Source organism: Micromys minutus (genome assembly GCF_963924665.1).
Source record: "Micromys minutus genome assembly, chromosome: X".
Classification (NCBI taxonomy): domain Eukaryota; kingdom Metazoa; phylum Chordata; class Mammalia; order Rodentia; family Muridae; genus Micromys; species Micromys minutus.
In genome coordinates, this window is record NC_137970.1 from 82,368,568 (window position 1) to 82,512,746 (window position 144,179).

A 144,179-nucleotide genomic window follows, 5' to 3' on the forward strand; every position below is an offset into this window, starting at 1 on the left:
CCACCCTCATCTACCAGCTATTCTTATAAGTAAAATTTTAAAACATACTTTGAAATAATGATAAAAATATAATGTAGTAGATACATAAGCTTTGAACATGGTCATCAACCATCACTGACAAGGATCGTGTATTGAGCATAGATTTTTTTTTTACTATTGACTGTGTACTATGTTTGTTTATAGCAATATTACCACAAACTTATGAGTAATGCATTCCATTACCATGTTATAATAGCTATAATACCATTAGATGACAGAAAAATTTCAACTGTGTTATGAATCTTCCATTGTGCATATGGTCAGTTCATCAGTGACACAAATACTATAATGTAAGCACATTGGTTTAGTGGCATATAAAAGGGAAATGCTCTCAATGTTCTCATCTCTAAATAGGGTCCATAATGGTATCTATCAGAACTGTGGGGAACGTTAAGTGAACAAACATGCATGTCAATGCATTACTATAGTGGATCTCTGGAGTATGCATTTTGATTGTTATTTCCTGTGTACACAGAGGAGGGAGCTACTAACTGTACCAGCAACAAAATCTCAAGATGAGCACTAGGAATCTTGAAAGATGAGTTCATTAATTGGAGGCACCAGGGATGGGCATTGTAGGTGAAAGAGTAGGAGTAGAAGCATTAAAAACATGCTAAGTTCTGCAGGAGCATAGAATAGTGTCTTGTGGTAGGAAACAGTACTTAGGTAGAAAGGGGGAAAAGTGAGAACCTAAGACAGAAGTAAGAAAGGCTCCAGAGAAGTGGAGATGAATGTACTAGACCTGGAAATGGAGAAGGAATAGATCTGGGGGATAGCAGAGGTGGGGGAAATTTTGCGGTGCAGTTGTAATGTATGAGAGATTTTTAAAAAAAGTATGAGTATAGGCTCATGTCAGGCAAAAGAGATGGAAAACATTCTAGTGATGGGAAGAGCATATACAGAGATAGAAATTATAAATGCATATGGAATGTTAGGGAGCATGTTGTGGCTCATGCCCTGAAGTCTATGAGCTTTCTCCCATTTGGAGGCTTCAAATACATCTGCCCATTTTGGGGATATTAGTAGGGTAGACTGTTTGTTTTTATTGTTGTTTATTCATTCATGAATTCATCCACTTTACATCCTGATCACAACCCACCCTCCTCCCAATTTCCCCACACAAGTCCCTTGTCCCCCTATCACTCCTCTCTCTCCTTTGTCTCCAAGAAGGTGGATGTCCCCCATGATTACCAACCTACCCTGGCACCTCAATTCACTGCAGAACTAGGCATACTCTTTACCACCGAGGCCAGACAAAGAAGACTAGTTAGGGAAATAAGATCTAGGGCAGGCAACAAATTCAGGGACAGCCCCTGCTCCAGTTGTTGGGAGGAATTGGAGAAAGACCATGCTGCACATATGTTACATATGTGTGTTTGGGCTATGTACATCCTATGCTCCCTCTTTGGTTAGTGGTTCAGTCTTTGGGACCCCTCAAGGGTTCAGGTTTGTTGGTTCTGTTGGTCTTCCTGTGGAGTCCCTGTCCGCTTTGAGTCCCTCAGTCTTTCCCCTAACTCCCATATCATGAGACTTTGATGCCTCATTGTAGGTCAAAGCTTCATCCCAATGATACAATATGTGAAGACATCATTGCCAGCTAGATTTGTCACTGTTAGCCTGGTAGCAACCCCTGCCCATTTGGGGAAAATGTGCCAAGCTGTCCTTAGGGGATCAATAGGGGCATATTTCAGGTCTGCCTTCCTCTTTCAACTACCTTGGAGCCTCAGGTTATGCTTGTGTCTGCCAGCCTGGATTTATAGATAGGAACCTAGCATAGCTGTTCTCTGAGAGGCAGCACCCAGCTGCTGACTCAGATACAAATGCCCACAACCAAACATTGGATGGAGCCCAGGAAGTCTTGTGGTAGGAAAGACTCTTGAAGTCAATTTAAATGAGGGTGATGGTAGGATATAGAACCAGGAAGTGTGAGCCAAAGGAGATGGATACATAGGAAAATGTATGTCCTACTTTTAGACCATTATATGTAGAGCAGAACTTTTTTTCCGCAGCTATTGAGTCTTAATTGCCTTTAGCTCAAAATAATCTTTATGCCAAAGGGGTACAGTTTTGAGAGGCATATTCTGAACTCCTTCAAGAGTCAAAGAAGGGGCAGGGGAGATGCCTCAGATCTTTTAGTGGACCTGGGACTGATTCACAGAATCCACATGAACAGTCACAATCATCTGTAACTGCAGTACCAGGGGCTCTGACAACTCGTCCCCACAGGCACCAGGTGTGCATGGTGTGCATACATATATGCAGACAAATTACCCATACACATAAAATAAATATAAATGCATCCTTTAAAAAGAATAAAAAGCAAGGAGGGTATAAAGTGTTAGGCAATGTGTGTGAACATGCAGGTCTTCCATGTCAGATAGTCCTTGTTGTTTCTTAGAACTCATGGTATGAGGAGAAAGATCCTGCAAGAGGAGTTGAGAGCAAAAGCCTAAAAGTCTCATTTCTATATAGGAGCACAAAGTTAAAGAAGTGTGAGTAATCTGGGAAAGGGAGTAAAACATGACGGGGTCCATAGAGGTGTAGTCCGACTTCATTGCACTTTCCTCAATGGATGTCAGACAATATTTTGACTCATAACATATGAATCCAGAAGAAAGTAAAGCGGAGTATAAGGGAAGTGAGATAATAGAGATATGCTGGAACTAGGTGGGAATTCTCAACTTCCAAAGCTGAATGGCCACCCAGATTGTGGGTCAAGGGTTGTGTCCTGAGAGCAGCATGGGGCATGACTTCTCACCACCTACACGAAACAGACTAGCTCCCTTACTACCCATAATCTTTAATCTTGCCTTTCTTTTTTTTTACAACTTTATTTGAAAAAACAAAGATAAATGTACAGATTTTAAGCATTTAATCTTGCCTTTCTATAGTCTGTCTCTTCTCTGTAAAATTTTGATAGGCACAGATAGCTCCCATAGGTAAGACAAAATGGCTTGGTTCCCATTTCCTTCTACAGATACTTCCTCTATTATGTTTTATTTTTCTCACTCTACTTGAGAGTTTCTCCAGTGAGTTTTCTTGAGCATCTAGCTCAAATTCCTCACCAGCCTTCCACCTATCTTTTGCAACCTACCCCAACCAAGCCTTTGCACCAGAAACTTCAACACTTTTCTTCACCTATGTTACTAACATCAGTACATAGTTTCTAGCCTAACACCTGATACCTCAGCTACTGACACATTGGCTTTATCTCCTAAAGGCTTTACACATTCTAACTTCTGAACAGCCTGTATTTATCTAGCACTGGGAATTTGAAGGAATTTAGTCTTGATCAACACATGTAACAACATCCTTATACTGGTCCCTAACAAAGCTTGCATAAAAATGCTCTGAACAGCAGGTCAAAATTGAAATCCTCTTGAAATCTAAGTCAGTGGTCCAAGGGTAAGTAAAACATCAACGATCATTCTAAAGGCCCTGATAACCTTGAATATCCATGGTCACTGATGAACACTTAATGGAAACTAAACACTATTCTAATTATGTTGTATGTAGTAGCTACATTAAGCCTTAGGGCAAGATTTCAGGTGATGGGCAATCATATCATTATCCCATTTTCTAATTGGTAAGACTGACAAATCCAGTAATTGCTGAGCTGGATTAAGAATCTAGGCAGCTTTACTGCTAAGTTGACAATGCTAACTACTCAGGAGGAGTATGACAAGAATGCCAAGGTGACTGTCACACCAATAGATCCACCCGTCATTGTTTACCCAACTGAATGATAGATAGTTTTGACCAGAGTGTCAATCATATACTTTCGGACACATGCTTTTGAAATAAAAAATTTTATTAACATCAAAATCCTGAAACACCGTAGCTACATAAATAAGTACCATATTTGGACACAAGTCCAGTGAGGAGAGCAAAAGGGTAATACTGTTATGTTATTCATGCTTGTTTACATGAGCTAACTGGAAAACAGATAACACTGCAAAATGGTGCTTTATGGTCTTTGCTTTCCCAGGTGTTTATGATACAAATAAATACACAAAAGAAGCATGCCCATTCTTCTCTACTAACTTCAGGCAGTTTGGCCTCTTTCCCCTATGTTCTATACTCTACCCAACACCCAATCACTGAAGAAATTCTACATTGACTTAGCACAGCTCCCCAGTTCCTGCTTCCCACAGCACTTTAGAAAGGCGTGTTCCTGCACCTGGAGGCAGGAGTATATGTAGGGGAGCTCATTAGGTGTTCCCTTGAGGCTAAGCTTTCAGAGAACTCCATGTGGTGAGATTTGTGGGTGAATCATCTAGCAGGGGAATCACCACTTTCCCTCGAGATCTGGTTACTGATCTTTACTCTGGAAATACTGTTTCCTCAAATTCAGACCCCAATGAGGTTGCTAAAGAAAGAACCTAAGGAGCTGAAAGGGGTTGCAACCTCATGGGAAGAACAACATTTTCAACTCACCAAACCTTCCAGAGTTCCCATGGACTAAAACACCAACCACTGAGTGCACATTGAGAGACCTATGACTTCAGTTGCGTATGTAGCTGAAGATAGCAGTGTCTGGCATTAGTGTGAGAAAAGGCTTTTGTTCCAGGGAGGGCATGTTTTCACAATGTAGGAGAATGCCAAGGCAGTGGGGGTAGAGAGGGTAATATGGAGGGAGTCCACCTTTGTGAAGGCAAATGGAGAGGAGGGGGTCTGGGAGTGGGGCAGGGTAAGGGGATAACATCTCAAATGTAAATACAGTGTATCTAATAAAAAAATTAAAAAAAAAGAAATACTGTTTTCTCCAAGAGGGAAGCAACAGCAGAGGGTTGGCATTGCCCCATCACATTTTCAATAGTGTCTGTGGCTTTAGAGTCCAGGATGCTCTATGCCTCTCTTCTGAGGAGAATGTGTAATTGGCTGGCAAGAAGTTTGTCTCATGAATCTCCCGGGTTCGTTGTCTCTTTTATAGAAACCTTTCCTTCTCTGTCAGGTTCTAGTAAAGACCAGACTCTTCATGCATTTTCTATCATGTTGTCTCACCTAGAGTGGGAAATACGGGATTTCTTCATCTTCAATTTTCTCACTACTCATGTGAGCTCTTTCATGCTCCTCAGAAGGACAGATCCAGAAAGCAGGCCTATGATCCTTGCTAGGAAATATTTATAGTTTTCCCAAAAGATGATTTCTAAAGCCAAGCCTCAGAAAAAGAATTGATGTTGAGGCACTGGGCTGCAAATAAACATTTCAGAAGCAGCCCTGTCTAAAATCCCTGATGCAACCCATGTTCAAGGATAAGTCAAGAATAGTAGGAAGGGTTGGGACAAAGATCTTTGCCAGAATTCTCAGCTCCCTGAATGAACACTAACTCTTAACAGAAGAACGAATGTTGAGAAGCTCATAGGATTTAGGACATAGGAAAAGTCTCCTGTAATCAGAGAAGGAATATTACCTTTAAAAATGCTTTTACAATAAAAGTGTCAACCTAAAGTGTCTGCATAGGTGACTATTGCCTCAAGAAAATTAGTGAGCATCATTAGCCAATTAACTACAGTTTTATAGCTGTAAAAACAAAACAAAAAAGGACTATTTTATTTTTGTTAGTTATATATTTCTATGGTTATTTTGTTTGGAATAAACTTAGTTTCTGATGATTTCTCCAAATTCTACCTTCCTAATGGAGCTGCCATAGGTTCAGATGAGAAAAGAGAAGTGGTATTATTAGGAAAAATGAATTTAGCACTTCCAGGGGAACAAGACCCACAGATGGCTGTTCTTCACCTTAGTACCATGGCTGATTACTTTAAAACCTGCCTTAAGGACTTGAGGGCAGAGATTTTTGCATAAATTTTGTTTGTTTCCCTGGATACCAACAACCTCAAAAGGTGTTCAGAAGCCTGAATGAAGGGCAGTTCCATGTGCAGTGTGTGTGTGTCTTCATATGTGTGCACACGAGATACGAGAATGGAATTTTTTGTCAGTTCTGAGAATAGAACCCAGAGTTCCACATGTTTTAAGTATGTGCTCCCTAACCACCTGACTGTATTACCAACAACTGAATAACATTTTTTAAAGAATAAAAGACACTTGAACATTCAAAAAGTATTTCACACAAATGATTGTTTGGCATGGCCCAACTCAAACTGAGCAATTTCTTTCTCTTTCTTTTGACTTTCTACATAGAATCTCTAAAAGTGTTTTTCTTTTTTTACTTTAACCTGCAAATAAAAGTTATTCTCCAAGAAACTAGAGCTGTACCACAAAGTCCTATCCCTTCTCCTTCCAAAAACCACTAAAGACTTCTCTATTCTCTTTACAGGAGATGTTTGAGGGCTGGCACACCACTGCACATAGAGGAACAAGGTATGCTGTGGCTGGCGTGGATGATTTGGCTGAGGTTGACTTTAGGGTTTTGGAGCACTGTTGACTTAAGCCAAGTAAGCCGGCAGTCCAGCTGCAGCTTGGGTTTCCTGGATTGATACTCTTCAATCCTGGCTGTTTTGTCTAACAGTGGTCCTTTTCAGGTCTCTCCAGGTACAAAACCTGGACCAAATCTTCCAGTTCTGTTCTGCACACCCGACTTGAGCACATCTGGCTGAGCTGAGCTTCTCCTTCAGTGAAAATCTTCCACTGGTCTAAAAGACAAACACAGAATGGTCAGGAGTACATAAGGTTAAAGCAGAACTACCTAAGAATACAAGTTCCCTTTATTTATTCCCACACCCTTGTAGCCCTCTCTGGACATTTTAAATACGAAAGGCAGGTGGTATCATAAAAAGGCACCTCCCCAATATGTTTCTCTGATAAAGACAGAAAATAAGACATGGAGTTTTCATTTTAATATATAGCATTTAAAAGATACCCCCAAATGAGATGCAACTGTTCTCCCACGAGCAAATCCTAAGTGCTATGTTTAGAAAGCTTTTATTAAAGGATATTTTAGTGTGTTTGTGGGATGGGGGTGATTCATGAATGTGAGTGCAGGGGCCCAAAGGGTTCATTAGTACCAGAGCCCTCCTGGAGCAGAAGTTGTGAACTACCCTGATGTGGGTACTGGGAACTGTACTTAAATCTTCTGGAAGATCAGTTTACACTCTTTAACCACCAAACCAAATCCATACCCAGTATTTAGAATTTTTATAGTGTATTCAGCATTTATAAAATACACTCTGCTGGCTTGCTCTATAGGTGGCTCACTTCACACCAACTTTAAAAAAATGTCTGTGGACAGCAGTATCTACTGAATTACTGGCTCAAAGCTTGCTTTCTTTGGGCCCTGTGTAATGGTTTGGGTTACTTGATTATTTATCATTATTTCCCCATTATCTCTTCTTTTGTAGGCAACGGCTCATATTCATTGTCTTCTATATCTACATGTCCTTATACATTCTTGGCACCCTGAAATGCCACCCTATGTGACTGCTTCTAGTGTTCCATTCTCATACTGGCCCATCCTTTTCCACTCTTGGCACTACCATTTCTATTTGCCTGCTGATTTGCAGTAGATCCTTACATTTTTTTTTTTTCTTATCTTCATGGTGATGAAATATGGGGAACTCTGAGTCCAAGGTCAGAGAAGTCCTTTTCATCCAAAAATCTGATTTGAACCTCTGCTTTCCCTACTCGCATGAGAATATACTGCCTGCCCATTGAGACTTGACCACCCTGCTTATTTCTCCCTTAATATCTCCCTATTCTTCCTGTCTCAGTTGGAAAGTAAAAGACCAAAAGAAGGCAACATTTACTAAAGCCTTATTATGTGTCGAGCTATGGAGGAGCATTATGTGAATGCATTGGGCTTGTTTCTGTGTCCCCAGGTGACTCTATTGGATCATTTCACTACCACATTCCTTTAGATTGTACAGAGTTTGGGACACACAGTATCTACTTCCATTACCCATCGGCAAACCTAATTGCTATAGGCACAGATTATATCTAAATCAGCTTCAAAGTCCTCTGGAGCCTAATCTAGTGGCTGGCCCACAACACAAACTGAAATGTGTTCTATAGTAAAATGTCATTTTGAAAGTCACACTGTTGCTCCCTGGCCTCTAGTCTCTGTCTCCTTCATTCCTTTCTCCCTCATCGGGATTTCCTAATTCCTGAACTCAAATTCTTATTCTGTTCATGTTAATTTCTATTGATCTTTCAAATGACATAAGAAGACCTTACTGATGCCATTTCTAGGTAGTTCTCAGGCATCCTGATCAAAACACTCTAAGTAGAGGTCCCTTTTCAGCAATAGCTACTTGTTCCTTAGCTTTTCATTGGTGAAAAGCATTACTATCTACCTAATCAATAAAGTTATTAATACTGGAGCCATTCCAAAATATTTCCCTCCGTCCTGTGACATATATCTGTTGACTTAGTTTTAGAAATATCTCTTATGGTGATCTATCCTCCTTTGTCTCACAGACAAGTGTGAGAACTTCCTAATTCTGACGCTCACCAGCTCTGTAATGAAATGGTGCGAGTTCCTCTTTCTAAAAGCCAGATGGAAGTACACCATTTACCTGCTTACTAACCTCCAGTGCTGTGCTTTATACTGGAGGTCACACCTAATGTCTTAGCATTGCAAACAAGGCTTTTCATAACATGGACTCACCAAAGTGAGTGCTTCTTAAATCTATTAAAAAGGCCAGAACATCACACTGGTTGATATCATTGTGTTGATTGTATTATGTAGCAACTCCCACTGTTACTTGCTTTGTATGTGCACATTTCACTGGCTTCTTCTAAGCCTTTGGACTAATTTATACCAAATCTTTTGGTCTTCCTTGCACCCTAAGTGACCTTGATGATCCTTCCTCACCCCCACCCACACTTCTTGTTTGCTCCTGCCTGAATGCTCGCTTAGACTGCACCTTCACTATTGCCCAGTCACACCCTTTTCTTTCAAAAAGCACCTCCTCCCCCCTCCCTGAAGCCTTCTTCAACTAAGCCCACCTGGCTCTAGACTCATTGTTCTTTGCTGATTCCCCTGAGCACTTAGGAATTTAGCTCCCCACAGCTATTCTAATTCACACCAAGGTCGGTTCCTGTTCTGTCTTGCCCATTAGAAATTCCCTGTGGATAGAAATCTGGTGCCTTTTATTCTATTAGAAGTGCTCCCCACCCATCCCCACCCCAGTGCCTCACAGAATCTAGTCCCTAAGCTCCATCTAGTGTAGAAAGTGGGAGAGCTACAAGTCTGCATGACTGCCTAGGTGCACATGCAGCAGAGGATAGCATTGTCTGGCATCAGTGAGAGGAGAGGCCTTTGGCCCAGTGAAGGCTCCTTTTCCCAGAGTAGGGGAATGCCAAGGTGTTGAGGTGGGAGATGGTGGTTGGGAGAGGGAGCAAAGGGAGTGGGAGGGGGATTGGATTGTGGGAAAGGGATAACATCTGAAATGTAAATGCAGAGAATATCCAATAAAAAAGTCAAAAAGAAAGAAAGAAAGGAAGGAAGGAAGAAAGAAATCAAGAAAGAAAGAAAGAAGGAAAGAAAGAAAGAAACATGAGCACCTGGTGGTAGCTCTAAAACAGTAGCTTTGCTACAACACAGGAATTCTTTATCTCTGTCTCTCTTCCTCAATCCCAGAGAGCATAGCATTCCAGATCCTAAGACTCTATAATTATACTATACTTGAAATATTGTGAAGCTTCCTTCTACCCTTTTGTGCCTTGGTTTATCAATTTTATTAAAGACATTTAAGAATCCTTCACCCAAAATAGTTATATGTGAACTATACCACAATTTATATTCTTCAAACTTATTCAGTTTGCACTCAGACATCCCATTGGTTACTTGGTCTTCCAAAAGAGAAATAGAACATACCCTAATGTTGACACTGAATGTTCTTTACGTTCACTGAGAATACGGAGGTACTCCATGTGTAGCTACATTTAAAAGTTAGAGGTGGTTTCCAGGAAAGAGCAAAAGGAGGTACCACTTACTTAAGGTGGTCCGAGTCACTAGCTTGAAATGAGGGAGCTCCCCAAACATCCTCTTGGAAATCTTCTCAATGTGGAAGTGCTGGAGGATGCCTAGGACCAAGTGCAAAGTAGAACAGGTGATGAAGTATTTTCTATCTCATTTTTTGGAAGCAAAGACTCTCCTTTCTGCCCAGGCTGAGCATATAATCTCATTACTGGGTCTTAGGAGTGTTGAGTTAGGCTGTGTAATGTATTTAACCGGGAACTTGGACAGTTCAGGGACTTTAATTGACTCCATTTGTTTCCTTGGCTCACTGGCCTTTCTTTAGCTTCTCCTGGGACTGAAGATAAGGAAGGTAGTACTTCTGACCATGGGACTCCTGCCTATGAAAAGCAAGAGCACTGGTTGGAGCTTCTGTAGCCAGAGGCAGTATCAGAAGTTCTGCCTTTGGCTATAATTCGGGTAGACTAGTTCCTGCCAAACCACTAGGCTGCCCTCCTGGCTGAACAATAAAAAACCAGTAGTAGTATCACAGGCATATTATTTGTGTAAATGGTGAAGCTACCCCCACTCCTGAATTCATGCAGAAGACCAACCTTTTCCTTTGGGAAATAGTCATAATTACTGTAGGCTTCTTATAACAAACAAGCAAGCAAGCAAACAAAACCTAAACAAATAGAGGAGGAAGAGTTCTTATGTACCACCCCACAGTTTCCACTTTGCCTAAGTAATTTCTATTAGAGAAAGGTAAATAGCTGAAATCTGACAAATAGTTAAGAAGCAACATGTCACCAGCTCACTTGAGCTCAGTGGTCAACAGCAAAGAAAGGAGACAAATCTTGGGTTTGGCTGTGTTCAGGAAGCATAAACCTCCCATCAGTATGAGTAGAGGCTACTGGCAAATTGTGAGCCATCTGCATTTTAGTGGGGTGAAGGACATGTGGTTTGGATCACTGCTTGAGAAACTATCAGGCCAGTTCTTAGTCCCAGGTGACAAGAAAACAGAAACGCTATGGAGTTCAAGATAGGAAATCAGCATGCCTAGATATAAAGCCAAAATAAACATGGCTGAAAATCATATGTGCATTCTATCATGCTTTCTAATGGATGGGGAGAAAAGGCAAGGTTGTTGAGGAAAAGGAAAGAGAAAAGATGCAGTAAAAATTATAGCAGTACTTCTCAAAGTAGGATCCAAGTACCACTTGCATTAGTATCACAAGTTTCTACCTTAATCATGAAATGTTTATAACATATCTAAGGCCTACTAAATTCTCACCTCTGGAGAAGGACTAACTAGCAGCCCCTTAGTATATAGTTCTGTGTATGATGCTGAAGCATACATCTATTTGAACACTGGTTATTATCATTGCTCTTTTGAGATAGGGACTTACTTTGTAGCCCTGGCTGGCTTAGAACTATGTAAATCAGGCTGGCCTTGAATTCACAGATATCCACCTACCTTTGCCTCCCAAGTAATAAGATTAAAGATTAAAGGCTAGCGAATACTCTTGAGCCTTAGATAGCCGGTAGGTTCAACAGATAAAGGATATATCTTATTGACCAAGTGAAATCTTATGCCTGCCCTTGAATTCCAGAAAACCTTGGCCAATCTAGATCAGCACTAGTCTTGTCTATCCAGCATGGTGGTGTGAATAGATAGATGTAGGAGCCCATTGAGTATTAAAAAGAATATTTTTTGAAAGTAGGATGTTTTAAATGTATCTTAATTCAGAGTGCATGGTGTAATTCCACAGACATAGCTTCACAATGGAAGGATGGCTTTTCCTGTTTCTTGAGCTTTCTATTGGAAAGGTAGACTTGAGTTTATTAGTTTACACCATTGGCTATAGATTAGAACATTAGAACGACTCTGAGGACTTAAGGAAATATACTAATTGATGCATGTGCCTTGCTCAGGCCAACAAACTAAACTCTGGTGGTAGGGCTTAGGTATTTGATAAAAATATTGAACCAAGGCAAAACAAAACAAGTTTTTTCAGTGATGATGATATGTAGCCAGAAAGAGAAAAACAGGGTGTTCTTTTCCTTATCAGGATCCTACCTTCTAATTTGTATATATGTGTGGTTTTTGTGAGAGTAAACATTTATGTTGATGTTGGGAAACTAAAAGAAAAGAAGGCTTTAAGGGAGATATATAAAGGGTACATTAGCAATTAATATGAAAGTGGAAGGAGTCTGTGGAGCTTGTCAGGGAAATGGGATGGGTCAAACAAATGACTATATATGAAAACCTGCTACTTTGTTACCTAATTAAAAATTAAAAATGAGAGATTTGAGGTCCAGGTGTACCACACTCTGAGAGGGTACTGTACATTTTTTTTTTCGCTAAGAAGGACTGAGACTTTCTTTCTTTCTTTCTTTCTTTTTTGGCCTTTGTTTTTCTTGAGCTTCATATAGTCTGTGAGTTGTTTCTGGGGTGTTCAGAGCTTTCTGGGGTTAGTATCCAATTATCAATGACTGCATATTATGTCTATTCTTTTGTGACTGGGTTACCTCACTCAGGATGATATTCTCTAGATGCATACATTTTCTTAAGAATTTCATAAAATCATTGTTTCTGATAGCTGAGTAATACTCCATTGTGTAAATATACCACAATTTTTGTATCCATTCATCTACTGAAGGACATCTGGGTTCTTTCCAGCTTCTGGCTATTTTAAATAAGACTGCTATGAACATTGTGGTGCATGTGTCTTTTTGTATGTTGGAGCATCTCTGGGGAAAATGCCCAGAAGTGGAATAACTGAATCTTCAGGTAGTACTAAGTCCAATTTTCTGAGGAACTGCCAGACTGATTTCCAGAGTGGTTGTACCAGTTTACAACCCCACCAACAGTGGAGAAGTCACAGATCATTATGCTTAATCTATACCCAACAAGAAATCTGTTTCCATGTTACGTTCTGTCCTACATGTACTTCATGCTTATGGTAACTAGTGGGATTTCTATGCATGCTATCAAACCTCTAAAAGAATTAAGTACTGACAAAATTATTCATATAATGTTATGCCATAAATGCTTTTAAAAATCTGTAAATGTAACCCTCTTTTTTTAAATAAAGTGGTAAGAAAAAAATTAAAAATGAAATTAGAAAAACTATATTTGGTCAAAATTTAACCACATGATTTTTTCTTTAGAAGTTATAAAAACGAAATAATAGAATGAGATGAAAATATGTGTAAGAGAGAATGTATCTATTATCAAAAAATTAAATGGAAAAAAATGACTTTTTTTTTAACCAGAAGAAAGAGTCCCTCCTTCAGATTTTGGTGCTGTGAAAACCTTGGGAATTTGAAGAGTTAATTGTTAATCTTTAGCATGGGCTGTGTTAAATCTGAAAGCATAACATCTACACTAGACACCTGCCAGGTTTTAAGCAACAGGATAACTTCTGACCCAAACATAGGAACATGTTGAAACAAAATTAAGGTGTTTAGTCCTTAGTTACAATTACAAACACAAATTCAATGCTGTTTTGCTCACCCTTTCGAATAGTCCAAACGTGGACCTCTACTTGAGGTGGTCTCTCAGTCTCCAACGCTACTTTTCTGGTTGTCTCTCCATCCTCCGTGAACACAGATTCATATACAGGCATGGTTTCTTCTCCACAAAAGGAACCTTTGCTGTCAAAGTTTTGGATTGGAGGTTCTTCTGGAACCAGGAAGCAAGTAGAAGTTTGGCATAGATTTTTTAAAACTAGAAGTGAACTTCTGTATTTGCCATCTTACTGTTTATAATTGCTGACACTGATCAGGAGTAAACAACAGGAACATTTTGACAGAAACAGGGCTTCCAGATTTACCTCACTAACACAGCTCCAGCTGATCCTTTAGCAGCCATCAAATCACCGAGACACATCTAACCTCTCCTGAGTCCATGTGATGACAGAATCCGTGGCTGTGTATGGTACGCCCACAAACTGAGCTGGATCTCCCTACAACAGTCACTGAGAAGTGGACTTCAGTGAAGAGGAGTATATAGCCAGGTAGATATTTCCTAGGTACTTTGAGGGAGAATTGAATTTTCCATACTAGAGTACAATTGTGTACTATTCAGCCCCGTGTAGCTAAGAGCGGCCCAGGAAATGAGCTGACAGAGGGCTTTGGTTAGCTTCTCTGACATCATTTCTCTATACTTAGAAAACATTCATGACACTCACTTATGTGCATATACTTGCCCAACATATCCAACCAAATTGGCTTGACATTTCTGAATGCTCTTTGATTTGTTTGTAAGAGGAATGATAATACCGGATCAGCACCAGTGCCAAAATCTAGATGTCAGATTAGTCATGTGTATGCTATGCCAAAGGAACGGTTGGGATATACACAAAAATTGGTCAGATCTACCATCTGTGTGTAGATCTTATCCTATGTATACCAAATTGTTGAACTTCAGCTCCCAGCAATAAAGTAAGGCACCAGCCCCATAATACTTAGCATTTCACATGATAATCCCCTTTGCCCAGGTCCCATACCAAAAAAATAGGTTCCCTTGATTGATTATTGGTGAGTTGCTCCTTTGCCCGGTGTATATTCAAAGTGTATAACTCAAATAAAGAACAATGGAGAAAAAGTCTTACACATCATAAAAACTTGGAGACTGTAGGGAAGACATCAGAATAGCTGAGCTGTCAGTGATGAAACCACTTAAAGATTGAATATTTGGGAGATCTGTGGCCCATAGTCACTGTTGTCTAATCAGACATATTGGACTGGACATTGTGATCAAATTGCTATTGTATGTCTCTTTTGGACCTGATTGAGTTTCTTCTCTACCTCCACCTCCAACCATTTGGCACTGGTTGGACAGAACCACTGTGATCTCTTGACTGTTCCAATTTTGGACGTTCATTTTGTGGATCATCCTTAGAAGCAAGCTTCCTTTCTCCCTGTGTCTTTCTTTTTAGTAATTTGACTACTTGGCAGGTAAGTTCTTTTTTGGTGATGTTCCATAATTATGGGCTATGTGCTCACAGTTTTCAAAGGGGAAGATGGGACTTCCAGGAATTTGCCACCTTTACAAGGAGAGCTGAGTTTATCTTAATGCTGGTTACAAATGTAACTGACACATGTAACCCAACCCATGATGTCACTAGAAGTCGTATGCTCAAAGTTTTCTCAGTATCCAAATGAGAAAGCACCAACCCTTCCTAATAGCTGGACTTACACAACTGAGGAAATTCACAAGCAGCAAACCCCATCAGCAACTCAGCCTTAGTCGAAATGGGAAGACCCTAAAAGAGGCAAACTTTGTTCTTTGACAGATGCATTCGATAACATCTTGCACTTTTCACACTTGCCATCATCTCAAGGCACCTCACCTCCATGCTTGTCTACTCTCATCTCCTTTTCAGCGAACCGTGCCACAACTGAAGTCATTGCTGGCCATCTCCGTGCCCCATGAGAACACTATCCTGTGCCATCTAGAACTAAGAAACTTAGATACCATTATTTGGGCGTGGTGATGACAGATAAAGATGTGTTATCTCACCATAAGAACGATTTATGTTGTGACAAGGGCATTTAATGATCAAATTCAAAAGAAGTGGGTAAGGAACTCCAGGTATCAGGGTAGCAGGACCAGGGGTATGAGAAGTGAGTTGGAAAACCTGTAGGAGGTCTATGTCTTAGTCAATCCAGGAAGTGAATACTGGTATAAAAGGGAAGGCTGTCCTCTAGGAGAGCAGTAAGAGAGGCGGAACTTACATCATTTACCTTGCTTGGCCACTGCTTGTTGCTGATGGATCCAGCTATCATTTGTTAGGATGAAACTTTAGGCTTGGTCACCAGTGAGCTTCATTTCTTTCTTCCCCACCAAAACAATATGCTTTTTCTTTCACTGTTTTGTCCTTTTTTCTCTAGATCATGTGCCATTATTTTAAGAGGCTACTGATGGTGTGATACTCCTGTTTGTGGACCCTTGCATATCGTCTAGGAGTCTATTTGAACATCACATTTTCAGAGAAGCTGTCCTTGACTACTGTCTTGAAAATGCATTTTGCACTCTTCACCATCTCCTGATCTTTCACTGTTTCCCTTCACAGTGCCCATCACCTGCTAAAATGATGTTCTTGGTTTGGTTTCACTGCGTTTCTTATCCATAACAATGCAAGAACCAGGCCGTAGCCTTTGCCTGTCTTGTTTACCTCTCATTCTTCAGTGTTTGTGTTTCCCTGCAGTAAGTACTTAGCATGTGTTTTTTAGGGTGATCACAAGACATACTCCTTAATGCTTTGCAGGTGCTGAATTTCTGTACAGGTGCCTGGCCATGCAGACAGTAATCCTTGGGTAATATGATCCCTAGGAGTGATTTAAAGTGCACAAACCCAGGTATGGTTCAGAGAGAGAAAAGTACATGGAATGAGATTGGAACTTTCTCTTTCCATGATGCCTGATGTATATGCTATCTCAGCATATCTGATTATAATGGAAAACAGTAAATATAGCTCATCATTGGAAACAAAATTCAGTCAGTCAGATTGTATAATATATTGACAATTGGGATTCTGGAAGGTGGTTTTTAAAACAACAACTTTTATTATGTTTTCAAGTGATGAAAGTAATACATGTTTACTATTGAAAAATTTAAAAATACAAGTGAAAGAAGAAAATAGGAATACTTAATAAGTCAGTTATCCAAATATGATCTCTGTAAACATTCTGTCATAGTCCCTTCTAGGCTTTAAGAAATCTAAACACAGACAAACTCTTTCTCAAACACCAAAATTAAGTATAATGCACTTATTTTTGTAGCTTGCTTTTAAACTTAGTATTTCATTATCAGCAGTTTTGGTCTACAATGATTTTAATGTCTGTATAATTTTCCATAGTGCAGTTACACCATAATTTAGGCATACCCTTATGAATGAATTTTCTGATCCTTGTCAAGCTTTCACTATTATAAATAACACTGCACCAACAAATCCTGGCTTTTAGACCTTTATGTGTCTCCATTTATTTTCTCAGAGGTGGAGTTGCTTATCTGGATGCTTTAAAAATAGAGCCAACCTGAGAGGGAAACTATTTTTTAAACTAATGCATGCTCAGTTCCAATTTTCTCCTTTTATTACAAATACTCATATGAATAAAATCCTAAGCACAGTGTAAAATGAGATTTTTATCTGAAAATAAAAGAATAAAATTGGAATATCTTATCTTCAGTATTTAGGTAATTATTGACTTTTTTTACCATGGATTATCTTTTAAGTGTAAATGTTATACTTTTGGCCCAAGAAACTGAAGATTTCAACCAACATAAAGATTTGTGAATTAAATGAGATTACAGACTTTGAAGTGACAATAAGTCACCATGTTTGGGAGGCCCTGATATCCATATCATTCATTGGGGATGCTCCCTGCTTACCCCTAATAAGCATGCCTCCACCTGATTTCTCTACTGCTGGTTAGCTGTTGTCTTTGACATATCCACATCCTGTCTCTGTGACTTTCACCATGAGAGATGAAAGCCATTAGAGTTACCTTAAAGCACCACTTCCCAAACTTTACTATACTTCAAATAGAATCACTTGATGATCTTAACTGCTGATTTGGAGGCAGAGCAGGTGGAGGCCTAAGCGTCAACTTTTGTAATTATCTCCTATGAGCTTTTGGGCCATAAACCACATTTTTAAGGACGAGACCATAAGCCATTGTGAGCAAGCAGCAATTGTTCTCAAACATTTCTGCACATCAAAGGAGCCCAAGGCACTAAAAAGAGGGTCCAAGTCAATGCCACAATTCAAATCAATTAGATTGCAATCTCTGGGCATAAGGCATAGGTATTATTAGAAACCCCCTGGGAATTTTAATGTACAGACAATTTCAGGAATCATTGGCTCAAATGAAGATACTCATGTACTTCTACTGAATGCATGTTTGCCTGCTAGGCAGGAGCGATCACTTAATCTAAGGAAGAAATGATCTATGTATCTTCATTTTAAAAAGTGATTGTTTTTTCACTTGTATTTACATAACTTCTTATAAGGCCTAAAAAATGGTAAATTCATGTGCCTCGGAATGGCTAATTCATTGATAGTGGAATTCTGGGGTTGAGGGATGGTGGTGGTGGCTGTAGAAAGTCACTTGCTTTAACCATCTCATTTTGAAGAAAAGGAAATGGAGGCTCATAAAGGTAAAGGTGCTTGTTCTAGATCACACATGAAAGCTGTAGCAAGCCAAAGTTACAATGCCAATATCATAGATGATCATTTCTTTATGTAGCTCATGTCTTAAAAACCACCATTTTAATCATTCGTGTTTAGAATAGATCAGTAACATTTTCAAGTAGAAAAGAAAATGGGCTGGAAGTGACCTGGGTTTGACATCTTGATTGCATTATCAGTTGGTTTCAGGACTCTGGGAAAGTCGGTTTATACACTTGACTGTTCTTGCCATTAATGAAGAAATAATATAGTTATAAGATTTAAGTTTTGGAAGGTGGTGAAGGGGAGATAGGAGTTAGATAATAGATCCCAAAATACAATTAGAATGAATTGTTTCTGTAGCACAGTGGAGTTACCATATCAGAAAATCCAATTGATGATAAATTTTAAAATGACTACAAGAGTCTAGGGATAAATATCAGAGAAGAGAGAATGATAATTACCCAGATTTAATAATTATATCTTGTAGGTATATCTTGAATTAACATACTGTACCCCATAAATATATACGGATACCATCTCAAAAATTTTAAAAAGAAATTGCAAATTAAAATATAAATATGGAGCACAGTAATAACATTTAAATTTTTCACATGGGGTTAGATGTATATGGAGTTGATGCATTTCAAGTTCATATATTGATCTTAGATTCGAATAAGCACCTAATTTCTCTCCACTGGAACTCCTGATAGCTCATCTGAAAAGAGTACTGGATTATGTCTTGAAGTGAGTTAGTCTGTGATTTCAAACGTGAAAGATGTAACTTCCCTAAAATAGTGATAATGTAAACTCTCTAATTTAGAAATGCAAGAACAAGTCAAGCAATTGGGCATGTGCTTGAGGTTGTAGACAAAACAAACTGAGTAGTTAATTCTTCAAAGCAACCATCAGAAGAGGAAAGGATGAAGTTCATTCTTGCTAGAACTATTATTGTTAGAACTATATGACAGGTCATTTATAGCTTTGATGCACAAAGAAGACTGAATAAGACTACATGTGAATCTCAATCAACCAAAGGCAGGGCCTCCAGCCAATGCACCTTTTGCCTTTTTACCTGGGCACACCTTGCAGCACTTTCCATCTAGTTTTTGAGGATACTTGCAGGGGTATCGATTGGGACAGTGGATTTTCTTACATTCTTGCTTGGTGACATTACAAGTGCATAGAACACATTCCACAATGCCAAAGGCTCGTAGATTTGGGTGCCAGGACTCTCCATGAGAATAGGTCTTTCCATTAGAAACACATACTGGAAGAGAACACAGGAGTAGAGAGTGAAGACAGATTGCTAGGTTTAGAGCATCATCCTTTGTTCTAGACAAGAAGATACATTTACAGAGGTACCATAGCACTGTCTGAGTGATAAACTACCTTCAGCAGTTATCCATGTGCATCTGCAGCAGCCTCAGAATGTAGGCTGAAAAACAGTGGGCAAACTGCAAATAGTTATTAATAGTGTAGTTAAGAAATGAATGCATTAAAATGGAGTTCTATTTGTCCTGAACATCTGATAAAGAATCTCAAGCAGAATGGAGGATTTTACTATCGTGAGTGCCACAGAAAATGTGTGTGGTTTAAGTAGTTGTGCTTCTGGGTATTTCCCAAAGAGGTCTGCTATCTGTAGGAGGACTAGATGCTTAAAACTATTTCTCTTTCCAAAGGGCCAATTTCATGTAAATCCTGAATCAAATCCATTCAGAATATCAAATGCTATGAAGACCTAACCTATTTATATAGATGGATGAGCATGGAATTTAATATTGCCAAACTAAGTTTTGGGTACAAGAAAGACAAGAGTGAGGGGAAAAGGACACACATGTGTCAGGTGATTTGTGAGGTTTTTAATCTTGAGACATTTTTCCAAGTTTCCCATTGTAGAAATGTGGCTACAAAAAAATAAGTATTTGCCTTACCAACAGGTATCTTTTGCCCCTGAGGCAATTGTTGAGGAGAAGTGTGTCATTAACTCAACATTTTCTGAAATACATTGAAAAAGCATGCATCTGGGCTACAGGCCGAGCGAACATATTCAGGAAAAGGGACAAATAACATCCTCCCATATATGTCAGCCTTATGGAGCTAAGTTCCAGGAAAATAAATGGACAGGCAGTGATGTGAATGGAGATATCTGAAAATGAATCTTCTCCATTTCTAAAGACTCAGACTGTGGATATGGCAAGCAGTAATTGGCTCTGGGTGTGTCTTTTATTATTTCCATCACCTCATCATACCCAAGGAGACCTGTCGGCATCTTGATCAACGTTATCTTTAGGGTAGGGTGGACTGCTTTGGGCAGGGCTGGGGGAAGACATATTCCCAGTTGGGGCGTTTCTAGGAACTGACTGATTTGGCTGCAACACAGACTCAGGATGAATCATTGGGCTATTTCTTTCTCATCAAGTCCACTGGGTCACATTAAAGAATATGAACGATGTTGACTGTCTTTTATTGTACTTCACAAGAACTGCCTGCGTGCTGGGCCCTGTAACAGGTCAATCTGTGTAAAGATTTCCAAGAACCTAAGCTGGAGAAGATTCCAGTGTACAGCCATTTTCAATAGATACTAAAGAGTGAGGCTCAGGGCTATGAACAGAATCACAGAAGTCAGACAGGATGTACTGCTCTTTCTCCCACCCTTATCTTTCCTCTCTCCTCCTGACACAGTAACGCAGTTTTCTAGAATATTTTGAACAAGTGGGGCCAGAGTTGGCTTCAAGAACATTTTGGCAGGATTCAAGTTTCAAATGGAGGCGTCTTATTGCTTTTTTGTGATTTTTAACAAAGATCTAAGAGTATGCACCTCAGTCATTATGGAGAGAGCTCAGGTAAAGTGTGACCCATACTCAGGAACGCAGGGCAGGAAGCACTATTAAGAAGAGTTCTACAGTTAATGGGAAAAGGAGTTCTATAGCTAAGTGTTGTCTTCCTTCTAAACCTTTGGTCTATGGGAACAGTCCAGACTGAGCAGAATCCCACACTCTGCAATGGAATAAAATGTAGCCTTAGAAGGGAAGGCAGCCTCCTCTCACCAACAAAATTCCAAAAGATGCTCTTGAATCATCCAGCTGGGGTTTGGGCGTGAAGGTGAAGACAAGAGATTCTTCAGTGAACTCTAACAGAAAGGTCAAAAGAAAAGGGCTGCATCCAAATAATGTGTCAGATAAAGAAATTCGAAGCAGCCAGGGCTTTTGTAGGACACCAAGGTTGTCAGGGGATGGGCTTCTACTGTGAAAAATGAAGAGTTCTTAGGGAAATTATATTATATGAGGCTTTCACAGTCTATTTTTGTCCTGGATCATTTTTTAAGGTTTGCAATGCTTTCCAGAGCAAAGGGACTCTACTGGGAGTAATTTAGGATTGAAAATTCCAACTGTATCTTTACCTAACTCTTCTTCCTTCCATAACATTGTGTCAGAAAGCCTTGCAACTTAAAGGCCATACATTTCAAAACAAACATGTCAATAATACGTATTTCTATTGTTATAAATTAATATACATATTAATAACTATTGTTTTGTTAAATTGCATTTGGAGTTTTCTCTTCAGCTATTAGAGTTAAAAAGTAATGTTTTTATGGATAATCTGAAATTTACATATAACTAATAACAGATGTGATAAACTAGGTTTGGCTTGACCATCTTTGTTGGGCTTTATCCTAGGACTTCTTTGTAATGGGTTGTTCCCCTCCCCCAAGTTATTCATTCATTTGGTTTAATAATTTACTTTTATCCTGTTCAAAGAATTGCCTTTTGATTTATTTTTCTCTCTGAAGAAATTAAAACATGCTTGTGGTTATGTAAAAAGGAACCAGTTGAGTTTTGGTTCCACTGATTGACAGTTTACTCAACAAACTCAGAATCAGTCGATATTATGCCTTTTTCTCCTTCCCACCTACATATTTGGATTTGGGGTATTTGAGGCCAGAAGGGAGAAAAACGAACCAATGAACATATACAGATGCTTATGCAACCAGACTCATGGCTGAGTGGACTACAGTGTTAACCTGCTCAGTGGTCCCAGTCCCAGCTAGGTGGTTTCTGGACATCTCACTGGCTCGCTCAGTTGGAAGCATGATCCACATTAGCAAAATCTCTAAGATTGGATCCAGGACTATTTAACAAGGGTCCCAGGAGAAAAGCTTAACACTTAACTATTAACATTTAACACTTAACTATTGAGAAGAGTTTCAGAAGTGTTTGGCACCGATTACCTTTGAATGTTGGGTGTCCTGCTTGTTAAAAAAAAGTGGATTTTTCCCAAATGACCTCCAACACCCACAGGCAATGGCCAAAGTGTTAGAGGCTTCCTCATAAGCACAAAGGGCACTTGTGTACACTACTCTGGGTGCATTTGGGGAAAGTCTTATAAGTTACACTCAGTCACTTTTTCATATTCACTTTGCAGACTTCATGTTAAGTGATTCACATGAAAGTGTGCAGTTCGTTTGTAAATGGGATAAAGCCCTCTGTCCCAGATTAGGCATGCTGAGGAGGTCACCCACCTTGTCCATGTTTGTGCCTATTATTGATGACAATCTGCACGATGGTCCCTGATGCTTGCTGAGAATCTATGACAGCTCCCCGGTGACTTCTGCTCCCAGGAAAGCGAGGAAGACCTCCAGCTTGTCTGCTTGGTGGAGGATCATAGGGGGAACGGAGGTAGGAATGTCTCTATAAATGACAAGAGAAAAAGTTCAAACCAAATATCAACAATGAGATGGCAGGCATTGAGTTACACATGACAGCAATAATTCAATGGCTTTGATTTTTAGTGACAAACTCAGCTCTTAATGGTATGCATTTCTAAACCAACAAAGGTCAGTATGCCACTGTGTGAAAGCAGCATGGACAAGTTGCTGAGGTTTTCCTTTCCTGGTAGGTGGTACTAGATTCCTGAAGAAACTCCTGGGGAAGAAAGCAGCCCAAAAGTCTAAAGTCACTTTTTTGCTAAGAGACTCATGTTTACCAGTTTAAGGGTTAGTCTGCAACACAAAGAAGAAGGTAACAGGTCACAGGAAAACATCCAAAGTGGTGTTTAAATTATGAGGCAAGATGCTTATTAGGGAGGGTTTGTGACCAGGGCCATGAACAGTGGGTAGACTTTTTTTTTTAAACAGGCCTTTTGTGAGGAATATTCCAGGCAGATGTTTCCAAATTGAGAAGGTGTAGCAAAGAACATAGAGTCCTTAAAAGGGAACAGTTGAAGGATAACATTCCAAAAAGGGGTTGGAGCCAGATCATGGAGGACTTTAAATGACAAGCTAAGGGGTAAGTGCTTTATTTGGTAAATGATAGAGGTGGGAGTGTAAAGGCCTTTGAGGGATTTTTTTTTTTAAGTAGAGAAATGACTTAACCAAAAGTTTGTTTCAAGGTACTAAACCCTGTACATGTAAGTGAACTGGAGAAGGAAAAGCTGGGGGTCAAATAGGGTCCCGACAATGTATTCTGAGAGTTGAAATGCAAGCAATGTGATAGATCACACAGCAGATCACTGATACAGGACAGTTGTAGGATCCAAGGTCTACAGAGTCCAGGACATGGTTTTGTTCACTGCTATATCTCTGGTGCAGAGAACAATGTGTAATATCTAGACTGTATGCATACATAGCTGTTAAGTGAATAAAAGTATTTTCCCAAGGAGAGTGCAAAGTCTTTTGGTACTGATATAGTAACCATTACTCTTTTACCAAGAGTCCAAGGTTCAACTAGTCTTTTCCTTCTCTTTCTCTGGAGCTGAGGTAGAGTTCCGGTAGAAAGGGATGGCTTAAGTAACAATCCAGTGTTAAGGATTAGAGCATTAATATGCACTGTTGTAGAAATGTGTTATGAGTGAGGAAAGAAAAGTCCATGAAAGGGTTTCACAAGGCAGTAAAAAAGGAAGATCCTTATATTCAGTGATAGAGATAATAGACAAGCTTAGTTAGGGAATCCTTCGACTCTAGCTTACCATGAAACAAATTTATTTTGTTATATATCATAAGTGCATCTTTAGAAAAAAATTCTTTGGGAGAAGAGAAAAGTAAATAGAAACGGGAATAAAATGAATTCTTTGAACTTATTACATAAAATATTATCCTCTATATCTAAGAGTGTACTCTGACACATTGCATAACAGTTCACACAAATGAGAATTTGCTCCAATTTGTTATCATGCACAAGGATGAGATTTTTAGGGCAAATATTTCTCATTCCCACAATGGTTTATATATCTCTTTCTGATGTAATCAGTTGCATTTCATAAAGACCATTACAGGCTGTTCTTTCCCTCCTGTTGTTTGACAACATTTTGCCAAAGAAACATGAAAAAGTAAGCTTGCATGGTGGGTGATCCACGGCTGCTGAAAGAAAGGTGTTCAACAGCAACACAATTAGAGAGGGTCAGTGAGTGACCTGGGTAAAGCTGCAAGTACATGATGTTCTCCGATTCACAGTGGTGAGCACAAAACACAAAACTGTTCTTTAGCACTGGGGAGTAGTATGGGCAATGGTTGCAAATTTACAAATAACAAAACCAGAAGCATCGATATTTCCAGCAGAGGGCCTATTGTAGACTGTTCAGCTGCACACATTCATCTTAAGTCTGAAATATCTTCATACTTGACCCTTCCTTGGTGCTACTTTTTGGAGAGAGTATCAGAACTTTGGAGATGTGAGATTTGTCTGATTGAGGTGAGTCACTAGACATGGACCAATTACTTCCTGCTCCAGTCTAGGTCTCTATATCTTGTTGTGTCTCTACCCTGTGAAGAGTTCCAATCATTGTTCCCAGTACTACAAATTGACCCACCCAAGTCTCTACCATGATAGACTGATATATCCTGAAACTTTGTGTCAATCTTTCCTCCTAAGTAGCTTCTGCTCACTATAATCCATCTTGCCAGTCTTTTATTTTACAGGCAATGGATTGGAGGACAGAATGGAGAGATTTTGTTCAGAATACCAGGTTGAAGTTTTGAGGATGAAGTGGGAGTATTTAGATGAGAGACAGGAATAAAGAAGAAAAGATGTAGAAAGAGGAAGGAGAGGAATGGCTAAAAGTTATTCCAAACAGAAAGAATTTCAGCTATAGTGTTTAGAACAGTATATACAAACAGAACTCTACTGTGACTGCATGTAAAGATAACCCAAGGAGCTGTAAAAAAAAAAGTGCCAGGAACTGGTTGTGACCCCTAGAGATTCTGATAACTGGTCTGAGGTTAGGTCTGGGCATCAGGAATTTTATACAGTCTACAGATGCATCTAATTTGAACACAAGTTAGGGACTCATAAACATAAAGAACTTTCTTGGGGCAAGAGGTAGGGAATGATTGTGTGTGAATGTTTTCACTTTTTTTTATATTTTTGAGAATATATTATAATTGTAACATTTTCCTTCCATTTCCCTCCCTCCAACCTTCCTTGCTTTCTTTCACATTTATGGGCTTTGTTCTCATTCATTTCTATGGCATGCAAACATGCATATATCTTCCTAAATATAACCTTCAAAGTCTGTAGAATGGCTGTTTTGCAGTCTGTTCTCTGACCCAATAAAAAAAGTTCAAGAGCCAGTCTGACCTATTAAATTGGAGCATAGAAGAAAAGGCATCGAGGTCTTGGAATTGTAAGTGAAATTGGAGCTTATCTTTAAAAATAGTTGTAAAAAAGCTGCTTGAGAGGAGGAGAAAGGCAAAAAATGTTTGCTAGAAAGATCATGGTTTTGCTCAGTATTTTGGTACTTCTGGATTATTAACTTGAAGGTCTGAAAACACTATTCAGCTTTTGAGGTCAGTCTAGAAGATTTTTTTTCCCATTTAGAAAGAGCTCCTCCATTGCAGATGCTCTCCCAGAAACTCCTCTTTTCTTTGCCCTTGTGTTTAAAGTATGAGGAGTTTACAGGTTCTCACTCATATAAAGAATCTAAAACATATATTGAGTGTAGAGTATGTTACCAGGGGAAAGTAGTAAGAAGGAAGGGATGGGGTAAAGATGAGCCCTAAGTCTTACTTAGATAGCAGCAAGAAGAACTGGCACGTTACTGATAGTATACAACAATAACAAAGTACATATTGCACTCATCTGGGAGAAAAAATTTTGAAAGCTTTGACTACAGATTATAAATGAGGAGACAGATATATTTAACAGGATTTAAACATTAAACAGTGCATACATTATTGAAATACTAAACGGTACTCCAGTAACTGATACAATTTTATGTATTAGTGAATTTTTAAAGAAAGGATAATGGTGTTGGGGTACTGAAGAGATGGCTCTGCAGTTAAGAAAATATATTGGTTTTTGCAGAGGATCTAATTTTGGTTTCCCAGAACCCATGTTTGATGGCTCACAAATATCTATAACTTCAGGTCTATATCTGATAATCTCTTCTGGCTTCTATGTGTGTAGTACTTAGATGTATGCACTTTCCTGTATGTATGTATGTATGTATGTATGTATGTATGTATGTATGTACATATGTATACCAAAAATTGAAACTACAAATGAAATCTTTAAAATGGGATAATTATTTTATTGGTAGAAATGTAAAATATTAGGGTCCCAAAAGGATCTTCAATGAGCATTTTTGGTTCTAACTATTTTCTTATGGATTTGTGAGACATTTCCATTGGATAAAAGTGGGCAAAGAACACATATGATCTCTCTGTATTATCTCTTAAAATTGAAAGTATAGTTATCTGAAGCTACAAAGAAATTTTGGTTTGAAAGGTGTCTTCAGAATGTATGCTAACTTACATAATCAAAATAATTTTATCTTAATCACTATCAACCTACAGTCTTTATCTAGAAGAACTTTTTGGTCAATGTCTTTCCCAAAACATTAAAAATTTAATTAGTTTTATTATTAAAATTAAAAAATAAGAGTACCTTACACTGGAATTAAAGAGGCCCAAGTCCTATATTTTTCAGTAAAATTCTATACAGTTAGAATAGACAAGTTGAAATTTTTTTGACAATGAGACTGACTGAAGGAAGAACAGTATGGCCACCTCTGTATAAATGCCAGGGTCCACTTAGCCACAAAAGCATCTCCTGCAGGAGGACCTAATTGAGGACTGCCTGAGAGACTAAGAATTGCTGATGCAGATGATGCCAGCCAATCAGGAACTGCTATTTAGAAGAGATACTTTCTTGGGAACAGTGGGGCACTGGTAGAGGGTATTAAAGAAGCTGAAACAGCTTCCAGACAAACTTGCTGCAGCATTTCTCACCTGCTCCCTGTCTGTACTGTTGATTCTGTGCTACCTCACCTCTAACACCCAAGGGCAAGTAGGGGGTCAGACAGCTGGCAGTCCAAGGCACAGGCATCAACTGACATGTGAATTTTTATCTGTTTCGTGTTGTTTCTATACAACAGTAGCTAGTTTTATGTCATCTACATACAAGTTAGAGTCACTGGAGATGAGGGAACCTCAACTGAAAAAAAATGTCTCCATAAGATGCCTACAATGTATTTTCTTAACTAGTAATTGATGGTGGAGGGCCAGCCCACTGTGGGTGTTATCATCCCTGCGATGGTGCTCTTAGGTTCTATAAGAAAACAGACCGGGCAAGCTATGGGGAGCACACCAGTAAGCAGCACCCCTCCGTAGTCTCTGCATTAGGTCTTGACTCCAGGTTCCTGGCCTGTTTGATTTGACTTACTTCATTGATGGACTGTTTCCTGGAAGTGTGTAAGTGAAAAAAAAAAAAAAAAAAAAAAAAAAAAAAAAACCTTTCATCAACAAAATTGTTTTGGTCATGGTGCTTCATTATACTAATGGAAATCCCAATTTACCAAACTTTTCACTAGCCTAATGGTAAATTTAATGAGGAGTAAAACTCAGAGTTGATCTTTACAAATATTTTATTTTACCTTATATACCTGGTCACTCAACACATATATATTTATTAGGTGCCTAATATGTGCCAGGTATATAGTTTTCCATTACTATAGATGCTATGTATTATTCAAATTATATTCTACAATAACAATCTCCCTCAGAACAAAGGGAAATCTTTACGAATAAAGGGAACCATCTGGCCATTATGGTCTACCAATGCCAAGTGTTTGCTCTCCTTACTCCAATCCTAGATTAAGTAATCCCTTACTGAAGTTAGGAGGAATAGTGAAGCTGATAGACAAGACATGGGGATTCTGAGTAGCATACATGGAATAAAAGAAGGAGAGAAAATAAATAACATCTTCCAGCAAGATTACTAAAGTGGTTTCAGTGCTTACTGTGGAAGCCAAGCAGAATAATGTGACTGGGACTAAAGTTTTGATTGACAATTAGTGATAGCCGCTAATACAAATGCTCTCAACTTCTTACAAAAACAAAAACCTGGGTTGAAGAAAAGAAGTAACCTACAACATAAAAAATTGAGACCGAAACCGTGCTTTGTTAGGATCTGGATAGTATCTTATTCTAAATCAGACAGAGTGGAATGGAAAAAATCTTTCCCTGCATGTGAGAAGTCAGTCTCTCTTGTGGGACAAATATTACTATTGTGAGATGCCCAGCGCACCGGTTACCATCTTGTCCAAAATTGTACACTAAGTCTCAAATAGCAATATTTAGAATACAATACCACCAAGTAATAAAGCAAAGCAAAACTACTACGGACTATCACTGCTGAAGCTTTTGGTATGGTGTTGGCAAGATGGGCTGTGCAAGTTAGAACTAGCCACAGTGATGACAGAGAATCATAGCCTGAGTGACATGGTGATGTTTGAAACTGTCACTCAATAGCAACTGCTGTGATTCCTTCATCATGCTCTCTCTATTTATGAAAATAGCCTGCTTTATAATTACCTAGGCTACTCTCTTGTTTCCAATTTCTAAGGTTTTAGAAAATTAGCTAATTTCATTTATTATATTATTATAAATTATATTCATACCATGTAAAACATGAAATAAAAGGGTAAAGAAATTAAATTCTGCTTTTATCATGCTTATTTCTGGTCCTTTATTACTATTATTATCATATTGATAAATGTTCTTTCAGATAGCTCTCTTTTGTATATTTTTATAAAAGCACATACAGATTTTACATTTATTTTATCATATTTAAGTTTTTGTTTCTGATTTCCTACATTTAGATACAACTTTACTTTTTAAAATTATAATTTATTTAGTGTGTGTGTGTGTGTGTGTGTGCGTGTGTGTTTATACATGTACAATGGTTTGTTTATGTGTGGAGGTCAGAAGAAAAATTAAGTTGATTCTCTCCTTTCATCATGTGGGTCCCAGAGATAGAACTCAGGTTTGGTGTCAACCTGTGTTATATTCTTACTAAAAATCTTATTATATAATAATGATTAGGTGTATGTATCCAACCATACATTGATAAATATTTATGTTCATTTGATTTAAGTTTATGAGAGCAATACTCTAATAGGTTTTGAAAATAGTTCTTATATAGGGGGTTCAGTGAACACCTGTTTGTGTGCAATGTCAAACATCATTGTACATTGGAAAGACTTTTATAAGTCCCTTAATGGGATTCATTCTTCGAGGCAGAACAATTTCTTTTCAAATTTTAAGATATTTGAGTAATTCTTCTAAGACAGTCATTCTTAGAGATGGTATATTTTGTTAATTTATTAAACATACACTATTACTATATATAGTAATATACATGAAAATATTATATATAATGGATAATATACTCATGAAATTATTATATATAGCATGTGATACTATACAAATATGTTATGTTATAATACAATATATAATATAAAATATTATATATTATATATATATATATATATATATATATATATAAATAGTCCTGCTTGTCAGGCTTACTTATTCTGAGATTTGTACTAACAACAGAAATAAGATGAAAAGAAAAGAGAATCTATGGACCAGATTCTCTTTTCTTTTATCCACAAGACCAAGAAGTCTCAGGTTTCTAAGGAATCTGACCAAAAGGATAAAGTGGATTATGTTAAAATGCCACAGAAAGTCTTCATGCTGAGAATAGTCATGGTGATTGTCTTCCTTAGAGAGAACATATAGACTTGTTAGGTCAGTCTAAGAGAGTCCCAACTTCAGCCCTATACAGAAGGTCATGGTGCAATGTGTTCCCGTTCTTGCCCTAATTGTCAGTGATAAATGTTTACAGGTTGGTGGTGACATCATTTAAAATTTGGAGGAAGGAGAAAACTGATGCTAGAAATGGGTCTTCTTTTGGATCTGACAGACTGATACCCATGGGGAAAGTTTGGCTAGCTACTGTCAAGTGTGGAAATGTTGAAGCTTGTCACACTTACCGCTTCTCTGTTGGCAGGTTGCCGGAAGATATCACCATCAGAATGTTCCCACGATAATTCTCCATCCCCTGTTTATTAAAAAAGAATAAAGAAAGAATCACACATACATAGAAGGGGCAACTGTCATCATTTTGATACAGCCACATTTTTGGAACCATGTCTCTAAAGTTCTCACAGCAGTTTAGCTCTTGTGGCTACCCTTCAAGAAACAGCACGCGACAATTATTCTGGGTGGGCCCCATGATTCAAAACAACTCAGAAGAAAGTTATCATTTTCTAAACAGATCAACTGGTAACATTATCCAGAACTTGGAATATAAAAGGGAAAATAATAGCTTTTCACCTTAATATAGCCATTATCGTTGCTTCTGCTTTACAGTACCCTTAAAAAAGTGAGTTTTGACATTTTCATTGGTCAAGATTTAAGTTTGCTGTTATGTCCCTGAGAAGCTATGAATTGATCTGAAAGTAAAAGTAAACTTGCTATGATTAGAGTATTTAATCATAGCAAGAAATATCTAAAATGGTGTCTTTTTTATTTTTGCATATTTCTTTAGAAATTTATACATGAATAGTGCTCTACTTACAACATTTTCACTCTTCCTTTCCCTCCCAATTTCTCCAATGTCCTTCCTCACTTGCTCTCAAATTCATGGACTCCTTTTCTTTAGTTATTGTTACACACACACACACACACACACACACAAACACACACACACACACACACACACACACACACACACATACACACCACCACCACCACCACCAACAGCAATATGTACACACATTTACACAGATATATAGATAGGGAAAATTCTAAAAATCACATGGAAGCTAAATCCTAAATAAAAAGAATAATGCAAAAGGGGGTTATCATGCCACATTTCAAGCTGTATTATAGCACTGTAGTAATCAAACAGCATAGTATTGTCTTTTAATTTGATCTGAGACACCTTTCTCTAGGTCTATAAAACACATTACTTGCACAGTAAACTCCCTATTACAAAAGTCTTCCAGAATAGCTGCTGTTTTCTTTTAAGTCAGGATCTTTCTATGTAGTTGTGGCTAAACTGGAACTCACTATGTAGCTCAGGTTGTTCCTCTGCTAAGATACTTCCTCTGCTTTAAGTGCTGGAATTACAGGAGTGCAACACCAGACCCAACTCAGAGTAACTATTTTTAAGGGAAAGATGTTACATTAAGGTTTTGTTAAACATAAGTATACAAAATATATGGGTATTTAATAGTTGACTAAAATAAAAGCAAATTGGATAATTTTCAAGAAGCTTTGGTTACTTATGACCATACAACCATATATGTAAGTATTTGTGTGTATGTATAATGTATATTTAATATATATTATGCTAAATACCAATCAGCTATTTAATGGGGTAACACAGAATGTGGGAAAAAAGAATTTTTGTTTGTTATAATTTATCTCTCAGGCTTTCAAAACCTTGGAACTAAATCATAACATGTTAACTCATCCAGTACATGATAGTACTAGTGAGGAAAATTATATAATTTTTAAGCGATGGAAAAGGCTTGAAAATTGTTTTAATAGTCTACTCTTTCAGCCTCACACATGCTAAGATTATAGGCGTAACCTCCAGTGCCTAGATCATTTACTTGATATCCCACACCTTTACAAATGTAGAGAACTTCAGACACAATTTTGTCCAAGTGTTTCATGGAACAGATGGATAAACCAAAGCTCAGAGAGTAAAAATAGCTATTCATAGTTAACTAATGTTCATGGAAATTAACACACCCAAAATAACAAAGCCAAATGCTCCTGAACAATCATGTTTCTTCTATAAGAGTATGGTTTACTCTTCAGCATTTGTGACTGCATCACCATAAAATGATGGAACTGGGAAATGTCTGAACATCCTGATATTTCTTATCCACTCCTTTTCTCCAGAAAACTTTAGAGTACCTTACATTTTTAATATTTTGTTCTCGTTATTTTCTTCCATTATAATTCTACCATGAAAATCAAGATTTTTGCATACTCTGATCACTGATATAAGTTACTACTGACAATAACAATTTGCACATAGAATTCACTTAGTATTTGCTACATAAATGAATGACAAATCATTATAAATATTTTTGTCTGCTAAATGATTCTTGGTCCTTTGGACAAACTATAACTTACTTAAAACAAGAGATTGCGTCTTAGATTATTTTTGTATGTTCTTGGTCACTACTTTCCAAAGTGTAGTCTTGTCATCATCCGGGAATTTGTTAGACAATCAAAAGTCTGGATCCCACCCCAGACCTACTAAATCAGAAAATATGGGATGAGGGCCAGTAATTTAGATTTTGACGAACTCATCAATAGAGTTGGATGCATACAGAAATTTAAAAATGACTGGGCTGGAACAGTTGGTATATTGTTGGGTATATATCAGTGAGTACCTTAATATGTAACCGAACTTAACTTCAAAAAAAAAAAAAAAATACCAAATTAAGTGTGTGGCTGAAAGTACAGCTTCCTTCCTGTGTGAACGCAAGACATAGGAGGATAGACAAAGACTATATAAAAACCTATGTGGAAACTCTGACTGACTACAATGAGAGCTGGCCAAGACTGGAAATAATACTGAAGAGTCAATAACAAGCCTTGAATGCTGAACAAGTGGAAAGACTGATACTATGGCAAGTGAAAGAAATAATGCCGGGCCCCTGCTCTCGAAATGTTCATGCTGCATTTGGAAGTGACTGGACATCAGTTTAAGACACAGTTTAAAACATACGAAGATCAGCCACTGGAAAAAATTAAAAGAGCTTAGGTCATATTGAGTGGGAGGATGAACAAGTCAGATGGAATCATAAGAAAAACACACCTTAAATAAACTATGCCCCAAGATTCAGAGGTGGATTATGAGTGTTTACAGGGACACAGGGACACTGACATGAACAGAATACCTCAGCTGAAATGAATGACATTTGCAAAGAAGCAGCGTGTTGGAAAGAGCAAGCTGCACAATGGAGGAAGAAAGCAAGTATGGTTTGAATACAAATTTCAGATCATGAAAATAAGAGGCTAGTAATTAGAGAGAATGGGGTTGGAAGGAGAAGGAAGAGAGTAGCATGTTTTTGAAGTTAAAGAGAGGTTGTAAATAGGGACATCAAAAGCACGTTGAAGAATTCACATTTCACCTGCTATTAATTTTTTGATATAGGGTCCTATAGTACAAATGATACCCAAAGAAGCTTCTTCAGGCACCAGAGCGTAGAGTAGTGGGGGTTCACTAAAACTTCAGAGTATCATCAGGATGCAGCTGAAAGTAAGAGATCACAAGCTATGCATTCTTTATGCATACTCTATGCATCCCTGCACACTACTCAGGGAGGAAAGCTAAGTCCTATGGCTGAAGACCAAAGAAAAGTGTTAAAACTGGTGGCTGATGTGACCAGAGAGGAAGAAAGTAGAGAATGAAATGATTGTCAGCCTGAAAATCTGGAGAGGTGTTCAATGTCCCTGACAGTGACTGCCTAGGGATAAGCTGAGATTTCTTTGCCCTGTTTTAGTTGGCAGTGGTGGGTCTGAGCCAAATGGAAGTAGACCAGAAAGAAGATTGGAAACTAGAAAGGGATTTACCAGCAAATGGTAAAATGACATATAATAAAGCTCCATGATATGGCTCCAAGCCAAATTTGAGGGGCTGAAGAGAGAAAATAAATTACAAAAGAAAAATCACAGCGCAGCTCTCTTCATCAAATTCATTTTTAATGATTTCCTGACTGATATTAGCAAACAAGTGGTTTCTTAAGCTCAGCTGTCTCTGAAGTTTAGTTTTGAAAGGCACTGGAGTTTTGAAAGGGTTCCTCATTAAAGAGCCCTTAAGTACTTACAGTCTAGTCAAAATGCAGAAACATTACAGAAGCATGTAGTCACAACTAGGCAGAAACTTAAGATGGCAAAGCAAATGAGCTAAGGCAGTGTCAAGAATGGCAGTGGAAGATGAATGCTCTTTGTAAATGGATACATGTGCATAAAATGAAGTATTTTACCCACTTACAAAAGTACGCAGGCCATTACTTCTGAGTACATGCACATGCGCTCATGCGTGTGCGCGCGCACACACACACACACACACACACACACACACACACACACACACACACACAGAGAGAGAGAGAGAGAGAGAGAGAGAGAGAGAGAGAGAGAGAGACAGACAGACAGACAGACAGACAGAGACCCAGAGACAGGGACAGAAAGACAGAGAAAAAACCAGAGAGAAACATTTTGCTGTATGCAATATTTATCTCTTTCCTTCCATAACAGACATCAAAGACTGCTAGTATTTCTGTAATCTTTGAGGTTTAAAAATCATCAGAATGACATTACCTAAATGTTATCACTTTAGTAAACATTTGATAAAAGTTTCAACTCTTCACTTAACCTAAATGAAATCATTGGCAGACTGCAATGGTCATTTTAGATGCCAATCCTTTATATGCCTAAAAGTAGTTCTCTAGACCTGGTTAGTGTCTGATTACTAAAAATAGATACTGCATATTCATCTATAATCTTAGCTCTCATATCATGGGGAAAATAGGTGAGGACATCCTAAAAAACCTGCTTCATTTTCCCAATTCACTGGACAATTTCTCTCGAGTGATATGAACTTTTTTCTTTCAACCAGGACTTTGAAAAAACAGAACAGTGATTCTAATGGAGATGGATGCATTCTAGTTAATCCTGAGAAGAAACAAGATGTAATTGTAACCAATTTTTAAGACCCAAATGAAAAACAACTCTAGTGTACTATATGTCAAACAACATTCATTTAACCTTAAAAGCTACATGTGTTGTTCATTCTCATCTCAATTATACTCTGAGTGGTACCCTATGTGGCTGGAATGGTTTGGCTTTCTGGTAATGGGAAAAATCGAAACCAAGTTTTTGAAAAAATGGTCAAAAACTAGGTTTAAATTCAAACTCTTTATAACTTACACGGCTTCCATTCATCTCTGGTTTGCTTGAGTGGGTCAAAGAAACAAATTCTGATCTCTCAAAAGACTATGTGTGCAATGAGATTCTGACACCCATGGAGATAGTCCCCAACAGAAAAGTATGCCAGTGTGTGCTCACTTCTGAACCACTTAGGACATCAGAGGAACAGTGGCCATAAGGCCCATTATATCTAGGCTAAGCTATGTTTTATTGTTTCTTCTGCTTTCTTCCAGGCACACTGATTTTGACTTTATCTCTTGATTTCTGAAATGTCTGGTTTATATGGTGAATTATATAATCACTCTAATCATCATTAAAAAAGTGAATCATCAGGGTCAGATGCAGTATTTCCAGATTTTTCAAAGGAATGACTTGAGACCAGTAGAACAGTGGCAGATAGTGTTTGATACCTTTTGAGGGAAAATGGAAGATCAAGCACAGAGGAAGGATTTATGAGAGCTCCACCTGCCATGTGCAAGGCAATTACGCAGAAACATGAACAGTACTTTTCTAAAGCTACATTGTGAGCATGACAACCCATTTGCAGCTGAGTGTCAGAGGCATAGATATGGTAAAGCAACCAGTACATACCTGGTCTACATGACCAACACTCTTCCTTCCTCTCAATGGTAATATAGATAAATAGATCCAAATTCATCATTAAAAATGGGGTCATGGCTTCCAAGGGTACCATATCTAGTCCCTAGAGGCAGAATCATCACATGCACTGCATTTCTCAGTAGCCTCGGAGATAAGAGAATCCTCAAAGTTGCTCCATTTCCCCAAGTTGAAAGGCAGAATATATTAATTAAATGCCTAAGAGAGCAGAGTGGAACTGCAGAGTCTGGCTACAAACCGAAGCTTTCCCTCTTTCTGAATGTGTGACTAGACAAATCCATCAACCTTACTGAGTGTCATTTTCCTTAGTGGACAAATCCATCAACCTCATTGTGTGTCATTTTCTTATTATTAATACAGATGCAATAATGCTTACCTTGAAGGCTTTTGAAACATGAGTTAGTATATAAAGAAAATGTTTGCAACAGTGTCTAGCACTTTGAAATTATCATGCGAGCATTATCTATTACCTTTCCTCCATTCCTTTCTCTCCATTGATTTTTTCCTCCTTCTCCTTAAAAGCAGCTGATATAGAGTGAGTGGGAAAAACCAAGCTTCAGGGACTGCTACAACTATATAGGTAATTAACAGAAGAAAGAGTTTAGACTAGCTAAGCAGGCAGAGCCTATTAAGAAGATAATTTAGCCCTCACACAGAAAAAGGAACATTTTGTTTCTAAACCATCAAATGCCAAAATTCTGGACATGAAAACATATACACAGACACACAGCCATAGATACACATGATATAGACATATATACATATACCTATAATATATATGAGACATGGGATGGCTCAGTTTTCTATGCATGCTTAGATTCTTTCATAGTTCTTTACCATTTGTTCATGTTGGTGGCCAAAAGTTCAGACTTATTCCTGTAAATGCTGGAGTCTAGTTAACACACACTATTCTAATGTGAGCAATGGGCACATCCAATAGTGAGCTTCTGGCCAGTGAGAGGATTTCTAAAAGTACTTTTAAAAAGAATGATGCTAAAAGAAAGGGGCTTTAACTACCCATAAAGAAATAATTGCTATACAATGGTGTGATGGGAATTCTTCATTTTTATAATCACACAAACACAATCACAGAGAAAGACAAACTCTATAGAAGGATTGGGATGTTATTGATCCTGACAGAATATCCCACACGATCAATTAGAACCCTTGACTACTAATTTAAGTTCTATAGGAAATTCAGTGGTACCCCATCCACTGTCCAAAGGAAGCAATACCTTAGAAATAAGATACATGCCAAAAAGAAACATGATGTCAGAAGAGCAGGATTCCTGAGACAATTCACAATAATGTAGCACTCTCATAGAAGCAGAAGGAGGGGGAGGGAGGAGAGGGATTCCAGAGGGGAAACTGAGAAAGTGGATAACATTTGAAATGTAAATAAAGAAAACATTCAATAAAAGCAAAACGTACAGTGCTGGAGATAGACCTTACAGACACGCATACAATTCTTTTTTGTTTTGTTTTGTTTGAGACAGGGACTCACTATGTTGTAGTTTTGGCTGTCTTGAAACTCAGAGTTCATAGATCAGGCTTGCCTCAAACTCAGAGATCAGCTTGTTTTTGCCTCTTGAGTGCTAGGATCAAAGGTTTGGGCCACCATGCCTGACTTTTCCTTCATTTTGAAAACTAAAACAAACTTTCGGCCCAATGAGCCTGGAATGAGATAGCTGTGAGCATAATGACCTCTTCTGTCTCCAAATGAGACCTGGATTTGAAACGACGTAAAGAGATTTGTGTAATGGTGCCCATCTTAGATGTGATGAAACCCACCAGCATGCTAGATGGCTAAAACTATGCTAGGGAGAACAAGGTAAGAAAACATGGCTCTTTGCATACAGAAGTGTCCAATTCAAAAGGCAACACACATGAAACAACAAACAACACAAGAGAATATTGAACTATGTTAAATTATAAAGTTTTTTTTTACTATAGTTTAGATGTTGTTTGCCCCTGTCAGAGGTTACATACAAATTTGGATCTGATAGTGTTGGAAGGTGTGGTGTTTTAGAGGTTACCATCTTTCTTTGGAGACTGGATCTCTTGGAAGGATAGGAAAAAAAGAAGCTCAGCTTCTCTGTACTCTTCCTTGCTTCTGAAACTACCAGTTTTCTATTCTACTTTTTGAAAAGGATGGAAAAGCATGTGGCCCTCACCTAACAAACAGAGTAGCCCAATCTCGAATTTTGAACCTCTAGAACTCTGAGATAAACCTCTTGACAGTAGAAGTGACCTCATCTCAGGTATTTTTTGTATTAACACAGATAGACCATCCCGTAGGGATCATATTAAGATCTACAGTTAGTTAAAGAAGGAAGTCAATATGCCAGATACATCAGCCACAGCTAGTAGAAGTGGTGTTTCATTAACTGCCGAAAACTCCTCAACAAGGGGTAGGGAGAGAGAATTGTAGGGAAGAAGGACTCCAGGAGGAAGAGGATAAGAGGGCAAGAAGGAGATGTGATTACACCCTTCTCTCTTCTGCCTGTCCTTCTCTGTAAGGTTTCAGTCTACTCACTTCACAACTGGAAGGGACCTTCTCATCCCACCCTTCTCTCTATTCATACTCAAAGAATCTTGGCTGCAGATATCTGCTTCCATTCATTTACAAGAACATTGTCAAGTAACTACTATGCACCTTGCCCCGCTTCAGTGGTGGACAAAAATAGGCATGGAACTTGCTCTTAGGACTTTTTTCTTTTTTGGGGGAAAGAGGAGAATTTAGCATATAATGATGTAAGTGAATAAGAAAAGTATCACAACAGTTTTTGTGGTGATTTCTAATTTGGGACATTGGAATTGGAATGACTAGGCTCAATTTTTGATTCTGCCTCTCAGTCTCTTCCTTGGTATCTCAGTCTCCTCTTTGTAGCTGTAGGATAGGAATGAAATCAGTTCCCAGTATTGTTGCACAGATGAACTGAGTTACTCCGCATATAAGCTCTTACATACTGCCTGGTACATAGGAAGTGTTACATATCCACACAATGTGTAAAATACACGATTGTCTTTAAATACATTCAGCAGCTTACCCAAAATTCTTCTCCTTTGTCCACAGTCCAAGTACATTGCCTTCCCCTTTGACTTGGCAACATAGGCAGGAGACGGGAAGCCGAAATGATAAATGGTGGGGGGAAAGCTGGGTGTGGGTTTAGTTTGAGGTCTGCCTGCCCCATATATGGCAGTAGTACAATCTCTGAAGAGATGTTTTCTTCTGATAAGGTTTCCCTTATGGTTCTAGCGGCTGTTTTCACTATGCTTCCAGTCCAGATGAGGTTTGCTGAGGTGCCAGCAATGACACGCACCCTGCCAACACTCTCCTGACTGTCCCAGGCTCACAGACATGTCTAAACAACCGAGGCTGGGGCTGAGATTCAATCTAAGTCTGGGATTGCCATCTGACCCAGGGAGAAAGGCGAGAATTAGTGTTTGGTGACAGTGCAGACAGCCTGTTTCAATGGGGCTCTTTATATGAAGGTTTGCAAGTTCAGCACTCAAAAGGTTGTTGTTTTTTTTTTCCTTCTTCTTCAGTATTTGGCCTGCAGTTAGGGTGGTCAGCATAAGGAAGAAGTGTCTGAGTTCCCTGCTGTGCGAGTAATATGCTTCTACAAGATACACCTTTATACAAACATCATTTCAACAGAAAAAAAATAACTAGGTGCTTCAGAAATGGGAACTTCAAAGGCATTTCAAGCACATTTTATACAACTGAAAGATGTAAAGAAATTGGAGGCACAGAAAAAACAATTTTTATAAAAGTGGGGGATTTAGTCTTTATAAAGAAAGATGAAAGAAAATGGAGCATTTAGGCTAGAGATGCCAACGTAAGAATTTAATGAATTGTCAAGCATATGAAGGGACAATGCATGATCAGTAATAATGAGCTTTCATCTGCTGCTTCTGAGGACTCACTAAAAGGGAAAATTTAAATCATGACAAGAGAATTGAAGACAGTCAGTGCTAGGAGCTGTTCCCACAAGAAGGACTAGAAATAAAGCTCTGTCTGTGGAGATTAAATAAATAAAAGACAAATCTATCAAACACTAGAAGGTTCAGTTCTACTTAACTTCGGGATAATTGCCACTTCTTAAACAATCACTCTCTATGAGGTCTTATCCTAACACTCTATACCATTGCAGTTAATCTTTAAAACCACTGTGGGTGGTGAATATCATATCCTTCATTGTCACATCTGAGAGATCCCAGGCTCGGGGTGGTTAAGTGTCTTGTCTAAGGGAATAGTGTAGTTAGTGGTCCTATAATGTCACATCCATGTCCTTCTGTCTCGAGAACCTGTTTGCTGCAGCAAACAGCTTCTTTGATGTAACAACACTCTATTCACATATATTTCACTCTATTTCTTATATCTCCCTATTCAAATAAAATAATTTTGGCCTAAAGAATGGATTAGAATGACCAAATGGTTATATTATCAACCTCATGCATATCTCTGTGCATAATGGACTTTTAGACTATAGGCTATATTAAAATTAAATGGGGACAGAGGTCACAAGACAGGAAAAGGCATGATATCTCAATTTCTATCATTCTGACTCAAATGTAATAACAACACTGGCAATGTATACATACACATGCATGCACACACCTTGAGATACAGGTAGGGAAAGATGCATGACTTTACTGAAGCAAAAAATATAATTAGATTACAATTGAATCCACATTGAATTAAAAGGACTGGGAAAGTAGGATGTTAAAAGGAATGAGTATACACTGGTAGCAGAACGATTACTTGGCCAACAAATCAGATATTAAAGTTGATTACAGTTATGTCTATTTATCTCGGTTTCAGACTTTCAGAAAGTTCAATGTCATGGCACAAGGCAGACAGCAAACTATCTCTGAGGGCTGGCCTCAGTAATCTTTGGAGTATTTTTACAAAGTGCTGGTCTATACACCATAATTTTACTGTAGAAACAATAATGGATCAATTTAAATACAGCCTCTTGATTTCTACTACAAGGTCACTGGAAGTATGCTCCAGACATGAATCAACATGGTCCTCATGAGATTCAAACATTGAGAACCAAAGCAGAGGGCAAATGTACAAACTCAGGAGAGTCCAGGAATTATGCTAAGAATTATGTTAGAAATACTGTTATATATAATATATGTGAGGATAAAGACTTTTAAATACAGACATATCGTAGTTAAGGCCATTCTTTTGAAAGAATTAGATGGAAACAAGATATATGGCTCATCTGCCAATCTTGTTTCCACAAGGAAATCACATACATTTTCCCTTTAATTCAGTGCTTCTTAACTCTGGTGAGACACTAGAACTACTTTCTTCTCCTGGTGTGTGATTAAGTCCACTATGACAATTCCAATATACATCCATGTTTGAAAAGCAATATGGTAGATACATATAATATTTGTCTACTTTTCATTATTGATTTCCTCAGGCTATGCAAGGCACTGGCTTGAAACTGAAGCATTATAATCCCAAGGTTGTACTTAGAACAACTTCTCTGCCTCATGATCCCAGAGCAAGCATCTTCCCTCCATGTTGGAAAGGCCACTGTACCAACCTTACAGGCCTCTGTTTCTGTTATAGCCTCTCTTTAATATAACCTGGACAAAAGAACCACTGAGACCTTTTCAATGAAACCAAGCAGTACTCTTGCTTACAAGATTCCACTGGTTTCCCAGGGCACTGAAAACTTGCATGTCCTAACTTCTCTTCTCAACCCCATCTCATCTCTTGCCAGTTTCAACCACAGTTACCTTATTCCAGCCACAGTGTTCCTCAGGCTCTTGGAATGCTCCAAGCACTTCTTTTCCTGGGGCCTTAGAACTATTTTTTCATTGCTGTCTGGAATTCTATTCCCCAGGCTCTTTGCATAGACAGCTCCTTTTCATCTTTCAGGTTTGACTTTCAAGATTCTCTATCCAGAGCCTTCCTCACAACTAAAGCATTAACCTCTAAATTTTAAAATATTATATTTTGTATTTATTACCTTAATAGTAATTATACTGCACATATAAAAATATTTGCTTGTTTATTTATTTTTGCCTTCTCTGGTAAAATAGGAGCCTGAAAGGGCAAAGAATCGACCTTTGTTATGGTTCCACAGGTTGTGCCCTAACCCAGGGTATCACAACAGAAGGTATAGTGACTTTCTGGAAAATGACACTAGAGTGTCCTAAGTATGGGGTTCCTTTTTGTAATTCTGTAGCCTTGGGCATGGTTTCATTTTTATTTAGCACATAGGAGATGATTAATGCATTCATTGATTGTGTGCAGCTAAAGAAGAAACTATTAATATTGCTACTGTGAAGGACTAGAAAGGCCTGTTGATAGATTTGGTAACATGAGACAAGGCAACAAAGAACAAGTTAAAGGTAGTTCAAGTGTGAGCTGAGGAGCCTAGAAAGAAAATATGACACCACTGTAAAGCCAAAAATAGATGCTAATGAAGAAAAGACTAGTTTGGGGTGATGATGAGTCCATCTGGTATAGAATTCAGAGCATTTTTATAATCAAAGACTCCGAGACCTAACAGATATTTTATTCTTTCCTAAGTTCTGCAACTTAGGATGGCTGTATTCAGATTCTTGGAATATAAGACACTTACCTCTGCATACTCGGCAGCAAGAATCTGGAACAGAGACTGGGAATGCACAGGTCAGTTTGGGGCAAGTCTTGAGTCCACAGTACACATTCCCCTCCTGCCAAAGGAAAAAAAGGAGAATTACTTCTAGGATAATTTGAGCTAAGTATTTGTCAGGACTTCCATTTACTATGCACTATTTCATTCTTCACTTTCTATTTCTTCATGAAAGAGATGAACTCTCCAAAGAGTTGACAATCTTTGTCAGATACCCTGGTTCAAGGAAACACTGTTCCTGGAGGAATGTCACCAGCCTCGAAAATCCTCACAATCTTGTTCCTCTCCTATTTTCACTATTTTCTTTGGTCCTGATCATATCTCAAGCTGTAGAGCGTGGATGGAAATGAGACCTTGTGCTATAGCCACTATTTAAAAAAATCAATAGAGTATTTTCCCAAAAACAAAAGGTCAGGCTATTTTTGTGGAGGTAGATTTACACAAGGTTATCTTAATCCCACAGCACAATCCCATGTTAAATAAGGGAGAGGAGCCATTTTACTTCAGAGTTGTATCTGTTATTTAAATGATTCCAATTTCCTAAAATTCTATCTTAAGTCTTATCCTGTAAACTTTGTCATTTGTTCTTGGATACACATGCTACTAAGGCCAGAAAGAGCCATTCAAGAAACAATGTCAGGATAATATTCTCCCACATTACTGAGATACAGTGTTTTCACTAGAAGTCCCAACTGCAAGAGATTCTATCATTTCCCTTGATTATTCAGTATTTATTGGCTCTGTCAATTAGTAAATTTGTTTCCAAATCCCTTCCACTTTCAATTTTTGGTTGATCTTTTTGTTGTCATTTTTGAGGCAAGTTTTTCCTGCATAGCTCAGCTTATTCTCAAACTTGAAGCAATCTTCTAGCCTTGCCCTCTAATTCTTTATTTTCTTAAAAGCATACTATTTTACTAATTCTTTGAGACTATCACACATGCATACAATGTATTTGATCACATCCAACCCTTACTAATCCTATAACTCGCCCCAACACACCCCCATCCCCAACCCCTCCTAAGTCTTGTCCTTTCCTTTTCTTACGCCACTGAGTCTATTTTTACTATTCATATATACTCAAGGGCATAAGGGGCTATCCTTTAGAGAATGAGTCACCTACTAGGATCCATGTCTTTAAAAACTGATGCACCCATTTACAGAATCCACTTGCTCTAAGAATTCATTGATTGCTCCTCTTGTCCTTCATTCTACATATCTACTCTATTTTATTGTCCAGGCTGACATTCTCTGTACTGAACAATTAGGAATGGATACAGGTACTAGACTTCATTAATAAAGTGTACACAGTGACAGTGCATTGGAATCATTGTGATCAGACATTAACATAACTTTCTCATTGTAGAAAACTGGAGTGACTCCTTATCAGAAATAAGATTCAAAGAATACTGATATGTTCCAGGGATGAAGTGCCTAGAATTAGGACAGAAACAAATAGATGCTCAGTTTTCTTGCACATTGGATCAAGTGGTCCTAGAGCAACAGTAGAGTTGTACCTATGTATCGCCAAGAATTCAATAGCTATGAATCCTTCAGAGAAGGATTAGGTGGTATAAACATTTAGGAAAGGTGCATGCTGATTAAATCAAATGACCCATCTTTGTCGTTTTAGCACCCTTATGGCTGTAAGCCTTGGCCACAACTGGCTTGAACCTCTTTGACAGTTGTTCAAACTTGGACAAGCATGGAGACTTATAATTTCATGTTAATGCATCTTCATTCAAACACCTTATTTTGTCAGCTTCTGTGAAAAACGCAGATGCAGAGGTGGCTCTATCCCTATCTAGGTACAGAGTGGCAGGGACACTTACCGAGCAGCTACACTGACTGCACTGATTGGGTTGTCGGTTCTGAAAGAGCCCTTCAGCAATGAACAGCTCTCCGTGTTGGTAAGTGGTTCCATTGTATTCACATGACTTGCTGGTCACCTTATTGTTCACTGGTGGTAAGGAGTCTTCTGGAACAGAGTGGAGGAGGAAAACAAACAAACAAACAAGACACATCAAGTATTGGCATAACTGCAACAAATTTCCTAATTCTTGACAGAAGGTGGGGCTGTACACAGAGGGAGTTTAAACACAATCCTTGCAGCAGAGGTTAAAACAGCCACAGAAAACTCACAAGTGACCATCTGGTCTTGTTTAGAATTTATTGAGCACTTGCTATGTGCTGATCAGTATCATACACACTTAAGAAATGAGGACAGGGCCTTGCCTTGACTGAACTTGGTCCAGCATGGATAAAATATTGACTTATCTAAAAGGAGTTCATACTACTAGTATTTAGTCTTCTCTTAGGCCTTCAGAAGAACCATCTATTGTCTGTTGTAACTGCTCTGGAAACAATACCCCTTGCAATGTTTTATATAGCTTCTCATGACTCTGCATTAACCTCCGTTGGTCTCTGTGGTTGTTACTTATTAATTACTCCACCGAGGAAGCCTTCTTCCTTCACTCCTTTCTACCTGTTGAATCCTTGCCTATTAAGATTCAACTCTCATCTCCTTTTCTCCCCAAGGTTTTGCAAAGATGCCAGCCAGCACTGTGGACCTCTCAAGGCACCTAATGTCTAGAGCACATACTCTGGAACTTGAATGTTACTGGAAAGTGTGTCTGTAGACTATGGTCATATAGCAAAGCATTGCTAGAGGCTACAGATACATTATTGAAAGTGAGATTCATAGCCACCTATGCCAAGCATGTTAGGTTCTTATGTTCATTTTTCACATTAGAGAAACACATCATGAGATTGACAGATGGAGCAAAATTAATAAACAGTGAAAAGGAGACACAAAATACAGTGTCCTGAAATTAAATTTCACCTTCTGTCAGCTTATTTATACATGTGTATGCAATATTTTTGAATACTGAGTATCTTTTATGTACTCCTATTTGACATAGTCTAGCATACAGTTGTCGTAGAGCAGAAAATTAATTCACTCGGTGAGTTAACTTATAGTGAATGATCTCTGGAGCTTTTTCACTGCGATTTTTTTGTATATTCTGTATTGCATGAGTAAGTGTACTCTTGATCTCTGTCTGTGTCTGCCTCTGTCTCTCTGTCTCTTTATCCTTGCCTTTCTGTCTCTTCTCATATATACAGGCAAATACAGAGAATATACACCAAAATAGTAATGATTATGTTCCAAGGTCACTAATCATTGATGTGTGGAAAGTGTTTGCCACAGGATGGTGGAAAATGTGAAATAACAGGAGCTATGGGTTTCATTAGAGAGAACCTTAGGGAGTAGGTGATTTTTATCAGTAAAAATACAACAAATAAGAGCCTACTTTATGTGGATAAATTACACATCACTATAACTGTTAAAAACAAACTGACATTTTCAAGATGTGGTAAAAATGATAAAGGCTAATAATAATAATATCTGTCATCGTTATCATAATACAAAGTAGGTCACTTTTATTGAGTCCTAAGTGGACATTATGCACATGGTGTTTTTTAAAATATTATGTTATTTTATTGCAAAGATTCCCCTTGAGGTACAACAACCTACTTTTTAAATTTTATTTTTATTTTATTGGTTATTTTATTTATTTACATTTCAAATGTTATCCCTCTTGAAGTTTTCCCCTCTACAATCCCCCTATCCTATCCTCCTCCCTCCTGCTTCTATGAGGGTACACACTCACCCACCCACTCCTGCTTCACTGCCCTAGCAATCTCCTATGCTGACATGGAGCCTCCACAGGACCAAGGGGCTCCCCTCCCACTGATGCTTGATAAGGCCATCCTCTACTATGTATGCAGCTGGTGCGACGGGTCCCTCCAGCATGTGGTGTTTTTAAGTACATTATCTCATTGGTTTTCACCGATAACATTTTGATGTATACATGATTATGCCAATTTTATAGATGAAGAAGCCAAGAATTAAGAAATTTAATGACTTGGGTTTGTAACATAGTTCAGTGGTAGAATACATGCCTTCAAGTTTGATGTGCAGTACCACAAAAAATAATTTATCTGTCCAAGGTCACACACCTGTGACTGGCAGCACCAGGATACTGATTGATAACTGATTCTGAATTTCCTTCTTATCCATTATCAAGAAAAGTGGCAATCACTTAAAACCCATGGCAAGCAAAAGGTCATTTAATTAAAACACAACCACAAACCAGCAAACCATGAGAGTTATGTTGTCTTACTACAATTCTGTGTCCTAAAATGCCCAGAAAACTGTACTTTACATAAACTTCAATAATTTGTCTAAAAACTCAGTTTTCTACTTTTCTGTATAAGTTGATCTAACCTTGGTTTGTTCTTCCCTCCAATGTTAATTACTTATCCATGATCCTTATACCATGTCAGGATAGTTCCTGAATTTTGCCTAAAAACAAGAACCCTTTAAGAAAGATTTTATTTCATACTAATTGACTTTCTGCCTGGGCCAAGGTGCCCTGGCCCTGCCCGTGTGTGCACACAAGCAGACAGCTGCAGCTGGCAGAAATGAGTGGAACTCTTTGGGGAAAGGACAGGAGCAGGGCCATTTGCCCCCTGGGCTCTAATTATTCCAAATCTCAGAATTTTGTGGTAAGGGAAACATACAATAACCTACAAAACAATATTTGCCATGACTCTTAAGAAACTGGTAGGTCTTTTGAAAATACACACACACACACACACACACACACACACACACCCTTTAGAAATATTTTGCCTCAAAAGACTGTGGATTCATTTCAGTTGGGCCTTCAATGGCATCAGTGGCAGGGATAAGTTTCCCACTGGATGTATAACCTTCAGAGTCTTCTTTGCAGAAGTCAGAGTAATGTAGCACTGGAGTCTACTATCTACATACTGGAGTCTATTAATCTACTCAACAGACTATGGGGAGACAGCAGAAGACAGGTAAGAATGGAAATCAATAAAAGGAAAAAAATGAGAAAAATATAGTCAGGCTTCCACCAGTTATTATGCTACAAAACTAACTCAGTATCTTTGGTTTTATTCTCCTAATACTCATAATGGTTTGAAGAAGAAAATTATGAAAATGAAGGCACAGATAACCCCAAAAGATTTGACACATTATATAGCTGCTCAGTAGGAGAGCAGACTCACAACTAGTTTTTCTGCCTTCCAGTGTGCGTTATTTTCACAAACAGGTGCTAAAGTTTTAAAATAGTATCTAAGTATCATAATGGCAGCCCAGTATCAATTCCTTATAATGTTGCACAAGCCACTTTCTCTTGTTTGTGTTTTTCTATCTAAGAATAGGGCACATGTCTCAAATCCCCTCTTAAATCTTTATAGGGCCAACACAGCATGCTTCCCAACCACATAAGCAAAAAAAGTCACCCCAGTCTCTATCCTCTACTTTCCCAGATTTTCTGAGGTGGCTGGGCTTTGAACCAACTATCCTTGGAACATATTCAGTGCTCCTCGCTGAAAACTGGCAGGAAATCAGTGTAAACCCAAGCTGGCTCCAGGACCCCTCAGGAGAATACTACAATAAAAGTATCCAGGCTGCATAGCTTCTAGTCTCTCTATGTCCCCTGTTTCTACTTAACTTCCCACAAAACACTATGAAAAGTAGTGGAAAAAAGACACCATGAAGAAATCAGACCAGCATTGAGACACATTGTTACAAATGGGCTAAAAAAGAAGCTGGTTCCCTCTGGTTAAATGAGGAATGGCCTTATAAAGGAACAGCAGCATCTCTAGTTTCTGAGATGCTTAGAGAAAACTACCTTACCTTAAATATCTATTACACCCTCCAGAAGGACTTAAGCCTCGGGAGGTTGTCCCATGTCTGAAAAGGCTGATAGTTGTCAAAGTCTGAAAGCCCCTGCCCTACTTTATTAAAACAGTAAACAAGCACTGGGGGAAGAGGTGCTGATCACACAGTGGCAGAAAGGGAATTCTTGGACCTGTTGCTTTGCATGCAAGTCTTACAGAGAGATCCAAGGATGTGGCTTTAGTGACTGTCCTCACCCATGTTGCCTTTGTTTCTTATTGTTGATTTTTAACACACACAGACACACACACATATAAAACCAATGCCCTTGAATCATCTTTGCTCCTGTAAGCAAATCCTCACCCATGCTCCTGTTAGTAATCTCAGTGAAAACTCACTTGGTTGACCAAGTTGAACTATGGTATAACTGTGTTCTGTTGTGGGTTCCCTTTCTGAGGTGAATAAATATGTATGCATTGAATTTTCCTAGGAAAAGTCTCTTATGCAACAACAATACCACTGATATCTTAGCGAGAATAACTGTCTCAGTCTTTTTTTTTTTCTTTTATCCTTTGTTCTTCTCGTCAGAGTACCTGAAAAATATTACCAAAACGTCCGTGGTACATCATTCTTTTCCTGCCTGGTACTATCATTCTCTAAAGTCTCTGCAAGCCAAATCCTTCATGCTGGTTGCTCTCTTCCTCATTCTCCTCACCACCAGACTGCTATTCTCTTACTGAGGATATTATATTCTTGGCTCCCTAGAAAAGGCAGCCTTGAGGTCAGTAGACATGTAAATTCAGAATGTCATGAAATGAGTACAAAGCTTAGGACTTCCAAGGATCAGGGACTAATCATAAGGACCAGGACACCCTTTCTGTTGTCAATGCTCTCGTTTCTATTCTTTTTGTCAGAGATGAACTTAAATACAACTTCTGCTTTTGTGATATTTCAATGATATTTTTTGCATTAGATAATATTCTTTAAAGAGTAGATGTCTGTATTCAGTTCTATTCCTTACAAAAATCTACACTTGAAAGTCATAATAGTTATGAAGGAAATATGTGTTGTGGAGAGATAAATGATTTTTTGTGGGATAGTGTGACTTAGACACCCACCCACCCACACATGTATGTATACATAGATATATCTATACACAAATATATAGAGATATATAATCATATATGAATAAACATATATGAATTCAAGTTCTTGAATAATACAAATCTATTTCTCATTCAAAGATTATCTTGAAGACAATGTTTCTAAAAATTCAATTTGAAGGCTATGGGTTTGATAAGATAACTATTTGGGTCTCTTTCAAGAGTTCACAGTTCCATCCTACAAATCTGGCCACTTGTAGCCTGACTCTATTCCTACTTGTGGAACAGATAAGTACAACTTCTGCAGACTTATTTCAGCAACTGAGCATTTCTTCTAGCTCTGGTAACTCTGCATCCTTAGGAAAAGTATGGGTGAGGGCTATCCATTGCTTTCCAAACAGTGTTTAAATTATTGTGTAAATATGAACAGGCTAATTATGCCTTAGTCTGAGTAGAAAGAAAGCACACAAGTAAGGGCACTTGTAGAAAATCACCCGTGGTCTGCAAAAAGTGGTACTGTAGTGAGATGAGGAGTGGAAGGATGGACATCGTGGTTAGGCTCAGTGAAAGGAGGTATCATATAGAGTGATTTTATCTCCTACAATAGGAGTCTGGGTTGCCCTTTAAAAAGTCAGTGTTCAAGGTCTAGGGCTTCAGATCACTTGAAATTCTCACTGAGACCAAATGGGTCCACCGGATGAACTGGTGACACATATTATTTAGCTTCATACTTCCAAAGCTCTACGGATAGGGCCCAGTGGACAGATAACTAGATCTGCTTCCTTGAAGGTAGATTATTATGATTTTTTTATCCTTATCAAACTCTGTCCCCATAAAACTTGATTATTCTGTTGCTCATTTTATTAAGGTCCTCTCAGGGGTCCCTAATGAGTAACTTGTTCTTATTAAATTCATGCTAGGTGCCAATGAAACACATATTTTAAAATAGATTGTTAATTGCACTGTGACATGACCCTTCGATGCTTTATGCATGAGGTTGCAGGGTCAGAACAAAGGAAGTAGAACTTTTCCAACATAGGAATCATATGAGGGAGACTGCTGAAAATGTAGCCACTGGAATCTGACATAAGTGGATTGAGATGCCTAACTTCAGAATGTCCTGTTCGGGTTTAACGTTCTACTTCATTATAGTCAGTTATGGCTTAACAGCTGAGTTGATTACTCTTTCGGTTTTCTCACCTGCAAATGGGGATGCTGACAATACCAGCTTCATGATTTGTGAGAAATAAGCAATACATCGAATATTTTCAATGTAGTACTCTTTACGTATTATTGATAAATATGTAAAATTGTTGCTATACCACTTCATTACTTGCTTGGAATGATGGGGTTCCATGAAGTCAGAAAGCGTTTTTACAAGGGAAGAGATGGAGGGTGATGCATAGTTCTTACTGTGAGCATGGTCTTATACTGACATATTCTGCCTCTGTAAAAAGTACTCACTAAACATCAAAGGAGAAGCAATAATTTCAGCCAATACTATGTACTGTGTTAGAAATTATCCAAGACTTTGACACAAAGACAAATGTTTATTTTTAGCTTCATGAAATAAAAGGTAGTCTTCATCTCTTGTAGAATTTCTCAAAAGTTCCCGGATTCTAGATGCTGACTAGATAGCCACTCATGCCTAAGCTCTTATATTCATAGTATGTGCTGTATCATCAGACTATGACCTGGTTCTCTGGACACTATTTACCCCATCTTCTCCCTGTCAGTGATAGCCAAGTTGGTATTAGAATTTGTCTCTCTGTGCTGCATGTGCTTTATGTACATAGATGCATGTGGGTATCCACAACTGTGTGTTGATGTGGAGGCCAGAAGAACATGTGCAATAGCACTGTCTTCCTCCCTTGAAATAGGTCCTTCATTGTCCCCGGTACTAGACTGTCAGCCACCAGTGATTTGCCATCCTTCTGTCTCTGCCCCCAACAGCCCTAGGCTTATAAAGTGTTTGTGACCACAAATGGCTTTTTAAGTGGAGTTTTTAGACATGAACTCAGCTCCTTGTGTTTATGTTGTCTTACTGGATGAGCCATCCCCTCAATTCGACACTTGGAATTTCTGCCCCAATATATATTTTCTGGCCAGAGTCACTTATCACTCCTACATGCTAGATCTTGCTTTGGAGTGAGGATTTAAGGGTCAGAAGAGTCACAAATGTGTTTGTCATTGAGGGTGGTCCCCAAAGCCAAGGAAGAGAAACGCAGGCTGAGCCCTTTCTCCAGCCCTCTCAATGCACTCCCACTCTCACTTCCCATGCCTCTCCTGCTGTCTATTTTAGTGAAGGGGAACTGCTAGACAAAGAAGAGTGTTGATTACATTGAGCCGAATCAGTATCTGAGCTGCTTTCCAGAGAGACGTGTATAAAAATGTCCCATTTACGATACTAAACTCTTTCTCCACTCACCAGCCATCTTGCTTCCCTCCAATCATGGTTGAGCTCTTGTCTCACCTTTTCAGAGAAGTTTTACCCAACTACCTCTTCCCTTGATGTTCACTGGGGTGAGGAGTGTCAGAGGCCAGCAGGGCAGACTGCCACTGATGATTCTAATGAACTAATTAACTGGTTGCTTTCTGACCGTCTTTAAGACCTGCTGTGGGGGAAGGAATCCTGTGTCTGCTCTTGTCCTCCTGGTCAAAGCCCTTGGTTAAGGAAGCCATAAGCCCTAGTGGGGAACCTACTACCATTGCTTTGCTAAATGAACATGTTGCCAAACACCCTAATAAATATTTAAGTTTATGCTCATTAATTAGTGCTGTTTTCGACTTTTGTAAGAGAAGGCTTTTAGTGGTTTTGCTTCTAGTGGTATAGTGACATTACTGGTATGTGACTGTTGAGTGCTCACCCTAAATGGGACATCTATGTCAACTATCCCTCAAAGGCCTAGAAAACACCATGGAAATTGGGTTGGAGGGTTGGTGTAGATATGATCAAAATATATAGAAACATAAAATTGTCAAAGAATAAAGATATTCTTTAAGAAGTATAAGTGAGTTGGATGTTAATTCTAGTATTTAAAGGTGGTTAGGAGGCTTGCTAAAAGTTTGAAGCCAGCCTGTGAGCTTAACACAAGCCTGTTTTAAAGTGTTATAAACCTCTTCCAAACTAAAACAATAACAGAAAATATACTAAATGGATGAACTTGGTCACAAAATACTACGTTTATGACTCCATTTCTATAAAATTAATTGAGAATGTCAATCTGAAGACACAGAAATTAAATTAGTGAATGTCAGGACCCGGGGATAAGAGTCAGAAGAGATTAACTGTTAGTAAGTATGGAACCTCCTTTGGGCAAGATGAAAATATTCAGGAGTAAGATAATTGTGTTGGTTTCAATAAAGGGTATGTTAACACTCATTAGACTATATATTTTAAAAGGGTGAATTTTATAGTGCGTGGAAATATTTCAATTAAAAAAGGTACAGAAGAAAACGTAAGTGCTGTACATCCTCCAATGAAGACAAATGGGTGACAAGATAGGACACTCCTAGACACAAGAAAGGTGCGTTGTACCCTAGTGACAGAGAGGGTAACACATTAAAATAAATGGAGACCAGCCAAGGATAGTGGGGGATCCAATCCTGGGCCATAGCTTTTATCCATTGTCCCTGGTATCCACCTCGGGAAATAGAGTCCAACGGATGCACTGCAGAATTAAACAAAGAGACCGAGGCAGGGAAGATATTCCTGTGTGGAAAGTTTAAAGAGACTCTGTGTGCACGCCTTCAGCAAGACAAATGGCCTCTCAGCTCGAAACCCAGGCCCACCTCCCCACCCCACCCCCCATCGAGGGTCCCAGGCCAGGAAATTCCTGGAGCAGATTCGGCAGATCACTCTTCAGCTAAACAGACAGACACAACACTCTGTCCTAAGCAAAAAGGTGCCGAGTGAGGGGAAACAGTCCTCTGCTGCTGCAGCTGGAGAGGAGAGAGAGAAAGAGGGCGCTGAAAGCTCACACCCTGGTTAAATCCCACTTCTCCCTTCCTCATCCGGACTCCATCTGCAGGTTGTCTTTCATCCCAGTCCTGGTCGTGCTTCAGCTGATGTCAGGCAGTAGCTGACCTTGCCTGATATGCCTTCTTGTCAGGCAGAAGGCTGGGAAGGCTGGGAATAAGAGGTGTTTTCAGACTGGGCACAGATTTGGGCTTTTGGCAGCATCTTGTGTGTTCTGAGTTTGATTTTGGGATTGGCTTGCTGAGTGATGAGGCTGCTGCAGCTCTGCCTCTCTGGGTTTGGTTTCAAATAATTTTCCGTAACTGTATATGTACATTTGTTGAGAGGAGCTGCTTTTTACTTGCTTCTACATGGCAGGGCTTATACTGTGCACAAAACCTTTTTTTTTTTTTTTTTTTGTAAAGTTCTCGGGTGCAGTAACTATACCAACAGTCCACTGACTATGATTCCCTTCACCTTACTGACGACACTCCATCTGAAGTTAAAAAGGAGATATGGGACTGAGTCTGTTCTAGAAGACTAGATAAAAGTTGAGTCCCATTCAAGTTCCGTTAGATCAGCAAAGGCCTCTCTGTACCATTCAGGTAGCAGTGATGACCTTACAGGGCTACTTACTCATCAACTGGCTTGTGGACAAGCACCCAAAGCCAAACCTGCCCAGATGGAGGGGCATCCCAGCATGACTGAGCCAGAGGTGTGACGCATATCTCAAATGTGCTTCCCCTGAGGATATGCACTGAGCTGAAGAATGCTCTACTGGTAGGCCCCTGCTCCCTTATGTTCCTTGCCAACTCTGCTCTGACTCATGCTAGAACCAAACGCCCCCACAGACTGCCCTTTGCTTATTCATATCCTCCTTAGCCCTTAGGGTCTACTAAACTCATTCTGATGTCTTGCAGCAACTCAAATGATCTGCCTCTTCCTAATGTATAACACTTGGTATCACGTATTCAGGGACGCATGCACACATCCCATTCCGTGCATATTGTAGAGGCCAGAGGACAATTTAAAGTCTCTGGAAATGGAATTCAGGTTGCTAGGCTTCATTGCCTGTGTCTCTGTGTGTAATCTCATGGGCTCCAACTGTATTATTTTCTAAATAATCAATAACTACAAAGGAAATAGAGCCTGTATCTTCTCTTTCTCCATCTCCTGATAGCTTTAGCATGGAAAGAAGGAACAACACAAAGGAACAAACATGGTATGTGCTTGAATGTTCAGAGTCTATTTTAAATTCCATTAAGATGTAAAAGTACACATCCAGGTGCCAAATGCCTCTTCATATAAAGCTCAGATCAATGGGGTGAAACATAACTTCCAAATGTGACTATGAAGTGAGTTAGTTACTGAAGTCTGAATGTGTGAGAGCACATGTATCCTTCTGGGGAAATGCTCAAAGGATTTTGTCAGATTAGTACATGATGCAAAAGAGGAGCCCTCAACTGCTGAAAAAAAGAAAGCTCAGGTGCTTCAGTAGTACCAATCTCTGGACAGAACTTGCTCTACATTCTCTGCATCCACAGTAATGCGAATCTGAGAGCAGCCTTGTGTGGGCTGAGGGCATTTATTGATGGAGCCTCCGCTTAGCTCAGTCTTCAGAGGGAACCTCTCTGTTCTTCCCTGTTCAGATTTTTTCCACTTTGCTCATCAGCTGCATTATTCAGCTCATGAACTAATTTAATCTCATTACACAAATCTCCTAGGGTTTCCTCCAAAAGGAAACTGAAAATCCTTTTTCTTTTGACACATGTTAGTAAGGCCCCAAGATGCAAATGGGACACAGATCTGGAGTGCCAAAACAAGGACTAAAAGTCAGAACCAAAGAAACACGAGGGCTGGAGGCATCCCTCAGACCAGTCCAGCAACTGAAGCAGTTTTAAATGACACAAACTTGTTTTCAGAGGCTAGTTTTTCAATCTCCAGTGGTCATCTGCCCTTGTAATATGTAGGCTAAAAGAAAGCAAACAACAAAGACATACATAACCATCAACAACAACAAAACCCCCTTCTACTATAGATTTTGGCAGGTGTGTATTATTGCTTTGCTGCTAAACTACGTGTTTTTACATTTTCTAAGTCTCAAGAGGTATCTTAACTGCCTCAGCAGTAGCAAAGAAAATGCTAGAACTGCTATGCATGATCTGTAATTGTTAATGACAGGTTTGTGGTAACATATGTCACTCTCTGCCTTTCCCTTTCCCCCAAATAAATTCCCCAAATGAGTTCTACTATTAATCGGTTAGTTCTAATCCACTGGGAACTGTGATTTTTTTTTTGAAGGGCAATGCCCCTTTGAAATGGACAAATTAGTCACTACCCTCAAGCTGCACTTACAGAAACAATGTGAGGCATCTGGATGAGACAGTGGGGAGTTTGCTCAGGCATTCCTTTGTATTGCCTACAGCAGCATTTCCCAAGTCTGTTCTACAGAGCACTACTAGTCCACAAGATGTTCTGTGAAAACAAAATTCTAGCCATTAAATAAAGTTAGAGAAAGATTTCTAATGTAGGCACCCATGTCTCCCTCACCATGTTAAAGGATCTCAGAAGTCTTACAGTAAAGAAACATGTATGCTCACAACTGAGCATTTTTTCTGAATCCCTGTGCTCAAAGCATCCAAGGAAAACCCTCTGGGAAGTACCACTGTGGATCACATCTAAACTCCAGACATTATGAGAATCTTGATAATTTTATCTTTTGGGTTATAGTAACTAGTGAGTTTTTAAGATCCTCAATCTCATCCTTAGTTACCCATTTCAGCTAAGACCTAGCATGTGCCTCTAACAAGTCCTGTGTCTTCTCCCTTTTCTGACCTTTTTATTTCTACTACAGAGCCATCTAAAACAAGAGAAAAGGCCTCCCCCTATGAAATACTGTAGAGTGTTAATGATTGAAACCACGGTTTGGTCCTTGCAAGGATAGTGCAATGACATCAGACATCAAGCACCTGGAGATACTAGGATATCAAGTCCAGCCGTTTGCAGTTCTTGTGTATATGAGGAGAAGCCAGTGAAGTGATTAAAACAGGGAAGTGATCTAGTGTGATTTTGTAGTTTTGAGAAAGTGTTCTGGGATGACTGGAGAAGAGAAAATGGAGTTGGAAGCAGGACCTGTCTGAAGATGGTTGAAAGAGCTTATTGCTAGCCTATTACTTAATAAGGGAGAAAAATTGCAGTCAGCATTCAAGAATTAATGGAAAAAATCTTATCCCTAAACAAGCATTTTATTGTTTGGTAAACCATAAGCATCCACCTTCAGAAAGTGGTCCATCCCTAGAGGTCATTGGCAGAGGTTACAGAAAAAGAAGTGGCAGGTAAAGGCAAAAGCTGCATGCTCCAGCCTGCTGAAACAAGGGGAACACTATTAGAAAAATCCAGTGCCTCTCCTTCTAGACATAAAAAGAGGGGATCATCTCCCATGTGCTAGAAATACCTGCAGTGGTAGCATGAGATTTTAATCCCAACAGAAGCAGGCAGATCTCTGTGAGTTCAAAGCCAGCATGGTCTACAGAGCTAGTTTTATGACAGTCAAGACTACACAAAGAAACCCTGTCTCAAACAACAACAACAAGAAGAACAGCTAACAGAAGAAAAGAGAGAGGATCATAGTTTTCCTCTTAGGAAATTCCTTAAGAATGGAAGCCAAAGTCAGAACTATAGGGAGAGTAATTTAGGTGACAGTAGGCAACACAGGGAAGGGGAAAGAATGGAGTTAGGGAATCTAGGTATAAAAGAACTCCACTACTGACTGCTATGGGTCAGTGTCTTCCCTTAGGGAAACAGAAACGAAAAGGGTAAAACCAACCTACCCACCGACAAAACAAACAAATGAAAAGATTAATGAAAATTTCGGCTATTGAAAATGGGAGCTATATTTAGATGCTAGTTGCTCCGATACTGTAGCTTATCCTCATGCCAACAGGAAGTTAACAGAAGAAAAGATTACTGCAAGCGTCATATATTAATCAATCAAACAGGCTGTATGGTTACCGCTGGATTTGCCAAGGCTAGAGTAGCAATAAGGTCTAATTTTTGTTTTCCATAAGTAATTCCTATGAGGAGAGGAAGGAGAAGAGTTATCTGGTAAGAGTGGGTTCAAATTCCCCACATCATACTATGCTTAATTGAAAATTACTTCAAATAATGAGTCACTGTTGGGAGTTCAACCTGTGCAAATAGTGGAGGCACAACATAAAGTTTAAAGGTTGAGATCCCAATAATTATAATAATCACACCAGAGTCCACAATTAATATATACAGATTATTTGGACAGTATCTATGTTCAGGACTTCAGTTTGATCTTTGTTAAGTCTGTTCTCCCTATGGATATTTGCCCTCTCAGGTAGGTACTGGTATTCTCTCTTACGAGATAAAACTAGAATTGATCAACTCAGAAATGAAAGCAAGGTCTGTGAGTCTAACATCTATGAGCACTAGAGATAGAGATTGTAGTATCTGAAAGTTAAACCAGGACAAAATAACAGTTACTCTAGTGGTTTTTAAAAGTTCTTTTCACTGTCTCTTCTGGAAAGATTACTATTGTTTAGGGATTTTGAACAGAATGAGAAAGCAGATTTAGGTTGGATATGTTCAAGATACATACATACATGTATGGAATCATGAAAAAAATTAAATATATTCTAAAAACGTTCAAAAGGCAGACACATAGGAGTTCTGAAAGAAGGAGGGGGTGAGGACTAGAGATGTAACACAATTGGTACAGTGCTCGCCTAACATAAACAAGGCCCCAGGTTTGATTTCTAGGACTGCGTAAATTGGACATGAGGATACATGTCTGTAATTTTGGCACTTGGAAGGTAAAGGAAGGAAAATCAGAAATTCAGGGTCATTCTCAGCTACATAAAGAATTTGAGGTTAGCCTACACAATATTCTAACATGTATGTATGTATAAACATGTAAGTATGCATATCTATTTATGTATATGGCATAGATGATGACTAATAAGAAGAACAGGGTACCCTACTTTTCTTAACCTTAATTGATTGCATAGAATGAGGAAGAGGAGGGGCTGCCATATTGGCTATACCTTGTTGAGAGATGTATTATAAAATATTAATGATTAATACTTTATTAGACACTAGGTCAGTAAAACTCCCTCTACAGAATGTGAACATAGCACACAAACGAGCAGCTCTTTGTTTCTAAGAACACAGACCCTCTCCTCCAAAGTGTTACAGAGGTGGGAAGAATTGGAGTCACCTGAGAGCTAGGTAGAAATGCAGAACCTCCCCACTTTCTACACCTAGTGTCTACACTACTATAAGATTCATGTGCAGGTTCAAGGCTGAGAAGTATTCCTTCATCACTTTGGTTTTAGAGCCCATCTCATACAGGACATCAAGAATATCCATGAAGAGTGACCTTCTCAAAGGTCAGTGAGTATCGACACATCTCTTCAATCTGAATTCCGAACATACACATGGAATAATTTTTCCACACTGCCTCTCTCAGTTGTTCTCAGAAATCTGGGTGCAAACACGCTTATCAGTAAGTTCCTACTACCCAGAACCTTGGTTTCTAGCTCCCATTTCTGGGAGACATGTAAAGAATGCATCAAAATCCAGAGTAAAGTATCGGCTTCATAGCTGGCTGTAGTGCTATTGGGAAATGATGGCTTCCGAGAGAGGAAAAGTCATTTTTCTTTAGAGATGTGGTCACTGGTGGATTTCCTATGCTCATGTGGATGGTCCCAAGCCTATATGCACGTAGGCAGTACTAATTGGCTTTGGTGGATTATTAAAAATAAAAAAAGAATATGACAGTGAAACAGTAAAGTATTTGAGGGTCCCAGGGAGAGTGAGAAAGAGGATAAGGGTTGGGTATGATCAAGACACACTGTACACATGTATAAAATAGTGAAAGAATGAAAAATTCTAAAAATTGAAAATAATTTTCAAAAGTAAGCACATATGAATCCCTTAGCACCAGAGCAATAGTTCTTAACTTCTATAAGATAGCAACTGTTTCATGTGAAGGGTCAACTTAGAATAGTATTTCCTAAGGTGATATGTGGCAGCGACTGGAGATAGCTTTGATGGCCAAAAATGGAGGACACGTTGCTCCCATTCTGTAGGCAGAAGCCAAGGAAAGTAATAAAGATTCTACAATGAAAAGGATTACCCAACATAATAAGAAAATGCTCTGTCCTCAGAATGGATGAGCAAGCCTTGACTAAAATAAGTCGTTGATATGTTTGTAACCAATCTTTAAATACTATATACATAAGGGGAAATTCTTATTTTAATAGTTCTAGATAGGTACCAAAGCACTAGCTATTTTCAATGACATTAGACACTTCAGCGTTTCTCACATATAAGTATCCAAAATTACATAATGTAAAACCAGCTACCTAGGAAGTCACAATAAACACAGTAAAGCTTTTATATAAATGCTAGTCTGCAAACCTAACATTAGATGAAACAACAAGAAACTACATGTAAGATTTCTCCTTTCTGCAACAAATGGCATTTACTATGAAAATGGAATTAAATATAAAAATAGAAAACAAAACCCTAACCCAAGAAGTACTACCATGAATATCTACAAAGAGGTTAATTGAGTTTGTGGTATGTTTTAAAGGACCAAACTAGCAAGCTTATTCTCACTGTCCCCATGTTAATGGCTGCTTTTTACTTAAATGTGATTTATTTTATAATTTGTGTACATATGTATGTAAGCATCAGTGTGTGAGTGTGTGTGTGTGTGTGTGTGTGTGTGTGTGTGTGTGTGTGTGTATGTGTACATTGTGCATAGAGGCCAGAGGAGAACATTAAATCTCCTGGGACTGGGGCTATAGGCAGTTGTGAGCAGTTCACTATGTATGCTGAGAAGCAACTTTAGCTCTTCTGAAAGAGCAGCCATCTCTCTTAACCACTGAGCCATCTCTCTAGCCCCAGCCTCTACTTTGTAAGTGTGATTCTTGAATGGTTCGATATTCAGAATAAGTTGCCTGGTCTTCCTGATTATCATTTCACTGAATAATACCTTCACATTTCTGTCTCTAGAATTCACATCCCAAGTCTCTGTGTCCATACAAATAGAAGTAAGTGTCTTTAGATGTGGGCTAAAGGTCACATGAAGTACTAAGGAAAAGGTGAGATAGAATGAACTGAATCTGTCTTATTTCTTTATATGTAAAGTCATCTAAAAGCAGAAGTAGTTTCCTATGTCACAAAGTAGTACACGCTGCACAGCAAATATTTCAACTTTGGCAGTATGTTATCCAAGGCTTCAGTCTACAATTCAGCGAGTAGGAGCATTTCCTGTACAGAATCTTCTTTGTGCCAGATGTCTCATGTTCACCAAATCCATATTGAGACCCAGTTCCATACATATGTGTTTCATAGACTTCGTTGCAGTTAGGAGCCTTGTGAATGTTGTCCATAAAACTTGATGAAAAATGACCCAAGTGCCTTAAAAGACTGACCTTTCGGATGTCCTGCATACCTTTACTTGACTTGTTTTCTTTCAGACTTAGGTCCACATGCAAAAGATCTAACAGATGGACACTGAGGTCCTAGAAAGGCAAGAATACTAAAGATAATGTCCCAGGAACCTTGGATAATAACCTGGAGTATAGTGAGAGAGCCACCCCTAGCCCTGTATATATAGTCATGGGGCAGATGAGACCATTAAAACAATTAGCTTCTCCTGGCTATTCTGTATTTTCGCATCATATAATTCATAGCACAGCATCACCATCACCTGTGTTGTCTGTTCTTTTCTGCACCTTTCTGTCATGACAAGTGTTCTTCATAGCAGTAAAGGCAGGAACTGCCTAGAGTCATTGTACTTAGAATTCCCTCTCTGACTCAAATTCCCACTAAAAGTAAATAAAAGTGAAATCAAAACCAGAGACATGGGAGGTCTAATTGTTCTCAGGCTGGCTGCCCAGTGGCAATCAATGCTTGGATCCAATGGCATGTAGGACCTGGCTCAGAGGCCTGACTTCATATACATGGCTGGACTACACAAAATGTTAAGTATTGCTTAGTGTACCAATATTTGAGCCCCTCAGCTATGTTCCCGAGTATTACTTTTAGCAGCTAGTATGAATGAGGAAAGATAGGTAGGGTTTAGGCAAAAGAGATACTTAGGCCAATCAAAAAGGTAGGAAAGAAAACTCATCAATAAGGATGCTAGGAAATAGTTCTTGCAATAGATGGCTATTGGGGCCACTGAACATCACTCCTTTGTCCAGAAACATGAGAGTATTTTGTTTCCCTGTCCCTAAGAATCAGGCCCTTTCACCATGATACACAGCAAAAGTAATTTATTATTCCAAGGGAAAAAGAACTAAGAAGCTGAGTACCAGTTACTGCTTTACTATGTTCTTTATTATACCAATGGGACTAAATTCTAGATTGCAAGGCTGTGTCAGCCAGGGTCAATGGTAAAAAACGACATATCACCCTGAGATGAAGACCTTTAAGTGTTTTAAGTTCTGAAGTTTATATGTTGTTAATCTCCCCCCCTCATTTAGCCAATCCTAGTCATTACAGTGTGTCTAACACCTTTGAGAGATGGATTCTGATAGTCAAAATGAGAAAAACTATTCTTACCATGTCTATGTCTCCCTCCTAAAAGAAGAATGAAAAATGGCCAAACTTCTAAATGGTCCGCAGACATTCTAGCACAAGAGACTAGGTATCACATACCAATTTAGGTTATTTTATGTCTAGAACAGGGGTGTAAGCTAAATGAACTGAGAATTTATCTTTGTAAATAAAGTTTTATTGGAAGGCAGCCACAGCCATCATTTGCATATTGTCTATGGCAGCTTTCACAGTGCAAAGGAAGTGTTGTAGCAAGAGGTGTCTGCAAATGTTAAAATATTTACAGGGAAAAGAAAACGCCAGCCCTGGTCTAGAAGAAGCCAAATGAAAACAGATCCATGGAGGATCTGGAAAAGAAATTGAACATGCAGTGCCACTTAGAGTAAAGAGGACATATTCTTGGTAGCAATGTTGCCAAAAGCACACACAGACAAAGAGTTGGTACTGGTTAAGATTTTTCTTTGTGCTTCAGGCATTTTTGGAGAGAGGCAGGCGATGGGAGTCCTAATACAAATGATTTCCAACAAGCACATTGTTAAAGTTCTGCTGTTTATAACCAACCCCCAGTATCAGCATGGGTACAGGATCTGAACAAAGGATATACACAGTATATGTCAGGATTAGTGAACCTGACAGTCCTCAGGATGACTCAGTGGAAAGTTGCTTAAGTGCTTATTCAAAATGATTCACTGCCCAGAGTGTCCACAGCAAGTCAGACTCTTAGGCTAAACTGGGTGTTACAGTTTGTCCACCTCCCTGAACTCAGCACAAAGCAAAGAGGCAGACCACTAGTGAGACGGCAGGCCATTAGTGAGGAAGAAGGCTGTTGGAGGGTCTGTTGTGGGTCCCAGCCTGCTGGATGTGGGCTCTGCTGTGGCCACTGGCTGCCCTCCGGGGTTGGGGGTGGATATGGTGTGGCTGGAATGCTAGGAATCCTGGGCTGGCTTAGCAGGCACTCCAATTGGCTTGATGTTCTACATGCTCCAGAGACTTTCTCCAGTGTCCTTGGCATCCAATGCTTATACTTAGGCTTCAGAATTTTAGGACTGGGTGGGTCCCTGAAAGCCTAGTATCTCAGGACCAGATCACTTCTTCATTAGGTGGTACCAACAAATGAGCAGACCATGCACTGCAGATGAGACACAAACTATTTACCTCCTTGCTTGGGCCTGGCTCTTGGCAGGACTGCCCGGCTGCAGCTTGACCTTCGGTGGTTGGTAACAAGTTTTGCTTCAATTCAGCCAGTGCTTAGTTACCATTGGTTAGCTCTGGGTTAAGGGCAAAGGGCTGGGGTAGGAGGAAGAGCGGCCAAGGATTTTAAGAGGATACTTTACTTCCTCCTATACATGGAATTCTCTTCATTTTTAGCCTTGGATTCTGGGCTTAGTTTGGAGTCAGTACATTGTATCACTTTCTAAAGTGACCAGAAAGATAAATTCCTCCCAGTTCTATCCTGGACATTTTTAAATCTAGGTTGTTTTATAAAGGTAGAGAAGAGAGGGAGTTGTGCCACATCCCTGGTTACCAGCAAAGGACAACTAGTGAGTTCAATAAATCAAGGCAATTCAGAATGTAGAGGGGCTGGGAGCCAGTGTTACTAACATCCTTTCCTCTATATCTGGAAACCTACATGGGTCGGTCACATGAAAAAGATTCTGTGTCTCCCTGAGCAGAGTTAGCATGAGGTCCGGCTGATTCAAAGGCATTGAGATATACTAGGTTTCACTCAAAATAGAATGTAAAAGATAACTGGCTCCATCAGTGGTTCACATCTTTCCTAACGCTCCACCAGTGGCTCGCATCCTTCCTAATGCTACAATCCTTTACTATGGTTCCTCATGTTGTGGGGCCCCGAAACTGTAAAGTTATTTTTGTTGCTACCTTGGAGGCCTAATTTTGCTGCTATTATGAATCATAACTCAAATATCTGTGTTTTCTTATGGTCTTTGGTGAGCCCTATGGAGTTTCAACCTAGTGGCTTTGCATATGAAGTCTCTGTCTTCAAAATAGTTCCAAATGATAAAGGATGAACCTCAATTGGTAGCCGTGAAGAGAATGGAGGCAGAGTATTGGCTTTTAAAAGTCTTTTCTGAAAGGAAGATGTGATTGAAGCATAATCCAGGGAACAGACTAATTTAGGGTCCAGCTTGAAAGTGCCTGCACTGTGGCTTCAGGGAGGTTAGTTACAGTCTTTCTTAAATGATCATATTTGTCAAGTGTGAAGATAGAGGACTGAACAAAACACTACTTCAAGGTACGATTTTCTGTCTTCATAGGACATATGGTGTGAATTCCTGAGACGTTTATGATAGTTGTAAGGAACTAAACAATTAGAAGGTTTACAACTAAATTCAACTCAGCACTAAAAGCTCCCAATGAACGAGGTAGAGAGAGGCCATGCAGGACGGCAGTCACCAGTCATTTGTATCATTTTACAGCTGAACTAATCACTAGTAAGCTCAATTTGAAGGCAGCTTCTGAGTCTCACAGTAGTCGCATGCCATATCAAGTGTCCAACTGTCACATGTTTGTGGCTACTGTAATGGGAGGTGGCCCCTATTGCACAGAGTTCCTCTGGAAAATGCCAGCAGAGACAGCATGCCAAAGTTATCCAGAGAACACAGAACTTCCCTTTTGTGCTTGCTAGGCCTAGGTGGAGGCTCAGCTGTGACCAGTGCCGGTGGTAGGCTCTGTGTGTCTGGTCTCGATTATTGCCTTGTTCAGGGAGCTGAGCAGTTCTACACTGTCCCCTTTGTCTCTGTCCTTTTGATCTTTCCCCAAGGGCCTTTAGGAAAGCCAGGCTATCCAGTCCTCTCATGAAAAATTCCCTTTTAAGTAGACCTATGAATAATCTAGATAATCCAGGAATTCATAAATCTTTTAGAAGCTGCCTGGGCTATTTGCTCAAGAGGTATTGTATGCAAAGTCCACAGAGACCAGCTTGACTGATCAATCGAATCAGAATTATACTTACTGGTTTAGAGAAATAAGCAGGACCAGCACTAAGAAGAAAGTCCTTACATGCTGCTTCCGCAGCACAATTAATACACAAGAAAAAAAAATACCCTGTGTCATCTTAACAAACTGATTTCAAATAAAAACAAGCCAAAGAAAGGAAAGCAAATCAAGCAAGAGGGGCTCCCTGGGGCCTGCTCTGGTTTGTGGGATGTGTGTGTTTGGGGGTAGGGAACATGAGGAGTGAACTTGATGAGTACGCATGATCTGGAGGGAATGAAACATGTGGGTATAGGAAACATAGGGGTGGGCAGAGTTGAGGGCTTTCTAGGGGGGTGTGGCTAGGCAAAAGCTACCCTGGTTTTGAGAAGACTCTGGTTCTTTTGTTGTGGAGAGGAGACTTTAACTTTTGTCAAAGAATCTCCAGCCCAGTTTCTGTAGAGGGGGGCAGGGAGAACAGTGTCATAACACAGAGAGTGTTAATGGCTGCTAGTTTAACAATCTAAACTTACTGCCCCAGGGCGCCAGTAGAAGCTAAACAGTCTTACTGCAAAGGATGAGCTTTTTAAAAATCAAATAAATAGCTAAAGGCACACTCACATTGAACTTGTGCCCAACTTAGTGTCAATCAACAAGTTTCCATTGAATGCTGGACAAGCCAACCCCTCTTCCAGAGAGAACACAGAAAACATTGTAAGTTCAGTTTGGGGGCAGCTAGATGATCTTATGTATCCTGTCCTTCCCAGCTTCTTACCCCACTCTGATTTTGCTCTTCCCTCCCTTCTTGGGTTCAGACTTTTGTTCCTTTATCCAACCCCTCCCAACTTAATTTATTTATAATGCATCTCCTTGGCTCTGGCCTAACTCTTGTGGGTCTTGTTTCATATTCCCATACAATAAGAGCAGATTTGCTGGCCCGAACTTCAACACAGATCAGCACTTTAAAAATATTTACCTGTGTGTGTATTTATGTATTTCCTGGGGTGATAGAGACAAAACCCAGAGCTCCTCACATGTTAGATAAGCATTTTATTACTGGGTTGTCATTAGTACTTTTTCTAAACACAGGTACTATGTAGTACAGGTTAACTTTGAATTTGCAATGTGGCCCAAACTGGCCTACTATTTTTTAATCCTGCTTCCTCAGTTTCCTGAGTGTTGGATACAGAGGTGAACTATTATATTTAGATCCTCAGCTTAGAAGACAAAAGCTTCCTACCTGCCACATTGCTAGAATGGAAACATGAACTTCTACGTTCTGCAGCAAAATGGTGAAAATGATATTGTTCAAGAGTTCAGATGCCAGGGCACATATTCGAAACTAATTAGACACACTCCACAACTTGTCTGGCCATCACATGTTTCTAGGTCTCCATAATAACCTCTAGCCCTATGGCTTGAAATAACAACTAAACAGCAACAACAACAACTAAACAATAACTTAAATTTATTAAAGGTATACTATTGGCCAGGTAACATCTGTACGAGGTAATCCTCACAACAGTCCTCTAAGGTAGAAATAATTATTCTCATAGTACCATTACACACACACACACACACACACACACACACAAACAATCTCCCTTATGATCACACCAATCATGTGTAAAATTGATGTGGCATCTATGTTCTCTATCCTCAGTATTCAGTCCTTTAAATTGTTTTCCCCAAGGTCATAAGAAAATATTCTATTATTGTTGAATACTTATTGAAATTCAGTGTTGACTGCTCTGTTGATAAATGGCTAAATATTCCAGAAAGAGTAAATTAGGCTCGTTCTCATCAAGTGTTAGAGACCACAAGTGCTGAATAGTTGTAGATTGGGATAGGAAGAACTTGAGGACAAGCAGGCAATTGTAAGAAGACATGTGGAATTACTAAAACTTTATTGACTCCCTACTTTGCATTGGGTTACCTCTACAAAATAATGTCCAACCATAGAACAACAAAGTCCCCCAATACTGGCCTCTATCCACTTGACCTTCCCAGCGTCCTCTTTTCATGCAGGAACCATGCTCAGCTGGTCACATATCACGCACATACCTTTGCATATCCTCTCCTCCGCACCTTATCTCCTTCTGGCAATGTTTCATTCATTTTTCAGAATCCAATTGCATGTCACCTCCTCTCTGAGGTTCTGCCTGTCTCCCAGTTTTGCTAGACTTTCTATATTCATCTATTTTCTGCTTTGTTTGTACCTCTACCACACCACTCACCATATTATCTTTTAATAGTATTCTTTATGCCTGTGGACCCCACTAGATTATAAATTCCCCAAGACAGGAATGCTAAAACATATCTGAGACTTTGTTCAAATTTTGCACTCTCTAAATGTTTGTGAAATGAATATGTGAGAGGGAAGGAAGGAAGGAAGGAAAGAAGGAAGGAAGGAAGGAAGGAAGGAAGGAAGGAAGGAAGGAAGGAAGGAAGGAAGGAATCTAACCATTGAATTCTTGTTAGAAGATTGTTTTCTGTGGGTTTCTGTGGTTAAGGGTGTTGTCCAATCTGGTGCTTCTCAAAAGGGACAGCAGTGACATTTTGCACAGGATGCTTTGTTTATTGATTTGTGACCCTATTTTCATTGTACAACTCTTCACATTTCCCTAGCAGCAGCCTGCTAAATGTAGATAACATTTCACCTGATATCATTATGACAACCAAGGCATTTGCAAAACCCTAATGAAAGGAAAACAGATTGATCCTCTTTGGCTTAGAAGTAGCAGTGTAGCAAGGGCTCTTTTCCTCTGAATTCTGAGACACTTCCTGAAAAGACAAGTTGTGCTCCTGGAAGAAATGCTGGATGGCAGGCTCCAGCCAGAGTATGAATTAGTGAAAAAGGAGGGAGCAAAGTGATGCTAGCCAGCAGACAGAAGTTATGGTAGCCTAATCAGTGTATGAGAGCACAAAGCAAAGGATGTTTTAATTATAATGAGCTAGTTAGAGGAAGAATCCAGCCTAGCCAAGTTAAACCATTCTCTTAATTCAAAATCCCAAGGAAGTAGAGGGGTTTTCACCTACTCTCCAAGTGTATTCTCTCCTGCTAACAAGTTGTCCAGTTTTGTGAAGTCAGCATTATGATGAGGCATATGACTGAAGGTACCTGTCAGAGCCTCATCAGAAGAAAGGGTAGACACAGGGATGCCAGTGATTCAATATTGCCTTCTTGAGTGTCATGAAACCTGCCACCTGCTTTCCTTTCAACCTCACACATCATTCTCCTGGAATTGGAAACAAATGGTCAGTGTCTATTTCTGGTGCTACTACCATCAGGATCTAGGACTGCAAGTACCAAATGTCTAGGTTCTCATTTAGCAATGGAGACATGTTCATATGCCGTATTAGGACCCTGGGTTCGAACTCCTTCCCCCTTCAGTAATGTAATGTTGTCTTGTTTATATATCCTTGTTATACTTGAAGTCTGAAAGGTCTTCCCTAGACCTTAAGTATCTAGTAAGTGATACTAGTACTATTTTGGGAGGTTGCAGAATATGTGGGGCACAAGGACTAAAGGGTAGGATTTTTAGGGTGTTATCTGCTTTAGCCTCTGACCTAGCTCCCTCTCTCCTTGCCTATGCTATGGAATAAGCAGCTACTCTATGCTGCTATCTTCACAAACTGCTGCCCTACGCCTTTCCACCACTCCCTGTGCCTAAACCTCTCTTTGTCGGAGAGGCCTCTAAACATCTCTCTGAAACTGTGAGCCAAGATGAATATATCTTCCCCAAAGTTGATTGTCAGTTATTTTGTTTCAGTGACAGAAAAGTAATAAATATACTAGTGCTACTAGCATTTTTCAAAACAATGTCCCACATCATTTTCCTTTTGTCCCCTACTGATATAAGCGTCACTAGAAGTAGGAATCATCACACATTTTACAGGTTGACCAAAAAAGGCTAACCCATTCTGTAAGATTCTCAGAGTTAACTGTGAAGAAGGCAGGGCTAAAGTTTGTCTGTTCCCATGTAACAACACTATACAGCTTTATGTAGGGAAAACCTGATTCTTACTAGAATGGAACTTTCCTCTCCCCTAAAAGGGGTCTTACTCAAACTGATTTTCTAGAAGCCAAAAGAGCCCTTTGAGTCACTGATAAAAGCCTGAAACTAGATGCCTCTATCTAAATGTTAACAAACCGGGACTTCTGTAGCTTGGAGGTCATAGTTCCGAATGCAGCGAAATACTTTCTTACATATTCAAAAGCCCACTTAGAAAACATGATCTTCTGTAGATATGAAGACTTTAGGACTGTTGTGATTTAACTGTTGGGAAGAGAAGAGAGGGAAAGGAAGAACAGGTAAAGCACAAGAAGTCAGGAGAGGAAGAAGGAGGAAGAGGAGAGATATCAAATAAGTTAAGCCCCATGAAGACTACAGTCATATAGACTTTTGCACAGAGTTTATGCACATACAGGCGCCTACGCTGGTTCCTACATGTCACTGCCCTTCGATTGACTCAGCCTCCAATCGCAGCATTCCAAATGAATGAAAACACCATGTAATTAAACTGTGTGATCCTGAGAAATGATATGTATACTGAAAGCACAAATGTATGGTTGCATGGATGATTTTACATGAATTCTCCAGGTAGTCACCAGGCAGGTGTACTAATTGCCATGTCAGCCTCAGCAAGTACTTTCCCTATGTACTGTGGTTGTTGCCGTCAATATCAAGATTGAGCTTCCATAAACTGACTTTTAGACAGCATCTGCTCCCCTACTAAAGCCAGGAAGTACATCCCTCTGACTTTCTTGTACTGAGGCTCATTTCTGTCCCTTTGCCCCTGTTGGAAATGGAAGGCAAAAATCATTAATCTTTCTGAAGTTGTTGAAGTCCCCTCGGTATTTCTTTCAGCAAGCTCAGTAATTACAGTTTTCCTTCAACATTGACTCATTGGCTTGATAATCTAATCCTTTAATTATCTTTTTATAATAAAAATCATATTGAATGGCTCCAGACATGATTTCCCCCAGAAAGCAATGGCACAGAAAGTGCCTTCAGAAATAGATTCTTCCAAAGAAAGGGGATCAGGGGTACATTTCTAGGACTGTGGAGGTCCCCAGAGCAGATGACAAGCTTCTGTTAATCAGTTTCTAATAGAAGTTTCCCTGTCTGTCCCTCAGCTGGAAATATGGGATTTTTGTGCTTTTTCAAACTTCAGCGTTTTATAGTCATCAATGCTAGCTGCTACTTGTCATGATTATCTTTGTCAGTATCCCTGTGTGGTTTTTTTTTTTTTTTTTTTTTGAATCTTCATAACACAGGGCATGTGCTATGAAAAACCAACATTTGCTAGATTCCTGTAATAGTCCTTACTTGTCCTATGATTTCTTTTTCCATATCACCAAGTCTTCTCAAATTTCTTTACAACATACTTTCGTGACTTAAAGAAGGTCTAAATTAATTGTTGAAGTCCTTAATACATATGCTCAGCTCCTGAATTCTAGCTTGGAACCAGAAAGAAAAAAAAGACAGAGAGAGAGAGAGAGAGAGAGAGAGAGAGAGAGAGAGAGAGAGAGAGAGAGAGAGAGAGAGAGAGAGGTGAAAGGAGGGAGGGAGGGAAGGAAGGAAGGAGGGAAGGAAGGAAGGAAGGAAAGAAGGAAGGAGGGAAGGAAGGAAGGAAGGAAGGAAGGAGCGAAGGAAGGAAGGAAGGAAGGAAGGAAAGAGACAGATGGCAAGAAGAGGTGAAGTGAGCAGAGGAGAAGAGAGGAGATGAGTAGTGTGGGGAGAGGAGGGAAGGAGAACAGAAGGCAAGGGGAGGAAAGGAAGGAGGAGAGGGTATAGGATGGGGGGAGGAGTTAAAAGTGGAGATACAAAACATAGTGGATGAACTTTGAAGACTGTTACATGAAATAGATCAATGACAAAAAAATGATATGAATGTATAATTGCACTTATATAAAGTACCTAAAATATTCAAGTTCACAGAGAGAATATTGCTTGACAGTCATCAAAATCTTAGGAAAGATGGAGTGGGATATGTGTGTTTAATGTGTGCAGAATTTCAGTGTGGGAAAAGAAAGAATATTCTGGATAAGCATAATACTGATGATGTTTATCTGACAAAGTTAATGTTCTGGAATGACACAGACTTATAAATCTAAAATGTCCTAAATGATTAATTGTATACCTTGTATGTTTTACATAACAGAAGAGAATGGAATGAAGTAATCAAAACTTTAAAAATTAAAAGAATAAAGAAGAGGGGAGTTAGTTAAGAAGAAAGCACAGATACCAAGACAGCAGGAAGGAAGTAGAGTAATAGTATTCTGATTTATGCTGTTCAGTTCTCTTTGTCTACCACTGATATGAAAGTGAAAGGTATGCATGGTAGCATATTCCTGCAATCCCAGTGTTCCAGACAAGGAAGTAGTATATCTCCTGTGGACAACTTGGATTGAGGGGCTTTCTTTAGAAGATGTGTATAGATACTTTATAGTCTCTCTCCTATTCTGAGGGGAAACACTGCCTTAAAACACTTTGCAAATAGACACACTGATATGGTTGAATTACTTCTCTGACTCTTAGTGTGCATGTGGCAAAGACAGGGGACATCAAGACTTTGAATTGCCAAATATAGACAGGAGGTGTATTTTGGAAAAGGTTTCAAATGCTTGACACCTTCTGTCTGCCAGTTTCAAAAATCACTTTTAGGGAACAGCTCACAGTGTAAAAATCTAAATACAAAATTTAGACAAAATCATTTTAATAAAGACTGTTATTTATCTTAGTGGCTGCAAATAATCTGGCAAACCTTTCAGGTTATTCTTGTATCCAAAACCCTGAACTGAAACCCTTTGGCTCTAGGCAACAGATAGCAAGGATATTTGGTTACTTTGAGGACATAATTGGTTTTCTATTAACCCAAAAGTAAAAGACTTGAGACCTGGCAACATATTCTAGAAACTACCATGTCCTCTGCCTTGAATAGAGAACACCCTGTTGTTAAGCAGAGGCCTGGAAAAGGGAGGCTAACTCATTAATGCTCCTTCAATCACAAAAAGATGGACAGTCATCAAGGAAGATAGCTGACATCAACTTCTGGCCTAAACACACAAATATGCTGTTACATACACTTGTTCACACCCACATGTGAACACATGTATAACACTCACACACACACACACACACACACACACACACACATGCATGTAAGCACACATGCAAACAAGAAAGATGAATTAATAGAGCAGGAATCTCAGTTTACATAAAAGAGAATGATTCTGAAATGTTGCCGACCTCAGGTGTCAGACCTTGATGAGGAAATGGGGATGAGTGAGACAGATATGTTGGCTTAACAGGAAATCAATATAATAATTACCTCTTCCACATGCTGGAGCAGGAGTCAGGCCCTAGTTAAAGTGGTCGGCCTGCAACTAGGATGAAATCCCAATGAGGGACATTTCACTAATCTGTTCCTTAAAATACCCTAGATGTGACTCTTGCTTCAAACCAAGTTGGAAACAGACTGAGTTGAAAACACTGATTTTATTTCAAACTATGTTGATTGCTTTCCCCTTTGAGAGTTTCATTTGTTTATCAGCAGAAATTCCTGGGCTAATTCCGAGAAATGCCATTCATTTCTGGCCAACAACAAGTCATGAACAATGGGTGGGGTAGAAGGGGGAGCTCCCCATGGAGGGTCTTGCTTTCTGGACATGACAGCCAGAGCCTCTAAATGTGCATGGTGGCAGAAGAGAAAGGCTTTGGGTGGGAGTACTGGGAAAGCATGCAAAGGCAGGCCAGATGGCACACTGTATGCATGCCACTGCAGGCTTAGTCCTTGGGAAATAAGAGGGCAAATGTTGTCATGGTGCCCACGGCCCTTTGAAGATTTAGCAGGGTCTTCTTGCCAGTTCAGTCTTAGAGAGGATTGCTGCTCTCTGAGTTCTCCTGAGCTCCTTTCCCAGAGTCTCCCCTGGATGCAATAATTTTATTGCCTTTCCCAAATCCAAGAGATGAAATTAATGAGAGTCTCTGGGTTAAATGTATGAAACTAACAGCCCAACTAGATCCCAGTTTTTGATGTAGGATCTGGCAATCAACATGTTATCATATTCCCTTAAGCATGTTTAGCTCTAAAAAGTACATATTTACAGACTCGTAGAAAAAAATCGCCTGTTATGCTAAGGAACTCTTCACATCAAGACACTCGCTATAAAGTTGGGCTTGGTAGCTCATGCATGCAATCCCAGTACGTAGGTAACTGAGGCAGAGAACCACCATGAGCTTGAGGCCAGCTGGCTACACAGTGAATTCCAGCACACAGAAATCAGGGACAAGAATGAAGCCTTGTTCCAAAGAAATGATAAGAAGAACTACTATCTCCTTCAAATAGTGCTTCATGCATCAGACTACAGTCCAGTTTTCTTTGTAGCCAAGGGTCACCTTGAGCTTCTGATCCTCATGCCTCTACCTCCTGAGAGCTGAAATTACAAACATGTGCCACCACACCCAGTTTTATGTGGTGCTGGAGATCAAAATCAGGGATTTCTGTACATTAGGCAAACAGTCTACCAATTGAATTGCCTCCTTAGTCCCTAACAGACTACCGCTATGAGACACATATTTTTTTTAGCAATGGATTGACTTTCTAAATACTTTCTAAAAATATGAATCAAAGAACATTAATCCTGCAAAGCGTTTTACAAATCATTAGTCCAACGTCTGAATAAGTTTGAGAAACACTGCATCCTATACACATCTCTCATGCATGTTAATATACTAACAGTTCTGAAAAGTCCTGCATTGAAAATAGCTGGTTGAAACCTAATTCTGAAACTATAAAATATACTTGACCATATGAATATTTTCCCTAAAAAACCCTATTACCACACCACAAAGTTATGCTCCTTCGAGGAAACTTTGCTAAATACCATCCAGATTAAGAAACAGTACTGACAAAAATGTATAATTTTAAGCAAAAAATGTTTAAAATCTGTACATTTATCTTTGTTTTGTAAAATAAAGTCATTTTAAAAAATAAAAAAAGAAACATCATTATAATAGTGTTTTTTAATATTTATTTTTATTATTTTTAAATTGTGTGTGTATGTTGGGGGGTTGTCACAGTTCTGGTTTTACATCTGGATCTGAGCATGTGAGTGCAGGAAACCATGGAGGTCAGGGGATTGGATGACCCAGAGCTAGAATTACAGATGGTTGTGACCGGTCTGACATGAGTACTGGGAACTGAACTCGGCTCCTCTGGACAGCAGCAAAAACTCGAAACTACTAAGCCCCAGGGGATTTTTGACTATGGAAAACAAGTGAGAGAATTATTCTGAAGTAGCTGCTGCTTCTTTGTCCACCTTTGTGAGGGGCTAACATCTGCTGAAGAGCTCTCTGTCCTGTCATTACAGAAGAACGCACAGTTCCTAAAGGCCTTGTTCTTATACAGGAAATCAAACTGTTAGGGAAAAAATAATAAAACACCTACCTAACCTAAAGCAAAGTCAGTTTTAACACTGTATATTTTAAAAAAATGTCCAAACACCAGAAATGAGAAAAACTATGTAAATAAAGATGGCAGATAACTGAAGAGGGTCTGAGAGATCTGTCAGTGCAGAGAGAGGCTCTGATGATCAGTGGTAGACATGTCTTTGATAATCTCTACCAAGTTGTACAGAAACAATAAATCGATATTAATGATAAAATAATATTGATAACATAAAATAAACTATAAACTAGAGGCCAACAGTACAGAATCCTTATACTTCTAGATAGCTTTGGATCTCAAGCAAAGTGTCTGGTCCGTCCATCCGTCTGTCCGTCCGTCTGTCCGTCTCTCTCTCTCTCTCTCTCTCTCTCTCTCTCGCTCTCTCTCTCTCTCTCTCTTTCTTTCAATATGTCCCCTTTGTAACCCTGCTGTCCTGGAACTCACTCTGCAGACAGGCTAGTCTCTAGCTCACAGAGGTCTACCTGTATATTACTCCCAAGTTCTGAGATTAAAGATATATGCCACTGTGACCAGCAACATGTCAGTAACTATTTGATGATGCCAAAGAATGAACCCTGGATCTTACACAGGAAACTATGTTTTGTTTTTTACATGGAGACTCATTATATGGCCCCAGCTGGCCTTAAGCTCACAATCTTTTGACTCAGCTTCCGAAGTTATAAACATGAGTTACCAGATCTAGCAGTAATTGTGTTTTGTTTAAAATAAGTTAAAAATACTAAAAACTAAATTTATTCCTTCATAATTTCCTAAATGTATACCAAATACCTGATTATCCTCTCCTGTCCTTTCTTATCTCCCTCCTACCTTTTGAACTATTCCTCCTCACTATGTGCTAACCCTTCTACACAAGCTACACCCATAAGGTCTCACTAATATGACTAACCCAAACTTAAGCTGAACTAGGAGGTCAGCAATGGACATGCCAAACTGCACAGAGAAAAAGCTCACAAGGCCTCAACCCTACACAAATAACTACAAGTGACTGAGTGAAGTTGAAAGTGGGGAGGTGGCCCTTTCCAAGGAGGAATACATAAATTGGTTGCCTAGTGACAAATACCTGTGAAAATATACATACAAGTGACTTTGTACAGCCTCAACAGGTTTTATTTTGGAATACACATGTATATACAAATACACACACACGCAAACACACAGAGAAACACACACACTCATATATAAACTAAAATACCAACTAAAACATAAAGAGAGGCCTTGAATGTGAGGAAGAGTAGATATAGAAGAGAATATATAGGAGGGTTTAGAAGGAAGAAATGGAGCAATGTGTTTAATATGCAATCAAAAGAAAGAAAGGGAAATGAAAGGAGAAGAGACAAGAAGAGAAGAGGAGAGAGAAAGACATTCCCCTGGGTTGATAACATTTCATACTATAGCTACAATATTCATCTACTAGGAAAAAAAGGATAAAAGTTAATTGACTGTTTAGAGGTCATCAGCATTTTCAACAAAATATAAAAGCCAGGCAAATACAGAATCCAAAGCATAGCATAGGAAATGAAGGAAAAGAGATGATGGTCGGAAGTAGGTAATGGAAGAATAACAAAGCAGCTGAGAGAAAACTAAGCCTAAAGAAGATGGAGAGAGGCTCAGTGAGTGAAGTGCTTGCTGCACAAGCATGAAGATAAGATTTCAGATCCCCACAATTCATATAAATAGATGAATGGATACAAAAATTGTGGTACATATACACAATGGAATACTACTCAGCCACCAGAAACAATGACTTAACCAAATTCTTAAGAAAATGGCTGCATCTAGAGAATATCATCCTGAGTGAGATAACCCAGTCACAAAAGAACAGACATAATATGCAGTCACTGATAGTGGGATGCTAACCCCAGAGGCTTGCACTGCCCCAGAAACAACTCACAGACTGTGTGAAGTTCAAGAAAAAACAAAGGCCAAGAAAAAGAAAAAAAAGAAAAATCATTATGCTTAATCTTTACACACCAAGAAAACTTTGACTATTTCCAGGTTACATCTTGTTTTACATGTACTTTAAGTTCATTGTAACTAGTAAGATTTTAAGGCATACTATCAAACCTTAAAAAAAAAAAAATCAAGTACTGACAAAAAAAAAACTTAAAAAAAATAAAATTGAGATTATGTATGGAAAAAGTAAAATAAAATAGAAAAGCAGATAGGGGTAGGAATATGGTTCACCTGTAATCCTAGAACAGAGACAAGAGGGGATACCTGAAGTAAGCTGGGGAGCCTAAGAAGTCAAACCAATGACTTGGATTCTCTGAGTGACCGTGTCTCAATAAATATGGTGGAGAATACTCAGGGAAGTCATTCATCTTAAGGCTTCCCCTTTATTGTGTCTAAGAGCAAAGGTACAGTGCACTCCCTCATACTTGCAAACATGCATACCTATATGAACGTACACCACACACATCATAATTCAAACAAACAAACAAACAAAGAACAAGGAAGCCTAAATATCTGAAAGTGGATCTAGAGTCATTTTGAACGGATCTGGAAATTCCACTTCTAATTATCGACCCAAAAAAACTGAAAACACGTTTCAGACAAAATCTTATAGCAGGATAATCCATAGTGCATTGCTGACAACAGTCAAATAGTGGAGAGAACTGACGTGAACACCAATGGATGAAATGCTAATCACCTGCCTGCGGTGTGCAGGTTTTAATGATAGTGCCCCCCACAGGCTCATTCACTGGCATGCTTAGTCCCTAGTGGTGAAGTGTTTAGAAAGAGGGAGGTCTATTCTTGTTGGAGGAGGAATGTTGCTGGGGGTAGACTTTGAGGCTTTAAATCTAATGCCAAGCAAGTGTCTTTTATCTTTTTCTCTCCCTTTCCCTCTCCCTCTCCCATTAACCACCTGCAGATCAGGAATTAGTTCTCAGCTGCTACCCCAGCACCATTTGTGCCACCATGCTCCCTGTCACAGTGATAATGAACTAACCCTCTAAAACTGTAAGCAAGTCCCTATTTAAATGCTTCTTTTAGAAGTGCTTTGGTTATACTGTCTCTTCACAGCAACAGAACAGTGACTAAAAAGAGTAGTATGACCATACCATGGGGGTTATTCATCCATAAAAAAGTACTGAAACATTGGCACATGCTATAACATAGCCTAGCTTTGAAAACATTATGCTAAGTGAAAGAAGCCATAAGGTCAAAGTCCCCCTATTGAATGAACTCATTACTGTGAACTTCGGCATAGTCACATCTACAGATTCATAAAGTAGGTTAGTTCTTGATGGGAGCTGAGGGTGAGGGAAATGACAAGTAACTGTGTAAATCCCAACATTGTAAATGTTCTTAATATAACTGAATTGTACACTTTTAAATGACAACTTTTAAGTTGTGTGACGTTTACTTACAACAAAAATAAACAAATATTCCTCTTATCCTCTGGCATTATTGTATAAACAAACAAAACTAAAAGGAGCAGAAAGGGGCCTTCTTTTGTTACAATTAACACTGGAAGTCAAAGGCACAGCCATTTGATTAAATGCATGGCATGGGAGCAAAGAAACAACATTGTGTAGTTAATGTTGAAACACAAAAAGACGGATGCATAGTGATCAAGTGATTTGTTCTACTTCCTCAATAATGTCAAAGGCCAAGGAGACTATATCTATACATAGTTGATTTCTGCTGGACTACAGATTTACATAATGTAAATAATCTGTGTATATGTGTGTTGAATATGAATAACAGATTAGTGCTAAATGAAAATGCCTTCATTTATACATAAGATTTTGTACTACCAAGTGACAGAAATTAAATGCTAAGTACATTGACTGGGTTACACCAACAAGCAATGAAGAGCTGTAATCCTTTTTGCAATCACCCTTCCTCATCCCCAACGTAAGATAATGTTACCATTTTATAAGGTAAACCTTCTATTTTTGTAATATTGCTTAAACACAAATGTAAGAAGCCATTTAAGCTCAACGAGTATACTGCTTTGTCAGTATTCCAGTTATAGAATTCATAAGTCATGCATTGTTTTCTCCAATCTTGATTTCTCTTGAAGGCCCTGCAACTTTTCAATGTACAACTTGACAGAAAGTGAGGGTTTTTAGAAATGGATTATTGCCTTATAGCAGAAATACCTGCATTTTCAAGCTCATTCATAACTTAACTATTGTTAAAAGAAATGGCATAGGGTCTCTAGCCTTCCTCTTATAAGAATACAGTGTTTCACTGGGAAAGACCTTTTCTTACCGCATCAAGAATTAAAAAGACCAGGATTGAGGGGGGCAAAACCACTATATCCCTATCCCTAATAAAATCATGTCTAAGAGCCAAACTTCTTCACACCTAGCAGAAAGAAAACAGTGTGGATTAGGCGGCCAGTAACCAGATCAAATCAGCTATTTTGGCCATTTTATAACAACTCTTTAATAACCTAGGAATGCTGGAACACCTCCAAGGGAACACAAATTTATTAATTCTGAATAGCAAACTCTCATGGAATAAATATGAAGAATTCTTAGATAAAAACCATGGCTTAGGGTCCTGTTCAGTAAGAAATTCTTCTTTGGCTGACAACACTTATATATAAAAGCAAAGGGAAAAAAAGTTTCCTCCCCCATCTTTTTTTTTTAACTACATCTTTACCCTAACAGAGAAGATGTGGAATTGCGTTGCTAAAGACTTTCCCAGGACCACATACAGTCAGTCCTGCTTAGGGAAGAGGACAGGATAAATGACACCCATGATTCCTAACAGTTTAAACTTTCCCGGGAAGAACACCCCAGCCTTTGCATAGCAGCAGCTTCTTTGGGCCTAGTAGAGGCCCGTGGTATGGGAGCAAAAGAAGAAAACACTGCTCATCTGCTCCTCATGGAAGTCAGTATCTACTTGTTCCTGGCAATTCTGGAAAAGCTGTCTGCATACTCAGATTTATATCTTTTTCAGGAGCTACAGGACACAGCCACAAACATAGGTAAGACCTTTGGGAAATTTGAGGGTAAATAGTCTGCAACAAAATGTATGAGAAGAAAGAAACAACTGGTGATACACAGTCCTATCTTATTTTTTTAAGCATGACACTTAGAACCCTTTCTCTAAGCTTCCTATTACCAACGTGAGTGCTCCCTTGTAATTCACAGTGCTGTTTGTCATCATGGAAAATCACTGTCAGGAGCCTGATATAGCTGTCTCCTGAGAGGCTCAGTCAGATTCTGACAGAAACAGAGGCAGATGCTTGCAGCCAACCACTGAACTGAGCATGGGGTCCCCAATGGAGGAGTTAGAGAAAGGACTGAAGGAGCTGAAGGGGTTTGCAACTTCACAGGAAGAACAATATTAACCATCCAGATCCCCCAGTGCTCCCGGGGACTAAATAATCAAACAAAGAGTACACATGGATGGACCCATGGCTCCAGCTGCATGTGTAGCAGAGGATGGCATTGTTGGGAATCAATGGGAGGAGAATCCCTTGGTCCTGCCAAGGCGCAATACCCTCGTGTAGAGGAATGTCAGGGCAGGAAGGTGGGAGAAAAACGGAAGGTGGGTGGGTGGGTGAACACCCTTATAGAAGCAGGGGGAGTGGGAGGGGGTAGGAGGTTTTCAGAGGAGAAACCAGGAAAGGGAATAACATTTTAAATGTAAATAAAATATATCCAATTAAAAAGAGAGAAAATAAGGGTCTTTGATATAGAGCTTATATGTTTTCTGTCTATGGAACTTGTTTATTCTCATTCTTTCTCTTTTCACTTTTCCTTCTCTCTATCAATAAGTATAGATTTTAAATATAATTTTCTTTTAAAAACTGGCATACGAAATAACAGGTTTCCCTGTATCATTTTCCACATAGTTTTGGTTGGAAGCCTCCTTCTTAGTTCTCTCCCATATCTCTTTGCCTCTCTGTGCCCCCTGCTTGAATCCTTGGTCCCAGTATTATTTCCACTTCTAGTTTTATATCACATGTATAGTATTACCCTACCCATTGCTCTCCCTAGAAGTTTCTCCTTCCCACTATCATGGGACCATTTCTAGTTTTTGTTCATCTATATTTGCTCACATCATGTAGATATGTATATACAAACATCAGTAGCTATGATACACATATGAAAGAGAAAATGTGGCATTTAACTTTCTGAGTCTGGGTTACTTCATTCAGTATAGTATCTTGTAGTTCCATTGAGTGTCCTGTGTACTCTATAATTTTGTTTTCCTTTATGGGTAAATAAAATCCCATTATACATATGTACCACTTTTCCATTATCCTTTTACCTGAAGATGAATGTGCAGGTTGATTCTATTTCCTAGATATTGTGAATAGAGCAACAGGGATGATATAGCTGGGTTATATAGTAATTTTAGTTGTAGTGCCTTTTGTTTGACCAAGCATTTCTGTGGCCCTGAAGGCACTAGTTTCTTCATGCCTAATAATCACTGGAGTAGAAATAATATAGAGGTGTCATCAAATTTACTGTCCTGTCTCCTAGGAGGACTATATGACACTTCATCTTTGATATTTATTTCTAGAAATATTCAATCAAGAGACTAAAATGTTCATATAGTAGAACTGAGATCAACAACTAAATAGCAAAATGCTTTCTTTTTATCAAACCAACTCTTTTCCATTATAGTTTAAATCGTTTGCTTTTGTTTTATTTAATAGAAAAATTGACTGCTTGCACTGTGGCTCAATATGGCAAAGGAGAGCCCATGAAAAATCCTTCGGTTCTTTTACAAATGAAGAACAAGGATGATGTGAAGCTAAACAAGATAAAGTGAAATAAGAATTTAAATGTAAGAGAAACCCCATAGGAATAAGGTAAAATCGTTTGTGGAATCAGATGCCGAAGAGTACAGTAATGATTGAGTGCCAAATCAAATGGTCAGCTGGAAACTAGAACAATATACTGATAGATGACGCTAACAAGCTAAGGTGGAATTACATTCCGGAAGTGGCTTCTGTGTGAAGCTGGTATTAGGGTTTGGTATCCCTGAAGGGATGTCAAGATAAGCAAATATGTTGCACTATTAAGATGGAGCAGAACCTTTAGAACAAGGGGTATTTCCTTAAAGAAAATACTGAGACTGTGATATCTCTTTGTCTCTGTGTTTCTGTGTCTGTCTCTGTGTCTGTCTCTGTCTCTGTATCTCTCTTTCTCTCTTTCCCTCCCTCTCCCAGGGCATGACTGCCTGCCTTATTGCACAAGCAATTTCTTTCACTAAATCCTTCCCAACATTCTGGACTTCAAATGACCAAAAGCAACATAGCCAAATGAAACCACAGAAAAGGTGAGCCAAAATAAATCTGTCTCTTTTTTTCCATTTTAGTTAATTTGGGTTTTCTCACATTTATTGTCAGAACAACAGAAACATGACTAACATGCCTGAGGACCAAGGTCACATTTTTCAAATCTTAAAAGGCCCTAACATAATTCTACCCACACTGTGTTGTTCTCCCAAAATATACTGATTACCCAAGGATGGCAGTTGTAGTTGAGGTCCTATTTCAAAAACATTCTGAAAGAATAGTACTCTACATTAAAACAAAAGTTTTCATCAAGGCAGGAGGTACCTAGTCTGAGATAACCAAAATCCTAGGTTAGAGTTAAATGTGCAAAAAGGACTAAAATAACCATTCATGAAGGAATAAAGGGCTCATTCAAGATAAAATCTCATGAAGAATAGCTTTTAAGTACTATCTAGAAAAACAAGAAAAATTCATAACTAAGAAATAAAGCTATCAATATTAACTGCAGAAAGGCCAGAATTTACCTCTGAAAAAAACCCCACAAATATTTCCACCTAGGATGTAGTATAAGAAAATTTCAAATACTTAAAAGAACAAAACAAAAAGAGAATCAACTCCAAGAAATTATAACAATTTTAAAACAACATGTCAATATTTTAGAAATATAACTTGAAAACTTGGAAGAAATATACTTATTGGAGATAAGATAAATAAACAAAACCTAACAGATTATCCAAATATGTCTGAAAGGAATTTATAAACTAGAGAATAGAATTGATGAAGTATCATTGTGGGAAATATGTGAGATGAAAAAAAAAGTAAAGGAGACATTAAGAGTCACAGAGGACAGATTAAATGAGGTGCAAAAATTTACATCAAAGATAGTTTTATAGCACCAGGATGGCTGAGGCAGAAGAACTAGGAGTTTAAGGCCAGTGTGGGATACATGAGACTTGATCTCAAAAAAATAAATGGAGGGGGCGGAGGGAAAGAGAGAGATGTTTTCAGTAGTGAGAAGCAAGATATAGGGATGATTATTTTTATAAAAATGATAGCTGACAAACTTATTTCTCAGTTCTTAGGTTGAAAAACAATCTGAAAAACAATCATACTGCTGGACACAGTGGCACACATCTTTAATCCCAGTACTTAACAGGCAGAGGCAGGCAGATCTCTGTGAGTTTGAGGCCAGCCTAGTCTGCGTAGTGATTTGCAGGATAGCCAGGGTTATTTAGAAATATCTTGTTACAAACAACAACTATTACTACTACTATTACTATTACAACAACAAGAACAGCAACTACTACTATTACTACTACTACAAAAGAATCATACCAAGAAGGCTAAGGAAACATAAATTATACATAAACACATCTCAATTTATTCATCAAATAGAAAATCTTTCAAGAAGAAGGAAATAAAGGGACCTACAACAGAACTATACTCAAATAGTTCAATTTTTATCCATGAGCAGAAGTCACGAAGCCATTTAGAAATAACCTCAAAAGTGCTGAGGGAAAATGAGCATCCTAAACTTTTATACCTAGCCAAATTATCGTTCAAGGATGAAAACCAGCTCATAAATTTTGCATATAGGGATTAGAGAATTTAGGCACAGCTACTCACAGAAAGACTTTTAATATTGAAGAAGAAATATTAACTGTCTTAGATCTAAACTGCAAGAGCAAGGAAAGTAAAATCAATTTCTATATACTGTAAAAGTAACTTTTAAAGTCATTATTTCACTTTTTTTCTGCTCTCAGATTCATGAACTCAATTCTCTTAATACTTTTCTTTTCTGTTAGATAAGTTACTATTACATTAGGTCACTTTGTGAAATGCCTTGGAGATATTTTAGTGATTTTAATAGGCTATCTGGCATACCAAAGAAAGAATCTCTAGAGTAGCCATTTAATCAGAAATACTGTTCCACTCCTCTCTCTCTCATTTACCAAAGCCTGTTTTGAACCAATTAAAGCAGAAGCAAATGAACAAATTTAGTATCCACTTGCTCATGTAGGAATTTACCCTGAAAAGTAACTTTCAGATTGGTTAATTCCTCATGTCTTGATGCATATACTATCATAATCAACATTCAAAAAAGATAGATCTGCATGTGACATTTTGTCCCTTAGGAAAATGGATGCCTTTGATTATTGGAATGTATGTGCTAGGTCATGAAAGCGTACATTATAGAGGAATATCAGTAAAGCAATGGGTTATTTATAAAGACATTTACTTCTGTACAGAGTAAATCTAAAACCTGCATTTAATTTTGAAGAGTTCTCTGACTCCCTAAAGTATACTCAGGAACCTTCATTTATTAACATAACCTCAACAATTATCTTCTACAGCATAATGAATAGACCTATAGGGTGACTGATAGCTTTCCCTTGGAATGTTATTGGGTTGCCAGGCCATCTCTGAATCTCTCCAAGGTTCTAAGAGTCTGGAGCAGAAATGAGGCCTAGTCATATCAAAGTGTAATTGAGGGACCTCTACTTCAGGAAAATGCCCTAACCATAAACTGTGAAAGCAGGTGTCCCAACAACTTTCTGAAAACATTTCTGGATGGTTCTCCCCATATTTGCTCTTAACATTGTATACCTAATAACAACTGTGCAGTGTGGAGGAGGCGACTGTTCGGCAGGCAGGTAGCTTTATACTGTCATAAACCTCACTGGTTCAGTTCCTTTGATTTATAAACTGCTCTTCATCATATTGAAGCTATGCTTGGACACAATTCCAGCACTAATTGTATAGGACATGTGCCACAATCATACGACTCCCCTGTTACCTACTGTCTATGGCAGGAAGAGGCTGTTTATAGCTATAATTCTTCTCTCCCCCTTCATTTCCTTTCAAATGATTAAAAAGCCCAATGAAACCTGTTACTGGGTACCCAATAACATATTAGAACCTAAAACACATTCTATTTTGGGCTATAAAGTGTATTTATGGGGCCAGTTTATGTTAGGGGAGTTCAGGTAGATTAGTTAGATCAGTCAAAGAGGGAAAACAGAGTCAGAGATTGGAGAAACATAGGCAAACTGGATTACCTGGGCAACGGGGGCAACACAGATGAGGAATATGCACGGGTGAAAGGCAATGAAGAGTTGGACATCTGACTCGGCTGCAAAGCACATTCCCATTCTGAAAAAGAGAAGGCAAAGAGAAAGAAAATATGTCTTTCAAAGGTCACTGGGATTATGCCAGTTTGCGAAACAGTCATGCAGGGACTCACCCAGACAGTGAATAATGCATTCCCAAAAATCTAAATGCAATCAGCTTTCTTAAAAAAAATCCTTTACCCACTCCTAGCACCTCTGCTGGCTTAATAGGAAGCATATCAGGATACCTTTTATGAGGCTGGGTTCAACATAGGCCCAGTTTTCAAGCCTTCTATATTTAAGGCCATATTCATGGGAGGCCTCTTCTGGCCTGGCTCTGTGATAGTTCTACCCTTCCCAGTTCTAGCTACATGGCTTTTCCAAGAGCCTATTCTGATTTCATAACCACCTGCCTGATGCCATAGAAGAGAAAGGGTGGTGAGTAATAGGTCCCTTGAGAGCTGCTTCCCAGAGACATCCCTGGCATGTGAGTCCTTGCATTCTGCTCTGCCTTGATTCATTAGGTTGCGTGACTCCTCTCCTCATTTCCCTTTTCAGTCACCATTGGTTTCCGAGAACAAGCTAGAACTGGAAATTGAGCTGATCAGCTAGTATGTCTGGATTAGCAACTTGGTCCTTGTATGACTTAGCAATACATGATCCCCAATGCTGACAGCTCTCAGTCATTGCTAGAACAAAGAAAGCATTGGAAATGCATTTTACATTTACATATGCCATCCATAATTCATATGAAGGAAGGGTGACTTGCATCTGTCAGGCTGTTACAGAGTGAAGGGTAGTGAAGTGCACAAAGAAAGAATATGCCTAGTGTGTGAGCTGTTGGCACCGGGATCATGTTAACATTTTCGCTGCCTTGTGGACTTCAAAGCTTTGGCCCCCAAGGGCTAGCTGTCCATCTCCAATGTACTGAGTCAAGAATCTGACAAAATAATGCCATACCAGGCATTTAATCAGCCCCCAGATTCTCTATTTAATACAAGCTCTAGCCATTTAAAGAGGCAGTTTTTTTTTTTTTTTTTTTATCCAGACTGGAGTCACCTGACTATAATTCTTCTTTGTTCTCATGTGCATTTTAGAATAAAGTTCTATAATACTGCATTTGGAAGTAGTAGTAGAGAGGTTCTTAATGCACCATACTCCTTAGGGACAGGTAGTTAGTAGCATCTGAAGATGAGCTCTCAGAAGAACATCAGAAAGCACAGTTCCTAGTTAAGAAGAAAATTCAATCTTTAATGCTGCATACTGAATTTGCTTCTACGCTCTGGAGATTAATAAGTGCACTAATAACTGTAATGATAATGGTGGTAGTACCCATTAATATCGATTACTCATACAAGGTTTTAGATGAATTAGTCAGTTTAATCCTAGTACAACATATGGAATATGTAATATCATTATGTCTTGTTATAAAGCAGGTGGACTCAAACTCATAATCCTTCTGACTCAGACTTCTGAGTGCTGGGATTCACAGGCATGCTGCCCCATACCAGGATATCCTGTTTGAAAGAAGAAACTGAAGGGAGCTCAGAGAGGTTATAGGTAAATTAATCAACATACCATGTACCATAGGTGCCCTGCTTTAGAGTCTGAGAATTCGTCCACTGCAAAGCTAAAACTCCACAAACCCTGAATACCTCCTGCTATTATAATAGCTGAAGGCTGTTTATACAAGGTGAAAATTTGGAAAGCCCAAAGATCTTTTCAAATGGCAAAAAGATCAAGCTTCAGTGACTGTGTCTGCTCTAGGTAGGCACGGGAAAGGAGTTACACGCAGCCTTTATCCTGGATCTTAATAACTGGTTCATTCTATGCATTCAGAATTCTTGGTTCTTAGAGATTATGATGAGGCTTTCCTTCACAAATATCCTAATGCTGTGGTTTTCGTTAAGGGGGCTTAACATGTTTGGAGACATTATTTGTTGCCATAACTGGGGTTGCTTCTACTACCATCTAGAAGGCAAATCCATTTTCCTACTATCTGGTTCTTCTACTTTCTCCCATTATGCCTATATAATTAGTTTAAAAGCCCACAGAAATGTATTTATAGTAAATGTTTACAGATTTAAAAAAATACAAACAAAACTTTAACAGAAAATAAATTAGGAGAGACACTCTTAGCAATCTGGCCTCCATCATGTGTCCCCTTCTTTAATGTGGACCTTTAATTTGCTATCACGCCAAGAATTTTTATCAAATACTACTGCTTCTCCTACCTGTACCTCACAACATGACTTCTCGGTGCTTACCAATATATTCCTTACAATTGTAATCACATGGACCCTCTGGGCACTTGAGCATTGATAAGTTCCCCGTGTGCTAAGGAATGAAGAAAGAAATCTCTATAAAGCATTGTACCTCTGAGCAGATGCAGTTCACACAGTAAACCAGTCCATATGGTTCCAGGTATGGATGCCATTTCTCACCCACTCTATACTTCTTGTCTTGAAACACACAGTGTGTCTCCGAGTCTGTTACGGGAAAAGGAGAACACAGTGTTAGACAATATAGACCAAGTAACAAAATTCAAAGACAATCATAGATTCTATCCATTGTCCTTTGTACATCAAGGGAAGAGTCATTGCATTTGTAGAGCACCTACTGCTGGCTCAATGTTTTATGCATTTCGCTTGCTGCATCGTTACAATAACTCATAAAGGAAATATGACTATCAATCTTATTTTATGAATAAAAGAAGCCAAGAGCATAGCTCTAGCAAGCAGCTGAGATGATAGTCAAACCCAGGTTGATCTGACAGTGCAATTCTAAATCTAAAGCTCTGTTGTAATAGCAATACAAGGAAACCTATCACCGGCCTTTTGGTTTCTGAAAAGGACATGCTTCCTTTCCAAAGGTAAAATAGAGAGCACTTTGTTTCCATTTAACATACTTATTCTCTTGAGCATAAACAGTCTTTAGTGAGCTCAAATCATACACTTCCTTTTGTTGGAATATTTTTTACAGGGCTGGAGATAATGCCTTAAAAGTTAAGATTGATTTCTATTCTTCCAGAGAACCAGATTTAATCCACAGCATCAATGTGATAGCTCGAAAACATCCATAATGCCAGTTCTAGGCAACCTGCTGTCCTTTTCTGGCCTCTGTAGACAACAGGCACAGATGTGGTGCACAGGCATATATGCAGGCAAGATATCCATACATATACAATAAATAGATTTAATTTTTAAGTAAATGTTAAAGTATAAACATATTTGGCTTTATTTGATGTGTATGAGTGCTTTGTCTATATGCATGTCTGTTTATTGCATGCATGTCAGTATCCATAGAAGCCAGAAGAGGACATTGAATCTCCTGGAACTGGAGGTATAGATGTTTGTGTTCAGCTATATTGGGGTTCTGAACCGAGTCTGGGTCTTTTTCGAGAGCAACAAGTGTCCTCTTAACCACCTGCAAGTTATACTGGTATAAATTAAACCTAATACAATGTTAAAGGATCATAATTTGTGAGCAAGTGCGGTTTTTGTGAAAGTTGAAAGCTAGTTCCTCATTCATAGTTCAATCAATGTAATTCACTATGCTTAATGGCAGAGGGGATTCACATATCATTCTTTCAATAGATGTAAAACCAGAATCTGACAACATGCTACATTCAGCCATGGCTGAAACTCTTAGCAAACTGTCAAGAACACTTCTTCAACTTCACACATGGCACCTAAGAACAAAAACAACAACAACAAAAAATTGATGCTGACATTACACTCCCTTCATGGCAAAGGACTGAATAATTTTCCCCATTACTTAGAATTATTTGATGATGTCTGTTTTTTCAATGGAAAAGCAGGCCCAAAATGTTTTATATGTCACAAAGCAAAAACTAAAGTATTTTCAAAGAGTCACTGTTTTCTAAAAAGAAAACTCACCAATCTATTCAAATGTTATTAGGAATAGTAAAAGAATCTAGCAAGACTGTAGGATTCAAGACCAACCATGTTTACATATTCTAAAATAAACAAGGAGAAACTGAAGTATGACTGGTTATGGCAGATCATTTGTTACACATGGGGAACAAAGGTAGGAGGACTAAAGAGATTTCACTTCCAGCCCATACTACAAAGTGACACTTGGTCTCTAAATGATACAAAAGCAAATGATCTCCAATTAGTACATATACTATTTACTACTAGTACACGTCTAGCAAAACATTTGCAAGGTTTGTACTAAGAAAACTATAATGCATTGTTGGAAGGGAGTAATGAAGGCCTATAAGTTGCATACAGTTATAATATTTGTAAGGTGGAAGATAAAGAATTCTTAAGATGTCAGTTCTTTCCAGAGTGGATAATAGATTCCATGCAGATGTATGTGGATCCCTAGCAGTTCAAGGCCAATATGGTCTACATAGTACATTGTAGTTTAGTCTAGGCTAAATAGTAAAACCTTGTCTCAAAGAAAAAGACACGAGTATTAGCAGGATATTTTCTTTTAAAAAGATGGGAGTATAAGAATATTTTTTATTTATCAAAAATAAAAGAAAGTAGAAGCAAAATAGTTTGAAAAGCAAAGATGTTATAGTTTTCAGTACATATAGTATCAGCTAAAGGTTAGATAAACAAACTAACAGAATACCTAAATTGATTAAACAAAGATGCAGAGTCAATTCAACGAAGAAACAATAGTGTCTTAAACAAATTCAGCAAATACTATGAAGCCATTTAAGTACTCATGTGCAATATTTAAAGTTAACTTTTCTCATTTCTAATAACACATACAAAAATGAAGCAAAAAAGCAGGCATGGTGGATCATGCCTAGAATCCCATTAACTTGAGGGCTAAGGAAGTGGGGGTGTGGGTGGGGATATGCTTTGACTTTAAGGCCAGTATAGGCAACATAGCAAGAACCTGTCTTGAGATGGGTAGGTTCAAATGAGAAGATATGATCTCAGGATAGGCTATAGCAAAGATGTCCAAAACGCCCTGGAGAAAAGATAATGTCTTCAGCACATCGGGCTAGGAAATCTGGCAGTCCACATTCAGAAGAATAAAATTAGACCCACATCTATCAACCTACACAAAAATGAATGACTAATGAATCAAAGACCTTAATGTGAAACCTAAAGTGATGGACCTGATTAGCAGGCACAGGCAGTTCCCTACATAGTATAGGTGTAGGAAAGACAGAAAGCGTGTGGACTAAGTAGGAGAGGAGATGAGCAACTATGGGGAGGAGGACAGGGAGAGGGAACTGTAATCTAGATGCTGATAAAAGAATCAGTTTTCAGGGACTGGAGAGATGGCTCAGCAGTTAAGAGCACTGGCTGCTATTCCAGATGTCCTGAGTTCAATTCCTAGCATGGTGGCTCACAACCATCTGTAATGGGATCCAATGCCCTCTTCTGATAGGCAGGTATACATGCAGACAGAGCATTCATAGAAAATAAATAAATAAAAATAGTTTTAAGAATCTTTTTTCAATAAAAGGGGAAAAGAAGAAATTGTACTAAATAACAGTAAAAAGGCAAACATGAAGTGTTTGGAGGGATGGAGTCAGTTTATAACTTGATTACAATGTTTTCTATGGGACAAAATGCATTTATAAAAATTGTTCTAAAAGGGGCTATTTCACCATATAAAAATCGCATATTAATAAAAAATAAAATAAAAGTAACAGAAAGGAAAAAAATCACATGAAACCTTTCAACCAGAAATTAAACACTTTCCACATTCTCATAACATCCCTCCATTTTTTTTTCTTTTTAAAATGTGTTTTCATCTGTTAGAGCAGTTTTAGGTTTTAAAACAGTTTACAGAATGTACAAATCCTCTCCACCTACATTTCACTTGCACATATTATTAATGCCTTGTACCAATGTGGTTCATTGTCTCTGATAAACCAATGTTGAGTTGCTAATAATAGCAAAGTATATGTACATGATCTGCATTAGGGTCCATTCTTTGTAACCCCCAGTTCCATGTGATTTTACAACTAGATGTTATACATACACTATTGCAATAACAAATAGATATGCTTTGCTGCCCAGAAAGTCTCCTCTACTCTGATTTTTTATCTTCCCATTGGACTTTTGCATTGCTCTATACTTTTATCTTTTCTAGAATGCCAGTGTTGATAGCATCAGATATATGACCTTTTAAAGTAAGCTTCATTCACTTGGCTATATGAATTTAAGGTTTCTGTGTGTCATGGTATTGTTAATTGTTCACTTATTTTTATTATCATTTATCTCAAACATCAAAAATACATTATGTAGCTACATTTAAACTTGTTAAACTACTCCCTTGCTAAGGGAAAGCTTGGTTACTTCATTTTTTAGAACTTGTGAATAAAGATTTCATAGCACTTATAAACAGGAGTGGGCATAAGTTTCCACCTCATTTAAATATTAGGAACAAAACAGTTCCTGGTGAAGACGGCAAGGTTATGTTTAGCTCTGAAAGGAATTGGTAAAATTTTTTCTAAATTTCCTTTACCATTTTTGCATGCCCACAGTGTGGTGGTTAGGATTTCTATCAACCTGATATAAGCCCATCAACTGAGAAGAGGAAAAAAAAAAAATCTCCCCATCAGATTGTCCTATGGTCAAAGCTGTGTGGCATTTTCTTGATTGGTGATTGATGGAAAAGTGCTCAGCACACTCTGGGCAGTGATACTCCAGGGTAGGTGGTCCTCGAGGGATAAGGCAGTGAACAGAACAAGTTGGGGGAAGCAAGCCAGCAAGCGGCATTCCTTTGAGGCCTCCACATGAGTTCCTGCCTCCAGGTCTTTGCCCTGGTTGAACTCATGTTTGCTCAATAAGGACTTGTTGCCTGGAAGCACAATTTGAAATAAACCCTTTCTTCCCCAGGTTGCATTTGACCATGATCTTAATCACCACAACAGAAATATAACTATGACAGAATTGGTATCCAGACTGTGAATTCTGTGAGGCACAGACAGTAGTAGATCTGGATAAGCAGAGCTTCTCAGGCCTTTGGAGCCCAAAGGATGGATAGTTAGTGGGACTTACAAATCAAGAAGTGAATTTTTCAGACGGTTGAAGTTTGAAGTTTGGCTTTTCTTTGATTTGATTGTGACTGTGCCCTATTACTCTTCCTTCTTGGAAAAAAAGGATGTAACTGTCTGTGATTTTAGAAGATTGCTGCCCTGTTTTTTTTCTTTCTTTCTTTCTTTTTTTTTTCTGACTTCCCTTCCTGAAGGACAATAAGCTGTAAACTCTGCTCCAAGTTGCTTTTGGTCTTGGTGTCTTATCACAGCAAGCAAAACAAAGCTAGTATGCCCCACCCAGCAATGAAAAAGTTTCTGTTGTTCCATATCCGAAAAAGCACTTACTATTCTCATTGTTTGGCGATTTTAATAAGTGCAAAGCAGCATCTTTTAAAAAATCAACACAACATATTACATCACAGAGGCTCTAAATGCATATCCCTGTATAGCTTATAATTCTATGCAGACCATGTTAGCCTTGAACTCGAACAGATCTGCCTGCCTCTGCCTCCTAAGTGCTTGTATTGAGGGCATGAGACACTGTTCTCACATATGGTCATTTATTTTGTGGGTTTTCCTTTTAATTTAAGATTAATTTATTTGATGAAGGTGAGTACACTGCCACTCTCTTCAGACACACCAGAAGAGGGCATCAGATCCCATTACAGACTGGGTGAGCCATCATGTGGTTGCTGGGATTTGAACTCAGGACTTCTAGGAAAAGCAGCCAGTGCTCTTAACCACTGAGCCATCTCCCCAGCATCTATATTGTTGTTTCTTTCTGGCATGTAATTTAAATTTTTCTTCATCTGCCACCAGCATATCTTTCTTAGTGAACTGTCTTTTGGGTATTTTGCCCACGTATTAATTAGATTGTTCCCATTCTTCTTGTCAACTTTTAGAATTTGCTGCATATTGTGACTAGAAATGCACTGTAAAGACAAAGATATTGAGCCGTCATTCTTTTCTCTTACAATCTCTTCATAACAGCAGAATATTTTACCTTAAAAGCAGTCCAACTTATCAATGTCTTCTTTCATAACATGCTTTAGGAGCAGTGACAAAAGAACCATTACCAAATAGAATTTCTCCCAGATTTTCTGCTATGTTACCTTCTAGAAGTTTTGTGAGGGTTGCATTTCATTGTGTGAAAAGATAGCAGCACTTCTGATGAATTGTCTCTGTTTAGTGAAAGATCAGTCAGCTATATATGTATTAGTTTAGTTATTGGCTCTGTATTCTGTTATATTCTATTCTGTCGCCAAGCCACACAGTGTCCTTTACATGAGCCCTGGAACTATGTAGGGTCAGAATGATGCTACTACTGTCTTCTCCTCCTTCAGTACTGTAAGTTATTCAGGGTATTTTTCCCTTTCTAGTAAATTTTCAAATGAGGCTAGAACTGATATCTGTCAACTACGTGTTTTTCTACCCATAAACACAAGTATATTTCTGTTTAGCTCACTCTATTTCATTAGTGTTCTTAGTTTTCCTAATAAAGATCCTGCACACAATTTATTATATATATATATATATATATATATATATATATATATATATATATATGCATTTCCTTCATTTGGTAGTAATATAAATAAATGGCACTGAGGTTTTCAAAATTTAATTGTATATGTTCACTGACGTTGGGATTTAGAAAGGAAACGGAATTTTGTATATTAAATTTATATCTTTCATCTTTGTTAATTGTTAATTTCAGAATTAACTTGTTAATTACAGAAGCCTACTCCATTGTTGCTATTTATTTTATTTTATTTTTACACGTGTGTGCGTGCATGCAAACACCTGCTGAGGCCAGAAAAGGGCATTGACTCTCTCCAAGTCACAGATAATAGGCAGTTGTAAGCCACCTGATGTGAGTGCTGTGAACAAAGTTGAGGTCTACTGCAGGAGCAATACCTTCTCTTAATCACTGCATCGTTTCTCCAGCCCTTTGAGGGAATTTTATATGAATAACTATGTCATCTGTGGACAAAGGTTTTATTTCTTTCATGATGCGTACATTATTTATCCATTATCTAAGACTTCTAGTCAAAGGTCAATTTTAAAAGTGAGAGTGGATACTATTTTCTTATTCTGGACCTAAACAAAAAAGCATCTGGTGTCTTGCCTTCATGATACTGCTGTCCTCTGTCAAGATGAACACATTCTCCTCGACCTCTAGTTTGCTAAATATTATTAGATTCTATAAAATGCTTTTTGGGCTTCTTTTGATGATATCATGCGTTCATTTTCTTCAGCTTGTTGATATAATAGACTACCTTAATGGACTTTTTAAAATGTTGAAACACATTTACAAACCTGCAATAAATCCCACCTGACTGTGGTAAATCATCCTTTTCATACATCATTAATCTCAATTTATTACTTAAATATCATTTTTATTTAAGTGTGTGTGCACTTGTGTATATGCAAGTGCCCGCAACACTCAAGTGTGTGAGCGCACTCGAGTACACGTGCGCGCGCGCGTGCACACACACACACACACACACACACACACACACACACACATGTGGGTACCCACAGAGGCCAAAAGAAGATTGCCAAGTCTCGTGGACCTGGAATTTGCAGATACTTCTATGGCATACCATGGATGTGCTGGGAACCAAACTCCAGTATGCTACAAAAGCAACAAAAGGTTTTTTTTCAATGTTATTGGATATTCTCTGTATTTACATTTCAAATGTTATGCCCTCCCCCCCCAACTCCCTTCCCTTCTCCTCCTCAACTTGCTTCCATGAATGTGCTCCCTCTCTCATCACCCTCCCCACTTCAGTGCCTTGGCTGTTGATGACGTTGTTCTTCCCATGAGGTTGCAAACAAAAGTTTTAAACCACAGTTTCATTACTCCAGTTCCTTAATAAACCAAAAATTTTAAGAATTCCAGCAACTATATTCATGAGAGGTACCAGTCTACCAGTTTCTATTTGCAATGTCTTTGTCTAGTGTGGGTGTGATGTACATAGAATAATCAAGGAGTGAGTTAGGCAGTACTCCCATGTTTTGTTCAGGAACATACCATAGAGACATCATGTAATGCCAAACTTAAGTGTTTGGTACAGTTAGCCATTGTGTTCTCCTAAAACTGGTGGTTTCAATTTTTGAGTATAGTATTTGTTGGTAGTATTTTTTAATATTAACAGTCTAGTTTATTAGTTATTTCACCAATTGTGCCTTTGATGTTTTATTCAAAACACCATTGCTAAAGCCACACTGCTGCCTAAACTTTGGTCAGTAATATACTCCAAGGCTACTGTGAAGTATGTAAGATCCATGGCTCAATTAATTAACTTATTTACTGAGATATATGAGGTCAGTTGTTCAAGCACTATCTATTGAAAAGACTATTCCCATTTCATTTACAACTTTCCTTCTTTGTTGAAAGTTTCCTGACAATGTTTGCACATATCTATTTCTGGGCTTCCTGTTGTGTTCTATTGATCTTTTATTTTTCCTTTGACCAGCGTCACAGTCTTCATTGTGCCAGCTTATACAATAGGTCTTAAATCACGTAATATCCGTTCCATGACATCATTACTTCTCAGTATTTATTTTAGCTGTTTTATATATTTTACCTTTTCATATAAACTTGACTCACAAAATGATTTGTTTTGATTTTGAATGCTATATCTATATCGAGATATAGTTCAACTTTAACATTAACCAATTCCCAATTTTCCCAATTACACAGCTGCTATCTCCATTTTTAGAAGTTTCACGGCAAACCTTCCTACACTGGTTGTTTCCTTAATATAACTTCTAAGAAGTAAAGTTCTTGGGTCAAAATTTTTACATATTTTTAAATTCTTGACCTATATTGTCAAACTTTCTCCCACAAAAGCTATACTAACCTTTGTTTTTAGTATCAGTTGATAAAGATGACCAGCAATGGATAGCCTAACAGCTTCAAATATTGGCAATTCTATAGGGAATAATTAAACCAGTATTTTGTTTGAATCATCAATAAGGTTTAGTATATACTAATTTTAAGTAATCATATTTTTGTTTTCAATTATATGGTAGTGCCATTTTCCCCTAACAATTTGCATTAAAGTATATTTTATGAGTAAGAATGTGCATTCAAGACCATGCTTTCACTGAAAGGACACTGAAAACCAAAAAAAAAAAAAAAATGTTTTTAGGCATAATATGTGTGGTTTTTAGGTGAGTCTAGAAATACAACTTCTTTATCCACACACAACTTAGAAATATTTCAGGAATTTCATACTCTTTAACTATTGAGGAATGATCATGAATTCTACAATCCCTATATCCAAATGAGGCATCTTTCCCTACCATCTTGCTAATGACAAGAAAATAACTCTTTTTTTAATAAGTGCATAGTTACACTGACAATCAGGTTATTTGCATTCTACTTAAAAGACTTCAATGTTTCAGAAGTAAATGACATAATTGAAAACAAACTCATGAACATGACACCTTCGAGTAGCATTAATAGTTTTGCATAGTAATATGTATCTACAGTACTTGAATTGAAAGCACTTAGAAGCTATTTTTATGTGTTTATAAAAAGATAAAGAAAAATTTGTCCCAGGATTCAGCACCAGTGTTAGGAAAGAGATAAGGAGAGTGGAGAGGATATGTTCTAGGGAGTTGTGATGAGGTGTGCGGGGAAAGGCATACCTCTGGTGGGTCCATGTTGGTCATTCCTTCCACCTGAGGGACCAGTCACACGATGGTATAGTATAGAATAGAGTTTATTCACGTCATGGAGAGGGGAGTTAAGAGGGTAGTAAGGACAGGGAGAGAGAGAGAGGAATAGAGGAAAGAAGAGAAGAAGAGGACAGCCATGAGCACATGGAGAGAGGTGGGAAGGGAATGGGGAGAGAGGGACAAAGGAGTAAGCACAAGAGCAAGAGGACAAAAGCAAAAGAGGCAAGACAGTGGGGAGGGGGGAAGCAGCCTCTTTTATAGTGGCAGGTAACTGTGGGATACAGCATACATGGCTATTGTCAGGTAACTGTGGGGTGCAGTTTGAAAGAATCCTAACTATTTTTAAGTGTAAATCCATGGTTTACATATGAATAGACCCTGCATATCATGCAAATTAAGCTTCTCTCTGGTGGGTTAATGAAATGTATGGTTGATATCGGATCTACCTATTTAAAATATCAAGTTAGATGAATTTTTGCTACAAGTTGTGATCTGTATGTTTGGATGATGTATTTCTGTCTTGCTTGATAAACAAAAGGGATAATGGAAAATTAAGACCTTTGAAAGATTAAACATGAAAGTTCCAGAACAAAAGGAAAAAGAAACACCCAAGAGGAATAGACAGCAAGAAATAATCAAACTCAGAGCAAAAATCTACCAAATAGAAACAAAAAGAACCATTCAAAGAATCAACAAAACGAAGAGGTGGTTCTTTGAGAAAATTAACAAGATTGATAAACCCTTAGCCAGACTAACTAGAGGGTAAAGAGAGAGTATCCAAATTAACAAAATCAGAAAGGAAACTGGAGACATAACAACTGAAACTGAGGAAATTCAAGAAATCATCAGATCCTTCTACAAAACCCAATACTCAACAAAGCTGGAAAATCTGGAGGAAATGGATGAATTCCTAGAGAGATGCCAGACACTAAAGCTAAACCAGGACCAGGTAAACCATCTAAATAATCCCATAACACCTAAAGAAATAGAAGCAGTCATCAAAAGCCCCCCAATCAAAAAAAGCCCAGGTCCAGATGGGTTAAGTGCAGAATTCTATCAGATATTTATTGACAACTTAATACCAATACTCTCCAAACTATTCCACAAAATAGAGTCAGAGCTCAGAAAATAGAAAGATCTCCCATGCTCATGATTGGATGGATCAACATTTTAAAAATGGCCATCTTACCAAAAGCAATCTACAGATTAAATGCAATCCCTATCAAAATTCCAACCCAATTCTTCATAGAGTTGGAAAGAGAAATGTGGAATTTCATCTGGAATAACAAAAGACCTAGAAAAGAGAAATCCATCCTCAACAAGAAAACATCTGCGGGAATCACCATCCCTGACATCAAGCTATATTACAAGGCAATTGTGTTAAAAACTGCATGATACTGGTACAGAGATAGGAACGTGGATCAATGGAATAGAATAGAAGATCCAGAAATGAGTCCTCACATATACAGTCACTTGATTTTTGACAAAGGAGTGATAAACATTCAAGGGAAAAAGGACAGCCTATTCAACAAATGATGTTGGTCCAACTGGCACTCAGCATGCAGAAGAATGAAAATAGACCCTTTCTTATCTCCTTGTACAAAGCTCAAGGGCAAATGGATCAAAGATCTCCACATTAAACCAGGTGCACTGAAATGACTGGAAGAGAAAGTAGGAAAAACCTTAGAACACATAGGCACAGAAGAAAATTTCCTGTTCAGAACACCAGTGGCTCGTGCCCTAAAGTCAAAGATTGACAAACGAGACTTAATGAGATTAAAAAGTTTCTGTAAGGCTAAGGACACTGTCAAGAAAACAAAATGGCAGCCAACAGATTGGAAAAAAATCTTTACCAACCCCATATCAGATTGAGGCCTAATATCCAAGGTATACAAAGAACTCAGACACCAGAGAATCAAACAACCCTATTAAAAATGGGGTACTGAGCTAAACAAAAAGTTCTCAATTGAGGAATATCGAATGGCTGAGAAACATCTAAGGAGGTGCTCAACATCATTAGCCATCAGGGAAATGCAAATCAAAACAACCCTGAGATTCCACCTCACACCAGTCAGATTGGCCAAGATCCAAAACTCTGATGACAGCAGATGCTGGCGAGGTTGCAGAGAAAGAGGAACACTTCTCCACTATTGGTGGGGTTGTAAACTGGTACAACCACTCTAGAAATCAGCCTGGCAGTTCCTCAGAAAATTGGACATAGTACTACCTGAAGACCCAGCTATTCCACTTCTGGAAATATACCCCAGAGATGCTCCAACATATAACAAAGACACATGCACCACAATGTTCATAGCAGCTCTATTTATAATAGCCAGAAGCTGGAAAGAACCCAGATGTCCTTCAGTAGATGAATGGATACAAAAATTGTGGTATATTTACACAATGGAATACTACTCAGAAACAATGACTTTATGAAATTCTTAAGAAAAGGATGCATCTAGAGAATATCATCCTGATTGAGGTAATCCAGTCACAAAAGAACAGACATAATATGCAGTCACTGTTAATTGGATACTAAACCAAGCAAGCTCTGAACACTCCAGAAACAACTCACATACTATATGAAGTTCCAGAAAAACAAAGGCCAAAAAAAAAAAAAAAAAAGATGAAAAACCATTATGCTTAATCTTTACACAACAAAAAAACTTTGACTATTTCCAGGTTATATCTTGTTTTACATGTACTTTATGCTTATTGTAACTAGTAAGATTTTAATGCACACTATCAAAACCTTAAAAAAATCAAGTACTGCCAAAAATGTATTCATATACTTTTATGCAAAACTGCTTTTAAAATCTGTACATTTATCTTTGTTTTTAAAATAAAGTTGTTCAATTTAAAAAAGAAAGATTAAACAGTCACTACAATAAAGTAAACTACCCAAATACATTTACACGTTAAAAAGCCTTATACTCAAAAGGGCCAGTGAAAGGACTCAGTGGAGAAAGTTACCTGCTGCCAAGGTTGAGGACCAGACATCAATCCCATGACACACATGTTGGATGAACAGAACAGTTTCCTGTGAGTGCGACTCTGACTTCTGTTCATGCCAACCCACAACACAAATAAGTAACATTTAAAAACATATAGATGGCCAATGTTTTAATTTCAACTTTTGTGTCTGTATTGCCAACAAAACAAAATTTCCAACAGCTCTCTTGAGCTAAAGCAATCTTGGTTAGAAAACAAAATTTACCCAAAATTAATGTTCTGTTTCCTTTACTTAAACCTACAAATCATTACCTTATCTGCTCACATCTCACGGAAGCCACATTACTCACACACTGTCTTCTAAATTGCATTATTTAGGAACGCAAAAACCTAACTCAAAACACTATTGCTGATAAAAAAAACTAAGCCTAATGCAAATTGAGAGAGACCAGGGGCAGTCGAGGAACTAAACAACAACAAATATTGGTGCTTTTAAATAATATTCCAGCGTTCACTGGCATTGGTATTTTTCAAGCATGTAGTAAGATTAAATATAAGAGTCATTACTAAATATTTTAGCATCGCTCAAAATCTAGGGGTTTTCACAATTATAAGCATTTCATTATGTTCACATTGAACAGTTATCAATTTTCACAAATGAAGGTAAATTTAATCTCAGCATATGCTTGTAAGTTTGGACTTTAAAAAGGAAAGAACTTAATGAGCAGCAACATATAATCAACCAAACCTAAAATCCCTGTATATCTTCTTTGATATGAAGTATTAATGAGCTGATTTTGTTGAAATGGAGATGTTACACTAATCTCTAGGAGAGATGAAGAATTTAAGTACAGGAATCTAGTGGCAATATCTGAGAGACATCAGCTGGAGAACTTATTGCTAACTACTGGTATCTGAGAGTTCCAAAGCAATTCAACTAACATGTGAAACGGACCTTCAACCTGCATCATTATAGTTATTTTTTGAAGTATTTTTTATTGGATAGGTTATGTATTTACATTTCAAATGTTATCCTCTTTCTTGGTTTCCTCCTCTCCCATCCCCCTTCCTTAGCTTCTATGAGGATGCTCCCCCTCCCAGCTGGCTTTAATTAGAAGCAGAAATCCCTGCTACTTTAGTAACCCGTGTTAATAGGAATAAAACAGAATGTAAACAGCCACAGTGACATACCTCTTTGTCATCAATGCTCTGCACTTCTCCCAAGATTAGGTCAAAGGGTCAATAACTCTATCACTGGTCCAAAACCAAGAAGACATTCCCATGAACTGTTTTTGATAACAGCGCTTACTGTAGACACATCACTATGTCAGCATTACAATAATATTTATTTTACTATAACACATACGGTCAGTGAAAAGGGAAAAATGAATCTTTGCTCTGAGTTATGTGGAATGGACCTAGCAAGTAAATAAATTCCTCTTTAATTCTTAATTTCTTTCAAAAGCTTCTAGAATAGTGAGGAAGGAAAGTAAAGCACAAGTACTTTCCCTCTGCTCATTTATCAAAGTTGAAGCACAATATAGGAAGGGAAACAGTCAGTAGTTACATAACTCATGCCTTATTTCCTTGGAATAAGGTTTTAGAGTTGTAGTTTCTGTCCCATTCCCTCGGGGCTTGAAGACCTCATTTTCATTTGTGAAAAACAGTGAGAAAGGAAATCTAGGAAGAAGTCAAATTCCTCGTTCAACTGTTATGGCTTATTTCCTCATCCAGGAATTAAATAATTATCTCAGTCATGTTTGCTGGATCATTTGCCTCAAACTAATTCAACTACACACACACACACACACACACACACACACACACACACCACTATAACCATAAAACATAGTGTGCACATATTATTATCTTCTCTATTTGCTTTGTGGCTAATTTGGTTCTCTACTAGTAGGTACTCAAATGCACTAGGAAGGCAGGGGTAACAGTTGAAAGATGGCTGACACAGGAGGTTGACACTATTGGCTAAGATGAGAATAGGAGATATGCCATGAAATTTCAATTCATCATGTCTTTCTATCTTATTAGCATGGATAACTGAGAGCGGATGGTATTCTCATTAGTCTTTCTATGAGGCCATGGGGATATCCTTTTACAAAAAGGCTACTTGGCTGGTGAAACTTGACCTGAATTTTTTTCTGGCTAAAAATCTGTTCCATGTCATATGGCATAGGACTGTGGCCAAAAATCCAAGTTCTTATTTAAATAAAAAATCATTCCTATCAGCACCTCAACATCACAAGTTTTAGCTAAAGGAGACCTGTTTGAGTGGGGATGTTTCCTGTTTGATCAAGAGTTTAAGTTGGTCTCTTGAATGTTTCACAACAGAATCAAATTTATCTCTCATAAAAACATAGAGTCCCCGACTTTCACTTGGGACAGCATGAGAATGTATGTGCAGTATTGGTACATTTTAAACGTAACAACTTTGAATTGACATAGGAAGTACTAGTTCAAACTGGTCTCAAGACAGCGTTTCACTTAATATATATGTATGTATTGAAGAGCTTAGGAAAAAAGACTGTATGAGTAGCTGTAATAAGTACTTGCGATTATCCATAGATCTTAAGATTACTGTTGTTTTTCTTACGTGTTTATATATTTATTACATGTTTAGCAGTGAGAACCTATTTTTATATTGTAAAAACAATCATGTTAATGTGAATGTTTCTTTGGATGTCTGACAGCTGTTATTAGTCTAATAGGCACATTAAACATCTATTATGTGATCATTTCATTATACTGTATGCCAATTAATGAATGTAACTAAATGTTAAGGTACATGGAGCACATTTTATCATCATTATTGAAAGGCATTTCTTTTGTTATTACTTAATTTCTGCCCTATTCCTTTACAGATGATTAACTAAAAGAAAAAAAAAAAAACACCAAGGAGCCCCTCTTTATCTTATGAGTCTAAGCTTATAGCTGTTTCCTTTATGCTGCACAGAATGTGCTTTGTTTGAGCAGCTCCTGATAAACACAGCTTAAGTAGTAGGTGGAAAACGGGGATACTCTATTGGTGCAATTGCTACTTTTCAACAAACCCAAAGGTTTCTCTTTTTATTTCTTCAGAATGAACACACCAAACTGAAATAAATATGCTATCATCTACCTAACTACATCCCAACTGTATCTACATTTTCTTATTTAGATGGCCTATGATTTATTTCATCTTTAAAAATCATTATCTTCCAACTAGTCTTTTCATCTCAAACCCCGATCCAATGTTTGTGGAAGGAGTCAAGCTATAAATCTTAAATGAATAAAATCCTCTTCAGCATGACCTCATGACATGATGAAAAGTCCAGGTGCTTTATGCAAAATACACAAAACTGAAATCTTGGCTTCTCTTGTCTCTTTCCCATGGTCCCTACTCTCTGTCCATAATGTAAGATTTCTTCCCAGGAACATATTTTTATCCTTTCCAAATTTTGATTTGGCTCAGTTATGTCACTGAATATTTTAAAATTCCAATTTCATTTTTATTTGTGTCTACATTTCTGTGTATGAATGTATATAGTATATGTGTGTGGTGTATGTCTGTGTGTGTGTTCACATTTGTGTGTGAACAGTCATGACTATACATGGAGGTCAAAGGAATACACTGAGTATCATGCTCAATAACTCTACAATAGTGAGACAAAGTCTTTCATTGAATCTGGAGTTTGGTTTGTGGCAATCTAGTCTTAGCATTCTCCCATCTTTGTCTCCCACATTGCTATGGTTACTTATTTTTACATGGGTTAATAAGGCTTCAAACACAATCCTCATTCTTACTTAGCAGTTTTCCTCCTGTGCCATTTCCCAGCCTCAATCTCAGGCTTTTTGATGTTGTTACTGTTACTTTACTGGTTTGGGGATGGAATTCAGGGCTTTGTACCTGCTGGGTAATCACTGAATTCTATCCCTAGCCTTTTGTTCTTTAAGTTCCAAAGTGTACATTGCCTCTCTTAAGGAAATGTTGTTACAAAGGTCTTTATTCATTCACTTAGATCATCACTTATATATTAAGTTGCTGCCACCACATGTAAAAGGCTGGGCTTGAATTCAAGAAAATGAACTGGCTTCTTCAAAGAATTTCCAGAGCCAAATTAGTATAGTGAAGAGAATATTGTATTTGGAGGTCTGTGCTTTAGTTCTGACTCTGGCTGGCATTTACAGTGATCTGTCTTTTCACCAAGTCATTTGATGCCATTTTGTTTCAATTTTTTTTTTATCTCAAAACTTAGTGGAGCATGTAACTTGGTTTTGTAAATAGTTCCATAATGACTACCATTTATTAAGAGCTAATCTTGTCCCAGCCAATATGTAAATGATTCTGTTGGTTCTGATGGTTGATCATGATGGCCAGCTTGATAAGACTTAGAAATGCTTTGGAAACACACCTCTAGACATGCCTGTGATAGGTTTTTCTAGATTAGTTTAACTGATGTGCAAAGAACTATCCTGAGGACAGAACCTATCCATGGGGTCTAGTCCCTATCTGAAGGACCAGGAGAGAGGGTACTGAGTGGCGGTATTTGTCTCTATGCTTCCTGACCACAGACAAAATGTGATCAGCTGCCTCAATTCCTGCAGCAATGCTCTTCTAGGTATAATGAAACATACTCTCAAACTGAGCCAGAATCAATGTTTCCTTCCCTAAACTTGCTTTTCTGCCAGTTTTTTTCACAGCATTGAGGAAAATTAATCCAAGGTGATCACTATTTCTTCTACACTAGTGGTTCTCAACCTTCCTGGTGCCATGACCCTGTAATACAGTTCTTAGGTTGTAGTGACTCCAACCCTAAAATGATTTTGTTGCTACTTCATAACCGTAATTTTGCCACTGTTATGAATCACCAACTAAATATGTGACATGCAGGATAGCTAATATGTGACACCCCCCCCCCTGTGAAATGGTCATCTGACCTCCAAAGGGGTCACAACACACAGGTTTCGAACCAGTGACCTAGAGGGTAATATTCCCCAAGTACATAAGACAGTTGGAAAAATAAGGGTTGAATCTAGGCTAATTTCATAGTCATCATGCTCCTGTATTTTTTTTAAAAAATCAGAATTTACTTTGAACAATATTTAGCTGTCTAACAGAGGGTTAAGAACGTGCTTAGCTCAGGTTGGTCTTAAATTCACAATCCTTCATTTCCCTGGTGCTGAAATTAGAGGCAGGCATACCATGATGAAGTTATCTGACTTTACAGCACTCTTCCTCTCATCTTCTTCCACCTAGATAAATTTTAATAAGTATACTCTCTTTACTGCTTCTTTTTAATGTTTAATAATATGTGAAATGCCAAGGAGATCTTAGAAAAGCTGTGCTTTTTTTGTCTGGCTTTCACCAGAGATGTAGCAGATGCCTGCATGGACACAAATTGCTAAGCTTCTTCTTCTTCTTCTTCTTTTTTTTTTAATTTTTTTTTATTTTTTTTTTTATTTTTTGCTTCTCTTACTATGCTGGTGGCTCGCCTTTCCTGAGAATTCTAGACTCCCACTTTATTTAATCCAAACATAAATGTTTGCAAGCTTTAGCTTGGAAGAGAAAAACGAGTGAGAATATATTCTCTCAGAGACCCACTTTACTTTTATAGGGCAGGGATGGATCCATGCGACACAGTTTTGTCTCCAGCAGCCTTGCCAGACTTAGTATAGTCTGGTTCATTAGAAACATATAATAAGATATTCTTCACAATTCAGTTCTTCAACTTCACTTTGATCAATACTTCATTACCTAAGTTAGATCTGCCAAAAGGGGCAAACTTGTCAGCCCATTTGTCCCATATTTGCATGAATATTATGCTGTGAATGTTACGCTCCTTTGAACTTCAAAAGAACTTCCTGGCCTCACTGACTACAACTTTAACAACAGAGAATAATGGAGTTATAGAAAGATATTTTCCTGGCTAAGAACCTCAAACTTTGCTGATGCTGGACAGTAGCAAACTTTTATATAAGTAACAAATGGCTCATTCATCCACTGCAGTGCACTATCAGTATTTCCTGGTGTCCTTAGCCTGTCTTCCTGCTTGTGAAAGCAACTACAAGTATGGCTAATTAGCTAGCAGTAAATGACAACACAAGCCTTCACCACTCCCTGTGAACAGAGTTTTCTGCATACAAAGCTTTTTTCCTAAAACTCTTCATTTTTCCACAGCAATTGAGAAAAGATCTTTCACCATAAGGGCACGTCACATGCTTCCTACTCAGGGTGTCCAGATAGATCAAACATTCTCCTGGGCTTCAGATGAATCTATTCTAACCAGCACTTGATAACTCAAAAACTGAGGTTTCCTTAAATAAAATAGAGACAGACAGAATGAACAGATGAAAAATTTTAACACTTCTATATTTATGTATTTTTCTCAGCTTTGTAAAATTTAAAAATAGCCCTCCTTTTCAAGTACTCATATGCCTTCCTTTCTTTTGTACTAGACAATTAAAAATATGGGTCTTTTTCTCTGAAGAATTTTTTTCCTGTTTAAAATATAGTGATTTCCACTTGTGGAAATTCTGGAATACAAAATATAAAAAGATCATAAATATTACTCATGAGCCCAGAGACTTAAAACTAATTCTCTGGTGCATCCCATATATGAATCTAAATTCTTCATGGAACAGAGAACTATGGATAAATTCCAAAAGAAAATATAATAATTTAGGTGGGAGAGACCTCCCAGAAAATTCAGTAGCCACAGAGGAAAGGAATACAGACCTGACCACACAGAATTTAAACAGTGATATAAAAATACAACTTATATAAACAATATTTGAAATAACAAAAAGCTAGTAAGATTTTATACATGAAAAATAAGTAAGTCCAATTAAGACAAAATGTTACTGAAATGATCATATAGGAACAGAAAGATATGAAGGCAAAAATGAAATATAATTTGTATAACTATGATGATCTTCCAATATAAAGATCAACAACACTCTTGGCAAAGGAATTATAAATGAGCATTCATACATAGGAACTTACTGAAGAGGAATTTGACAGCAGTTATCCAGATGAAAACTAAAACACTATTTGACTATCAATTCCACATGAATGTGTACATTAAGATCTAAAAAGGTCTCATTAATGCCCTTAATTTGTAATATCAAAAAACTAGAAGCAACATATCTACAAATAGAGGATGCTTAGTTAATCTATGGCATACACATGCAGTTGAAACTGAACCAGGCATTAGAAAACCATGACATTGTTAGACATATTTTACCATGACATAGAAGGCTATCATGCATATATTTGTCCTTCTGAGATATAATTTAAAAAGCATTATAGGGCCACCAACTTTTCAAAAAAATGAGTTTATAATACAGTGCTTGGATCATTTGTAGAAATTCTCCATTTGTTTGATATTTCCACTGTTTATTATTTGTCATTGTTATGGTATCAATATAAATATGTGTGCATAAACTTTCCATGTATGAAGGCAGCGTACATGAAGCACAAACTATGAGATTTCCTCTTTAGTAAAGATTATTTTGCATATCTCTGATTTAGGTGTGGCCACACTAAATTTTAGTAAACAATTATCATGGTTAATGGCCTCACCATCTGAGAATAATCTGAAATATTAGACCCAAACAGTGCCTTAAGACATGTTACATCAACTAAATATTAAAATGACTTGAGACATAATAATAGGCAGGAAGAAACATTAGAAAGTATCAGTTTAGGCTCCATAAATCATATTTCTTTGATTTGTCAGCAAAATTCTAAGTCTTATGGATAATATTCTTCAATTCTTGGTAAGTATGGAAGACCTCCAAGAAGAAATAGTCTATCGAGAGTTACAGTATTCCCTATGAGGCCATCAGTAACGCAGGCTATAAGGGAAATGTCTTTCTAAGAGACCAGGAATTTTTGATGTCTGCCAATTGTTAACGGAGTTAAGAACGGGCAGACAACATTTCTATCACATGCACTCAAATAAACAGAGACTGTTCTGATATGGACCACTCTGTGGATGGAAAGAAAAGTGGGTAATGTGAGAAAGACAAAGGGAGAACCTCAAATTTCCTTTCAGAGACTGTCCCCCCACTTCTCCAATTATGCCTCACTTATTCTAGATGTCACTACACATCACAGATGCTTGATCTCCTTATCAAATGCATTCTTCTTTGGTCCAAGAAGAAGACCGAATGTTATGAAAATCATTGTGGTACAGACACACTCTTAATGATAGAATAGGCTTGGCTCTGCCCTCCTTATCAATGTGCTTTTTGTCACCCATATTTAATTCTATAGATAGAAGCAATAAATGTTCAAATGATGGGATTCAGATGCTGCTACAGCTCCTATCAAGAATATTTTACAGCTCTTTCTCATGAATAAGTTTAGTGGAGCACATATACCCCTGCTGGACCAAATCCACTCTGTGCTTTTTTTTTTTTTTTTTTTTTTTTTTTTTTTGTAGCTCTAAAAAAGAATTATAGCTTAGTTTTCTCCTTAAATATAGAGCAAGTATCGAACTCAAATGTGTCTGTAAGTATCCAAAAGATGTTGAGGCCTATAAGATCAGATATGTCAGCAGTGGCAGCAAGGGGTGGCAAATTAGACTTCATCCCCTCCAGCCCTCCTACCATTCTCATTTTCTCTAATGTGTTAGCCCAGACAGATTATTGATTTTCTAGAACTATCGCCTGGGTTTGTGTGGACATTCCTTTCAATAAATGACATCTAATTTCTTAACAGTTCTTGGAACTTAAGTTTCATCGCTGGGTCTGAGTCCAGTTCCTTCGTTGATTTTCAGTAATAGGGATATGCAGAGCCTGTCTTTCCCTGCTTTCTTTGTCTTATGCTTTTTTATAAACTTAAACCTTCACTGGAGAGTCTGAAAATGGGGGAAAAATCCAGCTCATCTGTCAGATATTCTAGAGTTACGTAAAATAGAATGATATTTGTACATTTGAGAAGAGAAAAGAGAGAATTGTCATGTGTTCTTTGAGAAGAAAACTATATGATAATCAGAAAAACAGCCTCAAGTTTAGTTGGCTTGATTCAAAGCTCTCATTCTTTCATTAACTCATACATAAATCAATAACATTTATCTTCTTCTAGAGTATCAGCATGGATACATTTGGGCTAATCATAATCCCTACAGAATATAACCACAATGTCAACGGCGTGATGGATTTGAGATTTCTTTTTCTTAAAAATGTAAGATACTTACGTTTTACTTGTTCTGTTTTGCTTCCTTCCAGGAAAATGAAGAAGAAAAACAAGGAAACGATATATTTCATGCCTTCCATCTTCCCCTTTCTTCTCCTTTGAGCTACCGCAAAATGTAATTCAGAGACTCTGAGGAGTGGTAGACTAAAGCTGTTGAGAGGGAAAAAGAAAGGAGTAATTAAAAGAGATCCCCGTGGACTGATCAACATCAATGATACGTAGGTTCCTAACTGGCTAAAAAAAAAAAAAAAAAAAAAAACATGCTGAAGAATGTACTGGAGTGCAAGCATTGTTTGCAGAAGAAAAAGAACTTGCCTCTCCTGCCTTGTAAAGATTATGAGAGGAAATTCTCATGAGTTGAGTACATATTCCTGTCCAACACCGAGGCTAAATCCTTCAAGCAAGTCATAGGAAAAGAAAAAAAGAAAAATTAAAAATTTTTGGACATTTTATTTTTGGTGGATGGAACTAGAGATTCAGAAATTAGGGGTTTATTTTTTAAAAAAGGCTGTTCTGGCAAACAATGTACAAGTAGCAAGGATTTTACTACAGTGATGTCATTCAAAGATCCTTCCCCAACCAGTGTTTCTCTCCTGTCTTCTATGAGATCTAAAAGGATCTTCACTTTGGGTGTTTAGGTTGCAAAATGTAGACGTGATCTGGTAATGGATGCGATTTAACATCTGAGAAGTTTTATGGCTTAGAATAGTTCAGACGCATTTGTTCTCATGAGGTCCATTGTGAAAAGAAATGTAAAATGGGCGATTTTAAGAGCAAATAAGCAAATTTCAACAGTGATTCATTCAATTTGTCCTACCACACAAGAGGCTGTTAAGGCAACCACAATTCTTTAAAAATAGGTAGTGGTGGGCAAGCTTGAAGTCTGAAGCCCTTGAAGCCTTAAAACACAGACAATTTGCTTACAACCAGTCATGACTATTTTCCATGGATTTTAGAGATCATAAAATCAACAGGTAATTGGAAAATAGTTAAATATTCTAGAAGCATCGCGTTCAATCAGTGATTAATCTTAAATAGTAACATACACACGGTGGTGTTTTCAGTGAATCAAATGTAAATATTAAACATAAACTATTTATTTGAAGGAACAAAATGCAAAATGCTTTTTGTTGTTGTTGTTGTTTGAGAATTGAATCTCTTTAAGCTCTACAGTGGATGTCACAGCTTTTACTTTAAAGGCTATGAAACTGCCATGACCATTTAAAAAATCCGTTGTTTCAGCATAGCCCGGCGGTAATCCCAGCAGGCAGATGCACAAGGATCACTGTAAGTTCAAGGCCCACACTAGAATACCTTGTAAAACACCCCCCCACACACACAGCACACACACACACACACACACACACACACACACACACACACACACACACAAAACAAATAAAAAAATACTACTACCACCACCAAAAACAAAAACAAAAACAAAAAAAAACCCAAAAAACAAAAAAAAAAACTCCTTCAGATTATAAATATATGCACACCTGGCTGATCATAAAGAATGATTTGTGCTATCAGGCTAATTTGTGCACCCACCCACTCTCATTCTCAGCTCCCTGCACATTAGGGTCACATTCTCCTTGCACATGTTCCTAGCCTTGCTGAAGCCTGAAGTCTTACGCTTTTGTCTGTTTTGTGGGCTTCCAGTCTATTTTCCGTTATTCAGAACATCACTGTGTGTTGAGAGCAACTAGATTCCTTTGAGGCAAAGCATTTTTTAGCAACAGTTTAACACAGCCACCCACCCCGGTGGAGTTCTTCCTGAGCCTACTCTAATAAGCCTTTTTCTCTAAGTCTCCTTAAGACAAAGATTTTTAACTTTTGGAATCTAATTTATCACAATCCTATATGGATCTCAAGGGGTGCTTCTGAAACCATAGCTTTTGAGTCTCCCCATGCAAGAATCAACGGGGTTGTTTTTCTTGTACAGTGGTTGGGCGATTTAGTGTACAGTAGCATTGCTTCGTAACTCAAGCTGGCAAGAAAATGGCCCTTAGAATTTTTGCTTTTCTTGGGTCTCAACTAATGTTATGAGCAAACAGAAAAGTTGGTGACTAGAGAGCAATTAATCTCTTTTGCCATTCCTGTCATCTGTGTGGTCTCCCAGGAGGAGATGGAGAACATCAGAAAACGAATCGTTTTATAAATATTCACGTATGATTTACATGATCCTGAAGTCTTTGCCTTTGTGTTCTGTGCAGAAATATGAACCGAAAAGGATTCACTCCCCAGGGCTCTTTGTTACTTTATTTCTCTTTATTCCGTTACCTTTCTATTTTTGGGCAGGAGGTTGTTTGAGACATTTGTTGGGACTGTAGCAATAAACAGAAGCATCACTCGGGAAATATCCGACTCTTATTCCTGCAAAGAGCCAAAGTGTCCCTAATTTTTCAAATTATACTTTGACCCAGTTAACTGGAGTTATTTCTGCATTAACTCTCTGCTTCACACAGACCGCTGTGCTGCTGAACTTGCACTGGCTCTTACAGGTTACTTGGAAATGTTACCACCTACCTGTTGGGGTAAGGACAAAGGATCCAGAGCCCAAGAAGAACGAAACAAAGAAAACAAAATCCTGCAAATAACCCTAAGGAGTGAAGATGGGGAGGGAGAGTGTTTGGGCTTTCTAAGAGATGAAGAAATGTGTCAGATACCCAGAGAAAGGCATCAATTCCGGTGTCTCTAGAAAATCAGTGTTCGAATTGCTCATTTGCATTAAGCAAAGGGGCCAATTGCTCCTTGCTAGGTTGTAATTGCAAGATCATCTGGGCCACACATTCTCAAAGCACATCTCCTGAGCAGAACAGAACCAGAGACTTCTTCAAAGAAAAGACGACAGTTACATCCATTTGACACACACCACTTTACACTTGACAGAGTCTCTTTGAGGCTCAGGGAGAAGCTTGACTTTGTAATTTCAGTCAATGACATCGGTGGGATAGCCCCCTTGGGTAGCAATTTTCTTCCTGACAATAAGAAAGACACTGGAGACCCCAGTCCTTGTCCATCAGCTGAAATCCTCTCACCAGGCTACCCAACAATAAAACCACCCTTAACTCCTGGTGGGTTACCAGAGAAGGATGAGAGTTGGAGTCCAATGTATCTCTTGTCAGAGGCAGAGCCTTCATCACGCTTGTGACTGACAAAGAGAATGCCATGTTTTGGGCTTAGAAAACACCTTCTGATCTAGCATTCAGTTTGACTCCATACAATTATACTGTCAAACACAGGGGAGTGCACTGGAGGGAGACAGAAATTAGAATTGACTTAGTGGCAGGGCTGGAAGGTAGCTTTTTTCAGGCCCTGAATTCCCGCAGTCCCACTTATTTTTTGAGCCTAGTATGTCAAATTCTGATCCCAGAGGTCTGGGCTTGAGAAAAAAAAAAAAAAAAAAAAAATAAGGGGTGAGATGGGGAGGATGCCCAAAAGAGACAGGAGCCTCTCCTCCCAGCTTGCCTCCTGTTTCATTAAATTGTAAATCAGTCCACAGTACTTGACTAAAGAAGCAAAACTGGCTCTTCCTTAACCACATGGAGTAATAAAGCAGCGCACAGAACCCATAGGTAGCTTGGCAGGGAATCACTGCCTCTGGAAGGCTAAGAAGTACCAGTACACGTACAAAGACCGGCCGGACAGGGAGCAGCAGTTGTGGGTTCAAATCCCCAGCTCCCGGTCTGTTTCTTGGGGGTTCCTGGGGTTCTACCTTCATTCGGTCAGCAGGACTATAGAACTGGTTGGAATGGCGGGTCCCAAAGTTCAAAGCACCCTGTGGGAACGTCCAAGGGCAGTTTCAGGCAACAGAATGCAACCCACCTGTGAAAAGATTGGAAAGCAAGATAGAGGTGAGGGGAAAGGCATAAGGCACTGCTTACTGACCTGGGCACTGGCCTCCTCCTTCTGCCACGCTTGCACAAGCTCTGAGCTCCCTGGGGCGCTCCTCCGAGGTCTGGGGCTCGCAGGTTGTGGCGAGAACTTGAGTGCGCGCGAAGGGGGAGGGGGGACTCAAAAGTGGGTGGGAGGAAAAACATCACCGCCCTCGCACCACGAGGGAGCAGAGGCTCTCTTGGCTCCAGGGGGCAGAGCCAAGGCGCGGGCGCGGCAGCCCGGGGCCACCTGCCCGCCCGCCTGTCCGCTCCCCACTTGGCCTGGCCGCCTGGAGCTGGCGGGAAGTTCTCCTGTGAGCAGCCCAAGCCGCTGCAAACAGGCACCCTTTTTTATCCCAGCACTGGGCTTTATTTCTACATCCCAGACCCGAAAGTTCCAAAATGGGGAGAAAGTGTGAGGCTCAGCCGGCACTTTCCCATCACGCAGCGCCCCCACCACACACCCCTCCTTTGGCTAGTAGAGCATTGGGGTCTTAAAGGGACCGCGCATCTTCTGCAACCCATCCTCTGCCTCTGCAGTGGATGCTCTGAAGAGCTCCCCACCTATGCTGCCTGTCCTGAAGACCCTAACTCTTAACTACCCATGACTCCTCCACATTGATGCACCTCGCCTTCTCTCCTGCGGGCCAGGGACCCTTCCTCTGCACCTGATCTGCTCCTCAACTGTGGTCTGTGTGCAAGTTGAATTGGCCTTACAGATCACACCCTACGACACATCTGATCATTTCAGGGCATTCCTCATATCATCATCACAAGTGAGAACGGCTTGGTGTTTTTCTGAACATGATGAGAATGAGGGAGGGAGACTGAGGGGAAATCCGAAATCTAGTTTCTGCTACATTGCTCTCCCAAACCGTGTGGGAAGGGTGCCTACTAACTGTTAAATGTTTTGAGAAAAATTTGAAGTGGCCAGAAATCATGGCCACCACTGTTTCACCAGTCCCGCAGACTCTATATTGGACTAAGGGCCTGACCTTTAAAATTCAAAACAGGAAGAGTGCGTAGTATTTCTGGAGCTCGCAAACACACTACTGCTGATGTGTACTTAGGTGTCAGACTACAGTTACAGAGATGCTATAAAAGTGGGACTCATATTCTAAACATCTGTGTCCCACTTCATGGCTCATGGAATGCATACAACGTACTACTACATCAATATTAGTATTGAAAACCTTGACACTTGTCTTACACACTAAAAACAAAAACAAAATCTATCAGTAGCCTTATGAGATGCTGGGGACCTTTTATGCCAGTCAAATCAACTTCTTCAGAAGTGAAAACCGACATGGGCGGTGGATGTATGCAAGGTCACACAGATAGTAAATGACATATTTGAGAGTCTAACTCATATATCCTGAGTCTTAACTCCTTACACCCTCTTATCTCTAGTCTACAGACGGAAATGCAATTGATGCTGAGTGAAGTTGTGGTTAGTAAAAAGCAAGAAAAGCCAACAAACAAAACCCCACACATTGGGAGCAAGGAACAAATGAAAATCAAAACAAGAATAATTGTCCTTAGAAGGAATCCTCCTTTTTCTACCTACTTAAGTATTAGTATCATTCAGCCAGGCCTTGCATTGCTGGAGATGTTTATTTCATTGCTAACGAGAGAGAGACGCCCTTTCTGAGATGTTGCCTTGGGGGCTTAATGTGTCTAGTTCCATTCTGCTGCCCAAGTAGCCATACATTGCCACATGCATTTAATTTGTGCTTTAGTAAATTAGTTTGAACTTGGAGCTGTGTTGCCTTATAACAGTTTCTGTGCCATTTAATGTGCTGATATTTTGTATCACTAACTAGAGTTCTTCTAGAGCTAGGACTGCTTGTTCAGTTTCCTTTGTGTTTGTGCCCCAACTTTCACCATCCTTTCCAGCACGCTTACAGAAGTATTCGGGGAATGGGTTTTAAGAAACAGGGACAATCATGAATCCTAGCTTTTGAAATAAATAGGCTTACTGAGATTGAAAGCCTCATCTAGCTGGCTAAAACCACTCAGCCCTGCTAGTTGATATAGTATCTAGATTACTGCATGATAAAACATCCCCACACTTAGTGGCTTAAAGCAAGTTATCATTGTCAATTGGTTCCACTTAATTAGTTCTATTGAATCCACTCAAGATCGTTTATACATTTTGTTGGCAACAGTAAATGTGGCTGCTGGAATTCCCTGAGAGATTCTTTATTAGTATAAATGTTGTGGTCCTTGTTTTAGCTCTGGTCTTGATCCTTAAACTGCATCTCTACTTTAGATGAATAAAAATGTAGCCTTTCTACCAGTTCTTTTCCAAAATAAGCTGATGACTGTGTGCCTTACTTTCTCTATTTAGCAAAAGTAGATTTCTCCCAAAGAGTCTTCTAAAAGCAAATTCAAGTGATTCCACCTATCAATAGCTTGCTTCTTTTATTGTTGCACAATATTTTGTGATAAGGTTGTATTTTATTTAGGGACTGACTCTAAATTTGGGCTACTACAAGAAAATTTGTTTCAAATATGTGTCTATAATTTTTGCATAAACAATATTATGTTGCTCTAAGATAAATGCCCAACAATGAACCTCTTGTTTGTTTAGCAGATGCATATATGATATAGTTATAAAAACTGTGCAGTTCTTTTATAGCAACTATAATTTTTAAAAATATGACCATTGCCATTTTATTTGATATCCAGCTTATTGCACTTCTATCAGCATTTACTGCTGCTATTAATCTTATTAATTTATTCTAGTAGATTTATCTCATTTTGGGTTTAGCTTATAGTAAGTATTTTTATAAACATAGATAATTTATTCCGAAGTTTATATTGAAATACAAGGGACTTTGGTTAGCTAAAACACTATTGAAGAATAAAATGAGAGAACCGTCATTTAACTTATATTTCATTTTGTTTTAATTGTAGTTTCTTAATATTTAATGATATTTGTATCTTTTTCCCTTTTTGATTGAACCTGTTTGTGTCTCATTCTGATCTCAAACTTATTGTCTTCTTGCTTTAATTTTCAAAGCACTAGAATCACACCCATACATTATGCAAGGCTCTAATGTCTAATGCTATCTATCATCTTTTCTTGTGCTCATTTGACATTTGGAGATCTCTTCGAATATTTTTCCTAGTCTGTAGCTTATCTTGTATTCTTTTTTCATGGGCTTTTGCAGATAAAATATGGTTTCTTATAGGGATTTGTATATGTGGTTTGCCTGTGTATTTTATATGTGTGCTTAGATGTGTGAGTGTTCATTTGAGTGTATATATATGTATGGGGGACTGAGGCCCATGTCAGGACTCTTCTTTAATCACTTTATTCTATTTGAGAGAAGGTCTCTTGATTGACCCTGGTGCTCTCACACACAACTAGTCTAGCAGGCCAGCTTGCAGCTGGGGCTCTTGTCTTCACCGGAACTTACAGGGAGCTGCCACAACATGGTAGCATTTATGTGGATTCTAGGGATCCCAGCTCTGATCCTCATGCTTGTTACTGGCTGTTTGGCAAGAGCTTTAACCACTGAACTACCTAATGAACCCAAAAGGTTTTGATTTTTATCAAAATATACTTTTATGAACCACATTTTGTAGATGTGTCTAATAAATGTGTCTAGTTCTACAACTCATGCATTTTCTCCTATATTTTTGTTATGTGATTGTTAACAGTTCCAAGTTTTATGTTTAAGTTTATTATCTACCTCAAATGGGTTCTTTCATACATGTAATACAAAGCTGAGGCTCACTTTTTGGCTTATGCGTGTTTAACTCCTTTGCTGTCTTTTGACGATAAACCTTACCTTTCCAGTATAATCGTGTGCCTATAGTTGAATGAGTGGGTCACATGGAAGGAATATAAAATTCTACTCAACATTTGTCTGTTCTCACAAAGTTTCAAAATGGTTTCTCTCCCCCCCTCCTCTCTCTCTCTCTCTCTCTCTCTCTCTCTCTTTCTCTCTCTCTCTCTCTCTCTCTCTCTCTCTCTCTGATTTGGTATCCAAGGATGCTACAAAAGAAAACTAGAGGTAAGATATGTTCAAGTGTCGTGCTATGCATAGACAAATGCAGTATAAGAAATGGCTCTCTAGAACTTATATTGCCATATAATATTTGATCACTTTACCAGATTTCATTTGCTTAGATAGCTTACTTACTACAGGGTCTCAAGGTACCCAGAGGGCTATCATGAACGTCCCATAGTATTCTATTTTATTCCCAGAGTTAGGCAGCCAATTGTTTCATTATCCTTTCATTTTTATATTAAAACCAACATAGTGACAATCTTGCCTTAACTACAACCTCTAGCTTCCTCGGGGGAGTAACACGATACAATCCAAAAAAACAAGAACTTAGAGTCAAATGTGACTTGACTTAAATTTTTTAAAAAGTTACATAAACTTTCTGAGCCTGTTTCCTTCTATGTTGATAATGATGTGGCTTTTGCTATTCAATGGTAGGCAGTAGCTTGCACATCACAGGTACACAGTAACTGTTTCCACACTCACCCCTTTCTGCCTTCCTTCTCTTCATCTAAATGTAAGAGCTATTTGACAATGTTTAAAGTTCTTTATTAGCTACCCCAGTCTAACTAGTTTTCAAGTTCTCCTGTCTTTCCTAAGTAATTCTATTTTTTTTTCTGTCTTCAGAACAGAATGAGTCTTGGGATAAGTTGGAGAGTAAAATGGCAACCTTCCTTCAGGTGGAAGAGTGAGTGAGAACCCTCACATATGGATTCAGAAGCATCAGGTGTGGTCCTAATACAGAGAGAATATCATAAAATTTTAGAAGCAGATTTGGAACTAAAGTCTTCTCCATTTTGATGGTAAAAAATAGACTGGAAAAGAAAACCCAACAAGTCTAAGCCAGAATAAAGTTAGGAGAACCCACCTGGATATTCTTAGATCCCGATAGCCTGTTCTTTCAGGTCTCAATGTAGAAAATGATGTTTCAGATTATGAAGGATGCTGGAAACTCACCATAGGAGCTGTATTCCAGAGGAAAAGAGCAGGAGGCAGAGAGAGTCTACAAAGCATTTAGAGCCCAATGCTAACTCAAAGTCTGAGTGGATCCTGCCCACGTGGTCTGCCATAATAAAACAAGAATATAGTTTTTCTCCTAAACTTGGAAGAAAGCTAAACAGTCTTTTGTTTTCATTCTTGGGAGATTTCACACACACACAAAGTTACTTGTAATTGCTAGTGACACGAGGCTGGCACTCCCGAATGATAACACCCAGGCTGGAAAAGAACAGGCTGCTTTCTGAGAGCATACGTACTCAGTGAGCTAGTCACCACCACACCATGTTCTGCCTCCCTGGATATGCTCTGGCTTCTTTGACCCACTGCTGTTACCTTTTGTGCCCTTTGAGGCACTTGAAACTGAAACATGGTGTGCAGTGATAATGTAAAGCTGGCTCTCTAAGGAAAGATAAAAAGCTCCAATTTATAGCAATTTCCAATGTCTCAGTGTACATAGTCCCCAAAATAGACAATTTCCAACTAACGACATGTCAACATTTTGCCACTTGGTGTGAAATTGGTGGAAAAAAAAAAAAAAAAAAAAAAAAACACCTTGTGTGCAATTCCTTCACAAGCTGGTGAGAACGTGTAAGAGCTCCTCTGACTAGAACTGGCTCCGAAAACTTCAGAAAGCTATTGGCATGGTCATAAGCAAAACGCCAGAAGATTTTTTTTTCTACAGGCTAATATTCAGAAAGCATCCAAAAAGAATCCGATCCAACCCCCTTCCATGGAACCCATCATTACATCCACACTGATGCCTTGTTCCTTTCCTCTTTTTTTTTTAGAAGCCCACAGGCCAATTATGTAGCCATTGGGCATGGATAATCTTCAAGGAAGGTGTGGGCTGAGGAATGGTTGGCATGAGCTTGATGAGGTCAGGATGCAAAGTCCAGGACCACTGACAGTACTACCAGGTTCTTCTCACTGACCATTAGACTCCATTTTGCCTGTAGGAGGAAATGAAAGCAAGGGTTGGGAGTTAGCAGAGAACTGCCTAATTAGAAGCTAGGATTGGAAGGAAATGAGCATGAGTTGTTCTTCATATGCAGGAATCTCTTCTCATACAAGTGCTATGAGATGGCTGACCAGATGAGGGGATGGTACATCCTCATCTGGGACTCTCAATTTCTTCGGTCTCATGGAGGAAAAGGAGTATGTGTTTGTGGAAGTGTCCTTCAAGATGAAAAGCTAGCATAAATCTGATTAAGTTGCAGAAAGAGAAACTGAGGCTCAGATGTGGGTGAGACAGTGGAACAATCATTCTCTAAGCCATGTTTCGGACTGACAGCCTGGGCTCTCTACTCTCTTCTTCCCCTCCTCCCCATCTCTCCCTACCTTGCTAAGGAATTTAAAGAGAACGAGATTTCCCACCAATGACTTGTGTTATTGAACTAGAAATATGAGTACCAGTTTTTGACTGAATCAACTTTCAACACAGCTGATACAACCATGTCCATGAAGTCTTCAGTTTTCTCTCCGAATTATTTAAAAATTTAGCACATCCAGGGGTGTTTTGACAAGAATACCTAAGCAGTCATTCTAACCCAGTCTCTGCAACCAAGTGTCCAGCTCTTTTTCTTCTCTTTTCATATTCGAGACAATATAATGTTCCAGTCACAAAAGTACCATCAAAACCCTGATTGATTGCTCTGCTGCGACTTAGGAGCCTTAGCTTTAGTCTTTGTCTCTGCCTTAACAGGTAATTATGCCAACTTCCTGTTTCTTGGGGGCCTCAATTTTCCCATCTGAAAAGTGCAGGAACTGAAAGCTCAGAGACCTTCAAATGCTGGCTGAACTGTAAAAATCACACAGCGGGTATCCATTCACTGGGTTCCAGGAGTCCTCAGTCTCTGTATTTAGCTGCCCAGCTTTTTGGTACCTAGGTGCCAGTGACACAGTAATACCTCTGTGTATATGCCCCTTTGTTTTGAAATTATTTCTACATCCATTTATTTATGATAGCCAGCCTCAAATTTCTATTCTCATCAGAGATCTATTGTTGCTGTCTTTGAATTTTCCTGATAACCTCTTAAGTCATAAAAGCCTCCTTAAACTGAGAAATGACAAAGAAACTCAGAGCATCACATCTTTAACAAGAAATAGCCTAAATCCAAATGAACCTTTTACTAGATTATGGGCTCCAGACTTACTCCTCAAGGGACTCTTGTGAAATCAGAGACAGAAAACAAGAGAACAATCAGACAAAGAGAAATGTCAAGCTAAAGATTTGGGTTTGTTTAATTTTATTGTTTTCAAATCTGCTATGAGTCGAGATGGGGGGAAGGGGAGTAAAGGGAACACAGAGAAACTTAACAACCCCCAGCTACAAAGTCCATGTGCTAAACCATGTTTTTCTGTCACTTAGAGTTCAGCTTTCTCCAATATTAATGGAACTTAAGCCAAACAAGAGTCCCTTTTATGCTTTCTCCCCCCCCCCCAGTTCCCTGCTTGCTAAGTCCTGTGCAAACTACAGCAGTTTCCAAGCACACGGCTGTGAAATTATCAGGATTGGACTAATGCCAATACAAACCAATTTATTGGGGTCCTGAAATTAACTAAAACCTAGAAAGCTTGATTAATTGTGGCACAACACAGCAAGGAGCATTCAGGAGTGTAGCCATCAGACCAGAGGGCACACCCCAGAGACTCCACTCCAACTCCTGATTTTCAGAATATGTGAAGAAGAGTCCCTTCTCTGGACAGGACTTAGTTGCTCTTACCACATTCATCCAGAACAAAAAATGTCCTTTCTTAGTGCAGCAGGGAAAATGGTAGTTAGTGGGTCTTAGCTACCTATGTAATCAGCCAATCCCATAATAGTAGTCCTTGGGATTAATTTCATTTAATTTAATTATCATCTTTATGCAGTCCATTTGACAAGGTTTTTTTTCCCTCAAAACAGCACCAGTTAAATATGCCTTTAGAGGGTTGTTGTGGAGATCCAGTACTTCTGTGGTTTCCTGGGACACCTTAATACATGGGACAAGAAGACAGAGAATGATTCTTTGGCAAAAAAGAAAATAAGTAAATAAAAGTAATGGTCTCTCTCTCTCTCTCTCTCTCTCTCTCTCTCTCTCTCTCTCTCTCTCTCTCTCTCTCTCTGTGTGTGTGTGTGTGTGTGTGTGTGTGTGTGATAAAGACAGTGTGCTGTCCCCCAGAGACCAGAAGTTTTCCCTTCAGTTCCTATTTGAATGCTTATTAGATGCATTCATAGTCAAAAGACACCTAATTCCAAAATGTTAAATACATTGATACTAAAATGCTTATTATATATTTTACCAATCTTAGCCCTGAAAAAGTGGCTATAAGAATCCAGAGACATAGAAGGAATGACTCATTGCAAATTACAGTGGCTCAGCAGGTAGAGGTCCAGCGTTCCTTCTCAGTTATCTACCATATAAGTTTCTAGAGCTGTAGGTCCAGTGGTTGGTGGTCCCCTGTTCAGCCCCAGGCCTAAAACTATCAGGACATCCAGAGGTAGTGCTTTACATATCCTAGCTGCACCCAGATAATCCTTGAAGTATATTCTCCCTGATCACCTATAAGAGTAGGTTGACTCCTAAGAAGGGAAATTTCCTCTCATAAGAATCACCTGGAGCTTTGTAGTAATCCTCATAATGTGGGAATTAGTAGTAGAAAGACATAAGTACCAAAAATGTATGTGTGTGGGATGGGGTGAGTGGAGCTTAAGATGGACTTCAGTAGACACCCCCCCATCCTATTATTGGTGCTGCTCTTTGTCAGCTCTATCTTTTTGTGAGTCAGAGTCTTGTCTTATTCATCTTTACAACTGAAAGACAACTGAATTATATGACCTTAGGGGATCTTTCTAATGTCAAGACTTTCTAGAATGACATTTATTACTAAATGTCAAAATGATAATTTAATGTATTAGTCAGTTTTTGTCAACTTAGCATGAGCTAGAATCATCTGGGAATGGGGAAACTCAGATGAAAAATTGTCTTCATAAAACTGATTTATGAGCTTATGTATAGGGTCATTTTCTTGATTGATGATTGATTTGGGAGGGCCTAGCCCACTATGCACAGTTGATCCTGAGATATATAAGAGAGTAAGTCAAGAAAGTCACAGAAAGCCAGCCAGTGTGCAGTATTCTTCGATGATTTCTGTTTCAGTTCCCGCCTACAGATTCCTTCATTGAGTTCCAACCTTGACTTCCCTTAGCGACTCATTGTGATCTAGGTGTTCTAAGATGAAACCTGTTTCTCCCCTAGGTTGTTTTTGCTCAGTGTTTTATAATAGCAACAGAAACCGGGACAGGTACTCAATGTTTGTCAAGCATAAAACTATGAGTTTTAATGTATGCACTCTTTCCTTTGGACCTCAAAAATACCCTATTGTGTAGGCGCTACTTCTGTCATTTTATCTGTTAAAAAGAAAATCAGTCAGATAGTAACAGATATAACTAAAACACACAAGTCATTTGTCTAAATGTCAAACCTTCACTTTTTATCTCTCTCTATTCCCCTCATCTAATGTTTCCACATGTTAAAGCCATGTGTCTATAAATACCTTGGCAAGTATTACCAAATTCTATTTTCCTTTTCCATATTCTACCTAAAAGTGAGCCTCTGGCTTCCTATCACCAGAATCCTAGCTCATCAGAACTGCACCTACCATGTTCATTTCTTCTCACATCATCATGTTGTTTTACAGGCAAATAAATAAAATAGTCAGGGTGCCCAAATCTATATACATTAACTTTTAAGAAAGTAAATAGAGCCATCTACTTTTTTTTGAGGTTGGATTAGAAGAGAACTGTTGGGTTATATTCATGACCCTTGGAAACTGTTCTCAAGCAGAGACAGCCAAGCCAATAATATTTAGAAAAATAACAAAATTTGACTGTATTTAGCTCTGCAGAAGAATCCTGCTGGCTGTTCACGGTTAAATGTTAATGTCTCAGCTGTTTCTGGCTATCTGAGTGACAGGCCGTAGATTTGGTTAAATGGTCCACTACAAGACCAATTTAGCTATAAACATTTTAAATATATTTTTTACTAATTCTTACAAGACTATCATACATGGACACAATATACTTTTATCATATTCACCCCATATTCTTTCTCAAACTTCTCCCAGATGCACCTCTTATTCTTCACAGCCCTGTTTTATGTCACTTATTCTTTTGCAACACACCAAGCCTAATTTGTGCTACTATTTAATCATGTGGTAGTGGTGGCAGGGCACAGACTGGAGCCTGGTCAACCTACATGGGGCACACCCTTAAAGAAAACGAACTCTCCCTTACCCCAGAAGCAATCAACTGTCAAGAGCTCTTCAGCTTGTGGTGTGTGCTCTTGAGTTAATATTCATGCTGGAATGTTAGCTGGCTTGATCTTGTGTAAATCCTATGCAGGCAACCACAGCTGATGTTAGTTCATGAGTGCAGTGATGTCCAGAAAATAGTCTTTGGCTCTTCCTGACCTCTAGCTCTTGCAATCTCCCTGCTACCTACTCCCTTTTCTACAAAGTTCTCTGAGCCTTTGGGGGAGTGGGATGCTATAGGTGTAGCATTTTGGGGACAAGCAAGTCACAGATACTTATTTTATATACTTTGACCAGGTGTGAGTTTTTTCATTAACTGTCAATCACTGCTCAAAGAGACTTCCCTGCTGAGCTGAAAGCTCTATGACTCTATGAATAAAGAGACGAATTTAAAAGAACATTTACTGCTATGTCCATTTAGTAGAATAATAGCAGTCAGTTCATCCCGATGGTCCATAAGCTCCCCAGCAAGGTCTTGGCCAGGTTTCACTACCAGAAATGTATATCCTCCTATAAATCAGACCTTAAGTGCCATTAGAAAATAGTTTGTTACTGCCACATAATTTGTGCCGCAATTGTATCAATGAGCATCTCTTTCTATGTCAGTCATTGTACACCTCACAGAGTTCACTGGTGGGTGAGGTTAGCAATGACTTTCCTCCCCCAGCAGTCTTCATAACACCTTCCAGTACCAGGAAAGCTAGACAGAGAGGACAAAGCTTCCTGGTCAGTAACAACTTGATTTCTCTATGTCATGTGGTCAAAATATGTAGTGTCTTAGCAATAGCCCACATGAAAATTAGAACTATATACCATTAAAAGCTGAGAGAAAGGTGTAATTTCCCAAAGACATGAGCAAACCAAGAAGGAAAGAAGTGTATAATATATTTATTTTTTTATTCTCCTGAGGTAATTGTAGGCTCTGAGGCTTACTGCCTCCATGATCTAACCTAGGTCTATTCCTGGAAGCTTCTAGCCTTCATACGATCTAATCTAGGCCTTGAATGTTTTCAGCCCCTGAGTACTGCAGAAAAAGCTTACCTCTTCCAGGTTCTTTCTGAGCTCTGAGTAGCTGGTTCAACTCAATTATTCTAGCCTCAAACTCCTTTCCATGATGACTGATCCAATCTGGCTTCTCTCTTTCTGTCTTTCCTGAATTGCTCTGCTTGGCCTCATACTCTTTCTTACATTATTTCTGTGGTGACAGCTCAACTCTGAGGTAATGGTGATTCTATCCGAATGGGTAACAGGAAACACCTGGAATAAAAGTGTAAATTGCTTAAAATTTCAAAGAAATTACAGATTTGACTAGAGAGATGTCTCGGCAGTTAAGAGTACCTGATTTGACATACTAGGATATGCCCAACACTCAGCAGTTAAGAGCAACCAACCTCAATAAAGAGATAATATAGAAATTAAGATGAACTTGGAAGACTTCAATATGTTCCCTTTCTTATACAACTGAGGCATGCCTCCCCCCATCCCCAGCATGTCTAAACTATCTAATCGAAGCTGAACCATCTGATTCCGAGGACCTGATTTTGGTTCCCAACACCCATGTCAGGCAGCTCACAACTGCCTGTAATTCCAGCTTTAGACTATCTGATGCCTCTAGACTCCTTGAACTTCACACTCATGTCTACAAATCCAGACACAGACATATAATTTAAAAGAATAAAATGGGTAAAAAATAGCCAAATTCAAACTCAAGTGGTTTTGCTTGATCATAGCCTAATATTGATCCAAAAGATTGGTGTCAGGGGAGTGTGAGGTGTCTCCTGACATTAAGCTCATGTACTTAAAGAGCATTTCAAAGTATTTTCTTTGCAGATGCATTGTACTAAAATTACCCGATGTGGATTAGTATATCTTGCTCATGCACATGAAGAAACAGCATATGTAGGCTAGAGAATGTTAACAAATAATGCCCCTGGCTCACCCACACAATTGGCATCCTTCAGCCATGTTTAGATTACTTCTTCATGTGTCAGAAAACATTGGCTCTGCTAACATTCTACTATCATTAGTGCTAATGCCATTGGAATCTAGATTTCTTTACACATTTCCTTTCCTCTGTCACTATGAAGCACACCATGATACTAACAAGTGTCACTTAGAGACAAAATACTGGAAACAAAATAATTTTCCTGGAGATTCTGAGAGTAAAATATGTTTATAAAAGGAAAGACAGTTCAGATGGTTTACAAAATTATATAAAGTGCCAAGCTGAAAATCTATTGTTAATTGATGGTGTGTGTGGAAGTGATCGTTTTCTTCAAGGATGTGGCCCCTGGTGAGTTTCCCATGCTTCTGTAAATTACCTCATGTCTATACAGGTGTTGGCAGCCCTAAGTCTCCTCAGTTGAAGGGGTGGGGAAGAGGACAAGAAGGTGAGTGTGTGTTCTGCTAAGGGGGTCTAGAGAGAGCTTGCAGAGAAAAGGGGGTGAATATGATCAATATCCCTTGTATACATATATAAATACAAAACAAAATATTTTAAATGTCAACTATTGATAGATCATTTCATTGGGAGAACTTTTTAGAATAAGTAACACCATAATGAGCAAGCTTAGGAAAGTGTATAAAGCAGTCATTGAATAAACAGACTTCTGGATTAAAAGCTAGTAAATATGCCGGCCCTTAGAAGCATTGCAGGTGTGGCTGCTGTGTCACATGTACATCAATAGGTGTCAAAGAGGAGAGAGGCTATGTCTGTGTTCTGTGTCCTGACCTACAAACATCTTTTGATTGGTAACCTAACATTCCCTGAAAATAAAGATGAGAAGACCACCAGTCCAGCATCATGTAGTCCTCGATAGGGAGCAAGCCAGAGACTAGAAGAACCCCACCTGCACTGAGTGCTCCAGATTGGAGTGAGTCCAAGATAGATGATCCTTGCATGGGGCCACTCGGGCATGCCAGGCCAGGAGCAAGTCTAAGATGATTACTAGACTGGCACCATGAGACCTGGATAAAGAAGTAAACTAAGAGGACCACCATGCAAGACTGGGGATGGGGGGGGGAAGCATGCCCAAGATTAACCCCTGTCCAGCACTATAATGCATGAGCAGGATATAGCATTCATGAGATGGCCTCTGAGACAACCCCAGATACCCAGAGACCCAGGCACCTCTATGAGGAGCAAGTAAGTGGTGGAGAAATAGAAGAGAAAGAGAAACAGAAGGGTGTGGGTACGTCAGGGAGAGGCAGAACTGAAGACTTGAGAATAGTGAGGAACAGCTTGATGTGAATAGTCAGAGATGCCACCTGGGACCATGGTGCAGGGTCCTGGATTATGCTGCCAGTGAGGGCCAGATCTGGGTCTGTGGCCCAGCAGCACTGTTACCACGAAAGGCCAGAAGTTCCTGGTCTGGGATGTTGCCTGGGAACATACTGATGTCTCGAGGACTGTGCAGAAATGGACCCACTTTGGTCCTGGGGGCATGAGAGAAGAGAGCTAGCCCCTCACATTGCACAGCATGGGAGATCACTTGTGGAGGTGTGGACTGGGGAGAGATATCCCCCACCTCACCCCTTGCCTCCACTGGCAGGCAGGAAAGCTAACCTTCCCAGGTCTTAAAGAGTAGAAGAGCTGTCACTGTCCCTCACCTTATGTAACATTCAGGATAGCAGGCCATGCAAGTCACCTGGTCAGCACAGTAGAGCTGGCCCTGGATGTGGAGGTTACAAGTGAGCAGCCCAAAGATGAGAGTATACGAGACCCCTCCCTGCCTCTTGTCTGATGGGCAGAGGCATGGACTAGGGGAGATGCCCTCCTCCCTTCCCTTGTCCCCCACCATCTCCAGGCAGGAGAGCTGGCACTGGGGCATGAGAATGAAGAAATGGCCTTGTCCCTTACCTGCTGCAACACTTGGGAGACCATGCCTTGCACTTTGCCTAGGAAGCAGGGTAGAGCTGGCCCTAGTAGAGGGGTTTGCTGGTGAGCCAGCCTTGAGGGCATGAATGCATGATACATGACCACCTCAGATACCTCTCAGGCCTGGATCGATCCAGGGCTTTAAGTTGGTCCATCCCAACATCTGTCCCACAGATGACATGCTGGAGTGTAAGAAGGGGCTGATCTTATGGATCTAAAAGTATGTGATCTCTATGACAGAGGGGCAATAACAGCCTATCCTATCTTTGAGTAGTCCCAGAAAGGTTCCAGTATTCTTAACATAAAAGAAGACAGAAGCCTTATACCAGACCAACAAATCATTAAAATGAATATCTGCAAACAAAGAATTGAGGACAAAATGGTATACTGTTGTACATACTGTGACACACTACAACTTCCACAATAATTTTTTTCCCCTCTGGGTGTAGAGTAGTTGCAAGGGTAGACGGTGGATTCAAGGGGAGGGGGAGATGAATGAAATTGGGATGCATGATGTGAAATTCACAAAGAACCAATACAAAATTAAAAGAAAGTTTAGTAAACGAGTTCTAGTCTTAGGTTTGATTGTGCATCTATGTGACCTTCAAAAAATGCAATTAACTATCTTTCTGCCAGTTTCCTATAAAATGGGAACAGAGTTTTACCTACTTATTCATATGATGGAGCTTGAAGGAGCAAATGACAGAGTATCCATGGCATTTGTCTTCACCAAAAGAAGACACGGAGATATTCATTTTCAAACTAAAAGTTAATAAAAATAAGAATGTGGTTATGTTCAAAATAAAGTAGGTACATTTTTCTATCAAAACAATTTTTATTGTCATCCAAGCTGTTATTATTTGACAACTGAGAAAATTGACTCAAATGGTATAAGCTTTTAATTATCAGTCTGGTAATCAAAGAAGGTACACCATAGTTTCTGTGGTAATAATACACTCTATACTTGAGCTTTGAAATCAGAATAGTCTCACATCGGAGTAATTTCTTCCATTATCACAAAAACTATTTGAAATGTTGTATTCATTAATGAGCTTGATTGCACCCATCATCTTACATTTCATTCTTACATCAAAAGATTACATAAATTTCATCTTCAGTAAATATAATTTTGTTTTAATTATACTTCAATAAAACTGAGTTGGAGACGTAGTTTTACAGCCTAAATTTGGCATTGTTGATCTCAATCACAGTGTTTCTAGCTTTTTATATTTCTTTGCATTGCAATGACAAATTGGTTCTGACCTATTTAGGTTAAGATATTTCCTTCTACAGCAAGGCAGCAGAGAAAGAAAACTGGCTAAGAAGTAAAAATAAATAAATAAAAAAGATGCTATAGCTATGTAACTGAAGAAAGAACTCTCAGTGACTTTATTGTACTTATTAGACATTATTATATTTTGAATGTCACAAGAAGTTTCAGAAGCATTTTTCTATAAATTTACATATTTGTATAGCAGCTGGATATTAAAGCATCAAGGATCATGGGACATAAGGAGTTTCTAATTTTAAAATGAATCTTTTTAATGTTGCACAATGAGAAAACTAAATATCTGTATCCAGATAATAATTTGGATTGAAATAGTAATTCAAAGGGCCTGACACTTTATTAATCAGTTGGCAAAGCTAAAATTTTATATAATGTAGACATTTTATTTAGGCTAAGGTTCCGAGTTAGGCTCATCCTAACTAATCATCCTTAGTGAGTTTTTAGCTACTACATTGGCTGTTTTGTTTCTCCATGCTTGAAAAGAGGTTATGATGTATTGAGAAGGCAGCCTCACTTATCTCTCACTTGAAGCTTTAGTAGATTGCCTAACGTCCTCCATATGAGTGCTTTAAATTATTGGGATAAATGTGTTGGTTGAAAAGAGAATGGGACACTAGTTTTGAGATAGTTCATTCCATTAGGAGTAATGTTAAGAATAAATAATCACATGTTCTACCTCAAATTGCCAGGCTACCCTTATTGTAGTGTGCAAGGTTCACAGCTGCGTAAGACTAAAGGCCACTCTTCTACGCTGGTAGCCTGAATAATATCTCTTTTAACATTGTGGAAGATAAATGGTTGGAAAGAAACTTCCTGGCCAGTACCAACTTGTGATTTTCATGTTCTATGACTTAATAATATTAGGTCTTTGGCAATAGAGTCTTTCCACCTAGTTATAGGGACGATTAATAACAAAGAAAATAGTCTATACTATTTTGAGGTCTGTGGAATTTCACTGAACAACCCATTCTTGGCATTGGACAATTTATTTATTACCCCATGATTTCTGGTAGGATTATCACTTCCATTACAGCATAACTCCATGTAAGGTATTTTAATAAATGAATGTATGTTAGGATGCTCCTATAGTAATCGGTTGTCATATAACTTTCCCAAAAGATCTGTAGTGTTAATCATTCTTACTTGTATTCCCATCTCTACCTTACTCACCCACCTTTCTCATATCTACCCTTCCTGTTTCATTATTTCCATTTTCCTTCAAATCTCTGTGTTCTATCTTCCTTCTCTTGAAGGATTCCTCCCCACAGCTCCTTACCACTTACCTGACATCTAAGGGTAGTCTAAATGAAACACACATATGTAAAATTTTGAAGCTCACACCCACAAATGAGAGGAAATATACATTTGTCCTTTAAAGTCCTGATTACCTTATTCATAGTTATTGTTTCTATCTCCATCCATCTACCCAGGAATTTCATTTTTCTTACCAGCTAAATACCATAATATCATGTTCATATACCCCATTTCCATTATCTATTCATCAGTTAATGCGCATATAGAATCTTTCTATTTCCTAGTCCCTGTGAAACATAGATGAGCAAGTATTTATGTAGTAGGATGTAGAGTCCTATGGGTATATACTGATAACAGGACAATGTTGTAGATCAAAATTTGACTTTTGAGGAAAATCTAGCTGTTTTTCTAAAACTCCCTAATGCTGTGACCCTTTAATACAGTTCCCCATGTTGTGGTACTCCTCAACTATAAAATTTGTTGCTACTTCATAGTTGTAATTTTCTACTGTTATGAATCATGATATAAATATCTGATATGTAGAACATCTGATATGTAACTCCCAGTGGGGTTGTGACCCACAGCTTGAGAACTGCTGCTCTACAGTAAATTCTAAAGTGACCACACCCATTTGCAATCTCATTAGCAGTGAATATGTATTGTCCTTCCTCAACATCTATGCCAACATTGTCGTTTTTTACTTTTTTGAATTTTAATCATTCTGAATTGGGTTAAGAAAAAAATCTCAGAGTAGCTTTGATTTGAAATTCCACGATGGCTACAAATATAGAACATTTTAAAAACTATTTCTCACACATTTGTGTTTATCATTTGAGAACTCTGTTTAGATTCATGTCATATTTGACTTTTTTTGTAATCTTTTCTTCTGGTTCCTATCACTTATCTTTTCTCCAAACCATCACATGTGACCCCCTTCCAAGTTGATAGCCTTTTCTCTATATTACTGTTGTATATACAATGTGCATTTACTCATTTTTAGATTACTTTGTTTTCTGTGCATGAGTGTTTTGCATACACATACATCTGTGCAGTATACATGTGCAGGTAGTCAAAAGAAGGTAGGGATCCCTTGGAAATCCAGGCTCTTTTCAAGAGTAATTAGTGCTCTTATCTGTTATGTAATCTTTTCAGTCCGTTTATGCTCTGTATTTAATTTATTTGTTTGTTTTCTTAATGTTTGTTGTTTTATTTATATAAAGATACAGACTCTTTGTCAGATGTATAAATTCTAAAATTTTTTTTCTCATTCTCTAGGCCACTGCTTCTCTAGAATGTTCATGTCCTGTCCTTTGCTATAAACAGCTTTCTAGTCTTGATGCTTTCACTGCTGACATCCTACTAAGAAAGTCCTTTCCTATGGCTATGAATCCAGTATATTCCTCCTTTCTGGACTACCAGATTCAGAGTGTCAGTTCTTATGCCAAGATTCTTAATCAATTTGGAGTTGATTTTCATACAGATTGGGGGATTAAGATTTAGTTTTATTCCTCTGTTTGTAACTATCTAGTGTGTCCAATACCTACAGAACATTCTATCTTTTCTTCCAGTGTATGGTGTTGAGCCTTGTCAAAATGCAAATGACTTTAAAAGCAAGGACATAAATATGTGGGTCCTCAGTTCTATTACATTAACCAATATGTCTGTTTCTATGCTAGACAAGACCATATTATTCTTTTTCAAAAAAGGCAGAGAATATATTTATTGTGAACAAACAATTGTTGGTAGTTGTTAGTTATTTTTCATTGAAAAGATTTTTTTCACACAGTATATTCTGGATTCCCCTACCCCAAACTCCTCCCAGATTATTCCACACTTCCTCACCAATCCAAATCTATGTCCTTTTTCTTTTCTTTATTATTAGAATACAAATAGACCCAGAAGACTCAGGACCTATTCACCATGCTGGGCACACATCATACTTCTAGTCCACAAACACACTCAGGAATAAATGAAGGTGCTCCAGCACTAGACTCCCACAACTGTACACATAGACAGCATAACTCCTAGTAGGTCCAACACAATCAGGCTCATAGGTGAGACACATATCCACAACCCAATAAGTGGCCTAACTGGGACTCCCACATGGCCTAACAGAGTTAAGACCTACCCAGCTGAAGACACACAATATTTCTGGCTGCAACCCTGCCTGGAAAAGAACTGGTATTCAAGACCCCCTCCCACACGCAGAGACAGGTTAATTCCAAGGAGAACCTTCACAGCCAGGCTCACAGGAAGAATAGGCTCCAGTCAAAGATAGCAAAGCCAGCTAACACCAGAAATAACCAGATGGTGATAGGCAAGCACAGCAGAAACCAGTATCACTTGGGACCATCAGAAGCCAGTTCTCCTACCACAGTAAGCCCTGGATACCCTGACACACCTGAAAAGCAAGATTATGACCTAAAATCCTATCTCATGGAGATGATAGAGGACCTTAAGAAGGAAATAAATAACTCCTTTAAAGAAATACAGGAGAACACAAGTAAACAAGTAGAAACACTTAAAGTGGAAACACTTAAATCCCTTAAAGAAATGCAGGAGAACACAATCAGACAGCTGAAGGAATTGAGCAAAACCATCCAGGTTCTAAAAATGGAAATTGAAACAATAAAGAAATCACAAAGTGAAGCAACCTTGGAGATGAAAAACCTAGGAAAGAGATCAGGAGTGATAGATGCAAGCATCACCAACAGAATACAAAATATAGAAGAAAGCAGCTCAGGTATGGAAGATACCACAGAAGATATTGACACAACAGTCAAAGAAAATACAAACTAAAAAAATTTCATAACCCAAAACATCCATGAAATTCAGGTTACAGTAAAAAGACCAAATGTAAGAATAATAAGAATAAAAGCAAAAATTCCCAATGCAAAGGGCCAGAGAACATCTTCAGCAAATCATAGAAGAAGACTTATATAACCCAAAGAAATAGATGGTCATAAACATAAAAGAAGCTTATAAAACACTAAATGGATCGAACTAGAAAAGAAATTCCTACCATCACATACTAATCAAAACATTAAATACATAGAAAAAATAAAAAAATTAAAGGTGGTAAGGGAAAAAAGGCCAAGTAACATATAAAATCAGACCTAACAAAAGTACAACAGACTTCACAACAGAGACTCTAAAAGTCAGAAGATATTGGACAAATGTCATGTTGACCCTAAGAGAACAAAAAAGCCAGCCCAGGTTACTATATCCAGCAAAATTCTCAATCACCATAAATGGAAAACCCAAGCTATTCTGTGACAAAACAAAATTTACACAATGTCTTGAAGGAAAATTCCAACAGAAGAAGGGAAATTTCACACAAGGCAAACCAAGAAATTAATCATCTCACAGCAAATCTATAAGAAGAGAACCACAAAAACATAAAACTACTTCTAACAACAAAAATAACAGGAACCAACAAACATTTAGTCTTTAATATCTCTCAATAAAAATAGATACAGTTCTCCAATAAATAGGCTAACACAGACTAGATAGGTAAACAGAACCTAGATTGTTTTTATTGGACATATTTTATTTACATTTCAAATGTTATCCCCTCCATAAACCCCACCCCACCGTCTCCCTGTTTCTATGGAAGTAACCCCTACTCACTCACCACCTCCCACCTCCTCACCCTTCCATTTCGCTACACTGAGCCATCAAGCCTTGACAGGACCAAGGGCTTTTCCTCCTACTGATGCCCAACACGGCAATCTTTTGCTAAATATGCAGTTAGAGCCATGGTACTGTCCATGTTTGCTCTTTGGATAGTGGTTTAGTAACTGGGAGCTCTGGTTGGATGGTACTGTTATTTTTATGGAGTTGCAAACCCCTTCAGCTCCTTCAATCCTATCTCTAATTTCTCCATTGAGGAACCCGTTCTCAGTTCAATGATTAGCTGCGAGCATCTGCCTCTGCATTTGTCATAATCTGACAGAGCCTCTCAGGAGAGAGCTATATCTGTCAGCATGGACTTCTTGTCTTTTTTTCTGCATACAGGAAACACACATCAGTGGAAAAGACAGAAACAACGTCAGACTAAAAGGCTAGACTTTTTTTTCAAGCAAATGGTCCCAAGAAACAGGCTAGAGTAACAATTCTAGTATCCAATACAATAGACTTTCAACCAAAACTTACCAAAGATATGAAGGACACTTCACATTCATCAAAGAAAAACAATTCACCAAGATGACATCTTAATTCTGAACATCCATACCTCAAATGCAAGGGCACCCATGTTTGTAAAAGAAATGTTATTAAAACTCAAAACACACACTGAATCTCACACAGTAATAGTGGGAGACTTCAACACCCTAATATCACTGATGGACAGATCATTGAAACAGAAACTAAACAGAGTCACAGTGAAACTAACAAAAGTTATGAAACAAATGATTTTAACAGATTTACAGAACATTTTGTCCCAAAACAAAAGAATATGCCTTCTTCTAAACACCTCATGGAACCTTCTCTAAAATTGACAATATAATATGACACAAAATAAGTCTCAACAGATACAATAAGAGTGGAATAATCCAATGCATTCTATCAGATCAACATAGAATAAGGTTAGTATTCAATAATTACAAAAACAACAGAAAGCCCACATAATCATGGAACCTGAACAACTCTACTCAATGACAAATTAGTCGAGGAAGGAAGAAAGAAATAAACAAAAGACTTTCTGTAATTTAGCAAATATGAAAGCACAGCATACCGAAACTTATGAGACATAATGAAAGCAGTACTAAGAGGACAATTGAATGAAGAAAGATATTGAAGAACTTAGAAGACGGAAAGATCTTTCATGTTAATGACTTAGTAGGATTAACATAGTAAAAATTGCAATCTTACCAAAAGTAATCTACAGATTCAGTGCAATCCACATCAAATTTTTAACTCAACTCTTCACAGAGATAGAAAGAACTATTCTCTACTTCATCTGGAATAACAAAATAAGCAAGGATAGCAAAAACAATTCTTAACAATTATAGAACTTCTTATGATATCACCATCTCTAACCTCAAGTGGTACTATAAAGAAATTGTGATAAAAACTTCATGATATTGGTACAGAGACAGACAGGTAGTTATTTGATCTTTGACAAAGAAGCCAAAACCATACTGTGGAGGAAAAAAATGCATTTCCAACAAATGCTTGTGTAGCTGGTGGTCTGTATGTAGATTTCAAATTAATGCATTCTTATCTCCTTGTACAGAACTCAAGACAAGTGGATCAAGGACCTCCACATAAAACCAGGTACACTGAAACTATTAGAAGAGGAAGTGGGGATGAGCTTAGAACACATAGGCAAAGGGGAAATTTCCTGAGCAGAACACCAATGGCTTATTCCTTAAGGTAAACAATAGACAAAAGTAACCTCACCAAACTGAAAAGCTTCTGTAAGACAAAGAACACTGTCAATAGGACGAAGCAGCCACCTATAGATTGAGAAAAGATCTTTACCAATCCTATGTCCAATAGAAGGCCAACATCCAAAATATGGACTTCAGAAAACTAAATAACACAATTTAAAAATGGTGTTCAGTGCTAAACAGAGAATTCTCATGTGGGGAATCTCGAATGGCTGAGAAGTACCTAAAGAAATGTTCAACATCCTTAGTTATAAGGGAACTCTAAATCAAAACGATCCTGATATTCAATCCTACACCAATCAGAATAGAAAAAATTAAACTCAGATGACAGCAGATGTTGGTGAAGATGTGGAGGAAGGGAAAACTCCTCCATTGGTAGTGAGACTGCAAGCTAGTAAACCACTTTGGAAATGAATCTGGCAGTTCCACAGAAAATTGGAAATAGTTTTACCTGAGGACCCAACTATACCACTCCTTGGCATATACCCAAAAGAAGCTCCAACATCTAATAAGGACACATGTACAACCATGTTCATAGCAGCCTTATTTATAAAAGCTAGAAGCTGGAAACAACTGAGATGTCCCTCAATAGAAGAATTGACACAGAAAATGTGGTTCATTTACATAATGGAATACTACTCAGCTATTAAAAACAACTTCACAAATTTTGTAGACAAATGAATGGAGCTAGAAAACATCCTGAGTGAGGTAACCCAGCCCCCAAAAGACATACATGGCATGTACTCACTGATAAGTGGATATTAACCCAAAATCTCAGAATACCCAGGATAAAAATTCACATATCATAGGAAGCTTAACATGAAGGAAGGCCAAAGTATGGAAACTTCAGTCTCACTTTCAAGAGGGAACAAAATAATCATTGGAGGCAGAGAGATGGAGGGACCTAGGTGGAAGAGGGAGGGGAAGAGGAAAAGGTAGGGCAGGACCAGGTATGGGAAGAGACAGGAGGATGAATAAAAATAAGCAGTCGTGGCAAGAACAGGGGGATGACCACTAGAAAGTCCCAGCTGCCAGGTATATGAGAGGTTCCCAGGATGCAATGGGGATGATATTAGCCAAAATATCCAACAACAGGGAGAAACAACCTAATGAGACCACCCACAGTAGATAGACATGGTCCCCAGTTAAGGGATGGGGCCACCTAACCATCTCAAAAATTTTAACCCATAATTGTTCCTGTCTAAAGGAAAGGCAGTGGAAAAATGAAACGGAGACTGAAGGAAAGGCCATCCAGATACTGCCCCATCTGTAGGTCCAACTTATATGCAGCCACCAAACCCAGACACTATTGCTGATGCCAAGATGTCCTTGCACACAGGAGCCTGGCATGGCTATCCTGAGAGGCTCTGCAAGCACCTGACTGAGACAGATGTTGATACTCATAGCCAATCATTGAAATGAGACCAGGGATCCCAATGAAAGAGTTAGGGAAAGGACTGTAGGAGCTGAAGGGGATTGCAACACCATAGAAATAGCAATATCAACTAGCAGGACCCCACAGAACTCTCAGAGACTAAAACACCAACCAAAGAGTACACATGGGGCACCCATGGCTCCAGCTGCATATGTAGCAGAGGAGTTTCTTATGTAGCATCAGTGGGAGGGGAGGCATTTGGTCCTGTTGAGGCTTGTTGCCCCAGCAACGGGGTATGATGGAGGGGTGAGGTGGAAATGTGTGGGTGGGTGGTTGGGTGGGGAAGCACCCTCTTGGAGGCAATTGGGAGGAGGAATAGTTTGGGGGTTTGCAGATGTCAGACCAGAAAGGAGGACAACACTTGAAATGTGAATAAGTAATTAATGATGAAAAAAAAAACCACAGACATCTAAAACAATAGCAATAATAAAATAAATAAAAACAAACCAAAATAGGGCAAAACAATCAGACAGGCAAGTAGCCAAAGAATAAGCCCAAGAAACACATGTAGACTCTGAGACATGCACATTCAAAAACATAGAAAAAGCGTATAAACAAACCCAGAAGTGACAGAAATAACACACAAGCAAAAGACATGTAAGGTTTAAAAATAAAACTCCACAAATACCATTGAGTTTGTTTTGTGTTGGCTGCTGGGCATAGGTCCTGCCCTTAAATGAGGTTTGTATACCCAGTGAGACTTTGGTGGAGAAGACTAATTTTTTTTTTTTTTGTTTTTTGAGAGTTTTTCAATTAGATATAGCTTTTTCAACTTCCTTACATTTGTCCAGACTTTCTATTTTTCTTAGTATATAGTACTTTTTAAAATTTCCATGGGCTGATGAAAACAACAAAAAATGTGCTCTTCGGTGTTTGGGACGAATGCTCTATGGCTGTTCATTCCATTTGGTTTATGATGTAATTTTCCCCAACAATTTATTTTTTATTCACTTTACATCCCGATCACTGTCCCCTTTCTCTCCTCCCAGTCGTACCCTTACAAATACCTCCCCCATTGTCCCCTCACTTCTCCTCAGGAGAAGTCTCCATTGGGTACTACCCTGTCTTGGGACATCTAGACTCAGCAGGGCTAGACACATCTTCTCTCACTGAGGACAAACTTGGCGGTCCTGTTAGCAGGAAAGAGATCTAATGGCAGGGTACACACAGCCCCTGCTCTACTTGTTAGGGGACCAACAAGAAGATCAAGTTGCACATTTGCTATAAATGTGTAGGGGCCTAAGTCCAGCTCCTGCATGCTCCCTGGTTGATGGTACAGTCTCTGTGAACCGCATGGACTCAGGTTAGTTGAGTCTGTAGGTTTTCTTGTGGTGTCCTTTCTTGACCCCTCCAACTTGCTCACTTCAATCTTCCACTCTTCCATGAGGTTCCACAAGCTCTACCGGATGTTTGGCTGTGGGTCTCTGCATCTGCCGTAATCTGTCACTGGATGAAGCCTCTTGGGAGATAGTTATGCTAGGTTCCTGTCTACAAGCATAGCAGAGCACATTATTGTGTCATTCAATTCCAAGTTTCTCTGTTCAGCCCTCTCCAGATGGTCTGTCGATTGGTGACAGCAGAATATTAAGTTACCCACTATTTTAATGTTGTGGTTAATCTGTGATTTTTTTTATATATAATAGTATTTCATTTTCTAATATATTGCATATAAATAATTACCTCAAAGTTTTGGGTTTTACCAAAATGGAAAACACTGTTGCCACATATAGAGATGAGAAAATCTATCATGTTTTAGAGAGATCAGGAATTGACTATTGAGTGTGTTGATTTTATTTACTTATTTGTTTAATGATTTATTATTTGACAATTTGATAGATACATATAATGAATTTCAACAATATTTCTTAGACCACCTCCACTCCCTGGTCCCAACTTCATGTATTTTTTTCATAAGTCAATGAGTCCAATTAGTGCTGCCCGTTCATGTATAAATATGAAGTCTTGATGTATCAAGTTTAAGATGTCACCCCAATATCAAAGTGAGTCACATAGATAGTTGGAGTCATTTATTTATTTATTTATTGATAGTGTATACTATTAAGTCACTAGTAGGAATCAAGTATTATAAACTAGTGGTACTAAGGTTTGTGTACTTCAACACTTGGGAGAAGTAAGGCAAGATAAAGCCAGCACAGGGAATAAAAAAATGGCTGCAGAGATAAAAAAGCAGATATGTGAGTGTATCATCTTAGAAGTGAAGTGAAGGAGGCAGAAGGAAAATCAACTGTGTGAAACTATTCCAACAGGTCAACTGAGAGCTGATGCTCTTCAGAAGAGCAGATTTGGAGGAGTGGTGGAATCTAAACCCTTATTAAAATGTATTTAGGACAGCGTAGGAGGAAAAAAATCCATGGCTAGAAACAGGCAACCCTTTCCAGGAGTTATTCTATAAAAAGAAAAAGAAAAAGAAAAAAGAAAATTGTCCCTGGAGGGAGAAGTAGAGGTTTTTGGTTTAAAGATGGGAGAGATAACAATATGTTATTATGTGATTAAGAAAGATTCAGCATAGAGATTTTTTTTTTGGTGCTCTTATCCAGCATGTGTTTATTAGTTTGTGGTAACATCTGAGCACTAAGTGGTAGGACTTATGCTGTGCTACATGTTGCAATTGCTTGAGGAGTTTTTTTTTTCTTTTTAAACAATCCTAATGCCTAAAACAATTAAGTCAACATCTTTGTGGTTATGCCCTAGATGTGTGTGTGTGTGTGTGTGTGTGTGTGTGTGTGTGTGTGTGTGTGTGTGTGTGTTTGTGTGTATTATGATATAGAAGAAAATTGTCCTCTTTGTAGCTTTCTTTTCACCTTAAGGTTATAGGTCCACCATATTTTACAGTCAAGTAGAGAAACTAATATGTGACTTCAAGTCATTAATTTCTTAAAGAACTCATTGTAACCCCTTACCTTTATGACAGATAACTATCTTAGTACAGGATCTGGTGGAGATGAGAAATGACACGGATGATTTTTGACTGTTGAGAGAAAAAAAAGTTTGCATCTGTTATTGTAATCAATCAATCTCTATTGATTCCATATTGTAATCATCAGGGTTTTTTTTTTTGTTGTTGTTGTTGTTGCTTGTTGGTTAGTTTTTCTGTCTGTTTGTTTAAGTCAGGCATGCTCAATAGACTGCCTGTCATGGTCTTTGTATTGTATTTGCCATTGCAATCAGAATACTGCATACCTAGTAGAGCAACAAGCCTTGCTCTCTCAAACCATTTTTACTTCTCGTGATTTAAAATGAGCCACTGAGGCTTTAGGGCTTTAATTACCCTTAATGTTCAAAATGTACATGCATCAGTAGGTCCAAAGGCTTTAATATTTCCCATGATATTGAAGATATCTCTACTATCATTGAAGAGATCTGAACTTGGTTCAATTATAGAAAGAAGATGAAGGGGTCAAGTATTTCCATCAACAGTTCAATCATGCATATTTTCAAGAAAGAACTATCCAGCACCTATTATATTCCCATTACCTTTTTACATACTTGGAATTTTACTAGTGATGAACGCATGACTCTGCTAAATTATATTCTTGTTGACAAAAGAAAAAAATAAAATCAATAGCATTGTATTTAATTCTGTTGGTGAATGTTTACTTTGTTCTCTTTTTTATGCTGACATGGTATATAGTTTTATATTATTTCATTGACGTTGGTCTTGGCCACATGACGTGCTTCAGCCAATAAAATATTAGTGGACATGATAAAAACAAAAATTATAAAATGTGCTTGCATATATCAGCTTGCTTTCTGGCGCTTTCACCCTAAAGATGAAATATACATATCTTTGGCAGCTTGTTGTTTAGAGACTATGAAGAAGAGGAGATAAGGTTAGACTGAAATCAAAGCTTAAAGATAATTTTCAGTTTATATAGATATGTGTAATTGAGAATAACCAATTGTTCTAATCACCCCACAATTGAAGTAGTACATTTTTAAGTTGGTTTTCTTGTGTGATGAAACACCCTTACAAAAGCATTTTAATGGAGTAAGGAGTTATTTGGGTTCACTTTTCAAGGTACAGTTCCTCATAGTGGTGAAGTCAAGGGAGCAGGAGCTTGAAAATTTAGGCATATTGCATTCATTGTCAGAGTATAGAAAGCAATGAATGCACATGGTAAATTTCCCTTTTTATGGCTTCCTGCCTGGGGCAGGCCATAATCTATGTCCTTGAACAGCTAATGATCTGATAGAAAATTGGGAAGTTTTCTGAACTAGTAGTAATAGAATAGTTTGGACCAACTGGTAAATAAAAAGAAAAGGTCCCTATAATGTAAATCAGCAAATAATGAGAAACACATATAATTTGTCCTGGTCCTCTAGCTTTTAGATCCCCCTCTTCTGCAGTGTTCCCAAGCCTTTAGTGTTATCCCTGTAACAAATAAACAGAGGTAACTATTTTAACTCCCCTTTCTCAGTAACTGACTGAATAATAGACAAAAAAACATTAGTTGAGTCAAATATCACTGGAGCACATTATTATTCACATTGATATTTCTAGAACACTATATTCCCAATATTAGAATATAAATTTCTCAAGCAGTTATGGTATATTCAGCAAGATAGATTATATAATGGAAAATTGTTTCAACACAATTTTAAGAGATTAATATTGTTGGGAGAATTCTGATTCCCAAAGAGATATGTTGAGATCCTGTCAGTACCTCTGAATGTGATTTTATGTGTAAATCAGGTCATTACAGTGGCCAGATAAGGAGAAAAGACAATCTACTGGAGAAGAGTTGGCTTTCAATTCAATATGGCAGGAAGAAACATATAGACATGTGAAGGGGCAACATATGTAAGAAGGAAGCAAGGCTACATATGCAAATGAGACATTCAGCATTTCGAAGAGATTCCCAGAAGACCGAAAGAAGCAATAATCAATTGTCCCTTACAGATGTCAGAGGTTGCATGTTTATAGCAACATGCTGAGCTTGAGTTTCCAGACTTTAGACTTCTAAGACCATGATTCTATTGTCGGAAGCCTTCAGTTTGTGACATTTTCCTATGCCAACCCAAGTTATATGTAATACAGATATCATAAGTCTATTCTCTGAACCTGGTGAAATTGAATTAAAAATCAACAAAAAGATATCTGGAGGAAAAATATTGAGAGATTAAGTAGGACATTTGAAACATCCAATTGGTGAAACAATAAATAGTATTTGTAAATTATAAAATCAATCATTTCTGAGTGAAATGTTTCATTAAAGAGCAATGAATTGGTAACTTCCTAGCAACAATGATCACAAAAAAGGAAAGTTAATTACCAATATTAAACTAAAACTATGAAAAATGTTTCAATAAGGTACTTAACATTCAACTAAGAGATTCAATGCAGTTGGTAAAATTAAAAAGTAACTCTGAAATACAACATCAAAAGTGGTGCAAAAAAGTGGAAAGTTGGCTGAGGAGATTTAGCGTGCACTAATTGTTTAGGACCATAACATAGTTCCTGGTACCCACATCAAGAGCCTCACAGACTTTTGTAATTTCAGTTCTAGGGTGTTAAACCCCATCTGTGTTCTGACTTCATTGGTCACTGTACTCATCTCACACATACACATACACACACACACACACACCACCTCTATCTTCACTTAATTTTTTTAAAAATTAAAAATAAAATAGAAAATATGAAAAATGTCATGTGTATTCAGGAAATAAAAATATCAGTAAAAATTTATCCAGAAAGAAAAATTGTGTTAAGGTTGTTTGATTGATGATGTTTATCAAACATTTAAGAAACAACCAACATGACCATTATAAATCCAGGCAAAAGAGAAAAGGGTAAACAAATAACATAGAATTTTATGAACTTTGTGTAATTCCAACATTAAAATATGGCAAGATACTAAAGGAAAATTAGAGAGCAGTATCTCTCATGAGCACAGGCATAAATATGCTTAATATAGTATTAGTAAGAAGAACTTTAGCAATACATTAATAGAATAACAATACAGTACGAAACAGAGTTTATTCTAGGACTATAAAAGAAAAAAACTATAATCACATGTGTTTATTTGTGATTGATTATGAAAAAGAAATATTTGACACAATCAGCAAATTTGAAGTCAACTAAAAATAGAGGGGACTTAATAAACCTGATAATGATATCTAGAAAAACAAATGCACATCTAATCCCATATACCCTGATTCAGTTTTAATGTTTGAGGATTCTTAGAATGTCTGACATATCACAATAAAGCATTCAAAGATAATAAATGACATTTATATCAGAAATGGAAATTTAAAATCACCTTTATTTGCAGGTAGTTCAATTATTTAAGCCTAAAATTCTAAGGAGTTTCTGGTGAGATGGCGTAGTAGCAAGTATGGGGACCTGCATTTTTACTCCAGCACAAATGTAAAGAGTTGGGTGTTATCAAATGCCTGAAGCCACACTCTTTTGGCCTCTGTATTTGCACGTTATCAGTACATACATATATGCATATACCACATGTATATACAACATTGAGCACATATATAAGCATATACTGACATAAAGACAATAAATTTTAAAAGGCAATAAATAAATAGTTCTAAGTAACTATAAACAACTAATTGAACTTACAGATAAATTTAACAAAGTCACATGTTAAAATGCTAACAAAAGAAATCTAGACTTCCAGCATAAGGCCAGACCTAGCCCAGTTTCATCAGGACTGATGGCCTGCCCTCAGGAGGGCTCTCACTCCTGAGCAAAGGGGTGAGACCGCGTTCCCTCCCCATTGTCTATCCCAGAAATCTCAGGGCACATGTGGCAGTACTGCCTGGAAACAGACACTTCTGGCCCAAGGTAAGAGCTGGCTCAGCTGCACCAGGACTGAGCATTGCCATTGGAACTCACAGACTTCCCAGAGAGCCTAACACCCAGGAACAATCTCCCTCTGGAGACCATGGGGCCACAGACCCACAGACCCACAGACCCACAGGAGAGACAAGCTCCAATAAGAAATAACAAGATCACCTAGCATCACCGATAACAAGATGGAAAGAGGCAAGCACAAGAATCTAAGAAAGAGAAACCAAGACAACTGGCAACATCAGAACCCAGTTCTTCCACTGACACAAATGTGGATATCTAAATGCACCAAAAAAAAAAAAAAAAAAGATTTAGACTTAAACTCATACCTCATTACAATGTTGATGAAGATCCTTGAGAAGCACATAGCTAACACACTTAAAGAAGTACAGGAAAGGAAGGAGAACACGAGTTAAATCCCTTAAAGAGGAAACACACACACACACACACACACACATACAACATGAAAATAACTTATAGAGCTATAGGAAAGCACAAAAAAACAGGTGAAAGAACTGAAAATAGAATTAGAAACAATGAAGAAATTACAAAAGGAGACAACCCTGAAGTTGGAAAACCTAAGAATGATATGGGGAGACATAGATGCAAGCATCACCAACATAATACAAGAGATGGTAGAGAGAATCTCAAAAGCAGAAGATACCATAGAAATCATCGACACAACAGTCAGAGAAAATGCAAAAATAAAAAAGATTCTAAACCAAAATATCAAGGAAATCTAGCACACAATGAAAGGACCAAACCTACGGATAATAAGTATAGAAGAGAATGAAGACTCCCAACTAAAAGGCCCAGTAAATATCTTCAACAAAATTGTAGAAGAAAACTTCCCTAACCTAAAATGAAGAAATGACCATGAACATATAAGAAGCCTACAGAATCCCAAATAGATGGGACCAAAAAAGAAATTCGTCCTGAAACATAATAGTCAAAACACCAAATGTTCAAAACAAAGAAAGAATATTAAAAGCAGTAAGGGAAAAAGGACAAGTAACATATAAAGTCAGACCAATCAGAATTACACCAGACTTCTCAACAGAGACTATAAAAGCTAGGAGATCCTGGACAGACATCATATAGACTCTAAGAGAAAAAAAATGTCAGCTCAGGTTACTATATCAAGCAAAACTCTCAATCACCATAGATGGAGAGACCAAGATATTCCAGGACAAAACTAAATTTACAAAATATCTGAACACAAATCCATCATTACAAAGAATAATAGATGAAAAACTCCACCTCAACGGGGTAAAAATCACCCTAGGAAAATCAAGAAATTAATCTTCTTGCAACAAACACCAAAAAAAAAAAAAAAAAAAAAAAAAAAAAAAAGAAAGAAAGAAAGAAAGAAAGAAAAGAAAAGAAAAGAAAGAAAGACAGAAAAGAA

General features: G+C 38.4%; 1 protein-coding gene across 2 annotated transcripts; it reads right to left on the reverse strand.

Annotated features, from left to right (window-relative positions):
• Positions 1-6,504: 6,504 nt before the first annotated feature.
• On the reverse strand, positions 6,505-112,523 carry CHRDL1 (chordin like 1; the record flags this gene model as incomplete). 2 transcript variants are annotated; one of them, XM_080909615.1, is made up of 12 exons in its annotated part: positions 112,399-112,523; positions 108,509-108,657; positions 87,065-87,177; positions 84,638-84,731; positions 44,415-44,560; positions 42,553-42,646; positions 30,352-30,419; positions 22,601-22,769; positions 19,154-19,348; positions 13,419-13,586; positions 9,937-10,026; positions 6,505-6,635 (listed from the first exon to the last, which is right to left on the reverse strand). In XM_080909615.1, the coding sequence occupies exons 2-12, from the start codon at positions 108,585-108,587 to the stop codon at positions 6,505-6,507; spliced, it is 1,347 nt and encodes a 448-aa protein (XP_080765741.1). In that variant the 5' UTR covers positions 108,588-108,657; positions 112,399-112,523. The 2 variants fall into 2 exon arrangements, with proteins under 2 accessions (XP_080765741.1, XP_080765740.1); XM_080909614.1 differs by having other exon boundaries at positions 19,139-19,348; positions 112,399-112,522.
• Positions 112,524-144,179: the final 31,656 nt, after the last annotated feature.